This window comes from Rhipicephalus sanguineus, chromosome 5 (assembly GCF_013339695.2).
Source record: "Rhipicephalus sanguineus isolate Rsan-2018 chromosome 5, BIME_Rsan_1.4, whole genome shotgun sequence".
Lineage (NCBI taxonomy): Eukaryota > Metazoa > Arthropoda > Arachnida > Ixodida > Ixodidae > Rhipicephalus > Rhipicephalus sanguineus.
The window spans coordinates 84,470,131-84,614,309 of NC_051180.1; the positions used below are offsets into that span (position 1 = coordinate 84,470,131).

The 144,179-nt window shown below is 48.2% G+C and overlaps 2 protein-coding genes and 1 long non-coding RNA gene across 3 annotated transcripts; 2 read left to right on the forward strand and 1 right to left on the reverse strand.

Moving 5' to 3' along the window:
- Positions 1-4,584: 4,584 nt before the first annotated feature.
- LOC119393919 (transcription initiation factor TFIID subunit 4) lies at positions 4,585-7,782 on the forward strand. The gene is made up of 2 exons (XM_037661112.2): positions 4,585-4,741; positions 5,635-7,782. Exon 2 carries the CDS (start codon positions 5,641-5,643, stop codon positions 7,675-7,677), a length of 2,037 nt encoding a protein of 678 aa, XP_037517040.1. The 5' UTR covers positions 4,585-4,741; positions 5,635-5,640; the 3' UTR covers positions 7,678-7,782.
- Positions 7,783-40,300: 32,518 nt separating this feature from the next.
- LOC119393924 (uncharacterized) lies at positions 40,301-102,294 on the forward strand. The gene is made up of 5 exons (XR_007416056.1): positions 40,301-40,589; positions 40,715-40,811; positions 73,612-73,724; positions 81,011-81,102; positions 102,190-102,294. It is a non-coding gene; the product is annotated as an uncharacterized LOC119393924 (long non-coding RNA).
- Positions 41,853-88,778, reverse strand: LOC119393920 (protein doublesex). Its single transcript, XM_037661113.2, has 5 exons — positions 88,240-88,778; positions 83,310-83,357; positions 49,980-50,179; positions 47,912-48,363; positions 41,853-45,090 (listed from the first exon to the last, which is right to left on the reverse strand). Exons 1-4 carry the CDS (start codon positions 88,664-88,666, stop codon positions 47,947-47,949), a joined length of 1,092 nt encoding a protein of 363 aa, XP_037517041.1. The 5' UTR covers positions 88,667-88,778; the 3' UTR covers positions 41,853-45,090; positions 47,912-47,946.
- Positions 102,295-144,179: the final 41,885 nt, after the last annotated feature.

A 144,179-nucleotide genomic window follows, 5' to 3' on the forward strand; every position in this document is an offset into this window, starting at 1 on the left:
GGCATGTTCCAGTAGGAAACGTTAGTAGAAGTAGAAGTGTAAGTGTTAGCTAAAAGCCGACTTCTTCTGTCTCTCATTGCCATTAGCAGCCATTGTTTACCTCCGAGGTAGTGCCGGGTGAGATTTCTCCTGTGCGTGATTAAACAATAAAAATTTTGTTCAAAACGCCGTTGACTGATGAAATAAACCAACGAAAGACGCCAGATGTTTTGTAAAAGCAGAACGAAAGAACGCCAGATGTTTTTCTTAAAGTGTAGTAGTAGTTGTATTTAGCCACCTCGCCTGATCGTCAACGGGCGAGGTGGACCGGCAACGGCGCGAGGACCCTGCCGTACGAGAGTTAAATCACACTAAAAGACATACTTTGCGGGCGATACACTCTAGTGAGCTTTCAACTTTTCGTCTTAATGTACATGATAAAGAAATTATTTCTACGAAAAACGCAAGGCACACCTTGAGCAATATGTTTGGTTTTGGGACGCTAAATGGAACCATGAGGCGATGCGAAGCCGGAGCACTTGCACGATCGCGTTCCGTTGGCTTTCGTTGGGCATGCTACCGACCTCGCGTCGTGGAACGCGCGTCCTGTCTTCCCTCTAGCCTTGCCTTTAATTCGCACAGGGCGAGCGGGGAATGCGGTCGCTCTTGGCGCTCTTTCGCTCGGGAGCGGACTTCTTCCTTGCATTTCACCGATCACAAGTGATAATGAAGGGACCACGTAAACCAACAGTACAATAAAAGTTTGATGTTTAATATATACACGATGTTTCACACTCTTTATATTATGTACTGGGCGCATTTCACGGAAGAGTTTCACGGTTTACAGATGATTCCCTCCGTAGCTTCGCCCCACTCATCATCATTCACCCCGTGGATATGCTGTGATTTTTTTTTAAAGCTTATGTTGGGCTCTTATTAACAGGCACCATTCTTCACCGGACATAATTTGGGGCACTAGGTCCCTGCCTGACTTTGTCATGCTTATATTACAGCGTAAGCTGTTAAGAGCTCATAGCAGCAGCCGATTTTCTTGACGATCTTGTCTGCCCGCCGCTGCCGCCCATGTCCGTCGCAGCTATCACACACAATGAGAAAAAAAGGAATACCGGGGTTCGAGCCGGAATCAAAGAACTTTCCGTGGTGGTTAAGCATTCTGCCGCCGAACCACGCCAGTGCTTGAAACTGTTGATACTGGGTCATGCCGGGCGAGGAGCCATAGAGCAGCTATGCATATATTGCGTGGCAGAGGCGTACGATTGCACCAGGCGTTACACAATGTGCATGCGCGGGTGGATTAGAGCCGCCCTTCAATTCCTAAGTGCTCATTCATAATTCACCATCATCATCATCTGTCAGCAGCATGAGCGAAGTGTGCAGCTACGTAGATAGGAACATTGCCTCACAGACGTATTTCCCTGCCTTCCCTGCACTCCCTCCTATTCTCATTTAAATCCTATTCTCATTTAAAGGGCCCCTAAACAACCTCCAAAAATGCAAAGAATGAGCGCGTGATTCTATCCTGGTGTTTCCCGTCTTTACGGCACATTTCATGACGCAAGCAGTCTGTTCACGTGACGTCATAAGGAAATAAGCTCTCGATTGGTACTCATGAACGAGGGATGTCGGTTGTGACTTGTTTCCTACTCTGCTTCGCCATGCATTCACACGCCCGTTCTGCTTTGTCTGACACCATCATCGTGCAGGATCCACTGATTTCACTTCATTTTGTGCGTTTTAGGCTACGAAAGCGGAGATAACAGCGTGTACACGCGAAAAGCGCGAAATCCTGATAGGCTCAACGCTTAGTGTTGGCATTGTCCACGTGCTTTATGAACAAATAAGTGGCGAGGAGGAGATAGCGCCTGTAGGAAGAGTAGTGAAGGCGAGGAACAACTCTCTCGTCTTTGGCTCGGACTGGTTTAGGGGTCCTCTAACGGAAGTGATTACCCGTGAGTTAGCTACAAAGTGGTTAAGAGAAAGACTGATCCTTCCACGGCAGCGCATGTCACATTTGAAAATTTATTTACTGATTTATGTTTTCATTTGTACATACATACATACATACATACGTACATACATACATACATACATACATACATACATACATACATACATACATACATACATACATACATACATACATACATACATACATACATACATACATACATACATACATACTCCGTCACTATTAGGCCCCAACAGGCGTTCACAAGCGAACACTCCCACACACGTTGAATAATAACCACAAAAAGCACAGTGTACAAGCAGACAAAAAACTTTCAGTGAGAACGCCATTGCCAGAACATGTCTAATGAAGCATTCGATACTGTGCTATTGGTTTCAGAAATTCTCACAAATAAAATAACCAAATAGTACCAGATTATGAATCCCAATGATCAACAGTGCATCAAAAAAAAAAAAAAGAAAGCTGTTTAATATGTAAGTGCGCGGGTAGAAAAGTACGAGGTCCATGGTTACTTGGAGTAGAAGATAGATTGGCGATATATACTTGGAAGACTGTCATTGGGGAGGTAGCATAATGAATTTAAAAAACAACATAACCTCCATATTACAAAACAATGTAAACAAACTCCCTCCGCCTCCGATCTTTTGAAGCATTACATGTGTATAACACACGCACGAAAATACATAAAGGGTGGTGGGAACTCCCCGAGGAAAATTTCTGGCCACGTCCCTGACACGAACTGTATACGTGAAGAAAGGAAACTTTATATTCGCTGAACCAAAAGCGGGTTCCTTAATAAGACAATAAGTGTTTAGGTCCAATGGTTAATACTTTAGGGCACTATACGTACCTTAATATGGGACAGCAGTAAGCCTTCCGGCGATAAAACCCACCAGACTACTCACTGCCAACAAAACTTGACCGAATCCAATGTTCTCTCTAGCAAAAAATGTCGACGATTTAGAGTATTGTGTACCCTTATATGGAAAAGCAGTATTCTACCAACACAGTTCCATATTTAACGAAAGGAATCTGGCGCAAAAGAGACGAACACAAGAAGTGACATGGACGAACGCCTTCGTCCGTCGTTCGTCCATGTCACTTCTTGTGTTCGTCTCTTTTGCGCCCGATTCCTTTCGTTAAACATGCACCAACTAGCCCAGCAAAAAGTTCTACTTGAATACATTTCCATATGTTTATAACAAATTTTGAACGTTGTAGAGTACTATATGCACTCTACTATGGAAAAGCCATAAGCTGTCCCGGTATCAAACATCGTAATCGACTGGAGTTCCGTCAAATACTTTGTGAAAGGAGACGAATAGGATACTCCTTAAATCTATATTAGGAAGTAAGATTCTGGTTTGGCATATGTTAAACACTGTTTATTTACTTCGCCAGAGAAGCGCGAGAGCAACGCACGCAACCCTAGTGCCTGCCTCTTGCTCCATTCCCACACGCACGGGACGCAGGCGCCGAATCCATGTCATGGCTCCACCGCCGAAACGTGAGCCGTCAAAGAGGATACGTCGCTGCCCGTGTGAACCATCCTGTGTGGCAGAGGCGACGCCGATTCGGTGAAACCGAGGCTTCAAAGTCCGCGCCGGTGGTGCCGAGCGAGAGCGCCTGCCCGTTGCCGCTGGCAACAGCCGAGGTGCGATCCAAAGTCATACCGTGCTCAAGCAAGGGCGCACAGACTGTCTTTCACGTAAACAGTGCGGCGGCGGCGCTTGTTGGCCACAGCGACGCGTCTTTCGCGCGAGTTTATGCGAGGAGCGGCGGATGCGAAACCTTAGACGCCCTGTTTCTCTTCCCGCTTCTTTCACTTCCTCATAGAACGCGGACTACGCGGTTTGCTCGAAGAGAGCGTAGAAAAGGCGCATCTTCGGGCCCGCGCGCGCGCTGTGCAGAAACATGGAAGTGTTTATCGTCCGAGAACGCAGGTCGTATATTATATGAGAACTGCTCCTCCCCCGCCCCCACTACCACCGCCTGAAGGAGGCAATGCGGAGGGGCATAGGTAGCGCCTTTGCAGTGGGACGTACTTCGGCGCGTTTTTTAAAAAAATTACTTTTTCTGGCTGTTTAGTTTGTTATGGCCGCGCATTTTGGTCTTAATCGGCCCTCGCAGAAGTTTTTCGTCTCAACATAAAAACAAGCAGAGAGACCGCGGTTTGGGGGGATTATTTCTCTCTTAACGCACTTGGCTATCATGCATTGGGCACAGCAACGCAAAACACCAAAAGGTAAAAAATAAAGCTTGAAGAAAGGCCTGGGGACGGGGGGGCGGGGGGCTGTGCGTTTCGAGAACGCGTTGCTTGCAGCAAAAAGGAATGTTGAGGACCTGCCCTGCCGTGGCTGATTTGCTGGTGTAAGAATCACTTTGTATGTTAGAAGATTTAACAGATGCTTCTTTCTGTTTTGTCTTCTTTTCTGGAACGCGCTCGAGTTCTTTATTCTCAAGAGCCAAAATGAAGCGAGGAAGAAGAAGTTCACTTCGCCCACGTGCCGCTGGCGCGGGGCTCGCGTGATCGCACGTTGGTTCACGCATTCACATGGCCTATGCGCCTCGGGCCATATACTCGGGCTTCGAATCACGCCGAGTAGGGCCTCCCTGCAAGCCCGTCGCCGGCCGGAGGATTCCAGCGGCGTGCCTTCTACCCGAATCCACCGGGGTGCTGGTCGCGGCACGGGGTTTTGAGCCATCGCATCTCGCGGGAGTCCGTGGGACATCGGGACCCTGACCCGGAGGTGGCTCGAAGGTTGGATACAGGTAAGCATTAGAAGTGGCGCAATCGCGTCCTCTTTTATTTGGCAGCAGACCATTTGGTCTGACAAGCTCGTGCAATCCTTCATTAGCGAACAGCCGTTGATACTCGGCGAGATGTCTTTCCAACATATACGCAGCTCGTGCAAATTGTTTTGCATATATGTATAGTTTAATAATGTCCAAAGACCGTTTGTACATGGCGTTTTCTGGTCTTCCGATCTGCGTGAGGCGTCTAAATGACACTAAGCTAAAGAAAGACTGCGGATGAAGGAATTTTCTATTGACTTCTCACGCTCTCTGCTCATGGTAGTCTCTTAGTAATAGCACGATCGTCGCTTTGTTACGATTAAACAAGATATAATTTTAGTTGCCTGTCACTTTGTAAATTCCTTAACACAGTGAGTGGAATAATGCCCATTGGTCACGCTTACAGCCACGATTTGCTATAATAGTGGATTACACGTCTTAGAGGATGGTTAGCTTTATATCGTCGAGTGGCATTGGCAAAAGGGAGCACTGTGTATTGGTGCTTCGAATATCCTAGTGATGCCTACTATGTCATTTGCGCCAATATTCATAGCCATATGACATATTTTTCTTTTGTTCGCGTTCTACATGCATTGCACAGGAGTGTTGAAAGAGTAAAATTAATCAATAACCATTATAAACAACTGCAGCGCGCAAATGTTTGTTAGGAAGGCGCGGCACACAGCAGCACCACGAACAACGCATTCCTGAGTGCATCTTATCGCTTACGCTTTGCAAAAGTAGTGATTTCTCTTAACTGCAGAAGTTATTTGAAGCGATGTACAGAGTGAATTGTAATTGGCTACAAATGGCGTTTTCAGTCAACGACTTCCGTCGAGCTTTCAGTCAACGACTTCCGTTTTTCGCAGTTGGCCATGAATCCTTACAAAGCTACACATCCTGGGACAAGACTCCGCGCGCCCAGAATGGTGGTGGGCAGTGCAATACGACAACCACGCAACATCCAGCCTCTCATCGCCAGACCGGCACCGGTGCGCGCCGGCATCGCGCAGTCGAACGCCGTTGCTTTACAGGCAGGCGGCGTCATGCCGGGCGCAGTCGTATTCAAAACCGAAGACGGCCAACTCCAATTCGTCAACGTGCATCCCAACAGCGTTCAGCCCGTATCTCCCGGACCAGTAGCAAGCCGAGGGCCATTCCGGGTGCCTGCCCCACCAGCCCCTGCACCATTACAACCACAGCGAGTGATGCAACAGATACCGGCCAGGTATGCTGCCACGGCCGCAAGCATGAGGAATCGACCTCCGGGCTTGGCATTGACACCAGCGGGCTTCGTTTGCGTCTCCCAACCGCAGATCATGCCGCCGCCGTCGCAGTCCTTGGGCGTCAAAATAGTTCCCGCCCCCACCGTCGCCGCTGTCACCCAACAGCTGTCCATACAGACTGGCCCCGTGACGGTAGGCGCTCACGAAGCCGCCGCCAACGCTCCACTGATGTCCCCGGACACGGCGAAACAGAAGTGTAGGAACTTCTTCTCGACGCTCATTCGTCTCGCTAGCGACCAGCCCGAGAATACGGCCGCGAACGTGAAGCGCCTGATTCAGGGACTCGTCGACGACACGATGCAACCGGAAGAGTTCACCACAAAGTTAGAAAGGGAACTGAGCTCTAACCCACAACCATGTCTGATTCCCTTTTTGCGCAAGAGTCTCCCTTTACTGAGACACGCACTCCTGACCAACGAACTCTCCATCGAAGGCATTCGTCCTCCACCGCGAAGCGCCCTCTGTATACCGCATCCTTCTCCACCCATCGTGCGTAGTGTACAGAAGACCGCCGTGGCGAGGACCGTGTTGCCGCGTGCCGCCGCCGCGCAGCTTCAGGTGATGCCTCAGAGCGCCCTTGCCGCCGCTCAAATGGCCGGTCCCGTCGACCTGCAGGGCCTGCTCGCCCAGCAACACCGTCTCACGGCATCTGTACGTCCGTCTCCCGGCGGCGGCGTCGCACCAGGAGGCGGCAAGAGTCTGCTGCTGGCCAGGCCTCCCAACTTTGCCGTCGCTCTTCCGCCTGTCGCTGGCGGTGTATTACCTTTCAAGATACCGGCTCCCGTGTCGACGGCGGCGCAGCCGAAGGCTTCTCTCTCCACGTCTACCGGAAGTGTCGGCGGCAGCGGAGGCCCGTCGAGCAGCGCCAAAGAAAAACGATCCGTAGGACCAGCACTGATTGACGAGGACATCAATGATGTGCCCACTATGGGAGGAGTCAACGTGGCCGAGGAATGCCGGGCGATTCTTTCCACCGGCGATGACGGCGCGGAGGACCGCTCTTGCAAGGACGAGAACTTTCTCTTCACCGACGCGCTGCACAAGAGGATCAGTGCCCTGGCCGCGGTCCACGGCATTGACGAGGTGCCAGACGACGTCGTGGCCCTGGTGTCCCACGCCACCCAGGAGCGCCTGAAGACGTTCATCGAGAAGCTGAGCGTGATAGCCGAGCATCGACAGGAGAACGTGCGCTGCGACCCGCGTTGCGAGGTCACTCAGGATGTCCGTCGGCAGCTGCGCTTCCTGGAGGAACTTGAGCGGGCCGAGAAGCGGCGGCACGAGGAAGAGGAGCGCGAGCTGCTGCTTAGGGCGGCGCGCAGCCGAGCGAAGGTCGAAGACCCCGAGCACCTGAAGCTGAAGCAGCGTGCTCGAGACCTGCAGAGGGCCGAGTTAGAAGAGGCGAGGCAACGCGAGACCAACATGACGGCGCTTCTTGCCATCGGGAACCGGAAGCGACCCGTACCTGTCGTGGCACCGGGAGGAGGGCCTGGGAAGCAGCCCTTTCATGCTCAAATGTACAGGCCCAGACTGAAGCGGGTCAGCACTCGAGACGTGCTGTTTCTCATGGAACAGGAAAGAAGCAAGTTCAGTAGCGAGTTCATATACAAGGCGTACCTGAAGTACTGAACAGGCACTCTTTTAATGCTTTGTCAAAGAGACTTCTGCATGGAGTTGTTAATAGCAAGTTTATCCTTTGTTGTTGTTATACACATGTTGTTCATAAAGTGTTCATATACCAGAACAGTTTGTACTAGTTTATGTTCAAAAATTATAATACACATGTCACGTAACATGCTGAAATCTGTGAAGCAAGTCCTCGGTGATGTAAAGGTAATGCAACACAATTTTTTAATTTGCATCATGCGCAAAGTGCAAGCTTCTGCAAGCAATGTTCATTTATTTAACCCAATGTCTACAACACATTTCTCATGGGATACAAATGCAAGACCCCACACACAAGCAATAGGCTGGAAAATCGAATATTAAATCGGACGAAGGCCGAGCTTGAGAAGGCAACAGGTGATGTCGGGAAGGGGAAGGCTTGTCGAGAAATCAATGATGATGATGACACTTCCGTGTCACAGGAGACTTATGTGGACAGAGACATGTAGACACACACATGTAGCCGCATTTACCGATTCGATACCTCGGGTATCTCGTGTCGCAGCTGCGCGTAACCGATGAGGTCCAAAGCAAGCGATTCCAGATGGCCAAACCAAAGAACCAAAGTGGAGCAACATGGAATGCTTAATTGAAATAAATTTCTATATTAAGTGTTTCTATATTAACTTTTCTATATTAACGACGCCGGCACCGCAGAAATTGCGATGTCGGCATCGTTTATTGTGAGCGAAATATCGCGCATGGGTGCGAGCCGAAATCGAACCCAGGCCTTCTGTGTGGTAAGGAGGTGTTCTACCACAGAGCTACGCCAGTGCTTGATACTCTTTAGAAAAAAAAATATATTAGCGCAGCTTGCACTAAGTCGCGCAAGGCTGGGTCACTGCAGAGCTGGTAGGCACGCTTCAGCTTCTTTTGTTAACCATCTGTACAGAATGCTTGGGCGGTCACTGAGCGCATGCTGGTTCATGATGATGATACTTTTCTATGGACGACACACGGCAAACCTCGACCATAACAGCTCTGCTGTGAAACGTTGTACATGTGTTATATAGTGCAAGCAATCTCGTAAACACAGGGAATGTTGCGTGGCAGATGCGCAGAATCGTGCAAGGTGTCACACCACGTGAACTGCGCAACGAATGCGTGGCTTGAAGGTCCACCCATTAGAAAGTGCGCAGGCATAATAATTCATCATTAGCAACAGTACCTACGAAGCGTGCAGCCGCGCTGTTGCGCGTATTGCCTTGCGTTGCGTTTCAACGGACTTGGGCTGCGTTCAATGGAATATCCGTTGAGATGCGATCGAATTACATGCGTTATTTCTGTAAGGTATATATCCCACTGTTTGCATTCAGCATCCACTAGAGTGACATCGCTAAGCGAGTGTTGAATGGAATACGCCCGGGCAATTCATAACTACACCGCCGTCGCAATTCACAGCATCTTTACTTATAAGAACACGTCACGCCTGTCAAAAAAAAGTAAACGTATTCATTGCAACAGACCCTCCCAAAAAAGAAAACAGAATTCATACGACGACAGGAAGAGTTATTGCTTTCGTTGCACGTCAATGTCTGTCTCGTCTTGGGAGAAAAACGCGCGAGTCTTCCGAACACAGCTGCTGCCGTCGCTTAAGGAATTGCTGACGCATGTGTAGAAACGAGTTTTCGAGCGAGAAATTAATTTGCATCTGTTGCGTTACGAGTCGTCTGAAAAGTTTTTTGGCGGCTCCTCTCTCTATCCTCCATGCAAGAGGAATAACATCGACAGCGAGACGATTTTCTTTCTTTCTTTCTTTCTTTCTTTCTTTCTTTCTTTCTTTCTTTCTTTCTTTCTTTCTTTCTTTCTTTCTTTCTTTCTTTCTTTCTTTCTTTCTTTCTTTCTTTCTTTCTTTCTTTCTTTCTTTCTTTCTTTCTTTCTTTCTTTCTTTCTTTCTTTCTCTCTCTCTCTTTCTTTCTTCCTTTCTTTCTTTCTTTCTTTCTTTCTTTCTTTCTTTCTTTCTTTCTTTCTTTCTCTTTAAAGCATCAACGACAGAAGAGGTGTGCAAAAGAACACGCTCTGCGATTCATATTTCGCACCACGTCTGGAAATTTCTTTCCATTCAGATATTTATTCATCATTTCACGTTGTTTTCGTCACTCCGTATTCATTAATTCGTGCGATTTTTTCGCGCTGCTATACTGTTGTCGTTTTTGTCACATGCGTCGGGTGTCATTAGTGAACTTTAATTTAGTTGTCTTTCGAACGAAGAATTACTCATCTACCTCGCTCGCCCGTTGTTGTGGGTATGCATTTATATAAATACGTGCATCAAAGCAATACGTCGGCGGGAAATGATTCGCACCAGACTATAGCTTAATCCGCGAAAACTGACGAAATCCACTTGTTTCTGTGGAGAATTAGACAAGGACGCTGGCAAAGGATGCGGCTCCACAGCCACCATAGTCCTCCGTGAAGAAAGCGAGCTGTGGATAGGAAAATTATAGGTGTAACTTTAAGGAACAAGAGGAGAGCAGAGTGGGTCAGGGAACAAACGGGTGTTAAGGACATCTTCGTAGAAATCAAGAAGAAGAAATGTACACGGGCAGGGGACGTAGCGCATAAGCAAGATAACCGCTGGTCAAAAAGAGTAACTGACTGGATTCCAAGAGAAGGCAAACGTGCGAGCAAGAGACAGAAAGTTAGGTGGGCCGATGAGATTAAGAAGTCTGCGGGAATAACGTGGCAGCAGCAAGCCCAGGACCGGGTTGATTGGCGGAACATGGGAGAGGCCTTTGCCCTGCAGTGGGCGTGGTCAGGATGACGACGCTAAAATTTCGCAATCCACTCACTCATAAAAAAAAAAAAATAAATGTCATTCTATGCAGACTCACAAACAAGATTATCAGTGCAGGAAGATGTTCCAAATGCCACGTTTGTACTGGAGACCTCAAAATCGCTTTGCCTTCATAGGTTGAAAGGTGGCTTCGCAGAATTTATTGCAGATGTATTAACCGAATACTTACTGACAGGCTGTTTTACGGTTGCGATTAAGTGGCGCTAGCTCGGGGTGTTAACGTTGCCGTTTCGCATATGTAGCAAGTAAATTATCGCTGCGCAAAACATCCGTCCCATACCCTTGAAAACGGCAGTACGATTGCGTTTGGCGTTTAGTTGCTCTGGTAATTTGAGTCCACGGCTTAGGAAGCTGCGCAATCATTGGTGTGATTACTTTGAAATGACGTCTGTCAGGCATCGAAAATAACATCGTATATGTAGGGTGTTTCAAGAAATGCGTCCAAAATCCTCAGAAATCAAGGAAATGCGATGTTTCTTCGATGCCTTCACAAATACTTCTTCTGTAGACGCAGGCATCTTAAGGTAGCTAGAAACATCCTTTGGGACGGTAATTAAGGAAGTTAATCATCTTTTTAATTAGTTAAATTAGGTGGTTATGTCAAATGAGTCAATTGAAGTCTTTCATGCGAATAACCCATAGCAGCTTTGAGGTTTCGAAAAAGCGGTTTCGAGTAATAATTGCGAAGTAATGAAATCGAACCAAATTCAGCGGTGAAACCGAAACACGGCAGAGCGCAACTGCCATATTCTTCTGACTTCCAGAACGAGAGAGCGTCCTTCTATCAACCATCAACCGATTTCGTTGTGTGCGGGCTGCGTTTGCATTTGTAGCACGCATGGCGCACATACGTTAACGAACGCGGGAGAACTACACCTCTAATCGTCATGAACAGTGACGTCATTCTGGTCGTCTGCTTGTTGCGCTCATCGGTGCTTCGGTTTCGGTTTCGCCGTTCAATTTGGTCGAATTTCATTGCGCCACAATAATTACTAGAAACCGCCTTTTCTGTATCTCAAAGCTGAGATGGGTTCTTCGCATGAAAAACTTCAATTCTCGCTTTTGACATAACCGCGTAACTCCTCTAATTAAAAAGTTAATTAATTTAACTTTCTTAAGTATTGTCCCCAATGGTGTCTTTAACCATCTTAAGATGCCTGCCCCTGCAGAAGAAGCAATTGTGAAGGCAGCGAGCAAATGTCGCATTTTTATTTTTGAGGATTTTGGACACATTTTTTGAAACACCCGGTATAAGCGCGTTGGACCGCTTGAACGCTCATCGTGCAGGCTTGCGTTCATTTGCGCGTTAGTCAGGATACCTCTAACTTTCCGGCCCGTTCACGCCGGAAAGTAAGGGGCTGTGCGTAATACCGAAGATCTTGTGCCATGACTCGTTGGTACTATGCCTGCGTACGAAAGGGTACTCATATTCAAACGTGGTGCAGTTTAGCGGAAATGCTGATGTGCTTTATTGTATACGTCACTACAGCAAGCCTTCAACCGCGTTCTGTCGCTACAGATCATGCGCCTCGTGTCCCTATGTTATTAAACGAACCCTCCCAGACTATCCTGACAGAGACTGTTGCTGCTTGCTCTTGCGGAGCAGGCGTGTGCCTCAATTCACGATGCACATGCGCGCCAAGCCACCACGCTCGCGTGGGAGAGCAGGTGCGCGTGCGCTAGCTTGAATTCATGGGACGCGTGGACAAGAAAGATAATGTCCGGCGCATTTTAAGCGAAGCTTATAAGAGTTACGGATGTCGGTGGCGGTTACGGTGGCGGCATAATTCACGAGGGAACCGACGCCGGCGAGTGTACACAGGTGTACAGGTATGTACATGTGCATGTGTACAGGTATGCACATGTGCAGGTGTATAGGTATGCAGGTGTACACAATTAGGCCCTCGATTGTGCGCCGTTTTCCGATAACTGGTACTCTCTCGATTGTGGGCTTGTAGGCGATCAGCCGTTTCTGGTATGGAAATCTGATCGTTTACCGATGGGACTTGTGAGTTCACGTTGCCGCATTTCACTGTTGCCTTTCATTGTTGCACTTCACTGCTTCACGCATGACCGTCGTTGTTGCCCGTAGCAACAGAAGGGCTGCGCTGCTAATCACTTGGGTGAAGGTCCGATTCCCGGCACGAAGGAAGGGAAACGTTAGGATGGAGCATCGTGCGATGCGATAGAAATCAATAAATAAGGATAGGCCAGCCACGCCAAGCTTTGCTTGCCTCTATTTTCCCGATAAGGGAAGGACTCCTCCTTTTTTCTAATATAGTTCTGCCCTTCCCTCACCTCCTCCACCTCATTCATCCCTTACCCCTCATCGTCTCAAGTTCTGCAGCGCTGCCAGGGCAGACCTAGAGGAACACTACAGGCGAATATAATGTCAACGTGGATTGTTGGAATAGCGTTCCAGAAACCTCGGAATGCTTGGTTGGGGCCAAGGAAATGAAATGCTTAGTTTGATGGAAAATCATGTTTTAGTGGTCCGCATACAGTTAACACAATTAAAACCGCCCACCTCGGAATGGGCTTCTGACTCAGCATCCGCCGTCACCTCCCTTTACTGCCCGACAGCTGGCGCTGCGATTTTTGCGCGATAACGAAGCTGCCGCTGAGACGCGATCGCTCCGGCGGAGCACAGCCCGGCGAAAACCTACGTGCAACAGGCCTCAGGCCTGGCCGACCACCCGACCTTGACCGCTGGATTAGTGGACCTCACCACCGCTCGTTACTGGACTTCATACACGAAGCAAATTTATATATGTATTTCTGAATAAATATTATGCCTAAGGGCAGACTTTCGAAAAAAAAAAAAAATTCGTGAATCAAACAAAAAATGCACAAACTGCATTTTATTCCGTCTTGTATTGCATTGCAATATTCCTTTTTATCGTGGGTAGTTTGAGTAGTAGATAATCACTGTACTGAGGGCCAACTGCGTTATAGGGCCTGGATGTTCCACTAGTGGCGCAAGTCGTGTCCTATATTTACCTCAGTTTGTGAATTACTAAAACGCTGCTCTGCATAATATTGACGTTTTAGACGTTGTCAAGCATTGACGTTTCACCCGGACGTAAATTATTTGCCTTTAGTGTTCTTTTAAACCACATCATTTGGGGGTGCTCTCAGTTTATTGCCCATCTGTTGTCACGTTCGCCTTAGTGAAACCGATGCGCGGGCGTCGCACTTCCTTTCGTTTTGGTATGGATGGGGAATCGAATATAGCATAAACATAAAACATCGCAGTCTCGTTGAAGTTAGGACTGGTATACGGTGGATAAACACGAGCAACGCATGATATTACACATTGCATAGCTAACGATAAAGACGTGTCGCTTTTAGTTTTACAGCATATAAGTTACCGCCTTCGCGAAAGCTTCGTGTCACGCCGATTTTAACGTACGCGTTGAATATGAAACGGAAAAAGTTTATTTAGGTTCTTCGGGGCGTGCACTAGCACGTAGCGGGCCGCTCCCACGTCGGGACAGTATGACTTTTTTTTTTGACAGCTGCACATCCAACTTTCGCAGTAGTGCACGGATTTGTTCGCGAATGATTGAATAAACTTTCTCATGAGAACGCGAAGAGCAGCTACGTGAAGTAATCTCCCGCTCCGCGTTCAACCGTAAGTCCTTAACGTCTGCACGTCATGGATGCCGTCTTAGTTGCTGTTTTCTCCTTTAAGCGCCGAAGTCTCTTTTTGCAAGGAGTGTGAAAAACAACAGAGCAAGCCGTATCACTCTCACGCCGTCTTCGTAACGCAATACTTCCAGCCTGCTTCTTCGCGTTCAGCCCCGAGTAATGATGCTTTGAGAAGAATCTGCGCGGCCATTTATCGTTTCTGTTTACACTAGCGTAAAAACGCATGAGGCAAGTAAAGTTCGTTCGCCTGTTCGCATGGAGAAATACGAAGGATCATTGTGCAGAAAATTGCGATTTCCTGGGCGCTCCTTGTGACTGAGATGCGTGCCCGTCTATGTCTGCCATCCGTGCGAGCCGTGGCATGAGAAAGTGTTCTGTGCGATCGTCTTGAAATATGAGTTGATTATTTTCGTTTTGCGTGAATCTGAAGTAAACAAAACTCTTTGCAGAGTAATAGTTAAGAGGCTAGTTTATACCGTGCACTGAAGCTACTGAGTTTTTTCTGAGCGCGTCTTAAGTCTTGTTGGCTCGAATTTATTAAATGACGTGAATATGTTATAGTGTGTGCATTTGAACGATAAAAATTGGGATTTTTTTTTGAAATCTCGCTCGACTTTCTGGCATTGTGTGGAAGGCTTCCCACCATCTGTCGAAATCCCACCATTTGTCAATCAAGGATGTTAAGCCTGTGGTTCGTTGGATGTTTAATTTAAAATCGCAGTGATGGAAAAAAATCGACACGAACTCTTTGTAAATCGTTTTTGTGCCACCTTGACAGGGCAATTGATGCATATGTGCGTGTTACTTTTGCATCAGCTCATTTTATCGGCAAAGGCGAGCTGCCAAGATAAGAAAAACGATCAACTCTTCTATTCGGCATCTTTGCGATGAGCAGCCCCACGCGCCAATTCCTCCGCCGTATCGAACGCGTCTGCCGAAAGTACCTTTCCGTGTGCGTGCATGTTGTAAGGCCTACTCTTCTGCGTGTATGTGTGTAACTGCAAACACCTTCGTGGTGCATGTCGATACCTACCTTGGCGCAAGGTCGAGTTTGCAGTCCTACGCAAAGTCAACTGTGAGCGGGCCTTCCCGCATTACGCAGGCTTTCTCGCAGTCGCTGGCGTTGGCGTACACATTTCGTCACGCTTGTTTTTTCTGTTTTGGTTTCTTTGTTGTCGCATATACGCTGCATACGTAACAAGATGTTCCGTCACATTTGTTTTGTATCCTCCTAGGACATGCAAGCCTAAGGTACAACATCATTTGTTTTTGTCGTAGTACTTTTTGCTTCAACAAGTTGCAGTCATATCGATATGTCTCCGTGCGCTTTGCACTTTCTTAATCTATATATCACTTGAAAACAGTGAAGCAAGCGCTATCTTTATTGAGAGATTAATTATATGGAGACTCGATGCTCGTCATGGCCGCCGCAGTCATGTTCCTTATATAGTACAAATCGTTAACGTCACCCCAAGCGTCGTGTGTTCTTGTACAAGCGAGTGCTTGCGAAGGCTGCAGATGGGCGCGACTCAAGCAAAGAAACGCGCCGGCCGGCTCCGTCGGGCGAAGGGACATGAAGGGGTGCCACGGGGAAGAGGAGGGGTGCTGCGGTGCTCAGGCAGCAACTGCGACCTTTGGTCGAAAGGGCGCGCGAGCGAGTGAGCGAGCTCGGGCGCCAGCGTCAGCGCTCTTTGAGCCGACTACTGAGACATACAAGGGTATGAACTGTCCACTGAGATCAGTAGGCGGCTCATAACCTTGTACATGATGTGCTCTCACCGCTTACTTAGTATTGAAGCGACAGACAGCACGAAAAGCCCTTCGCTCGATGTAGCGGCCGTATTCCCTTATGCCAGCGCTTTGTAGAATTACGCCAGGTCGGATCCTTATGGAGTTGACTGCTAGCCTTACTTCGTATAACAATCAAACTTGTTATTATCGCATTCAGTGCTTCGCCCTTATGGCGGAACTGTGACATTTCTTTATCGGCTTCTCTTGGAGGCTGAGTGTCATGTGTCGGATAGAAGCGAGAATGACGAGGCAAAATGAAGTGTCCGATTTTTCTCAGTTACAACCTCGTGATGTTCTCAAACAACGAAGCCATGGAAAGTTCGTTACTCCTTTTAATGAAATATTGAGACAACCAGGAAATTTGGAGCGATATGGGGTGGATGGACAGCATACCGCCGTGTTCTCGTATTATTGTACAATCATAATTTCGCTTTATCTCGTAGCCACCCAGGTGGCTCAGTGGTTACGGTAGTCCGCTGCTGCCCTGAAGGACGCGGGTTTGATCCCGGTGGCGGTGGTCGCATTTCGATTTAGGCGAAATGCTAGAGGTCCGTGTACTGTGCGATGTGAGTGCACGTTTAAGAACCACATGTGGTTGAAATTATCTGGAGCCCTCCGCTACGGCGTCTGTCGTAGCCGGAGTCGCTTTTTGACGTTAAACCCCATAAACCAACCTTTACCTCACGTCAAATAATCATAGAACGCCGGTTTTAAGTAGCCAGTTCCGATTCAGTATAACACACATAGAGAAGCCAAATATATGAATCTAACAAATTTGTTCCGAGAGTTGAACGCGTTGCAAGTGTAAGTATGTCTGTTCCCACTGTTAATGTGATAGAAACAAGACTTAACGACACGCTTATGAGTCTCAATGATGTTATTTCCAAGCACGGATACGGCTATGAGAAGCAGAGCCCAGAACATGAAGCAAGGTTACTCCGGGCGGAACCTTGCTGCCTCAGTGTCTTCAGCAACGGTGTCACGCCACACTGGCGAATAATTGAACTTGCTTAAGTTTAAGCCAGTCACTGCCAACATTGCTCCAGTACCGCTTTTATTATTAATTTATTCACTCCACCCCCCTCTTAACCGTAACAAATCAGAACGACTTCTAAGAATGTGTCCTCTGTGGGTTTGGCAGACCTCATTGACAAGATGCAATAATTGGTACTCGCTTTCAGAGATTGAAGAAAAATATTCATATTCCTAAAAGTGATAAAGCTTGTTGAATGTGGATTATTTATAAAGTGGCTTCGAGGAGCTCCTCGCGGACTACTGTTTCGGAAGTTGGTATATATCGTATTCTTCATATCAAGAAGAAAGCTGGAGCGTGAAGGTTGGTGTTAAGATTTTAACAACAACAACAACAACAACAAATTATGGCAGCTTCGCGCTAGTGGCGCCAAGCCTGAAGGAATAGCGGAGCTGGGCGGCCTCCTTTGTTTCTCTATTTTTTTAGATGCGAAGCAGCTTTTGCTCGGGGCTGTGTCCGTCCGTCCATTGGCGACCGTCCGCTCGGGAACCATGTGTGCTGGCACGCGCTAGCGCGTTCAGGCCTGTGTGAGGTGCTGGGTAAGACGCTGTGGCCTCTCCCCCTTACACTCTCTCAGCAATCATGTGACGGCGTCGGGGAACGAGATTCTGCAGACGCGCGATGAACCAACGCGTTGTATCCTAGTCAGAACGCGCTGGCACGTGCTAGCGCGTTCGGGCCTGTGTAAGGGGCCGGGTAAAGGCCGAGACAGACGGTACGATTTTCCATGCGATGCGACGGCCGACACGGTGGTGGGGTAGAGGCAATGGTGGCTGTCCGATGCTATTAAAGGTCACCATTCCGGTTTCCCCACCGCCGTGTCGGACGTCGCATCGCATGGAAAATCGTACCGTCTGTCCCGGCCTTAAGACGCTGTGGCCTCTCCCGCTTGCACTCTCTCAGCACTCACGTGATGGCTTCGGGGGACGATATTCTGCAGACGTGCGATGAACCCACGTGCTCCCGCGTGTTGTGGCGATGAACCCGCGTGGCGTGCTCCAACGAGAGTTCGGGACGAGTAACAGCAACAGCAGCTACAGTGAATTCATGGTGTGCTCTACTTGCAAGGACGCGTTAACATCGGGCAAGGTGCCCGTGATGAACGGAACTTTAAGTCGACCCATGCGCTGCTTCGCGTCCCCACATGGTTCCCTTAAGTGGAAGATGGTGAAATTTTTCTTTCTTTTTTCTTTCTTTCCTCTTTCTCTTTCTGTTTCTTGTTATCTCTTTGTGTATCTGTTGCTTTCCGTTTCTTTCTTCCTCTCTCTCTCTTTCCTTCTCTGTCTTGCTCTCTGTTTTTTCTTTCTCTTTTCGTGTCTGTCTATTTCTTTCTCTGTTTTTCTATCTTTTTATTTCTTTATTCTCTTTATTTCTCTCTGTTTCTTTCTCTCTTTCTTTCTATCGATTTCTCTCTCTCTCTCTGTCTCTCGTTTTCTCTCTTTCTTTCTATCTCTTTATTTCTTTCTCTCTTTCACATATTTCACGTGCTCCACTTCGCCGAACAGGGTTTTTGTTTAACGCTCGCACCTGCTTTACTCGGTAGTGGGGCTTGCCCGGTTCCTGTGGCGCTTACACGCCGGTGGTTTTCTGCGGACACCAAAGTTTTTACGGCCGGCTTAAGCGGCTTCGCTGTTAATAATAATAATAATAATAATAATAATAATAATAATAATAATAATAATAATAATAATAATAATAATAATAATAATAATAATAATAATAATAATAATAATAACAAATAACGACGATAATAGAAAATAGGCTGCGCCTATGTGAGTTCATGCACACTAGTGTTTGCGCTTGAAACGCAAGATCGCTGTGAAGAGAAACATGTTTATTCAAGCAACACACGTCGCAAGCTAATTACGTTAGTTGGTTTGCGGTGACCACCCTTCCCTCATTAGTAGCGTACGGCCGTCATTCCAACTTGCGGGTGCACATATGCGCGAAGAACGTGCGTCGGTCAATTCCAGCGAACATTAATCCTTATTTTCCAACATTTGACTGTTCGTTATCTCGGCTATTGGAGCTAATGGATTACGTCGAAGCAGGCGCACTGCGAATTCGCGGACGCGCGTGTCCCGTGCCGAAATTTGAATCACGAATGAATGCTCGCTTCTAGGAGCTATATAGACGACGTTTCTTTTCCTCTTTCTTTCTTTTTTCTCGTTATGCTTATTTTCACTGGGCGAGAAATTTCGTTCTTTCGTGCGAAGCCGCAACTGTTTCGTGAGCGTGCCGGCAGCGGCGCTGCCGTACTGGTTCGTGCGCTACGATGTCCATTCATCAATGTAAAGCGCCGCTTTTTCTGGAAAATGCGTTCGGCTGCCTGCAGACGTTGTACGCGTCTGTCGGACCTCGCCGCATTTCCACGTTCGACTGACTGCGAGTAGCCCGGGCGGACAGCTAACGAGAAGGCGTTATCGATTAACTCAGCAGCGCTCGCCAATATCGCGATTTTGGCGCACAACCGCGTAGCTTTATTATAAGCGCTATAAAGAAAAGTCTGCTCTAGCTGAGCTCCCACGCCCTTAACTTTGTTAGACGGAACCGATATACAAAATTGTAATTGTTCATTTGTCATAGAACTAATAAAAAAAATAACCGCTTGCGCTGGTCCCTGACGTCTTATATTTATGATTGTCGAGAAGCGCGTGAACAGGCTTCTTTAAAACTGATAATGCCTGTAAGCTGATAAAAAAAAATTATTTGAGTCATAGAGTTTGGTTACGGGCTTGTTACAACCGCACGAAATGAAGGACAGTAAGTGCCAGAGAAGTTAATTGGCGAGGAGGTTTCATTTTTGGCAATCGAAACGTCCTTAAAGGGATAAATCAATGGCTGTTAAGCACGAGAGCTGTAAGCTGGAATATATGGAACTACACGAAGCAGCAAACAATAAAGCCAGAAATAGTTAAATGCCATGTTTAATTGAAATAGAGACGCAGTGAAATGAAGAAGTGAACGTGGACGAAAATAACCTAACCGCAGGTACCGTATTTTCTCGTGTATAACCCGCTTCTGGATATAACACGCACCCCCGGACCTAATTACAAACCACAGGAAAAGAAAGATTAAAGAAGAAAAGGTGCCCGCGTTCGCATTGTCGGGAAGCCGCCTTCCTTGCATTACAATAAAGCAGTGCCTTAAAGCCACCTCCGTGCACATTAAGATAAGCGTATATTTTGCACCCGGACTTTAGGCCCTAATCGTGCGGGTTATACGCAAGAAAATGTGGTATATGCCGTGACCGAACCTGCACCTTCAGTAATAACGGGCTGGTCGCTTTACCAATGTCGTAAGAGGGGCGCGGCCACTATTGTTGCGCGTGCAGACACATAAGCGTTGGAAATGTTAGCCAGTAATAAAAAAAAGCTATTCGGGATTATTTCTGACGTTGAAGTGCTTGTAACGATGATAACACAAGCAAGGACAAATAAAAAAGTTGTCAAAAGTAAACGTTAGTATAGTGATTGGCAGGTAATTGGTTAGCCTAAGTCTACAAAGGTGAAAACTCCCTTTAAAGTGTCACAAACGTTACTAATGATATTGCGTCAAGTTTAGAGTGATTAAACAATGACCTTGACGAGTAAAATTTAACGCATCAGAATTATTTGCTGCGGTTTCACGGTGCGGGTAAATTCAAGTTTGAAACGCGCAGTAACTTTATCGTTTCGTTTATCTTGGAGGATACGATTGCGGACACAGCTCCATATTTCAAGAATTCCCTCTCTCTCTCTCTCTGTATGTCTCTCTCTCTAAGAACGTGGCGTTACAGATTACGACTCACTTCAGCGCGACCATGCTTCGGCTTTAGCGGGACGATCTCGCAAACATGTCCCTTCAGCGAGCGAATTCAGCGCCTTCGCCGCGTAGACGCGCAATCAGCAGTAATGGACCGGGCTGCTTGCTGTGCAAAGCGTGTCAGTTCCTAAGAAATAGTTACTGACTCGCGTTGGTTTGTGTCTTAGAGCTTAGCCGATGTGGACGGCACTTCCCGGCTGCTGCTTGCAACCCAATGGCAGAAGTGTGTTAGTGCTTCGTATTAATGTCGGGCCATATAGATACGGGACAGCGAGGAGCTAGCTGGCTTGCCACGCAGCTGTTCGCGATATCGGGCACGTCTCCGCTGCATGAGTTTGATGTTCTTCTTTTGCCGAGACATGGCTGGGCAGCTTAGCTGACAGCCCTGTTGTGTATACGCAGCGCGATGGCGTTTTTCTGGAGCAATCCGCAAGAATATGGCACTGTAAGGAGAAGACACTTGCAGCCTGAATGAAATTGATACGAGTCACCAGATCCCCGATGCATTTACCTAAGATGGCTCGAAGGCGAAAGCAATTCTACTTCCAGTCTATAATATTGATAATCCCCCCCCCCCCCTTCCCCCCGAATACTTCGTACACCTCCCGTGGTTTTGTAGTGCCTCTGTGAACGGTCTACATTTGAACAAGCGACGATGTCGCGTGATCACGTCATGATGGCGTCACAAGATTTGGCGCCCTGTGACATCATAGGGTGACATGATCGCATTATGATGACTTTTCGCATCACTCATATGGACGCCGACAGTCTATTTTCGCGTTTCATGAGGCAAGTTCGGTGCCCGCGTCAGCATTACGTGAACTGCTCGTGGACTGTTACATGTACTAAGGGAATGGTGGCAGGTCCGCAAACAGACGTTATGGCAAGGCGAAGACACATTTGAAAATGCTATTGACTGAAGAATTTCAACGTACGAAGGAAGGAATGAGTCACTCCCGTTGAACTAAGTATTGGACTGTTGTAAGACCGATTTCTCGCACTAATTTTGAAATACTGAAAGTACTTGTGGAACCGTTTTCATGCCGGCCAAATTTACGGTGAATTATATATAGGTTGTGCCAATAGCGAAACGGCCGTGTTAAAAGCCGAAGTTTCCGAAAAATAGCCTCCCGCTTACACATTTGTATATGCTGTACTCTTAGGTAAAACGAGGATTATATGTAGCTACGATATTTCAAAATGAAACCCGCAAGGAGAATTCCTGGATTGTCAGCCAATCATATGGTCATAATACGATCATATGATCATGTGAATCATATCGTGAAATTGGTGTCACGAATATTATGTGGCGCGTAAGGGGCCAGTGCACCACCTGTATATACGAATCTGAGCTTTTCAAAAGTCTATTTCTGCAGACATTCGGGTTCTGCGTATTTATAATAAATGTCGGGGTTTAACGTCCCAAAACCATGATGGGATTGTGAGGGACGCCGTAGTGGATGGCTGCGGAAATTTCGACCACCTGGAGTTCTTCAACGTACACGTAAATCTAAGTACACGGGCCTCAAGCATTTTCGCCTCCATCGAAATTTCGGCCGCCGCTGCCGGGATTCGATCCCACCACCTTCGGGTCAGCAATCGAGCGCCATGACCACTAGACCACCGTGGCTGGTGTTCTGTGTATTTAGGCGCATAGATTAATGAAACGAAATGGAAACAGCTTGCATAATGTTTTCGCAACTTTGATGTTCCGAAAGAAATCCAGTGCATTTCGATTGAACAAACATATCGCTGAGGCCAGCTGATGCACAATACTCTCGTAATTATCGAACTAATCACTTGTGACGCAAATTGCACAGCGCGTAAATTAAGGCTGATAAAATCACGAGAGCTGGCACAATTTTTATTGCGTCCGTCACATAAAAAGAAATTGTGAAAGTTGAGTGCATTGATATTGTTCATAGTTACGTACTGAAACGCACTAGGGAGGGCTTCATGAAACTAATGGTTCAACTTAATTTGACTTGCAGTATTTCTCACTAGTGGAAGGTTTGCTCAGAGGCGTGAGTAACTGGGAGAAAGGAAAGTACTCCTTAATCCCCCATCCCTCCTCCAGCCTCATATTAGCGTCCACTTATTGGCTCTAGACGTAGAGTATAACGCTGGAATGAACCTTCCACAAAGTTCCAAATTGTGATCACAACCGTGAAAAAGTTATTTAGTGCGCAGAGTTGGACCGGCTTGACGCACACCTCTCTCTCTCCCCTTTCTGAGGAAACGAGTATACTATTTTTCTCAGAGAACCTACGCCCCTGGGTTTGCCACTTCATCTAAGGCCGTTCTGAAGAAGGCATAACTACATAATCAGCCGCAGGCGAAGGAAAAATGCGGGAGCTTTGCACTATGTCGGGCTAACCTTGGTACATCGAAGCTGGTCGATCCTCAAGCTTTCTGGCTAACGCCGGTTGCTTTTTTTCTGCCTCTTTCTCTCTCTTTACTTATTTCTCCCTCTTTCTTTGATTCTCCGTATTTTTCTCTTTCTTTCTCTTTCTGTCTTTGTTCCCTATCTTTCTCTTTGTTTCGGTGCTTTACTCTCACACCTCCTCCTTTCCATCCTCCTCACCCTAACTTACCTTTCCCGCCCACTTACTATACTATACTATACTATACTATACAAGGTTATGCTATGTGCTGCTAGAGTGCCTGGATAGCGAATGGTTACGACGCTCGCCTCCCAGTCGTGGGTGTTTATCACTGGGTTAGTCCAAGCGGTTTTTTAAGCTTTTCTCAATTAGTGGTTAAGTCTTTCAATGTTAATTGGTGTTTGCCGCCCGTCTGTTGCCTTCTTCATTTTTATAATAGTAATAATAATAATATCTGGGGTTTAGCATCTCATAACCACGATAGGATTACGAGAGACGCCCTAGTGGAAGGCTCCGGAGATTTCGACCACCTGGTGTTCTTTAACGTGCACCTATATCTAAGTACACGGGCCTCAGACATTTTCGCCTCCATCGAAAATGAAGCCGCCGCGATCGGGATTCGGTCCCGCGACCTCCGGGTCAGCAGTCGAGCGCCATAATCACTAGACCACCGTGGCGGGTCTTCTTCATTTTTAGTGGACCAGCGGTGAATAGTGGGATTCGCCCAATGTATGTGGCACATACCCGTTCATGATGATGATAGTTTTGTGTGGTCATCCGTTTTACTTCGAGCTTTAACAGCTTAGCTGCTAAAGAAAACCTTGGAGGACGCTTGAGCTTCGCTTTCAAGAGTAGAACGCGATAGCGGAATCGGACCGTGTTCGTATCGCCCTCCCAATCGCTAGCCTCGCTTCGCTTCTCCGTTGACACCTAAACCGTGTCGCAAGGAAAGCCATAGTGCGGATGCCCTCCGGCTCCTATATCCATCCATGCGGCGCGACGAAACACGGATGGCGCGCCCATGGGCCCTTTGCGACGACTCGCGGGTGATAGTAAAGACATGCTGAAGAACCTCCGAGATGTGCGTACCACTAACGGTAGATGGTGTATATAAATAGCTCGCCTTTAGTGTGCTAGATGATGTATGCGTGGTGGCCGAGCGGCTGAACGCATCGCGGCACGGAGCAAGGGTTCCCACTCGAACCATTTTTTAGAAATATTTGTTTATTTGCGTCTACCTCAAATTTCCGCTCACGGGCAACACTGATTTTTCGCTCACAACAATGACACCGTCGACGACACAGGAATTTCCCGAAACGAGCTCTTTAATGCTATGACGTTAAAATAAAACGCAAAGACGAACACATGCAATTCGTCCACGTGGCACTTTTCTATGGGATGGGTGGCTGCTATTATTTTACCGATTGTGTTTGTGCGACGAAAGCATAAAAGGGCAGAACCGGGACTGTGTGGGGAAATGTTAAAATGTATGCGAACTTATGGGAAACACGGAACTGATATGCTTATGAAGAAAAAAGAAAAAAAATTAAGAATAAGCTATATATACCCACGTAAAGGATTATAAAACGTTTCAGCTTTATTCGCCTTCTCAGAGCCGTGATAATGAACAAAACAAATTCGGAGATGGTGAGCACGTGGCAGTAGACAAGCTTGGAGGTGAAGCGAGATAAACTTTCACTTACACTCATTATCTTTCTATTTTTCTACCAAGGCTTAGATTACCCCACTGTTGCTATGATACAAGTAATGCAATAAACGCGTTGTTTCGCAACATTTCCAGCTTTCGTTTACATGCCGCACAAAAGGAACCTTTTAGCCGCATTGTTTTTGCCAGTGCGTGCACTGAGGTGTGCCTACCATTTTAAAAGCTTATGGAAGCATTCAACGTACTTGGGCGCTTTTTTTTTTCCATGTCGTACTATTAAAGGCAGGACCAATGCATTTTTTTCCATCGGAGTCATCGACAGGTAGTTTCATATATCAACTTACTCTCCATTCTATCTGCTATAATCCTCCACGCTTCGATATAAACTGTAGAGGAAGACAATGCATAAAAGCTGCCTGAATTTTCTATTCGCTCTTAATGACGACATTATGTGCTCATAATAACGACCCGGATGAAGCTGTCATTATGAGCGCATGCGAGCTAGCGGAAGGTACAAAAAACAGAAAAAATAACAATAAAAGTCAACAAATGTGACGAAAGGCATCAGCATGCATCCCGAAAGCTGGCATAGTGCTGTTGCATCCCATTCTGGCATAGTGCTCTTGCTGCAATGGACCGTTTCCCAATTTTTGGGACACAGTGTCACCGCTCCGCAAAAGTGAAATGGGCACCTGCTTACTTCAGTAAGGTTGTCTATTCTCGTCGCATAACTGCCATAATAGAGCTATAGCAGGGGCTTAGCCAGAAACTCTTTTTCAAGGGCGGCGGTTGGGGCCCGCGGGAGGGTTCAGCTGATTTTTATTTATGTTGTTACGTGTGTTTGTATGTGTGCGTGTATGTTAAACGCATGCAAAATTTCAATATTTCGGGGAGAAATTGACCCCATCCCCCTTCTCTCCCCTGGCTGCGCCAATGAGATTATAGCGCTCTCCGTAAGGCCACATGATTTACAGAAATGAGATATGCATGCGTTTGTGACTGATTATGCTCGCTATTCGAATAGTACTGTGGTATATTTCGTTTTTTAGATGTGAAGCATCTTATAGCGGAGTTCAATCCGGTGGTGGTGTGCGCCGTGACCACCCTTACTGCGCATGCACAAGCCCTCCCCACACACCTCCTCTCCCTCTCCACTCGCCCCTCCCCTCCCCCTCTCCTCTACCCCTCTCCCCTTTCCCCCTCCCAATTTCCTCTCTCCCATACTCCTCTCCACTTTCCCTTTCCCCTTTCTCTCTCTCCCCTCCCCCTCTGAAACGCGGGCTCTACATGCCAAAACGCTGCTTCGCATCGGCTCATGGTCCCCTTTAGCGGGAGATGGTGTGATTTTACAGCGAAAGCTGTTATGAGATCACAACAAGGGCCGTTTTTGGCGCCGTAGCTGTCCGCCGCCGCCGTCGGTGTCCGTAACAACTATCTTAAAGGGGTCATGAAGCACCCCTTGGGCTTGTTGAAAAAACACATCCTGCGGAAAGCTGACACGGCTATAAACTGCTCTGCCAAATACTACAGTCGTGCGCGCCGCGTAAAGGCCACAAGCGGAGCGCGAAGTTGCCGTTTCCCCAGGCGCCCTCTTTTCAAACAGAGGCCGGTTCTCACTCTCGTCGGTGGGCGGGGCGTCTGGCAGTTTACGTCGCAAGAGACATAGCATGCTTATTGGCCGATAGCCGACGTAAATCGAGAGCGGCGTTCGGGTCAGATGCGCTTCTGGCCGCGGGGTGCCGCCACTTGCCGGCGCCGCACTCCTCAGTACACGGTAGCCGCACTCGCGCGAGCGAATCACAGCGGGAGAGCGATCGCGTTTCATGACGCGCGCTGACGTAACTTCTTTCCCCCATGCCATCCCTCCCTGTCCAGCTTCCAGTGCGCTCGTCGGCACGAGAAAAGAGAGAAAGCGCTCGGAGCGTGCGCCAAACCCCCGTAACTCGGCTGATTCTTGACGGATTCGAGAAATTTTTGCGGCAATCGATTCGGGAGGCAGTAAACTCCGATACTGAGGTCATTACATCATTACTTGGAAAAGTGGTTCATGACCCCTTTAAGAGGAAGAAGAAGAAGAAGGAGAAGAAATGATTTTATTGATTCGAAAAAAGAAATACATAGGAAAAATAATATACAGAAATAAGAAATATTGTCAGAAATATCGCTCGAAATAAGAAAAAAATTGCAGTATAGAACGAGGTTCGAACCTGGGCCCTCTGCGTGGGAGCCCAGCATTCTACCACAGAGCCATGCCGGTGCTTGAAATTGCTTTGCAAAAAGACCCTATACAGGCTTCATGTCGGGAAGGAACTACATTAGCATATGCAATATAGTGAGGTAGAAGAGTAAAACAACAACCAAGCGTCACACAACGCGAATTCTGTAACCAGGTGTCACACAATGCGAACTGCGCAACGAGTGGGTTGTTGAATGCTTCCAACCCATTACAAAGGGCTCTGCCATAATTCTTCATCGCCATCGGCCATAGCATCAACAAAGTGCACATAATCCTTACAGGTGTTTAGCAGGTACCACGGGTCTCGGCAGAATGACGAAAAATTGCACAGTGGCTGCTTGCCTACTTCACAAAAATTATGGTGATTTATAGCGTAGTGGGTTCCTCGCAAGTGCACTTCTCTTGGTTGCCAAGGAAGCCCATAAAGCTCTCATGATCAATTTCCTCAGGGTCTCAATGAAGTTAATTCTTTCTATCTATCTCTTTCTCACGTTAGCGTATGTTATAAAGCGTGGTGGGAGAGTGAAATAACGACCGGGCGTCACACAATGCGAATTACGTAACTAGTGGGTAATTTAAAGCTTCCAGCCCATTACAAAAGCCTCAGTCATAATTCTTCATCGTCATCAGCTGTCGCATCAAGAAACTGTACATAATGCCTTACAGATGGTACCTTGCTTCTCCGCAGAATGACGAGTAATGTCGTGGTGGGTGCTTCCCAACTTCACAAAAATTACGATTTGTGGCGTCGTGGGTACGTTGCTAGTGTACTTGTATTAGTAGCCACAAGAGAGTTTATAACGGGCTCTAGAAATGCCGCTCTTCGAGCTTTCGCGGTGACTGTACTGCGCTTTTCCGCGCAGATCTGGCGTTTTTTTTATCTTCGAATTTAACACGCCTATTGTTAACATTGTGTCCTTCCTGTAACGTTTTGTTATTTATTTAGTTCCAGTATAAATGTCCTGTGTTCTAGGGTAGTACATGAGAAGGAGGGGGGCACGCCACATGTTAAAATTCAAGTGACATATTGCAAAGAAAAATAAAAGTGTTGTCTTTTATTTTACAGAACCCTGCACTGAGACATCGCAATAATCCTCCATTGAGTAGGCGCAGTACTCCCCGAATAAATATTTGTCAGCTGTAGGAGCACGCGAAATGCTTGCTAGTTGAGAGAGATTATGTTCGAGGAAAGGAAAAAGGGAGCCTTAAGCGCCGTTTTCCGTGAATGGCAAGCTGCTTTCTTTGTCGCTGTCGTAGCTGGGTGGCTATACGATGTCGCGTTGCTAAGCTGAAGGACGCGGGTTCGATTTCCGGTCACGACGGCCGCATTTTGATCGGGGAGAAATGCACTAGCTCCGGTGTCTTTCGATTTAAGCGCATGTCGAATAACGGATCCAGGTAGCCAAAGCTAATCTGCGGACCTTCGCTATACGACATGCCTTCCCGGCATATTGGGGTCAATTAAGGCAGGTAGATCGAGTGTCGGAATTTAATTATTATTTCTTTTTAGAGATGCTATCTCTTTACGGCAACTTGCATCTGCTGAGGTGAGTGACGAGGAATATTGAAAAAAAAAAATTCGGCTTATCCTTTGCGCACCCTACGGATTGGGGATAAAAAATTGACAGACATAAAATTTACCACGAATTGAAATATAAGCGGTGGATCATTCACTTAGCGATTCAAGTGTACCTTGAGGTATGCGTTTGTGCATGCAATATTCGTTTCAAGCAATCCGAGCGTATCGCGTGAAACGACGACCCTGGCGGCACCTGTCGATAACAGTGGCAAACACGGTCCTCCTTCACTCAGATTTGTGTATATATATATTTCATCTCAGAGCGGGCGACCAACCTCGCGACATTTATTCGCAGGTGCACCGAAAATAGAAAACAGTTGCTTGATTGCGTGTTGTCAGATTTGAGGATGCCGAGACGTTCGATAAAATCAGAAAGCGTAGAAGCATCCGGGAACCTTCCGCGCTCGTGGCGCCGCCTCTCCCCGAATCATCGACTGGTTGAGGAAGCTAAGTAACATAATAAACTGTGCACAAAGCGTCTCTTGAAAAAAAAAAAAAAAACTAATAATAACCACTCCATGTCTGAAAAGGAAATACATTTGGTATAATTCCGTGTTGCCATGGCATGAGTGAACTTGTCTTTATAACTGTATATCTTTTGTATCCTGCACAAGAGTTGAAACCGTTGCCAAGCGGCGCTGCGGAAGCGAGCGTCTCGCTGTTCCATTTACCGGACACACATCTCTGCGAATTTAGTTCTCTTTGTTTTGAGTATTAATCTTAGAAAGAGCTACTTAATTTAGAATCGAAGGAATGCTTTGTGCGGCGAGATATGGTACTCTACGAATAATCTTGTAGATCAGTCGTGACATTCGCTTAAATTGATTTTTTTTGTTACGCTTTGTTTGGGACGACATTCCGTACGTAACTGTTGCCTGTAGCGTAAGGTGGCGCTAGCTTTCAGATAAATTAAGCACGCATAATAAAGCAGAAAGACACTTGGCAAAAAAAAATGCTTTTAGCAGGGCCGTTACGTTGCTGAGCACAAAGATACAGGTTCGAATCTCGTGTAGAGGCTTCCAAGTCTTTCATCACCCCTGTGTTGCTTTGGCATGCCAGACCACATCATTCTGATTTTCAGATAATGATTTTGATATTATCCGATATCTGCGCAATGTTCTCGAATAAGGCTTTCATTCCTGACTATCTCACCGTGGTTTTGGCAACAACAGTTGCAGCATCTCGTTATTGCTAAAATTGCTCTCGAAACGGTGTACAAAGAGATTTCGTTCCTCTAATATTTCGTGTGGTAAGAAAGTGGTATGGTAACAAAGGGGCATATTACCAAGCCAGTCTATACGTTTAGCCAGTGTAGCCATTAACCTGATCCTTTTAAACGACTGTCGAGCGAAATATCATTTCCCCCTCTTTTCACTTGAAGTTCGAAGTGTGCGATACTTTTTTATGTGTCGAATGCACTGATATTGTTTTCTTTAAACTCTGTATAAACGAAGTCAAGGTTTTCACAAAATGTTTCAGAAGTACATGATTCTTTCGTCAATGCTTCGTTCCTTAACATTCATTACTGCCTACCGGATACGGGCAGTCTTGATAATTGCGCAACGGAGGTCACAGGATGAGTCAGAAAACACCTGGCCTTGCACTGCAAGTAGCGCAAAGAAACAGCAGTGCTTTGCAAAGCATCGCAACAGATCGATACACTCGGGTCGACGTATCGATTCCTCCATGGACTGCATTGTTGCAGTCTGTCAAGCCAGTGCAAAGCTCTACAGTCTTCTCGGAGTCCCCGTGTCTTCGCATGCAAAAAACTCTACAGCGTAGCGTTCAGTGTGTTGTCTGGTGGATAGACCGTAGTGTTTTAATTTCAGTATTTAGAGGCTTCTACACTACACCAAATAGTTCATCTATCTTCACCGCTCTCGACATTGGAACTCTCTCTAGATCTCAAGTCAGCCGTTCTTAAGTCTGCTGGTTTTTTGAAAATATTTGTGCACTCTAATCGTGCTGCCTTTCATAAGCTAGGACATTTTGAAATTTAAGGGTAATCGGTGTTATTTACCCTAAATGATGGCACCAAGCGCAGACGATATCGCTTGATAGTTTTCTGTTAGGTGTAGATATACCATAGAATGTTAGTCGAATGTATAGATGCAATATATGTTTTTGCTTCAGTTTCAGGCGACGCGTTAGAGGGGCTGTGAATTACCGAAACTGCCCATGGTACTCTCCTGTAAATTTATATTGAATTTGTACGAAACGAGAACCTTCTTGTTATATACAAATGTTAGCCGTGTTCAGCGCTCATCGTAGAATTAGCTGTTGTGTGCGCGTGTTTTGTGTATGTTATTTCATAAGTCGCACAAAATCAACGTAATCTTACAAGGTAAAGTGTCGTGGGACAGATGTCGCAGAGTCAAATGAAAAATGGAGACTCACGTACCTGGTAAGGAATCTTCTTTTCTTTTTTTTTTTTTTTTACTCAAGAGATCAGCGAGTCCTCGGTGGGTCTGTCGTTATTTAGGATAACACTTACCTTGAGAAGTTCAACGCTAAAGATTGGTTTCTTCGACAAGAGAAAAAGAAACAACGAGAGCTAGGGTTCCTGAGTTTAGGTAATTTTCCTCGAAGCCTCCAGGGCATGTAGCTGAATGTTTTGAACAGTTCGGTTTGTCAACATTGAGGCGCGTACTACGTGTACATCCTACGTGATACGTTCAGTATGCATATACGTACAGCCAGTACCAAAAGTTTAGAGACCACGTGACGCAAGAAAAACCTGAATATTCCTGCTTCGGCAGGCAGCATTGAACTTGGATTTTCGGCCTGTTCTATGTCGCGCTAACAACATGCACTGTTCACTTCGACCGAATACAGTTGCAAATTGCTGGGAAATTCAAGTTTTGACGGACCAAGCGGTCAGTAAATTTTTGATTCCGACTGCACGTTGAATTTAATATATTCGTCGACATCGTGAATTTCTAGTAATGTCGTTTCTCTGCGGTTTCATTGGTTTGAAATAATGAGCATAGCGAAAGCAACGAATCCGGAATTGATGTGAGAAGCCTTAATCCAGGGTCCACCGAGGACAGCGAAAGGTGTCCGATGCAAAGCTAGGGTCTGTAGCTACATAGTGATGAGATTTAGATAGTAATGCAAGATGCGCCATATATTACGCGTGTCCACATTGTCCTGTTTGTGCTATTGGTGCGCGACAGCAGTTTGTGCGAGCTACTGTCAGCATAAACTTAAAAGCCAACAGAAAATACGTCATCAGAACTCCTCTTGCAGGTAATTTCCCGAAACTCTGAAGTCTAACGGCTCTGCAGCCGATTTCTAAGCACGGAGTAGTCCTAAACGTACGTCTCCGAGTCTATGTGCAGTTATAAATGCAGGGGGACCTGTGAATGGAGCGTCGAGCATAATTGAGGAATCATTATAGCGATTGAATTAATGCTGAAAGTACATAAATACGTGCGATATAAGATTATTTACAATATACAACATATACAGTCTTTCGAGGACGCGCGCATGCTGACGATTGTTTCTGACCTTAAGCATTTCAAATCTTACTCCTTAAAAAAAAGAAAAAAAAATACTTGGTGTAGCTTCTGTAAGAAAGGAAGACAAGACGGTGTTCCCGGCATGTTCGTCTCCAATTCGTCTTCTACGAATATGAGTGTCATGTCAGCCATGTTTCGCAGGGAAGATAAATTCACACACGAAGCTGAAAACAAGACACCAGTGAATGAAGATGCAGGCGAGAAAATCTTTTTTTTTTCATCCCTTCTTTTTTTGTATCTTTTTCTCCCATGTTTCTTGGATTTTACTAATGTCCAGACTTCGGCATAATTCATTTTACAAATACACGCACAAGTACACAGTTCACACAAGTCATCGGCGGTGGCGGTGCTGGGATTACAGCTGGGAAAGAAGGAAGGTCTGGAAAAGTGGAAATACAGACACACACGCACACACAAAACGCCAACGGGGCGTACTACAGTAACATCAACAACAACAACAACAACGTCAAACACGCAGCACCAACGGCACCTGCAGGGGCCGCGACAACACAGAAAGCACCAATGAAAAGGCTGCCGTTCATTTTTGCTTCATCTCGAGGCAGAAAAGAAACTTCGCCCAGCTGTTTCGCTGCAGAACAGCGGGCTCTGCGAGGACGGTATTGAGAACCCTACTACGATTAAAGGGACCCTGGAAACATTTGCTATCCACCTCTTCGCACGCTTAAACCACGGTCGCTGTTCTTCGTAACATCTGCTACGTCAAGCCTTCTGTTGCGGCAGTGATGGTTAAGGCTACTATTATCCTGAAAGAGAGCACTCAGTACACGCAATCGCGTTGTTGATACATTGGAAAGCAGCTCAATAATTGGAATGGGATTGAATGAAGACAATGCTGGCTCTATAATAGCTGATAGCTAAGCTTAGTCAACACTGGTCAGTATTTACCATCATTTAATTAACAGTAGAAGCATTAGCCATTATTAGAGATCGATAGCCAATACTAGCCGATATTAGCCATTATTCAGCCAGCATTCCCCAGCATTAACAAGTGCCAACAGCTAACATTTCTCCCATGTGACACCTGGCACTTCTGGGTATGACAGATAGAGTTCCTTCCACCTGACAGCTAGCACTTTGAGAATGACCGCTAGAATTCCTCCCACGTGGCCGCTAGCATTCTGAGATTGACAGCTAGCATTCCTCTCACGTGACAGCCAGCACATTAAGAGTGACAGATAGCAGTTTTCTCATGTGACAGCTAGCACTTAGAGCCATTCGTCTAACGCTGCTTTCAGTATTTTTCGTCAGAAATCGGAAATCGTACTCCGTTATTGAGTATGAGTGGAAGAGACCCATGGAGGCATTGTCTTCCAAATAAAATACTATAACATAGGGTGACCCAAACTCTAGGGTCTGTTTCTCTTGATTCATTAACTCTAACCGTAGTCGCAAGACAATGACTATTCGAGGCAATGACTAACATTGCGTCTGTGCTCGTCTGCTCCTCTCTGTCGTCCTGTCTCGTTGCGATACTCACGATTGTTTATATGTCCAAACTCCAACTCGCCCGGCATTCAACTCTTTTAAAGTGGTGGGACGTTTTGTATTATAGCGTAACCTGATACTCGTGTTGCAATTTGAATCGAATCGCGGACGGATGAACGAACGAACACATGAACCTATTTGACTCAATTTCGTATTTCGTAATTACTGCTCGCTGCAGAGGAAGCAACGGGACAGCGTTTTTGTCTTCCAAGTAACGAGTTGAAAACACTCCTGCCAGCACAAGTACAACGCCATCTGTAACACTCTTTGTAACGATGGCAAACATTGAACGTCACTTGTGGAGGAACTACAGGTTCTGCTAGTTGTGTTCCAGGGCCCCTTTAAGGAACGATAGGAGAAAAGACACACCACTGTACGCTTTCACGTAAACTCCACACTCATGCAAGCTTTACGTCTGGGAGCTACAAAATCCTCGTGTTTAAGGGGCACAGTGAACGTTTACACTTTTCGGGGCCACTACAAACAAAGTTTTTTTTTTTTATCTGTCTCATCGTTCTGAAGCGATTCTAAACCATAAGTGAATAACTCATGTCTAACCATTCGACCAGTTATTCCCGCTGGCTCTGCTAGCTTGATTCTCACCTTCGTGAGTGGTTTGAACGTAGTGTGCATTTTTGCCACGTAAAATAGGAGATCAGCCTGAAAGGCATTCACGGGTCGCGCTGTTTGTGCGGCGTAGGAACAGAAACGAGGTAAAAAAATGGGTGCGATTCACGTCCACGTTAAGACGTTCGTAGCATGAGGAGGTTCTCGCGTAAGGCCGGGAGATTAAATAGACGTCACGAAGTTAATTTGACGACTACTCGCTAATCACCGGGTGTTCGTATAAAAAGTTAAAACAAAAACGATGCGGAGGTCATCCAGCGAATAAAGCAGGTAAATAAGGAAGATCAACGGTTTGTGCGTTAATACGACGTTTAGAAAGATATCGTAGTCTTAAATTGCTGAAAAAGATGGGATCTCAGTCATTAGTAATTAGAGTTGTTGATAAGTGAAAGAAAATTAAGCGTGACAGAACCGCTCGCGCGCCCGCACATTGGGGGAACGCCAGTGACTTTTATCTCCCAAACTCTCGTGCTCAGCAGTGTTTTATGAAAGAGCACCACAGTGATGGCGAGACATGCAACTAGGGACGCCCCCTGACAACAACTTCATCGCCAAAAGCTTTTTTCTTCTTTTTGAAAAATTTAAGAAATAACGTTGACGAATCCGAGTGACACAGCACAGACACGCACAAACACACATTGAAAGGAAAACAAAAATTCCTGGCACCAACGTGCACCGCCAAAACTGTTACCGCGCATGACGAAGCAAAGTTCCCTGACTCGTGACAGGTACTCTTCGCAAAAGCTTGAATGAGAAAAAAAAACGCTGCGTTTCAGTCTAGCTGGCATGCTCTGTTGTGCGCTTGCGTTATTGACACGGTTATAAAACGAACCTCGGTCGAACGCGAGTCATCGTTCCGACGAAGCGAGCACTGCTTGTGCGCCTGTGAAATAACGGCTGCTGAACGCTAAGGCTACTGGTTTCAGAGCTTCATATCACAAACAGTCATTTACGCGAAGACACCCTACCAATTCTCGTCTCGCCATATTCGATGGAGACACACTGGGTAAGCGTGACGCCGAAGTTCACTAAAAAAAAAAAAGAAATATGCACATATACGATGCAACTGTGGAAGTGAACCTGCAGACGCGTCAGTAGCCACATTGCAAGAAATGCCGAGTGCTCTTCCGTATATGGTATGTGCTCACGCAAGCACGCCACAGCTCACACATAATAGACATAATAGACATGCCGGCACACTGCAATGGCAGGCAGGCTGTCCAGCACCAATTCGATGGACCAGTTCAAACTGGTCTACCGAGAGATGGCAGCTAAGTCCGCTAGACACTTGGGCTGACGGGACCACACGCTGGAAACCGTAGAAGCTGGCCACGCGTCGTTATCTCTAGCCCTCTTTCCGTAGCTTCGGTAGCGTTTGCTCAAGTGCACTTTCACACGTTGCAGTGCGATGAAGCCACGATGAGCATTGGACTCGTCATAGAGTTTCATAATAGTACGCTAGAGGGAAATCAGGCGCCAGCGTCTATGGGAGCTGAAACGCATGACATTTCGGCCAACATGTGAAGGATGCTTAGTACATGAATTGGCCTCAGCTTCGTTCTTTCGGCTCCGTGTGGCTCAGTGTGGCCTGCAGCGGCTTTGTTGCAAGACGAAGTTCAGCAAAAGTTCACCCGTCCACCTTCACCACCTAGACCTTTTGAGGCTGACGACTTCAAATCAGCTCACGAGCTTCGCCACGACCTATTCTTTTACCCGAAACAAAGGCCTAAACAAAACGGTAAACGAAGCCACAAGTGTGTTCGAAGTCGCAAGCCCCAAGACTAGGCAAATCCATGATACTACCCATCATTCTCATGGTTGCTGAACAACCGCAGCGCCCCAATTCCCTCGAGTAAATATTAAAGGAGACTCCATGGGCTTGGCGAGGCAGCATTTGCACTTGCGTTTAGGTTAAGGTTTGTGTCGCGCACATCTGTTCAAAGCAAACGTCTCACTGTCGTGTACACTTGTGTTTTCGTCTTTCGGCATGTACCTTCTGGATTTGTGTGAGGTACAGCTCACGCGCGAACATAGCGCACTACTCGTCCAGGCATTACGCAGTCTTTGGTCATCGACCTTTTTTTGTTTCTCTCTTTCAGCCTGACCTCTTTTCTCACAGTTAGGCAGCGCAACGCTACCGAGATCTTGCAGACTGTAGTATTCCACAGGCGAGCATTAATCGGACCAGTCGGCGACTAAGTGCCGCGGTACCATTGTGCGTTTCGACCACGAGAACAAAATTTGACACTGTGTACCCTGTTGAATAAAAAACGAGCAAGTGACCTAAGCGTTATCTGACTATATAAGCAAGGAGCTGAGGTTCTAACCTTTGTGTGACTGAAAAACCGAACAACGCTCTCGATGTGTAATAATCCTTCTACAGGGAACTGGATATCGTGAAATCAACCGCTGCAATTAAAAGCACAATATATCAGTGAAGAATATCAGTGAGGCATAATAAAATGATAAGGTCAGTGAGTAAAGAATGCTTTCTGCAAGCACTTAAATAAAATGAATCGTAACTAGCAAGCCTGCGTTAGCGAGCAGTCTATTATCCTTTCTACGATACGCTGAACCAGAGACTGCGTCAAAGTCATTTGCAATATACCGGCAAAAATCCTGCAAGGAATACAAGACAGAAAAGCTGACCTGAGTAGGTCGCTGTTAAGAGCAACATGACAACCGGAATGTTATTGCCAACATTTAGCGTCTGTAAGGTTCCTGAATTTAATAACGCGTGCTACGTTGCCTGCGAAATAAATAAATGTGCTCGAGCCGCTATTCACCCATTTGTACTGATATTCGTTGCGAACTATAGGGGCAAAAATATAGGTTCGTCTCTGCGAAAATAGATTCGAGATTTGTGTGTGTGTGTGCGTTAACGAAGTTTTTTTTTTTTAGTGTAAACCGTGGTTATAGTTCGACCTAGACAGAGTCAAACTGTAGGGCTCGCTGGAACTCAGGCTGGGAGGCCAGCGCGTGTACAGACGATGCTAACTACGCGTGACAAGATTCCTCGACAGTTTTGTAGCACCGAATCGAGGTGCTAGTCAGTGCATTAGTTCATCATCATGAAAGGTGACGGCTTTAACAGCTTTAAGGCCTGTTCACACCTGCGACTAGCACTGGTCGCGCGACCAAGCGACTGGTCGCAAATCGGCTGCTTTTGCTCAATCGCCCGCTGCAGACGTTAATTCTGTGTAGTGGCGGGCATAAGTCGCACCCAGGTGTGAACATCGGTCGCCTTGAGTCGCTTTTTGGTCGCCAGACGCAAATGGTCAGGCGACCGGCACTAGTGGCAGGTGTGAATGAGCCTTTACTGGAAAGCTATGTACGCAAGAAATATTCGGAGCGCATAAGCAAAACTTCGGCGAGATAAATATAGAGCTCTAAAGGACTACCCAGATGCCCCGAGATCTAGTGCTGTGCGTTAATTTCCTGGGGGCTGAATAGCTGCTACACCTGTAGCTCGTCAGCATTTTAATGAAACGCCCGGGGAAGCATGCTAAAGGTGGCCGCCAAAGGCGCTTTCTTTTTTTTTTCTTTCCATTTAAGTGACGCTGTTACGAAACCTTATTTGGCGGTAAGCAAGAGAGGGCTGTTTAAATGCAGCGATGCAGCGGGGCGTTGAAAGCTGCTTTGTACTATAAAGGCTAAAATAAAAGCGCTATTGGCGTGCAACTAAACAAAAACCCGCGCAACAGCTTGCGATGTCACTTTTTTTTTGCTGTAAAGGTGCTGTCATATCTACACAGTCGTGACTGCAATGGATGGAGGCTTGCCTGAACTTTTCCACTGCGGTAACGCAACGCATGAGTTAGACTTTATCGGATAATCTTACACTGAGATCTAACAAACTGATAAGGTACGAGCGCTTACGAAATTCAGCATTTTCTTTCTCCGTTTCGTGTAAGAAACCTTAAGGTATCTGAGAAAACACCACCGTATAGGCTGTTGCTAGCAACTGAAAAACGTTTTGTACATGTCGGAAATCGTGTTAATTCATGTGGGTTACGCAATTAAAAAAAATGCTCGGACACGAGCATTTTCGGGAAAATAAGCTCTACGAAGAAAGAAAAATAACACTTAGAAAAGAAAAGCATACTCATTTACATTCATGTTGTGCGGAATTTATGTTGTGCTACGTTAGGTTAATATGCGAGTGGTTTATTTCAGGTAAGCAGACACGCGAGCGTCCACATGAAGGTGCGCCTCAGTACAGCCAATGGCATTTAAACAAAGAAACAAGAAAAAGTAAGGGCTCCAGGGAATAAAGTCTCAATTTTGTATAGAAGAGACAATTTTGCGGAAGGAACGTAACAAAAGTTAGATTCAGACACATTTTTTTTAAATGAGGCACGTAAATTTAATTGCAACGAAAATTGAGACACCATTTCACCCGAAGCCGCAACTATCCACTATAGATAAAACTAAAGTATTGTAATTTATTGACAAGTAAAGGACTGCACTTGACAAATATATACCTTAAACGCGCGACATATTCCTCCATGAATTGATAGAAAATAAAGAAAATGAGCGAAGTGATCCGTGGTATCCGAAGTGATTCGCGATGTTTGATGCAAATGTGAAAGGCTACGCCTATGACTCGAACATCTGAAGAAACTTTTAAACGGAGTTGAGGACGCCACTGCTGAAATACAGGATGCGGGTAACATAAACCATCGAACCGTCCTGGAATACTTTCTTTTTCAGTAAAGCCATGTCTAACAACAAACCGTTAACTTCCGTCAAGATAATTACGCCATTATCAAGAAGCAACCTGAGAACGGGCCCATAACCAGCACGCCGTGACAGGCAGTCTGCACAGTGCGCAGTGTGCGCTTCATTTGTGTAGTTGCCGTATTTGAAAGCTATTGTCTTAGATTCCTACAGTCGGATAGCGTCTGCTATATCGTGGGTAGACAACTGGTTTATGTCCAGTGCAGAGAATTGGAGCTATTCGCGGGTTTACGTTGCCAAGCAGTAATTAAAGATACAGCCTGCTCCCGAGAACGCGCCGCAACTGGAGAGATGGGACCATGTCCCACCAGCGAATCTGGTTTCATTGCGCGCGGAAATTTATGAATAGCAGATGCATCAACTTATTATTGATATAGACGCTCTGAGAAAAACAGTTTCATCGTAAATAGCGGCGTATCTAAGGGACGACGTCCACCGGGAGTTCTGGCACAACAAACCGAAAAGAATGTTTGCGTTCTTTCATCAAACGGAATATCGGATCGTGTGCCTCGGACGTAAATAACTTCAATGTCATCCAACGGCTTGACTGGCCCTAACCAGAGGCCATCGCAGTCTACTTGGGAATAATTAATGATTATTCGTGAACGCATCCGACCCTAAAGTAACTACACAAACAACCACGAATTCTTTACGTGTTCACCTTACACATTTTACTGGAGGATTACAGAGAACGGTGAGTTACAGCAAAACGCTCTTATATTAGTATAACTCAAGAAATGACGTCGTAATGCTCAAAAGAGCACCGCAAGGACATCACACATGACGCGTGCAAGTTTGTGCGTGGTTTGCTGCTGTCATTCGGTCTTTCCAGGATGCAGCGTTACGATATATTAAACGGCAATTGTGGTATCCGTTGGCACATCGGCGGGACGCTAAACGGCTAACGGGGGTATTCGTTGATAGCAGCTCTCGCGCCGCTCTGCCGCGGTACTGCAGCACGTAAGGGGGTTCACATCTTTGACGACAACAACTACCACAGCGACAGACGCCTATACGAACAAAGGGCGGCGCACAGCTAACACGCACGTCCAAAACACACAGCGCGGACAGCTTATCACGGGGGGCATTTTACGAGGTATGCGAATGGCAGATCAATATCGCGTCACGTCTCATCTACAGACGTGAACGAAGGCGGTGGTAGTCTTGGACTGTGATTGTGCGCGATTTGCTTTTAATAAGGATATATCTATCTACTCGAAATGAAAAGCAAGATAAAAAGGATTTTTGTTTTTCTCTATGAGCAAACGCGCGCTCGAGGTTTAAGGCGGCGGTTTACGCGTGATGACGATGAAATGCCATTGGGAGACCACCAACGTTCTCAGGTGACCATAGGTAAAAACAGCGCAACAGACACGGACAACAATGCACACAGGACTAGCGCTAGTCCTGTGTGTATTGTTGTCCGTGTCTACTTCGCGCTGTTTTTAACTATGGATACGCATCAACTGGATCACATGCACTCACTTTTAAGTCAGTGGTGACAACAGGGGGCTGTCACTGACTGGCAAGCGTCCCAGTAGGTACTACGGTGTTCCACATAGAATGGAGGTTTCGTTCTCCTCCACTTCATGGCTAATATCGCGTCACGTCTGTATGAACTACAGTACAAATTAACTCATTTATTTTCTTTCTTTACTCCTTCCAGGATCCCAACAGATACGAGTCGGTTCCCCAGCCAGCGCTTGCACCTGGGAAGGAACGTTCTGCGCTCATGCAGGTGCTGTTCGCTGACACGGGACGCAGTAAGTTGTGTTCCAGATCTAGCATGCAACTCTACTCAATGTGGCGTGTCTAAGTTCCAAGCTTGTACTACCGTGAAACGGCGAAGCACGAACTGAGAATGTGTAATATTTCAAGTTAGCCAAGCAGAGGCAATTCGATTAATGCAGTTGACGTAATAGCGCCACTGGTCATTTATTTACTTCTTTCTTTCTTTTTTGCTGCCATTGGCCTATCTTGCTGCGAGATACAGTTTAGGCGCGCTTTTCTCACATTTACCTCATCATTCTGCAATGTTTCGATTTCGCTTTACGTGTTTGAGCAGCTTCGGCTTGGACCTGCCCGCCACTGTAGCCACTGGAAGAGTCTGCGTTCGTGCAATAACCTTTTTATCGACAATGTTAGAATCGATTCTATCTTGCGCGCAACTAAATTGTGGTGTCCAGAAGCCTTCTATGCTAAGTAGCCGACAATTGACATCTAGAATATGCTAAGTAGCCGACAATTGACGTCGTCAAGAATACGTCTTGAGTGTCTTCGGACACTCCGGATACATAACAAAACCTGGAGGTGATGAACACGCACATTTACCTGGCAATTTTAAAGCATAAGTTGTGCTTGTCCTAGCTGTTGCATGTAATAACGTGGCCTCCGCGTGGTCTCGCGACGGCCATCGTAATAGCATCACCGAAGAATAAATGTCGTGTGTACATTCGCCAGTGTATTTTGTTTGGCTTGCTGTTAACGTACCAGGCTCTATAGGTAACTTCAGCTTGTGCAGTTGCCTTTTGGTTTTTCATACAGATTCGTTAGCGGTTTACACATTTTTAAGTGGTCATGCATTGAGACAGCCATATTTGAGACTTGCAAGCATTAAGTTGTAGGTATTAAGTAACAGCTAATGATGACAGATAATGGTCTGATATATCTTTGTGGAAACAACTGTAGTACTTATCAGATTTAGGAAAATGAGCATTGCTTTTTCTCGGAAACGTATAATTTAACCGATCAAATGTTGCCAGTACATCGAGCATGGTGAAGCAGGGGGAACTTTCTAGCAGTCGTGTTCTCGCCGCTTACAAACAAAAGGAAACTGTAGCTGTGGACAGTGCGAAGTGGATAACCTCAACGCTGGGCTTGTATCTTGCTAACATTTCTTGCCATTTGATTCGGCGAGATTATCTTTACCAGTGCCGTTGTTGATGGATAGGTAATAACATGAATAGTTAGTGGCACCTACGCTCGTATCAAAGAAAAATAACTACGGATAGCCTTGCAAACATGTTGCGCTTGGAAATCGCGATGAAAAAGTGCCGTGAAGACAGTGATTTTGCCAAATCTTGTGGGAATATAGTCATTCGTGGTGCCTGTAAGTGCCAAGTGTACTGCACGACCAAAGTCCACGCTGCTTACTCCGAGTGAAACATGCAAGTGTTATCAATTGTTGACTCTGTTGACTGGACCAGCCCGTACATGTACGTCTGCTAATCGCTTGTCAAAGCAACGCACGAAAAGCGGTTTCCATACGACAGCGCTGAACATAAAAAAAGAACTACGACGTACAGCTAGCATACGAACACCTATCGGTCAAGCACAGCACAAGAAACGCTACTAATATGTTACTATGTTCTGCGTCACGACAGATGGCGCAGTGAATGAAGATGGTGTCAGCTGCAAAATTGTGCGTGTCATCTGCGACCAAGCGTGACGTGAGGTGACGATTAGCCGTCACACTCGTGCGCAAACGTGGTCGCAAGGCTTATTTCTGCAGATGTAAATCCAGAGACTCAATCTCGGTTTTCGACATGACGAAATAACGGCGAAAACATGAAGAGCCTACATGATGCGTAATGTTTTGAGTGATGAAATGAAAGATAGAGCCATCCAGCGATCAGCGATCTAAAATACTCAGCATGGCAAGGCCTAGCAAGCTAATGCACACCTTCTAAACCCTAGTACCGGTGCACATTGTTCGTGCCTAGCGTAACATTAGTGCTGGTATTCATGTCCCGCTTATTTCTGCATGTCAGTACATTCAGGGCTATAAATGTGCGTTAATGAGCCTTATAATGTTGTAATCTGGACCTCTTGGCACAACAAACGCTCACACAACGGAGGCCAGGAACGACCGCGAGCAGTTCATCGTCTTAAAAGCATCGCAAATACTACGCACGCTTTAGTCGTGCTCCATAATCCTTCTTATCGGCAATCTCGCACCCCAGCATTCAAATCTGTTTTCTGTTCTTTCTTCTATCCCTTCTCCTGGATGACATTAGGATCTCATCCTTGTCCTAAAGTCAGGTGTCGTGCGGCCATCTAGCGTTATCCTACGCTTATCTCTCCTTCTCAAATTGACAGCATAGTTCTGGAATTCTTATTTTATAAGTTGTATTGTAGAGGCTTCGATCCGACTCTTTTCTTAACTGATCACAGTGCCTCCTTCGGTGTTAAAATCGTACCCATTCGATCGCTTCATACTGAACCAAAAAAATCAGTTACATGTCGCGTGTACGTTCTCGCGAAGTCATGATTAAGTTTGTTGGGTGATGAGATTGCATACGCGGCAACTTCCTTGCCTGCCACGCTGCTGTAGTGACTTGCAGTGGGGACGCTTCGTGATAAAACATTCTCTCGTATGCATCAAAGGAAATGTGTCAGCACCTCAGTGGCTGGTGTGGAGTGGACACCGAGACGAGGTTGAGGTATATCGACGCGCTTTTTTAAGTGTGCACTTTTGCACTCCGTACAAAAGATGTCAGCTTTCGAAACTCCGTTCCTTGTAAACGAGAACAACGCGGAACGACAATCGCACAGTCGAGAACACTGGTGTGCTATCTGTAGTCATGCCTCGTAGGGAAGTTGTGGTTTCTCATGCCAGACACTCTTCTTGGATCTCGCGTCATCTTTTTCTTCTTCAAATTGCGTCCGGTGTACCTATAGCACGGGCGCCAACAGTGAACCGAAACAAGCTGCAACCGTAAGCCCAGAATGGCGACTAAGTGTACACACGTCAGCTACCACCGTGAATCCACGAAGACAGTAGCACGACGAACTAAACTGACAAAGCTCCGTGACAACAGTATAAGTGTTCATAGCGCCCTCTGAAACCACGCACGCCACATGCGCATTGCACCCACTACAAACCGCATAAGCATTGCATTCAGTTTTCTTTTCAGTGCAAGTAAACACCCTAACATAGAAACACCAGGACTCCACTTTTGCAGTTAGTCCATGTGTGGAGTGACCTCACCCCCGTAGAAATTCTTTAACTGACCCTTCATTTGCTTGCCAAGCGGTTGTCTTGGCAAGCTACTGAGCGAGACAAAGCGATGCGAGAATGAGTGTCAGAAAATTCAGACGGCATTGGAGTACACGCCGAGTGAATAGCGCGATTCGCTTACATCTAAGTTGGCCGCGTCACAACCATTGGCTGTTTACTATAATGTCGGTAGAAAGTGCCGGCTAGCTAGGAAACCGTCGTGCACCTTCCGTTCCGTGGTACTCACAGCGTGGTCTTTTTTTTAGAAAAGCGAAATGACGTGCGCACGATTTGTGCAAAAGCTAGAACTTTTCATTCGGGCTTCAACTGTAGCGAAATATATCTGCAATTACCACTCATCATCAGGCATAGTTAAGACGTCCGCCTATCACAAATAGTTCTGAGAGAGCCCAGAAATGACTCGCGTAGCCCGCGTAGACTATACTCCTCATGGGCTCAAAGTTCTGAAGCCAGAACTTCCACTCGGACTTCCAGATACAGCGAAATACCTCCGCAGTCACCACCGACCACTATTGTAGTTAAAATCACCACCTGTCGCCAATAGCCCAGAGGGAAACAGGAAGCAAATCGCGTAACACGCGTAGACTGCATGGCTTCAAAGTTCGGTGCAGTGAAACCGTGTCACTCCCTGTGCGCTTACTTTCTAAGCTATGCTTCCCCACACTGACCAGAAGAGAACGGTGGCGGAAGTTGCGTCAGCAGGGAAGCTTAACGCGAACTAAGAGGTGCTCTAACTCAAGTAGGAGCCGATGGTCTCCGCAGAACATTTCCGATTCATACTCAGAAATCACTGAAAGGAATATGTTTCAGAGGAAGTAGAAGAGAGTAGCAAAGCAGCAAAGAAACAAAAAATCTGATCCGCGCGTGGGGGAGTACCACAAAAGAGAGGCAGCCGAGACTCCTCACGTGCTCGTTACCCGCGCCTTATCACAGCCAACGAAACGACGTAGGGATGAATCGTGACGCAATGAAAAAGCCCTGGGAGTAGTCACGTGAGATGCGTTTCTCTTCTCACACGTCACCTGCAAAAGAAACAAGGAAGGGAGGATCATATAAGAATCAGCCCGTAAGACACGTTAACTTACCACACGTATGCATGAAAGAAAAAAAAGGGGGAATTTTAAGGGCTCGTTTTTCTTTGCTAGACACAACATTATTTAGAGCTACCAGAGAAGAAAACCAAGGAAAGTATAGGGGATGTTATTTCAAGTAATTTTGATGTAAATGTGAAGAAAGTAAAGTGGACGAAAAGATAACTTGCCGCCGGCAGGGACCGAACCTTGTTGTGCAAGGTGTACGGTACGTACGTACACGAATCACGATAAAAGCTGGTTTCTGCATGTCAGATAGAGGTCGCGCTTTTTGATGTCTAGAGTGGAAGCCTCACGTGCACAGTTGAAGCAAGTAATAGGGGCGGCCATTTTAGTGTTGCAGAGGTCCGTGCATCAAGTCTTGGAGAACAAAGACTCTAGTCGACGCCTCCTAGTCAAACAGGACACGTCGCGCAGATCGTTAATGCTTAAGAAGCACAGGTTGTCGAAGGCGCCACAAAACACTTTCCAGCTGCACGACTGTCGACGGGGTCCGCGGTTAGTAGAGTGGCAACCGAGTCGAAGAGCTTGCCTGGGTGGCGTAGATGGAAGCCAGCTCTGAGGCTATGTACGGCAGGCATTACTTCAGGGTAACAAAAGGAATGGGCAAGACTAAGCAGAGACGTGACCACACTCAGTGCGTGTTGTACGGATGGGCCTTGTAGGATGCCTTTAGAGCGGTGCAAGAACTCTACCCTTTCGTTCGCGATCATGTGGTAAGCCATTGTCAAAATGGTGAAGAGCGACGGCTCAAACTGACAGCTGCGACTGATTGTGATAACGAAATGGACACCGGCACCCACCCAGTATACAACGAACTCAAGACCAATGGTCTGACTTTGGGAGTCGGGTACCGGAAACGCTTCTGAGGATAGCGTGGAACAGTCGATGCAGGTGAACTAATAGGTAGATGTTGCATTAGGCACAGACTGTGGGCCGAGGATGCCCACGGGAATTTTGTGAGAATGGTGGAATAGTGTGTGAGATTAAAAAAGTTGATGCGAGATCGCTATTGATCTTGTATTGCTAGAAATCGAAGCATCAACACGTCAAATTGAGCATGCACGTCCCTGTTAATTTTCGCAACACAAGATGCGGCAAAGCGCGGAAGTAAGGCTATGACAAACCGTCTACTGAGTCGAAGATAACACGATGGAACATACTCGTGACGTGAAGGCCCACGAAAATCTACTTGACGCACTGAAGATAACGAGAACTACGCATATTACAGTCCGACCATCATGGTTGTCCACTACGCAGTGATACCATGATGACGCAATGGCAGGCAAAAGGAACCAGGTGATGAGCATGTGAGTAATCAGTGTGTCCTATTATGTCATGGCAACGGGGAAATTCCAGTTGTGATGGGGCTAGCAGCGCAGGTTACGGTAGGCGTCTTATGGGAGAGACCTGGCATAGATTACACTGAAAAATTTTAACTCACTTTAGCCCCGCCCGCCTGTTAATGACGCGGTGTGTGGGACAGGTGATTTGTGTTATCGATCTGCTTAGTTGCTGCAGGATTGCCAACTCCACCCGTCGAATCGGTACTTGTAGCCTCAAAATTCACAAAAGGAGCAGGGTTTGCACATTATCATGTGGCCTCGCCAAAAGTGTGGCAGCACCAGCACTTGTCGTGGCGAGCTTGAGGAACAAAAATTTGACGAGCAGCGGCGGTTAGAGTGTAGGAGTCAGCGCGAGAATAACTGCGGTCTGCTAGTTGAGCGGATAGGTTCCTAGTCTATCGACGGACCTCATTGACGATACGGCTGATAATACCAGGCGAGATGATATGGATGATATGGAACATGGAAAAATGTATCCAGGGCAAGCTGCTTTGGCAAGGATTGCAAAACATCTTTTTACCTTCGCTTTTCTGTGGTGCACCTCAAGTGTGGTCGTAGCAGTCAACGGTGTTACAGATAGTTGTGCGCGGAACAACGCCCCGCAAGTCGAGGAAGCTGTGGTGAAGGAGACTCCACATTCGTATGTTGATAACTCCGCTGCAGCAACCCTTCGTGCTTATGGAACTTCACAGAAACTGAACAAGCCCTACATTATCACATCCGCACAGGGTTTACGCAAACTCCGGCGTAGCGGGGCAGTACGTTCTGCGTTGGCTGTCGATATGGAGAGAGATAATAATCTTTAATGAAAATCCCGGAGAGGTTATCCTGGTTTGTCGCCTGGCTTGCTACTCCGGGTGTCGAGTGATGACTATGGTATATACAATAAATCACATAGGGAGGTTAACCGAGCAAGTATTCTGGTTTTCTAACCATAGCTCTGGAATACACGGATGTACGATAAAGAAAAGCGGAGTGTTACGCCAGCAGGCTGTTAGTATTTCACCTAAATGTATTGTCGTGAAGAAACGAAACATCAGTTTTGAAAGCGTGTTGTGTACGTTGACCCTTGTCGATGCCAGAAGCCTTGAGACAGATATGCCTGGTGTGGTAAAAAGAACGGCGTCTCCTCACCGAATCTGCCCAAACTGCAAGACTGTCCCATCTTACCTCCAGAACCCTTTCGCGCTCCGTATTGACATCGCCATGAGCTGTACATCTCCCCGTTATTTCCTCCCCTGGAGTTCGCGACCCACAACTACTATGTAAAACTTCCACAACTCACACAACTCTGTAAAACAACAGCGCACCCGTCTAAATGCGGTGCCCGCGAGTACCTCCCGTTTCTTTGCTACCCTAGAGCTCGCGGCCCACAACTAGGAAAGCTCCGTAAAACGGTAGCTCACCCGTCTAAATGCGGCTCCGGCAGCTGCAGCCACATTCAGGAGTGTCCTGGTAGTCCGGGGGTGGCGGTTCCCTGAACGTCGATGTACTCCTCGCCGAAGGCCGCCTGGGACGAGTAGTCCAGCGGCACTGGACTGCCCGCAACCGCCTGCAGCTCGGGCGTGAGCCGGCTGGCGCTGCTGCTACCGCTGCCGCTACCGCCGCTGGTCGCGCCGCCCACGACACTGAGGCCGGCGCCGCTGCTCGCGGTGGCCGCGACCACGGCGGCCGCGGCGTCGTACAGGGGCGCCGAGGTCACCAAGCTTGCCAGTGGAGGTGGCGGCGGTGGCGGCTTGGCCACCACAGTCGGGGGCTCGTACAGCGGCGTAGCCAGGCCCAAGGCGGCGTGTGGTGGGGCCGCGGCTGCCGGCAGCACGTACGGCGCCGGTGGGGCCGGGGGCAGAGCGAACGACGGCTGCACCGGGCACAGAAAACTTTTGTGAGCGGTCGTCCGCTCTAAGTAACTGTTTAAACAGCGCGGGATAGACATTACATCCGGAAGAGAGTGCAGGATAGCTGCAGGTCTGTGCTTGTCCCTTGTTCTGAATGCTTTGGTTTTTGTCTTACATGTGTAGTCGTGCCGTTCGTGCAAACGGGGCAACGGGGCAAGCAATGCGGAAGCGCAGAATGAATAATTCTTTTCAAATGCCGGTCGTCGCTTACACCCCTAATACAAGGCAAAACAAGACATGAACGAGCCCGTATTCACGCAGAAACATTTTAGGCTGAGACTTCTCGTACGAATGCTGACGAGAGGTATTCGTGGATTTCAACATAGTGTTAATGATGGCGGGTACCCAATGGCGAAGAGGACTAACAAACTAGAAGCTTCATGAATGCGGTCCATGAAATAACATTACTTCTCCTCAACCTGGTGGTATTGCCAAAATAAACAGTGAACGTTAATGGGCCTAGCCAGCATATAGGATAGAAGGTAAGGACACCTAACTCGTGTTTCTTGCATATACGCCGCGTCAACGCTCGTCGCCTAGTGCACTTAATGCATTTCGGTTGAAGTAACTGCGTTATCGAAGAAGAAGGCAAAAATTACCCTATTTAGGATAAACTGCACATTTTTACGACAGTCTTTCATGAAATCTTCTATTGTGAGTCCAGATTACGCGTTTTCGAAAGCGTCCGCAAAGACCGGCACTTGCCTGGTGCTACCCAGAGGCGACGAATGTAATGGTGACCGTGGTCGACCACGAAGGTTGTTTCCCCCTGTCGCACATGCATCCCGTCGGGCTCAAATAGACCCAATGACTCCGAAAGTCCTTGCGTTGTCCTGCTCAGGCACAGGAGAACGGCGTATAATTTGCAATGAAAAGCAGAGAACCGCGGCGTTACTAGATTGTTGCGAACTTGCGTAGGGTTTTATATTAGAAAACGCTGAATGCGCGCTAATGAAACTTTTGCTTTGCGTGTTCATCTATAAGACAGTGCTGATGTCAACTGAACTTACTGATTTTACCGGCTAAGAAGGCAAGGAAGAAGTGGTATACATGATCGACAGTGCAACTGTTGGAGGAGGAATAAACGTTTATTTTTTGAAGCAGCGGGAAAGTTATTTTTCGCCCGAGGTGAGCGGCTTTTTCTGTCCAGAAAGCCGCTTATTAATCATCTGTGTAGTATCTTATAATATCCTCTTTAACTCGCCGCTGCAATCTCCACCCCCTTTTTTTTTTCTTTGCGAGGGTCTCTGTAACTGAAACCAACGCATCTACACGCCAATACCAAATCGCGTCTGGTTCAGAGACGGTCACTATTTGTATAGCAAAGCTGGCACTTTAACCTCCTTGTCTTTCCTTTCTCTCTCTTCTCTCTCTCTGGCACTTTTCTTCAACTAAGCAGTTGGTGATTTCACCAAGGAAACGAAAGCACAAGAAGGAAAAAAGACCTGGCTTTGATCGCGTTTCTTTCATCGAGCTTCTGGTACGTTTGTTTCGATTGAAGTGCCCTACAGAACGTCAAGCGTACACGCACCACTCGTGGAAAAGAGCTATTCGAGACCGTTTAGAAGTGGATACTTACGTGGGCTGTCGGCTGCCTGTGCGGGTCGACGTATGGGCCCGGTGTGTACGGCCATGGAAAGGCCGGTGAGACCGGCGGCGGAGCAGCAGCCGGGTGGTGGGCTGCAGCCAGCGGTGGAGGCAAGTTCACCAACCGCAGGTTGCTGGGGTGCAGCCGCGGTAGCGTTGTGTTCCAGAAGTACTCTCCCGATAGGCCGGCCACTGCGCGCACACAAAACAGCAGTCTGTGCACAAGAGAGAGAGAATAGGCATATTTATTTACAAGGTAGATAAGGAGAGACGCCCTTAGTCCAGATTGCCTTGAGCTCGGGCAGCGTACCGGGCACTTGCGATCAGCCTTAGCTAATCAAATCGCCAATGGCATGGGCCCCACATACGCGAAAATTATGGAAGACAAATGACTCGTCATTCACTTCCCAGCTCACTGAACGCCTTAAATGCGCAAAACTCCAATACGAATCAATTGCACGTGCCAGGCACGTAGCCAGGATTTTTTTTCGGGGGGGGGGGGGGGGGGGGCCCAAGGCCTAATTGTTCAAAAGAAAGTATTTCCATGGCAAAAATAAAACAAAAGTTGCCCGGGAATATAGAAGGCCGGACGAATTTCGGGGGGGGGGGCGGCCCCCCCAATAAATAAACCAACGAAAGACGCCAGATGTTTTCTAAAAACAAAACGAAAGAAGGCCAGATGTTTCTAAAGCAAAACGAAAAGACGCCAGCTGCTTAACGAAAGACGCCAGATGTTTTCTAAAGCAATGGTTTTCTAAACAATGAAATATCACAGCGTACATGTAAAATTAAAGTGAGCTGCAAGTCGTCATAAGTCATCGATCCTTTAGTATAAACGCGCCCGATCTCACGTCGGTGATGATGTACTGGGCAGAATTCACGGAAGATTCACGGTTTACCGATGAACCTCCGCAGCTTCGCCCACTCATCATCATTCACTCCGTGGATATGCTGTGATTTTTATATCTACCACTCCCCCGGTCGGCGGTGTGGTGTTGCCCTCTGGGAGCGGTAAAGTAAAGTTAATTCGTCATTACTGTTTCTTCCGCGATTAGCACTTGCTACGCGTTACACGTTCCTCCCATTAGGCGTGTTTTCAATAGAATTTGAATTTTGTCAATGCTTTAACACACCGCGAGGTGGCGGCTTTAGCCAAGCGTCGTAAAAGCATCGGCCTCGCTAATAGCTCAGCGACGCGCGCTGCCTCACGTGGCTGTAACACGGCGTTCCCCGCTCGCGCGCTCGCCCCTAGAAAAATCGCGGCCGGGCTACCGCGGCGGCACGACGCGCTTTGCGTTTCCCTCTAGTGCGGCCGTGGTGTTCAGTCACATTTTAGATGCGAAGTACCTTAAGGCCGAGCTCAATCCGGTGGTGTGCGGCGTGACCACCCTTACTGCGCATGCGCATACCCTCTCCACACACCTCCTCTCCACTCACCCTCTCCCCTTCCCCTCTCCGCTTTCCTTCTCCCATTCCCCTCTCCACTTTCCCTCTCCACTTTCCCTCCTTCCACTTTCCCTCTCCCCTCCCATACCCCTCTCCGCTCCCCCTTTCCACTCTTCCTCTGAAACGCGGGCTAGACATGCCGAAATTCTCTCCTGCGCAACGCCGCGATGAGGTCGATGAATGCGCGTCCCCTCCCCTTCTCTCTCCTCTCCTACGCTGCCCCCGTCTCGCCCGCCTGTCGACCGCGTTCCCCGCTCGCCCTGTGAGAATTAACGGCCAGGCTAGATGGAAGATACGACGCGCGTAGCGTCCCTCTTCGCGTTCCACGACGCGAGGTCGGTAGCATGCCCAACCAACGCCAACGGAACGCGATCGTGCAAGTGCTCCGGCTTCGCATCGCCTCATGGTCCCCTTTAGCGGGAGATGGTGTAATTTTAACATGCCGCGGGATAGCGGCCAAGCTCTGCGTCCAATATGCGACGCTCGTCTGGCTATCACACCTTGTTCTCTGATTACGCTTTCACCGCTAACTACTACAGCTACCGCAAGGGTTTGTTTAATAATTTAGCAGGGACGTTAGTCGTCGGGATGGAGATGTACCACGAATGATCAAAGTGGGCACATCCATGTTAAACGGTGCTATATAGCTGCCAGACATCAATATATCATTGTGCAAACTCGCTTATAACAATGTACAGTAAACATTCAGTTACTTCTGTAAGGGCACGCTTTACTTTCGTGTTATTCCGATTCCTATGACGGAGGGATCAACCATGTTTTTTTTTTTTTTCACACGAGTTTTACGCTCAGTTTCAGAAAACTTGTCATCATTGGGTGCATGCCGTTGCATCTGGCTGGCTGGCGATTTCTTCCCCGGAAGCAGAATGACAATATGGGTGACGCAGAATAACCGGTACTTTTGTGCCAGATATGGCCTCGCCGATATGGACGTTGTAATGCGAAACACCGAACAGTTCCCGCAAATGAAAAGTCAGTTGTAGCTAACGCTACGGCGGGTTTAGGTAGGTTGTCTTGACGCTTTTCACCTGTACCAACCACTTGAACACATTCCATAAATCATTTATGGAAACCACACAGCAATCTCGTGCGGTATCGCTTGCCTAAAACATAAAGCAGAAAAAGAATTCACATGTAGGACCACCATAACTCCGACCTTGTACGAAAAAATAATGACAAGCAGAAAATAATTCATTTGATGTCTACACTTCAGTGGAAGTCTACGACCAGTGAGACAAGTGGTGAATCATGACGCGAAACAAACGTGTTAATACCAGTTTTGTATAAAAGCCGTCAGTAAAAGCGCCTGTGTCACCAAAAACCTTATTTCTTGCTTTCTGTGAAGTCTATATAGTAGATGATAATACGGTGTTACGAAAGGTAGCAACAGTGTTAGTTTCAACGTCACAAAGTTGAATAGAAGGCCTGCCATCGCGTCGTTTTCTCTCTCGTCTTCTTTTCGAATTTCGGTGTCCGTTACGCTGAATACGGTTCATTGCGCTAAAGCAAGAAACATGACCATAAACTCTCGTACACTATTGGTGTAGGCCATGCGAGAAAACCCCTCTGCCGGCGGACAAAAAAGACAGTAGCGAAATAGAAGGCAGCAGAAACACAAATAACGCATCATTGTTCGAGGCACTCCAGCTTCTTTGAGGGATCAGCCCTCCTGAACTTATTTTTCGCGGATTTATCTGTTCACTTCTGCCTTTTTTTTAAGCTCGAGGCAGAAGACAATGGTAATATGAACCTGCCATTATTCCGGAGGGCTAACATACGGAACTATGTATGTAGAACCCTGTCTTTTCATTCGCTCCATCCCGTGCTGCTTTGCAGCGTTCATTCGACCGGTCTTGGCGAAAGTCGCGCACCATTCTTCTATACATGTCCCATGCATTCCAGTGGTTGCAGTCAGTTTTTCGAAAAATGAAGAACGGGTATCAAGTAGCAGCACGGCGAAAAGGACAGGAGGCGACGCTACGTAAAGGCCGCAGAGTAAAATATAACGCGCGCGCGCGCACCACACACACACACACGCACACACACACACACACACACACACACACACACACACACACACACACACACACACACACACACACACACACACACACACACACACACACACACCTCTCAAGTGTGTCGAGCAACAGCGGAACGAAGCGTCGTGTCATGGCCACCCGGTCATTACCACCGTGGTCCTCTCTGCCCGTTTCGCTCTCACCCAAACGTCAAGTACGTCTGGCAGGCCGCCCGCTCAGTTACGTCTGACAAAGTTTGCCGTTGGCCCGAAACTGCGAGAGGGAGAGGAAGTGGCGTTGGCCGCGCGAAAGGCGCAGATGTTTTCGCCGGGATGGAGGCGCTGTTCGGACTCGGGTCCATAACCTCACCGATGCTCTCATTCTCCTTGTTCTCTCGAACCGGCACTGTTCGGAAATTAACCTGCCCCTCAATCCTACTCCATTTCCGCGTCCTAAGGTAAAATTAGAGGCAAGCTGTCCCTGCTTTATGAGTGTAAGCAACACGCACAGTAGCAGAACGATGTCCTCCTGCAAATGCCTGTAGGAGAAACGGCGTGAGCTGCCACCTCTGCGGCTACGGCGTTTTCCGGGCTTGCCTCGCGTGTGCGAGCGCGCTCAGCTCGGCGAGAGAAAAGCGGGCGCGCATGCGCCCCGGGCACGGTCCGTCACGTGACTTCTCGCGGAAATGAAAACATTACCCTCAAGGACGCAGACGCGGCGAGGGTAGCCAGACAGACGCGCTGCTTGCGAGAGAAAGGGTAGTAGCCGTCTATAAGGAGGGGGCGGGAAGCCCAGGCTTTCCCCGAACGAGCGCCAGACGAGTGTACTAAATGCAAAAAAGAAGACCGGTGTTTTCGATCGCGCAGACATCACAGACACACACTCACACACACACCGCCTGGCGGAGGCGCCGGCGTCGTCCACAGGATGCGGTCACGAGGGGAATGGCCGGACGACGGCGCGGTGACTTTCTTTCTTATAATTTTTTTTTTCGCTTCTGGGTGGCTCGGCTGGGTTTCTCTGCGGGCGCGCAGCATTGTCGGTAGCGCTTCAGACGGCGCGTTCCACTGAACGGTGTCAGCGACACGTTTCCGCTGCGCGAAATGGAGATTTGAAAACAACGTGCCGTGCCACTAGATTTGAATGCAACGTGCACGCCTGTCACGGAAGGTGAAGGTTCATTCACGGAAACTGAGGAGATGTCGGGATGTACTGACCCCAATCCCCACCCCAATGTTAGTGTGCGAAGCGCCAGCATGCGGCAGCGTGACACCCTCACCTGGACGCAAAAATTTCTTCTTCTTCCTATTATTATTATTATTATTATTATTATTATTATTATTATTATTATTATTATTATACAAAGTCTCTATAATGTTAATTTTCTTGATCTTGACGTTTTTCATAGCCCACAATCATTGTTTTTATCCGAGCTTTGCACTGTTTTGACATAGTGTGGCACAACGTACAAAGTCTTCCCTTCTCAGCCTTTCCACATAGTTGTATATATGCAATCTAATTTTTTATGCCCCGTCAATATTTCTCGTGTTGTCTTATTTTACTCCTCCCCTTTTGTGTTCATTTCTCTTTGTTACGTGTTTTTGCTCTTTTTATTTCTGAAAACTGTCTGTATTGTATTGTTTATTTTTATTGTTTTTTTTTGCGTGCGCCAGCACAAAGACCTTACGGTTGTTCCTGGGCACGTTAAATAAATCATTGATTGATTGATTATTATTATTATTATTATTATTATTATTATTATTATTATTATTATTATTATTATTATTATTATTATTATTGGTCGTGAACATATCTATCCATTCATCTTGATGCAGAACCGCCTTTCCTGAAGATAAATGCGCATCACCATTCTTCGAAATAAACAATGCTTTCGGTCACGAAAGGGCAATAAACCCTTTTGTTCCTGTGCTGCGTGCTGGCAAAGATCGCTATGAAGTTTGAGGGAAATCACGACAACATCCGTCATGGGAGTTCTTGCTGTCAGGAAGCAAGTTATTATCACACATATCTTTAATTTATGCAGGTTTCTCTCGCGCGGCCTCTCGTAAATGTTTTCCACTTTTGAACTTCATTATGCCCAACTTGCATGCGCGTTCTCTTGCATTGCTTTATAAAGCTACCGCATTTATTCGAATGTAACGCGAGTTCTTTTTTTTCCAGATTATTGCTACCTAAAGCCGACGCTCGCGTTACAATCGAATACCGTATTTTTATTTTTTATTCCTAGACGCAATGAAAAGTCACCCCTCGAGTTACATTCGTGGTCGCGTTACAGTCAAGTAAAGACGGTACATGTGCTCGAACGCACGTGCTATTTTCCTTGTCCATCAAATTAGCTCACGAGAAGCCGTAGGGTATAATGATAGCCCTGCTTTTGGCGCCAACTAGTGCGGAACCCGCGTCTTCAACGATGTGCTTTGTGCGCGATGTTCCAAATTACTTTCAAGGCCTTTCATTGTGACTTTTGACGCACTGGCCTGACAGTCCATAGTCGATGGTCTCGCCGTACATGCGCCGAGGCACGTAGCCAGAGCTACAGGACATTCTCGCCCACTGGAGCAGCGCTTGCGTAACGTAACGTAACGTAACGTTTGGTGTAATAAGTGTGCATAATCGTACTACTCACTCAGAAACTGTAGCCAAACTCCGGGCCTTCGGCCCTGCTTTCATCTCTAGTGGCTCATTAAAATCAACATCTCTCTTTGAAAGAAAAGTGATGTGAAACACTCAAGAAATGAGTAAAAATGAAAAAAAAAGAAACGAATAAACGTCATCGTGAAGTCACAGGTCGCCAAAATTTCTGAAGTAATCATGACGTCACATGATGACGTCACCGGAGCTTGCTCAAAGGTGGGCCAATCCCTCAGGCACTGCTAAACCGCGTCAGGTGCAGAAAGCTTGCAATGCGTATGATCCCGAAGGCAGCACAAGAACACGTTAGGTGCATAAAGCTCTCGAGGGGGCGGGGGCGGTAAGGAATGATATAAACAGCCGAACAGAAAAAGATGGCTTTTGCCTTCGAGTTGTATTAGGCGCCGAGTCACTTTTTGCTCTTTACTTGTTCGTTTTCATTTCAAATACACACGAAGAAGGAATGGAACATGTGATTGATATGGTGTGTCCTGAGGGTACGCGGGTGTACTGAAGAGTGCGCAGGCCGTGCATGCCGAGGAAGCAGGCGTTCCTAGGCGCGCATTCCTCCCTCGACAAACGTATAGGTGGGTGTCCGGTCGGCGCTACGTTATAACAGGTTACGCCGGCAGCCGAGCGTAGAGACGCCGCTGTGAACTTCGAGCGGAGCCGAAGGATCGAGTGACGCGTCGGGCCGGCCCAGTCCGGTTTGGTTTGGTCTCTCGCCCATGTCACCGACCACGCTTCGTCCCGCCGTGACTTCTCCACCGGGTTCAAACAGGTTAAAGAAAGGCAGAAAAAAAAAACAACCGCAGATAACCACTCTTTTCTTACTAGAGTATAAATGTTGTTTATCCTCAGCCGCTGGGATCGTAGATAAGAAGGAATGTGAAAAGGAACGACGCACTGTCGCGGGCAGTATGAGAGGCAACAACGAATTCTTTCATTTTAACAGCGATAGTTCGCGATTGATTAACCCCTTAAGTGCTTTATTTTTTTGAAAATTTCCCAACCAAAAGTGCCTATTTTTTTATTGCTGATTTCGAATCTGATTGTACTAAAAAGCAGCTTCTCGATGTTGAAAAAATATTTGTACCACATACGTAGTCAAATCAAAACACGGAATAACGCAAGGCGGCCTGTTGCAGCTCCTGCACCAAAATCGAGTTTCCTTTCTCATTTTTTTCCCGTTTTCTCCTCGCTTCCGAGAGCAAACGAAGCACATTTGAAGAAACTGCTGAATATATTCCATAAGGTCATCTGGCAATGACAAGTTGAAAGTCTTGCCTGGAATGGCCAAGAATGGAAAGCGAGGAGGTTTCACAGGAAGATTGTCCGCATCAAGCAGGATCCACTGGCGAGCACTCGCAACGTTCGCTTCCGAGCTGTTTTCATCATCACCGGAGGAGATGCTCAATTCACCGCCTTCGCTGTCTTCACTTCGGACACCTGTATCCGAATGATCATCACTCGGAGAAGATGACGAAAACGAAAAGCCTCTTTTCTTGTTGACGAGCCAGTTATGCATAGGTGCCCGCCACCGCAAGCCATCTTTTCATACAAAAACCGCGCTCTTTCCGCAGGAGAAAAATAAATTGCCAAGTAAATGCTGCCATCTGGTGGATTACACGCAATCTAAGCTGTAGAAGAGCGCCTCTTGTCCTGAACGCTAGAGGGGAGTACCTATTCCGCTAGGACGAGCTCTGCTCGTCCAAAGCAGTTTGGAGACAGTTTGGGCAGGACGAGCTCTGCTCGTCCAAAGCAGTTAAGGGGTTAAGTGATACTTGGTAACATAATCGAGAGGTGTTTGACCGTCGCTGCGCCTCTAGCATTCGAACCGCTTGTCGCCGTGCTTAGACTCCGAGAACTGAGAGCCCGTGGCCAGGTTACGTGATCGTTGTGCGGGCGAGAGAGCGTCATCGAAGCGATGGGGAGTCCACCTGTGGCAGCCGACGAGGGAAGCTGCTCGAGAGAAACCGCCTGCATCTTTAAACAAGGCCTGGGGCCCTGTACAGTTCAGGTCGCTCAGTAAAATAAAGATCCTTGTATAACCTTCACCGAGTACGCAATCCGACACGTGCCCCAACAACATGTATTGCGCATTTTCAAAGTAGTACCACCACATGTTGAAATTGGTGTGTACCGGGCCCGTAGCCAGAGGCGCCCCCCCCCCCCTCAGAATTCTGGTGGAGGGGGTGTTTTACCGAAAATAAGTATTGCAAATAGGTGTTTTTCAAGGCTTTCAGCAAGTGCCTTAGATTCGTGGACTTAGATTCGGGTGCACGTTAAAGAACCCCAGGTGGTCGAAATTTCCGGAGCCCTCCACTATATTATTACTATTGCTTCCAAGGTCATTGTCATTCCGAGCACTGAAATCTTTGCTTGTACGCCATTCACGTAATGCGAGTATTTCCAGGTGAAATTGAAAGATATGCAGCACAATAAAAGCTTGTAGTTTCGTGAGGAACATACCTTCTGTGGAAGTGCTCGTTATATTCACCACCCATACACAGACTTTATATGTCTGTGTATGAGATTGTATGCGCATAAATAGCATTCATGCTTTCATTGCTGAAGTAAGATACATGCTGGAGAATGAAAAATAGTTTGCAATATCTGTCCGTGCGCTGACCAGTGAGCAAAAAAAGAAAAAAAAAGACAAATTGCGCATTCGCAGACCGGTAGCACGACGTCGTGTCGTGTGCGGCAGTTTTCATGAGATGACAAGCACGTAATTGAAATCGATAAGGCTTTGTTACGTGCGACTGAAACATGCAAAGAGTGACATAGAGAGAGAGAAAAGACCCTGCACAATAAATTAAATTACTTTCTCGCTGTTCTTTACGTATTTCTCACCTGACCGGACATGTCTTCTCTATTTTATTTTCTTCCTCCCTTCCTTCCTCACCGCCTAACACTAATGGAGTGGCATCTCGCTGTGGCCATGGGGATCGCCGCAACGAGGCATTGATTGAGTTCCTAGAAGCAGTTGATGTAATTCGGAAGCCTGCACTCCTATGTCTACATACCTAGTAACGATTTCACTGAAGCCCTTCTGCCACGCCGCTAACTTCGCGTGACGACATGAATGGAGGCGTTACGAATGGCAGCTGCTAGGGCTCGAAGCCGTCCTTGAAATAGATACAAAAAGCGTTCATATAAGTATACCTTCTGAAAGCCAAGAGGTGGAAGCCACATTGCGCAAGAACATTCGGGGAGAAACAGATTATCTGACGGGTGCTTGTTTCTTTGTATCGTTCTGGGGCTCAGTTCCGAGAGTTGGGATGCATCGTATGCGCGTGGTCCGGTACGTATTTCCCCAACACACGCAGCGGGAGAAACGGTTTTTCGAGTCGCGCGCGCAGCTCGGACGCTCGGCTCCTTCGGTTTCAAGGCCAAGAGACGTCTGGGAAGGGCACGCCTTTTGCGGTCATGCACCCATGTGGCGCGCAAATGTAAACGAGACGTGCAGAGTTTATGCCCAGCAGAGCGGTTGTTTGCTGAGTGACGGATTCGTGGGCGGATTCGGTTGTTTTTTTCTCACGGTAAGTGTGCAGGATTCGTGCTGCAGCCCTCAGCATGTAATCATCTACCGCTTTTTCAGTAAAGAAGTCTCACGCCTGCACGCACGCACGCACGAACGAACGAACGAACGAACGAACGAACGAACGAACGAACGAACGAACGAACGAACGAACGAACGCACTCACTCACTCACTCACTCACTCACTCACTCACTCACTCACTCACTCACTCACTCACTCACTCACTCACTCACTCACTCACTCTCTCTCACTCACTCACTCACTCACTCACTCACTCACTCACTCACTCACTCTCACTCACTCACTCACTCACTCACTCACTCACTCACTCACTCACTCTCACTCACTCTCACTCACTCACTCACTCACTCACTCACTCTCTCTCACTCACTCACTCACTCACTCACTCACTCACTCTCTCTCTCTCACTCACTCACTCACTCACTCACTCACTCACTCACTCACTCACTCACTCACTCACTCACTCACTCACTCACTCACTCACTCACTCACTCACTCTCTCACTCACTCACTCACTCACTCTCTCTCTCTCTCTCTCTCTCCTCTCTCTCTCTCTCTCACTCACTCACTCACTCACTCACTCACTCACTCACTCACTCACTCACTCACTCACTCACTCACAGGGAGTATTCATGCACTTATTACACGCGCCCATATATGCGCCTATGCAACCGCACGTGTACATACACGCACATGCAAACAGCACTCATGCAAGCCTATGTTTGCGCTCGTACAGTTTAAAGTCTAGTGTGGCCATTAGGCTTATTCAGCCACCGTTTATTTATTTTATTTTTTTTTTTTTGTTGCAAAGGTATGCAGAGACCGACACCGTAATGATACCAGACATAGTCATACCTCATGTTAGATCCTTCTGCACGAACGGAAGCTTGTAACTAACGCGAGGTAGCAGCTGCGGATGGCGCCAGCGACCACATGCTCGACCGCTCTAGAGAACTACATACACACGCACGCAAACACGTTGCACACCAAGGCACCAAGCACCCAGGCGGGTTAGCTGGTTGACGTTTGTTCATCGTAAAGGCTTTTTAACTGCCCAGCAAACAAGGACAAAGCAGAGGGAAGAAGACTGGACGTGTGCACGGGCAGCCATCTTGCCTCATGTTTCTTCGTATGTGTTAGCGCTATGAAAAAGCCTTTACGATGCACACATATACGCACGTACATACATAGAGAACTCATACATGCACATAAACACTCGCGTGGAGAAAGAATACACAGTGGACGCGCGTAGTAGGGGCGCTCAACCTTATACAAGTGCGTGCTTCCAGAAATAAGGAGAAAAGAAAACTAATGTTTTGGCCATTGTGCATAAACTGACACGAATGCCACCATTTCCATTGCTGTATGTTCCCCTTATATCGTTCTATTATTATACATTCATTTATGCTCATGCTATACAAGCTAACGAGAGGTGAATGTGGAAAATATAACAAATGTAGCACTGCAAAAATAAAAACAAGGAAAGAGCTCTTCTTGCCCGTGTCTCCAATTTGCCGCCTTCGCCACTCCACTGCTTGCCAATGTTCGAAAGTCAGCATCGCGACAACCCGTGCAGCCAGCGAAGCTTTCATATACGCATCAGGGAGACGGTCTCTGAAGGCGGCCTTATACCTTCAACGGTACTCGAGCTTAGAACTGCGACATATTCTGGGCCCATGACAAAGCAGCACCGGTGCGTTATGCGCTGCTCACTTTCTTGAGGGCCACGAGCCTGAACGCAACTTTGCAAACAGTGTGTGTGTGTGTGTGTGTGTGTGTGTGTGTGTGTGCGTGTGTGTGTGTGTGTGTGTGTGTGCGTGTGTGTGTGTGTGTGTGTGTGTGTGTGTGTGTGTGTGTGTGTGTGTGTGTGTGTGTGTGTGTGTGTGTGTGTGTGTGTGTGTGTGTGTGTGTGTGGTTATCAGCGTATATATCATAATCACCCAGCACCTGGAGTAGCATGTCCGGCGAATAGCCAAGCTAACATCTCCATCTTTTCAATAAAACATTTCTCTATACATATTACCTGCCTACAGTCACATTTAGCTCTTTTCGTTTTTGCAGTCAAGCGGCACAGGTAATAAGAAGGTGGTCACGCCCGCACAACTACGACTGACACGCAGTGGGGGTGCGGCGGTCTAAACGAAGAAAAATAAAACCGGCAGGGTCCCTTATGCATTCGCCTGACACCAAGGCGAAAGCCATCGTCCTTTTCTTTGCCTTCTCATTTGATTACATTGATCCTCCCGTGCCGGAAAGCTTGCTGCATCTGGCGTCGTTTTGCACTGCCTCCGGCATCGGAGGCATTGCAGGCTTTCTGCGCCTCACGTGCCTCCGGGATGGGCTCCCGTATGACCCAAGCGACGATGGGATGTGATATGACTTCACAATGTGACGTCGCTATGCCACAATGACGTCAGAAATTTTGGTGACGAGTAATGTCATGACATGACGATGATTTCTTTTTGCATCGCTCGTGTTTACGCCTACGATCACTTTTCGTGTTTGATGAGGCTTGCGATCTTTTGATCTAAGGTTTTCGCCTTAATAAAAGAAAGCAGAGGATGTCTAGGTGGTAGCTTTCCTGTAATCCGCTATGTCGCCGTTACATAACGCCGAATCTTTCCCACCGCAAAGCACAAAAGCCGTTGGAGCGGAGGATCGCGCGCGGTCAGACACACCGAAGGTGGCTTGTGCAGCAACAACAACAAAATGATGTTTCGACTTGAAAACACGCGGTCATCGGTGCCCCAACGCCGGAGTGCATCTTTCCAGCTATTTCCAGAGTCGCGCCGCGTTGCAGACCCCCTTCGCCTTTGCACACCTTCTCCTCCTCTCCCGCCGTGCATCCGTTGCCGCCGCAACGGCGCGGGCTCCCATGCTAATTCCGTCGTCCGCGAACGGTCGGGCGTCTGCCCCGCGTTGGGGATTGTGAGGCACGCACACGAGACGAGCCGGTCGCGCCGCGACCAGCTGCACCCCGAGGCCTGCTCGTTCAAGGACGGCACGGACTCAGGTTGTTGCTTCTCCGCGGCCTATGTGATGTTTCATGCCGGCTATTTGAAATAGCGACTGCGTCTTTCGCGCGCGCGAGAGATTATACGGACATACGAGCGCTATGGGACGGGGACATAGACAAGAGGCACACAGGACAGGCGCTCAACTTTCAACTGAGGTTTATTGAGCAGACAAGTAAAATTTATACAAGCAACCAGCAAGGGCGATAACAATTGTGAATCATCCACCCGATAACAAAAGTGCCAATACCTCACCAGAAAATCTCGTCATGGCCACGCACCACGCCAAATCAAGTTTTTTACCACTCAAAGGCGTTAGAAAACGTCCGATATTGAAGACCGCGACACACTTGCATTTAAAAAAATTATACCTGGAAGGACGCATGCGCACTCAAGAAACCTTAACATCAAAATCAACAAGCCTTAACATCGAAACCCAAAAGGAAGCCAGCGCCATCAAAACCGAACAGGCCGTCAACGAACCAGCCTAGCAATGTGGACACAAACTACCCCACCATAAGACAAAAAAGAAATGTGGGCTACGGACTCTGCACATATGCTCAACGTAACTCCTAAAAAACCTAACCACGAGCCGCGTAAGTAAAATAAACAATTTTTGCCCTAACACCATAAAAACCAAAAAACAAAACTTGAACACATAAGATCAGCGTCAAAAACCATAAGAAAACAATAGGTCATTAACAATGCTTAAACAACAAGGAGCTGCGTCAGAAAACAGTGGTAAACGAAGTATTGAAAAAAAAAAAAAAAACCCACTCAACCCTATAAACAAAGACAACAACACAAAACACCTACGCCAAAGAATGGAAGCTTACAAATAACCTTCTAGGAAGGCGACTTCCTTGTCACAGAGTGTGATAGAAGGTACACTTAAACACTTATCACCAGACTTGTGAATATGGTATGCTTCCACGATTTCCCTTTCTGTTCTGTCATGAGAACGCTTAAGGAAATCAGTGCGCGCAAACTCCGGACTGCACCCACACCTTTTACAATGCTCCGAAAGGTGGCCACCAGCGTTATTCTTGATTGACAACCTATGCTCTCTTGCCCTTTCATTGAAACATCTCCCCGTTTGCCCTATGTACACTTTATCGCAGCTCAAAGGAACGCGGTACACAACGTTCGCCGCGCATGCGGTGAACTGAGTGGCATGCCGCTTGGAACACTGCTTGCGACCACCATTAGAAGTGAGAGAGCAAATTTTTGATAGTTTGCACGGCGCTGAAAACACAACATTGACATGGTACTTCGAGATAACTTTTTTCAAATTATGGGAAATGCGATGGATATAAGGAACAGCTACAGTTTTCTGTATTTCGTTAGTCCCATTGTTAGTTGTACGAGTGCGCTTCATCTTCTGCAGCAGGGACTCACAAACACTGTTGACCAACCACGGTGGGAAGTCAGCTGCTTTTAGACGCTCAACCTGGATTTCAAGCGCTTTTTTCATTTCATGTTGACAGGATTTTTCCAAAGCCGCTTTTACACAAGTCGTGGTGATCCCCCTTTTGATAAGCTTGGAGTGGGCACTGTCAAACGGCAACAACCCTTTCTTAGACCTGGGATTATACATCCAGCATAAATGATCTGGCTTGAAGATAAGTTTTAAATCTAAAAATTGAATGGAGTTAAGCTCTGCCGATTCCCAAGTGAACTTAAGACCCTCTGCGGATCTTTCGAATAGGTTCAATATGCCTGCGGTAATATTGTCAGGAACCGGTCCTTCTACGTCACTGAATATCAGCAGGTAATCATCCACGTATCTGAATGCTTTAACAACCTGAAAATCACCAAGTTTAGGTGCGATACGCTTGTTTACACAGGATAGAAAAATGTCGCATAAAACAGGTGCGACTGAAGACCCAATACATATTCCTGATTTTTGCACAAAATGTTGACCTTTGAAACTAATAGCTGTCGACTCCAGGTAAAACTCGAGAATTGAAAGGAAGCTGTCACTGCTCACCCCCGTTGCGTTCTGGAATCCAATCTCACCGGTCCCGTCAATCACATCACGTAACGCACAGAACAGTCCCGCGTGAGGGATGGAATAAAACAGTTCCTCGACGTCCACGGACATCCCAGTGGAGCCGGACACATCACTGAGACCTTTGATGATGTCAAGTGAACTTCGCACGAGGAAGGGGTCTTCTATCACCAAAGAACTCAGGTGCTCCTGTAAATACCGGCTCACAAGGCCTTGCCAGGATCCCTTTTCTGTGACGATCGTCCTAAGCGGACATTCCGGCTTGTGCGTTTTGCCTGTGAAGAAGGCTTCCAAGGTACTTGTTTCAGTCTTCTCAACCTTTTTCAAAAGGGATTCCAGGTTGAGATTCTTCAGCAACCGTAGTGCCTTCCTTTTTTGAGACTTTGCGTTAAAATCACATAACTTGAAGTTCTTCGTTACCGCCGCTAAGGCCTTCTCTTCGAACATGCCCTGAGGCATCAGAATGAAACCTCCTTCTTTGTCAGCCTGGAGTACTGCAAGTCCTAGCTCGTCCAGAGCATTGGCTACGTACCTTAAAGGAGGTTTCTTCGTGGAACCAGTGGCAGCCTTTGACATTACGCAGTTCACGGCGTCACTGGTAGCCCTTTCCCTTTCTTGAAAGCTAGTGCAAGTTGCTGCTCGCCGAGCCATGGCGAGGAGCTGGTGCCGTTGGGCACCAGGGTCGAAGCTGTATTTTGGACCTTTGTCCAAAATCTTGCGAACATTGTTGGGAAGGCTGAAATTGCCTAAAACCGTCACATTGTTCGAGGCAGTCTTCGCTTGCTTCTGGACCATCGGGAAGCTGGTACGAGTACGCTGCCACAGGAATTCCGTAACCTGCCCTGCAAGCTTTCTGTACTCGTTGTAGCTTCTGTCGATGTATTTTTGATCCGTCTGTTTTATTCCATCCCTCACGCGGGACTGTTCTGTGCGTTACGTGATGTGATTGACGGGACCGGTGAGATTGGATTTCAGAACGCAACGGGGGTGAGCAGTGACAGCTTCCTTTTCAATTCTCGAGTTTTACCTGGAGTCGACAGCTATTAGTTTCAAAGGTCAACATTTTGTGCATAAATCAGGAATATGTATTGGGTCTTCAGTGGCACCTGTTTTATGCGACATTTTTCTATCCTGTGTAAACAAGCGTATCGCACCTAAACTTGATGATTTTCAGGTTGTTAAAGCATTCAGATACGTGGATGATTACCTGCTGATATTCAGTGACGTAGAAGGACCGGTTCCTGACAATATTACCGCAGGCATATTGAACCTATTCGAAAGATCCGCAGAGGGTCTTAAGTTCACTTGGGAATCGGCAGAGCTTAACTCCATTCAATTTTTAGATTTAAAACTTATCTTCAAGCCAGATCATTTATGCTGGATGTATAATCCCAGGTCTAAGAAAGGGTTGTTGCCGTTTGACAGTGCCCACTCCAAGCTTATCAAAAGGGGGATCACCACGACTTGTGTAAAAGCGGCTTTGGAAAAATCCTGTCAACATGAAATGAAAAAAGCGCTTGAAATCCAGGTTGAGCGTCTAAAAGCAGCTGACTTCCCACCGTGGTTGGTCAACAGTGTTTGTGAGTCCCTGCTGCAGAAGATGAAGCGCACTCGTACAACTAACAATGGGACTAACGAAATACAGAAAACTGTAGCTGTTCCTTATATCCATCGCATTTCCCATAATTTGAAAAAAGTTATCTCGAAGTACCATGTCAATGTTGTGTTTTCAGCGCCGTGCAAACTATCAAAAATTTGCTCTCTCACTTCTAATGGTGGTCGCAAGCAGTGTTCCAAGCGGCATGCCACTCAGTTCACCGCATGCGCGGCGAACGTTGTGTACCGCGTTCCTTTGAGCTGCGATAAAGTGTACATAGGGCAAACGGGGAGATGTTTCAATGAAAGGGCAAGAGAGCATAGGTTGTCAATCAAGAATAACGCTGGTGGCCACCTTTCGGAGCATTGTAAAAGGTGTGGGTGCAGTCCGGAGTTTGCGCGCACTGATTTCCTTAAGCGTTCTCATGACAGAACAGAAAGGGAAATCGTGGAAGCATACCATATTCACAAGTCTGGTGATAAGTGTATAAGTGTACCTTCTATCACACTCTGTGACAAGGAAGTCGCCTTCCTAGAAGGTTATTTGTAAGCTTCCATTCTTTGGCGTAGGTGTTTTGTGTTGTTGTCTTTGTTTATAGGGTTGAGTGGTTTTTTTTTTTTTTTTTTCCAATACTTCGTTTACCACTGTTTTCTGACGCAGCTCCTTGTTGTTTAAGCATTGTTAATGACCTATTGTTTTCTTATGGTTTTTGACGCTGATCTTATGTGTTCAAGTTTTGTTTTTTGGTTTTTATGGTGTTAGGGCAAAAATTGTTTATTTTACTTACGCGGCTCGTGGTTAGGTTTTTTAGGAGTTACGTTGAGCATATGTGCAGAGTCCGTAGCCCACATTTCTTTTTTGTCTTATGGTGGGGTAGTTTGTGTCCACATTGCTAGGCTGGTTCGTTGACGGCCTGTTCGGTTTTGATGGCGCTGGCTTCCTTTTGGGTTTCGATGTTAAGGCTTGTTGATTTTGATGTTAAGGTTTCTTGAGTGCGCATGCGTCCTTCCAGGTATAATTTTTTTAAATGCAAGTGTGTCGCGGTCTTCAATATCGGACGTTTTCTAACGCCTTTGAGTGGTAAAAAACTTGATTTGGCGTGGTGCGTGGCCATGACGAGATTTTCTGGTGAGGTATTGGCACTTTTGTTATCGGGTGGATGATTCACAATTGTTATCGCCCTTGCTGGTTGCTTGTATAAATTTTACTTGTCTGCTCAATAAACCTCAGTTGAAAGTTGAGCGCCTGTCCTGTGTGCCTCTTGTCTATGTCCCCGTCCCATAGCGCTCGTATGTCCGTATCATGTATGAACCAACTTGCCCAAACACAAGTCTTGCTAAGCGAGAGATTACTTTGCGAAATCCGGAGACGGTGTTCTCTTTGCTAAATGTCCCACGGTACCTTACACATTCCCCTAAGACGACTCGAAGGCCGAAAGCCATCTTCTTTAACTTGTTATTCTACAGAAAAGCTTTTTCAGTCTACCCTGTGCTGTCGTCGTCGTCGTCGTCGTCGTCGTCGTCGTCGTAGTAGTAGTAGTAGTAGTAGTAGTAGTAGTAGTAGTAGTAGTAGCAGTAGCAGTAGCAGCAGCAGCAGCAGCAGCAGCAGCAGTAGTAGTAGTAGTAGCAGTAGTAGTAGTAGTAGTAGTCACGCTAGTCACGAGACCAGAGTGGGGAGTGAATAAATAAATTAATAACGAAATTATGAGAATGGTGATGATGATGCTCGAAGTGTTAAGCGCGCGTATTTCAACTCTAGCGGCGGATTGCGACACCACGTGATCTCACTAGCCAATCACATACACTCGCGTACTTACAGCTCCCATGGTTTTCACCGCGTGGAATTGGCTGAACTTTTCTTCTCACTCGATTGAACTGAGCCCCCATCTTCTCAAGAGCTTCGACAGCTGTGTCAGCTGTGTCGTAATCGGATGATATTGATTACGTAATCGGATGATACTGATTTCCTTGCAAAGGTTATCGCTGAGAAGTTACTGAACGGTCATTGCCGAGTATCAACGAATAACATTAAAGTTACAACGTGAATACGGTTGATACACTATTGACAGTATTGTTGAAGGAGTGTTGCAGATTGACACGTTACATTCCATTCAAACACCGCTGGCCTATTCAATTCGAGAGGCCACTGGTGCATCGTTGAAACCATGGTGAACGGCAGTGCTGAAATTCCATTCAAACATTTTTGAAGCAGTGCTGAATGCCAAAAGGGAAAGTTCTTTGAATTGTTGTTGAACGTCGATATAGGAAAAAAAAAAAAAAAGTAGAGTGCCCCACTAAATGTGTTCTCCATGCTGGTGAGTTGTGTCGATATTTGCTGTGATATTCATTGCAATGCTGCTGGGTTATGTAATTTAAACTTAGAAGCTCGTGCGCGTAATTAGTGCACACTTCATATATTCAAGAACTGGTTACATCGGATGGAGGGTTTTAGATTAAAATAAATTTACGCGAAAGAAAGTACTAATACACAAAATCAAGGACGTAGGTCCAATACACAAAAATAATTTTTGAGCTACTTGGAAGAGAAAAAGAAAATTAGTTTGGATACGGGACTAAGTGTAGGTAACTTTTTTCACGGTATTTTAAGCAGGTACTTATTAACCCTTCATTTATTCAAAGCCATAAAACAGCGATGCACTACAAGGTAATATTGAACAAGGTAATATTGAAAAGCGATGTCAGCATTATGGTGTAATTTTGTCGCGATAATGTTACCGCTAGATTTATAACGCTGAGACCTCTAACCCTTTTAACCTTAACCCTCGGTCAACACGTCACCTCATTGAAAGTTTAAAGTTTCTGCACTATCTAATTACCACGTAAATTTCACTTTTATTTATTTATTTATCTAACCTCTAATTAATTTCTTTAGACAAATGTAATCAGTTCGCTGATAGTTACCCTATTTGTAGCTATGACAAACTAAACCATTTAACGTTTCAATCTAGAAGAGACATGTTGAAACAATTTTTTCCTTTGACAATTGAACATGGCAGATGCTCATGCATTGCCATTTCGTGACTTTCTGTCTGTAATTGATGTATAATGTATAATCCTTATTACTGCAATTGTCCCAGCGGGGCTACAGAATGTAAAAACTAACTAACTAACTAACTAACTAACTAACTAACTAACTAACTAACTAACTAACTAACTAACTAACTAACTAACTAACTAACTAACTAACTAACTAACTAACTAACTAACTAACTAACTAACTAACTAACTAACTAACTAACTAACTAACTAACTAACTAACTAACTAACTAACTAACTAACTAACTAACTAACTAACTAACTAACTAACTAACTAACTAACTAAATTTCCTTGTATTGCATTCGCTTGTATTGCGTCCATGCACACCTTACGATATATTCCCGCCCGCTGAAGCACTGCCTTCGCAGCTTGCGTTGGCACATGCATCACTGTTTTCCGCTTCTTATGGGGAGGTGGGCGAGATTATTCACGGAATTCCAGGTCATATGTGAAATACGACCCCGCGCTAACATTATGTCACGAGCGTGTTTTTCACACGATTGCTCAAGCGAACACGTCTCGGCGCTACAGCAGTCGAGCTAGGGATCTTGCTCAGTTTGATGACCGCTACGTGAACTACCTTAATATTCGACATGTTTTCTTCGTGTTATTTTTCTTAACTCACCACGCGCAACACTCGTGCGAAGGGTTATGCAAACTAGCGCAACCTCAAAACTTTTGGGTCAGGTGAAGTTTACGTGGAACACGGCAAAAAGAAAGAAACAAATAAAAGAAGGTCTTTCAGGTGGGAGCAAGGATTTGACCACGTTTCGTCCTTGGAAACCAGGGTGTCTAACACACATCAAACTAAGAAAAAGAAGAAAATTTTACATGACACCGGGACATCAAGGTTACTTACCCGGTGTCGTAAATATAAAATTCCTGCTGCTGCGCTTAACAGATTTCGGTGTCGTATGCGCGCTCGATAGAACTTCCACCTTGCAACAGGTGCAAGCGCCTTAGATATTCCTCCTGGAGATATGCTAATATCGTAAGGCGGGCGTGTGCGTTCGACTTTCCCACGCATTGCAGCTAGCGTGGTCATTGGCCTATAGCGATGCAGTGTCGCGTGACGAAAAGGGCCGTGAATGTATCCGGGGCAACAAATAAGAAATGTCACATTTTTAAATGTAAATGAAGTGTCATGTTTGCATTGCCATATAGCACAGGGTTTGGAAGGTGGCGCCTGGATCTAACGTGGCGAGAGCTGCCACTGATTTCTACGCTCTCGGGTCACTTGTTGAAGTGCCTCGAAGTCCAAAGAGTCTAACAGTACCCACAGGGCCGCGGAAAACTTCGAACGGCGACAGTCCCAACAATGGAACTATAATGAGGAATTAAATATTGTATCGAAGTATCTTATGATACCAAATGGCGAGTATCGAATCTGATAAATTTTTTCTACTTATATCTTGTGTCTCTATCAGATGTTTTCTTGCGCCTCAGTATCTTGTATTGTATCTCAATACAATCGCAAAGCATCTTTACCCAGCCCTGTCTCAGTGCATGCCCCAAGTGGGCCTTATGAGTACTAGTCGAAGTAATGAGTACACTGATGGTATACGACATCGCTCTCACCATCAGCACTTTGTCGTGGTTCTTTTCGGTTGTAGTTGCGTATATGTGCTACAACAGCACGAACAATGCATCTCAAACTAGCCGGCCAGCCAACGTTACTGGTACCCCCATCTGTCGTTAGTTAGCCAGTGCCTTCTGTCGCATTCTGCATTTGAGCCAGCAAGAACGAACGCGTCCAGTGCTGGCTGACGCGAAGTCCCGTCAAACTATGCAAACTGTAATAGTATTAACGCTTACTATCAAGCCTGAAGGGCGTAGCTGTATGGTTTAACTCAACCTTCCTTTTAAACTTTTTTTCTCTGTCTCGCTTTCACATTCCGGCGCTTGCGAAGCGGAAGCGCTGAAATGGTCTCAGTCGCGGCACGCTCTCTACGCGCATTGGAGGCGGGTAGAAGCAGAGCTAGCGAGCTGAAATAGCGGTAACCCTGACCTTGACTTTGCGGCACGGAGGATGAGCAGTGGCGTGTTTTAGTTATGCGATGGGCTAACCAGGCTGATTGAAGAGCTTCACTCTGTCCGAAAAGCAGCGGCAGAAAGCGCTGTCAGGGAGAGGAGGGGCTGGCAACGGGACAGCGGCGGTGGCCTTCCCCTTGACTTAAGGATTGCAAGTTTGTTTGCTTCTTTGTTCATATTTTGCTGACAAAAAGCAAAGTGCCCGCGCTGCACTACATACTCAGTCGGTAACGCTGGAAAGCGAATACCGCTGTGGCCGCAGCCATGTACGATGGCAAGAGGCGCTTTTCAACGAAAGGCTCGCTGAGCGTGAGTTAAACAGATACAGGGCACAGATACACGACACTGGCGCGTTTTCTTCTTTTTTTTTCATTTTGCGTATTTTTTCAACAGCGACCGACATGGTCTTTCGGTAAAGGTAAACGCCACTTATAAAAAATTGAGTTTTCCTCATTTATTTCGATGGGTAGAAAATTCAAGAGTAAGAAGGAAAGGAAAACACCCGTGAACCTCAAGTGAGACGCACTTTAAATGACTTCAAGTGGTCAAAGTCAATCTAGAGACTCCCACTAGGCGTGCGTCATAATCATATTGTAGTTTTGACGAGTAAAACATCAGCAATAATTATTAGGGATGGAGGAAGGGCCATGTGTGCGCGCTTTCGAAACCATGGGGATTGTTGACAACTTCCTCTATGTTGAAGCAACTGATTCAAAGGAAATTCCCAGATTCTGAAGTTTTACTCCTTGACGAGACTAGCACGTTCACTCTGAGCGAAGGGTAAGAGATTACACAAGGTCTTCACACAGTGTCAGGCACACGACGCACCCGGAAAACTGGCGTTCAATATCGCCCCTATACAGTTAGGGAGCACGCTTCGCCTCAATGATTCTTAGCTCTTCCCTATCACAACACCACCCGGGTGAGCTTCAGTACAAACAGGCGCTGCCCCCCCCCCCCCCCCTATTTTATGACATCGGTCGCCGTCAGACTCGGAACAAGCCAGTACTTCTCCCCGTGACCCATGGAGAACCGGCAGCTTAACAGTTGTCATATTCGAGTTTTCGATATCGGGCGATTGCGCATGCGCCGATGTAATTGCACTTACATTATGGTTGACGTACCACGTGGTGGTAGGCCCTGCAAATTGAAGATTAACTAACTGAGAATGCTAAGCCTTGATCTTGTCGTGTTTCGCAAGTATGTTACACAGGGACCTACAAACGGTCGTGAGGTATCAGCTTGCCGCAGATATCCCCATCACCACTGATGTTGTAAGTAAAACAATGTACCGTTGACTACTGCCGTCGCAAGAAAACAGCGGTGCCAGAACCGCGCTTCACAGCTCCTGTAGGCATTTAATTTTGCGTTCTAATGCATTGCGCCCCGCTTGTTACCCATGTAACGATCAACGCGGGGGCCTAGGGATATGCTGGCATGGAGGCTCACGACCATCCTTCCCCCTACAGATGTAGTCGTGCTTCCAGCCGTTTAGGCGAGCAGTCATGTCATTTTTTAAAGATGATAGTCTTTCTTGGGGAACTTAAACGCAGAAATTTTGGTCTGTCTGTCTGTCTGTCTGTCTGTCTGTCTGTCTGTCTGTCTGTCTGTCTGTCTGTCTGTCTGTCTGTCTGTCTGTCTGTCTGTCTGTCTGTCTGTCTGTCTGTCTGTCTGTCTGTCTGTCTGTCTGTCTGTCACCCGATTCAGCGACCCGGCCAAAGTTGAACCACTTGCTTACCGCCCACCCATCTTGAACTCGTACGGCTGTTCATACTTGTGAACGTTGTCGATCAAAAAGTAAATATTACGCATATCTGAGGCGCAACATCACTAGGTAAGTATTAGGTGGTGTGTTCCTTTAATATAAAATATATAGAAACGTAATTCTAAAGACCCTAGTTTCTTAAGCTGCGCTGAAAATGCGGCTGCGCTGAAAAGGCTTATGCGCGCCGACGAACTTCCTCTGCCACGCAGGAAGGAAACCCTCTGCACAAGCTCATGTTTCCCGACGTATTGCCAGATGGCGTCCATATCTCACGCAGCGCCTCCTGTATCGTCTTTACACGGCATTTGCAGCGGAGCACGCAGATACGCGGCCAATATTTTATTAATAAAGCTTCAATAACAATCATTGCCGTCGTCAACCGTACATCTGTAAATTCTCTATTACTCGATTGACAGCTACCACACGCATACTTTTACTTTGTGCAGGTTTGCTCATAGGTATCGACTTGGCCGACACCGGGACCTAGGGATATGTTGGCACGACGGTTCGCCGGCAGCCCTTCCTTGTTAGGCGCAGCTGCCTGAACAGTACTGTGGCTGTGAGTTCCCAATTTTGCAATCGCTAGATACCATAAGCGTAACGTTTTTTCCTTGTGCGAGTTTGCCCATCGAAGCTATCTTGTGTGACTAACACCAAATTCTAGGGATACGTCAGCGTGAATCTACGGGCAGGCGTATGTTCTTTTGTAGCTGCAGCTGCATTCGCAGTACAGCTGTACGTTCTCCATTTCGCACTTCCCTGATTTCTGGGCTGCTTTAACAAAGTACTGGCATGATCAAATACAGTCTGGGGTAGCAAACTACAGCAGGCACGCGTCGTGCAGGCTGTGCAAGCAGCATTAGGCGTGAAACTGAGAGCCTGCCTGCATACTCACTCGTTGTAAGTGGGGCTGTCTGTCTTTCGTTTCCTATGCATGTATGTGCCATCATTGCAATACTGTAAATCGCTGTACATTGAGCCATTTGTGTCTCGATCCACTCTTTTTTTTTCTTGTTCTTGAGAACAGAACCTCATTCGATGAATGCAACCTTTGTCATCTACGGGACTCGTTTTCTCACGTAAAACTAATTGCTGGCTTTCTCGAAAGGGACAAAATTTGTACCCTGCGTACTAATGAGGTAGTCCGTTCGGTAGATATCTCCAAACTCATTCGAATTGGCCTAATATGAACTTATTAACGTGGAAAATAGTTATCCTTAAATTGTTTTGAAGCTTTAACGCAGCCTGCATGTTGCTGTTTGCTAACGGTGACGATATATCCTGAGCGTTCAGTGACTATTTGACTTTGTATAGTATATTTCTAAGTCTATAATCCCCTTTTATCTCTCTTCTTCTTCCCGTTTCATCTGTTGTCAAGCTAATTTCATCTGTTGTCACTGCTGTTTCAATCATTCTTGTCAATCATGCACAGTAGGTCTCAATTAAATTTCTAACTACGCGGAAGCTCCTGTATACGTATCACTTCCAATTATGGAAGTGATAATCACGCAGGACAAGAGTTCAGCGGAACAAACAGTCTTCGAAATGATAGGAAATAGTCGAACGGAGAATATATCAACGGAGCCAATGTTACGATGGTCGGACAAGGGAACTTGCCGAGACGAATACAAGTTTTCTCGTTGGAACGTAGGTCCTAGCGACATTCCTTCTTCAACGATTTCCCGTCACTTACCTGGTTACTACCGTAAATAACCAGATTCTGATTCTGAAGTATGAAGCATGCCAACTTAACCACCAATCTTGTATCTTGTTTATGTTAACAGTGATCACGGTCATCCATAAGATAAGTCGCAGTAGCTTCTATAAGAGTGCCGCTCAACAACTTGTAGCACAATGCACGCGTGATTATTGTGCGAGAAACATGAATATAAGGGGAAGAACCTGTTTCAGGATTGCACCTGAACTGATCAAACATGCACGATGCAATCAAGGCAGAAAATGAAGGACGCTCTCCTCTGTGTGATCTTCGAGGAAGCGCGCATTTCTGGCTGACACTACTCTCACCGTTTACGTCAAGAAGGCTTCTTGTGTACTGTCATATGAGATGAGCAGCTGCGCATTCCTTTTCGCTAATGAATGTGGGGAATGTTGTTCTCCACACAAACATCCGACGACGTACAAGACGACGATACGCTCGCGCCAAAACAAGACATTAAAGCCGGCTAGAAGGGCGCCCGGCCACGACCTCGACACAGCCGCTATCGATTGGCCCTCGGTCGTTTCCCTCCGGCGCGTTCTCTCATTCTTGTGCCTCGGCGTCTGGGTCGGCGCTCTCGAGAATAACAACCGCGTTTTCCTCGCGGAAGCTGGCCCGAACAACGAGAGTGATGCAAGCGGCCAAGAGGAAGCGGAAGCAGCGGCCAACGGCGCCGCTCGCTAACGTTTCCAGCCACGAGTAAAAGAAACTGAATCAGCGATGAAATATTCACGGAGAGTATTGAACGTATGCCACGATGCAAAACAGTGGTTCAACACGCTAGTTTCGACGGAGAGTGTCATGAAACTAACGCACAGACACAACAAGCTTGAAAAGAGAAGGACAGCACGTCGCGGGGCTCGCAAACTTGCAGTTGTTGAGTCCAGAGATGTGTCGTTCTCGTCTTTTCACGTTCTTTTTGTCGGCGTGCTGGTTTGATCCTGCTATCATGCCAACTAGACCAGCTTAATGTGCTCTTATGACTGAGAGTGTTACCGTGGGTCATATGGTATACGCAAAAGAGAAAAATGGCGGACAACTCATTAGAATGTGTTGAGATTGAATGGTGCATACTATCACTGTTGTAATAACGCATAGCCAATGCTGGTCACCATTCAGATTCAGCCAACACTGATAAAGATTAGCGAACAGTTAGCCAAAGAAATAATCCCCGACAAAATTACTCCCTGACACAGAATGCCGGTGCAAGAGCTCCAGGAAGGCGTCGTCTTCAAAATAGTAAATAGGCAAGGTGTTGACTGGGACGTGTGGTTCACTGTTGTAAGGGTTTAGCAGTTCAGACTGTGTCGTTAGAGCACAGAATTAATGTATAAAACGTTTACTGACTGCAGAAGAAAGCGGGGAATTGACCCTTGCAAGCCAGAGGCGTGTGGTCTTCTTAGTCCAGGAACCTCAAGTCCCTGATTTTCAACAGGCGTATTTGTCCTGAAAAAAATTAAGGCCAGTGATTTCTCCACCCGATCGTCTCCTACAACGAGGAAAATGCAAACCAAACGATGAAAAATTTACGCCTCCCCTGATGAATAGCTGTTACAACTCTCGACATTACGGATCGAGTTGTTAACGAGAAATCGAAGTTGACACCACTGTCGCCGTGTTGAGCGTCGTGAAAAAAAGGCCGGGACTCTCTAATGCAGTGTAAAGCAGGGTAGCCCAGCCGCATCGCCAGGGATGCCCGATAAAGAGAATCACGCGTGCTTGCAGCGCCCCTCTCAGCACCTGCTCACACCGGTCTTGTAACCACGGGGATTCGTGTCTCTTTAGTGTGCGAAGGGCCGCAGTTTGTCACCAGATTCGAAAACAACTCGGCGACGCAGCGATGCGAGACCACCCGACTCCTGCGTCGTTTCTTTCTTCTTTCGCTTGGCCCTCAAGCAACATAGCTGCTGCCGTTCGGCTCCGCCTATACTGGCGCAAACATGGCGGCAAATTCAATTCTGCTTGAAACGGTTAGTTGTTGTACTCACGTAGTCTGGTTTAAAAAAATAGCAGCTGTGACAGGTCAGAGGAATGCTGACTCCATCAGGACCTGGTGGCATAATCTGAATGACGACCTGGTATGCTACTCCTGTAGGAAGGAGATAGTTATAGTTAATGGAGTGAAGAACACTAGTAATAAATGAAAACAGAGTGAGTGTTCATTGACTAGATACCAATTTTACCGAAGATAATGTCTAACCGCGTAACCATGAAGAAGGCAACTGACAACGACCACGGTCTTTCGCGCAAAAAACCTCTCGCGTACAAATAACTTGTCAGCTAGACCACAACTTGAATACGGCACTGCCACCTGGAACCCTCACCAAGCATATATCCTTAATTCACTTGAATCGGTTGAAAATCGTGCGACTAGATTGATCCATTGACCACGCTCACACAACATGAGCGTTGCACTCCTAAAGGAAGGATCTAGCTTGACATATCTCGCTTTTCGTCGTCGTATGGACACGTTTTCTCTTTATCAAAAATGATTTTACAGCTCGCTAAGCCACCCCCGCCTTACTGATGCGAAAAGCAAGTGTGCACGAACCTAACACGCACATGTGCATCAACGCTACTCCTGCAATCTTGTTGAGACCGAAATAATTTAGAAGAACCATAAGATATGTCGGAGTTGCTTCCGATAGATATATTGCTGGAGGTCAGGCAGCAGATAACTTCGGGTAACTCCAAGCACAGCTCGTGGGAGTCCGATCTTAGTGCTGTATTTAAGTACACTTTAAGTGTGGCCAATCGAGGGTCCCGTACACCAGTAAAAGTTAACATTGAAAGCTAAGTGCACCAATGAGGCGTCCTGTCCTGTCTTCAAGAACGAGGCGCTGAATTTTCGGTCGTGCCGATTTCAAACGGCCTAAACAAAGGTGGTCATTCAATTAACCTTGATAAACGCGAAGTCCACTAGAGTTTCTCTTAACGCATCTGCCGGCCGTTACAAGCCAGCTCGCCAGCTAAAGGCCTGTCAGGTTTGCTATGAATGAGCGGATGGGTTTAACCGCAATGAGCGTTGTACCAGCGAGTAATCTTCATTATCGATCATGATTAGCTCGAAGAATACATTTCGAATAAAAAAAAAATCCGGCAGATCCCACGCACTGTGGGAATCGATGTAATGCGAAGCAACCAGCAAAGAGCTGCATACATCACCCTGTTTGTCTTTGAGCCAAATGAACTCATTCATGCCATGGCATCTAGTTCACCATATATGGCATGTTTGCTATGCACGCATGCATGCAAAACTTAGTATATACCATGCCAATGGAACGTATATTCTGGTGTATACAATGCATGACCTGTCAATTATGTTCATCACGCACTCGTGTCATGCCATACCAATTTTGGTATATATCCAGTTAACAAAATGGCCGGAAGCGCACCATGACAGTGTCATGTAAATCATACCGTACGTGACATGCATAACATGATTCGCATGTTAAGACCTGTCATTTATGTTCGCCATACAGTCACATCGCGCAATACCACTTTTGGTGTATATCAAGCTAGCGAAACGGCCGCGAATGCTTCATGAGCGTGGCATGTAAATCATGTCGTACATGACTTGCATATCATGATTTTCATGTTACCACCTCTCATTTACGTTCGTCATACAGTCGCGTCACGCAATATCAATTTTGGTGTATATCAATCTAGCGAAACGGCCTTCGAGTGCGCCATGAGCATGGCATGTAAATCATGTCGTACACGTCATGCATGTCATGACTTTCATGTTACCACCTCTCATTTACGTTCGTCATACAGTCGCGTCGCGCAATACAGATTTTGGTGTATATCAAGCTAGCGAAGCGGCCGCAAATGCATCATGAGCGTGGCATGTAAATCATGTCGTACATGACTTGCATGTCATGATTTTCATGTTACCACCTCTTACTTACGTTCGTCATACAGTCGTGTCGCGCAATACCAATTTTGGTGTATATCAAGCAAGCGAAACGGTCGCGAGTGCACCATGAGCGTGGCATGTAAATCATGTCATACATGACACGCATATCATGGCTTTCATGTTACCACCTGTTATTCATGTTCTTCATACAGTCACGTCGCACAATACCAATTTTGGTGTATATCAATTTAGCGAAGCGGCCGCGAGTGCGCCATGAGAGCGGCATCTAAACCATATCGTACATGACAAGCATGTCATGATTTTCATGTTACCACGTGTCAGTTATTAATGAGAACTAACAGACAATAATGCCAAGGAAAGTATAGGGGATTAAACGCTCCCACGTTTAAATGCACACATATGCCCTATAAAGTGGACGGGGGGATGGCCGCCGCGGTAGCTCAGTTGGTAGAGCATCGGACGCGTTATTCGAAGGTCGCAGGTTCGGCCCCTGCCCGCGGCAAGCTATCTTTTCGTCCACTTTTCTTTCTTCACAATTACCTTACATTTATTACTAAAAAAACATCCCCTATACTTTCCTTGGCATTATTGTCTGTTAGTTCTCATTAATATTGTGTATAACAAAGAAAACGAGCCCTTGAAATTAACACTTCTTTCCTTCACGTGTCAGTTATGTTCGTCATACAAAAATGTCTTGTCATACCAGTTTTCATATATATCCATTCATTTAAACGGCCGCGAGCGCCCCGAGACCATGCCATGTAAATCATGCTGCACATGACATGCGTGTCATGATTTGCACGTTAGGACCTGTCATTATGTTCGGCATGAACTCTTGTCACGCCATACCAATTTTGGTATATATGAAATTAACGGAACGGCCGCAAGAGCCCCAAAGCCGTGGAATGTAAATCATGCTGTTTATGACATGAATGTCATAATTTTCATGTTATGACCTGTCATTTATTTTCGTCATAGGCTCATGTTATTCCACACCAATTTTGGTATACATCCGATTAACGAAACGGCCAGGAGAGCTCAAAGTCGTAGGCGGCTAGATAGATAGATAGATACGCTCAAAGTCGCAGAAGTTCGCTAAGAAATGCTTCGCATTTCAAAAAAGAAAAACGAAAGAGCGGAACATGCTCAATGTGGTGTATCGAGTCTAGTTGGGCCGCTTATTTTTCAGTACTACGCTCGCGCATGGGTAACCGACGAAAAAAGATCATAGAAAGAAAAACATAAACAAGACATGCTCTTTGTCTTTCTTACGCACTTCCCTGGAACACTTCTACATCGTCATGCTCATAAATCTGTGCTACGCAATACCACAGCCCTCACTAATACATGCTTAGTTTCTCGGCATGGAAAAGAATGCTTGTACCAAAAGACACGAGTCAGCGTAGATATATATATATATATATATATATATATATATATATATATATATATATATATATATATATATATATATATATATATATATATATATATATATATATATATATATATATATATATATATATATATATATATAATGTGCATGAAGGAAGAATGCTAAGGGCTGCTTTTAATGGATGTCTGCTTCATTGTCCAGTTTAGCAGAACTCAGCTCCCACTTGGCCTAGGCTCTTTCATATTTCAAATGGCATGGCCAGCACATCTAAAAAAAAAAAAACGCAAAAAACCGCAGTACGACTCTCTTTTTGTCTTGCACTTTTCTGCTTTTAATATAGCGGCAACGCAGCAATTGCTTTTTTCGATGGAGCAAAACTATGCCTAACTCTGATATTCTCAAGACTTTCTCGTAAAATTATCGCTTTGTAGAGAAATGGCATCGATTCTTTTTTTTTTCCTGTCTAGCGAGTACGAGAAACAATGGTTTCTATATTTCACTCGACGACAAAAGAAATACAGGCATGTAGGTAACCGTGATAAATATTTAGTGCCTTCTTTTTTTCGATGTGATAGTCAGGTGCGAACGATGCAAGAACGTTCCGATCCAAGTTACGACAGTCCTATAAGAACACAGCCTTTGTTTAAGAAGGGGCTACAGAAGCCATTTCTGCCTGATGACTTTCAGTTGGAAAAGCACCGAAGCACAGCTGTCAGCGTTGGCCGAATGAATACAGTCGTTGACAGAGACGGCGTGTTTTGTTAAGCAATGATGAGATGTTCCTACAGTAAAATCGTGTCTGCTTATTCAAGTGACCGGCATTTCACTATACGCAAATTTGTCATTTTGCAGGGGAAACAATATGCCAGAAACACCTAGCTTGCCAATTTTGCTTTGTGAAAAGCGGCGGACATTGTCTTGTCTACCAGTTTACAACTTCAAAGGTATAATGCCATGCTGGTTTGCTGTATGAAGTTTTGTTTTAGCTGCATTCCTTTTTTACCTTAATAAACGTGGACAGCCTTCTACAAACGCGTGCTTCCAGAGTTGGAGAAACAAATTAAAAAAAAAAAACAAGAACATGAACAATGCCGCTAGGTTTTACAATGGACACAACAAACGGAAGACTTTCTTGCGATGTGACAAAGCAGCAAATGATCATAAACGACAGACTAGAACGTTTGTGTTGTTTACGACTCGTGTGATTCAGTTCAACAAATGGGAATCGGGCGTTAAATCAACGGCTTCAGTAGGCCACTTACCTGATTTCCATAGTTTATAGGAACAAGGAAGGAAAGAAGTGACGTAGTTTATACATAATCTTTTTGTGATAGCAGATCGGTCATCAAAGAACTAACGCAGAACAGTTTGTTGTAGCAATAATCTGCATCTTTTACTAGTAACAGATCATACAGTACTGCTAGTCGTGGTGTGAGACTCGTCTTTCAAGGTAAGTTATCGGTCAAAAATAGGTGAACTTCTATTTATGAAGCAATAGTTTCCTTTCTCCGATTGAGTAACTGATTGATTGACTCACTGATCATAGCCATTTGCTGCAGTTGAAGAGAACATGACCCCTCATGGCCACGTTATGTGAACAGGCATCAGGCTGGTACTGTAATTGCATGATTGCATTGGAGCGACAAAAGAACTTGTTCCTTCAAGAAATGCTAATATCGGTGACGCATGTCCGCTTTGTGCCGTAACATTAAATGAACTTGTTCTTGGGCGAGTCAACGTTTAGGTTTGGTATAGAATACAGTGCTGAGTGAAATGCAAGCAAGCAAGAACTTAGACTAAAGACGAACAACGGCCAACTTGGACATTTTTGTCTCGAAAACAAACAAACAAACAAACAAACAAACAAATAAACAAACAAAGAGTTGTTTTTCAAGAAACGAGTGCCCTTCGTTAAAGAGGTACTGTCTCCTCTAACACTTTATGCCGGTGGTTACTGATAGAATAATAAAAAATTCTGCCACCACACTCAGTGTTTTGCTACTGTCAATTGACTGTTGGAGTCTGAACATATCAAGCATACATATCAAGTAACTGAACATATCAAGCATACTGCACCAGTGAAAGTTGCGAGCGAAGATTTGGCGTGAGGGTAAAATAATCGTTCGTCGTTAGCGCAATGAGAACAAATTCTGAAGCATCCAGGAAATTTACATATGATCAAAAAAGGGAAGAAAGTACAGGCTTCGTTCACATAACAGATTAGAAGTTTCATGATTACTATTATTGGATATTCATACACATACACACAAGGACACAGGGGAAATAGGGAAAGAGCAAGGTGACAACTGCCACCTGGAGGGACACAACGCCTCCCTACTTTTTCTGGAAAGGGGAAGAGATAGGGGAAATGAAGATAGGGGGAGCGAAAGGAGAAATAAAACAGGAAAATAAAGCAAAAATAATGGTGGCTCGGATAAAAATAGGCAAAAACACGGACAACGCACTCTCGTCCTTGTTCACTCGGTCGGATACCTAAAATTTAAGTACAAAGCTACAAAAGGTAGACCTATAGCACGAGGCAGCGCAGACAAACAGATGCCCTCACTTCAAGATATCATCTGCGTAGTCAGTTGTTGTATAGCTATTTCAGATGAAGACAGCCCATTCAGTTGTGTTCAGTATCGACAATGCGGACATTCTCCCTGCTAATGCAGCTGGAAGAATGCAATATTCAGCGATGGATACTTAAATATTAATTTTTGTTGTTGAGATCATATCCACGATACAAAGTTCTTTTTTTAAACATTATCTCGACCATATGGCAAGATATTTGATGGAGCGCAGTCCTCAAGTTTCTCATGTAACCTTATCCAGTTTGATAAAACAGAATTGTGCCAGTCCTGAAAACCGTCATGTTAGTCACTGATAAAGTTTATTTGGAACACATAGCGCAACGAAATCAAGACTTGGTAATTCAGAATCATGATTATGGCTTCTACGTTTAGGAGGTGACGAAAACCTATTCGGTACAAAAAATTACAGCGATATATCAGTGATACAGGAACACCTGTCTCTGTTTACAGGAAACATCACACCCCTAAAAAACACTGCACCATCGCATTCGTACGCATACTTCAAGCATCACACTGATACCCAGACGTATCTAAAGTGAGCGCGTACACTGGCTCACCTGCTGTGATGAGGACATCAGGGCTGCGGTGGTGGCTGCCAGCGTAGTCTGAAACAGGCGTTTTGCTTATTTTACATGTCACATTCGAAATGAACGTATGTATGTATGTATGTATGTATGTATGTATGTATGTATGTATGTATGTATGTATGTATGTATGTATGTATGTATGTATGTATGTATGTATGTATGTATGTATGTATGTATGTATGTATGTATGTATGTATGTATGTATGTATGTATGAGTACGTCTAACTGCAGATACAATTCAACGCAGATACTATTCATAATGTCACTTTCTTGTGTGTTTGTTCCGTTGCGCTTGCTAAGATGCACAAGTGCAGGTACAAGTTGCAAGTAACGGTAGCTTTTACTTGAAACTTACATCATGCATTTTGGGAAGAAAATCAACAAATCAAACGCATTCTCCACACTGGAAGAGGTCATACTTCCCCACCATACACGTTGTTGCTTTCAACATCAGGTAGTCCTCCCGGTGCGTGCGAACTTAATGATAGTAAATGGGCAGTTGTAACGGGCCGGAGAGTAAAGGCAACGCGTTGCGAGTGTTACACTGTCTCAAAGTTAAAAGCCAAATATTTAGCCGAAGTAACACCCTCACACAGCTGACTAGGGCAGTAAAAGGAAAGGCCAAATTAAAAAGAGCATAGGCAATAAAATTGACCGCCGGCACCTCACCTTCCCCGACCGTTACGCCTGGCCTCACTTTATAGTTTGCCGCCTGGCTGTTCACCCGTATGCGAAGCCGTAGCGATCTTGGGCAACTCTAAACAATATAAATCTCGTTTATATCGCGCATTGACAGCAACAACGTGATGCGTAAAGTAAACTTGCATGTAAAACACGCGATTACAAGTGAAGCACCCCAATAAAGCCTATAGGAATGAAGCACACGAACACGAAGAAAATGAGTACAAAAAAGAGCTGAAGATAGGTGTTGGCCTTACCTTTGTCTCGCTTCTCCTGGTCACCGATCAGATTTTTTTTCTGTCACATATCGGCTACTCGTTTGCGTCATGGGACGACCTCGATTAGTGCCTTCCGTACAAGTTCAATATCTGGCTTGTTTTATGGTACGGTGCTAAAACTTGCCATTAGCTAGGCCAGGGGTCTCAAACGTATCTGAGCTAGCCGGCCGCACTCACGAAATTTAGTCCCACATGGGCCGGAACAGTGAAGAAAGTGGGAGCGCTGGGGTGGGGACGGGGGAGGTGGGGGGTTGTTGAACAGAACGTCACCTAACGTCGCCATCTGGAAGAACATATTTACCATATCTCATATATGGATGGGTCATATCTGAAGGGGTTCGCAATAGGCGAGAAAATAATGCGAATAACAATTAACAAAGTAACAAAAGCTTATTCCTTGTGAAGCCGCTGGCCACGTGCTTGAGACCCCTGTGCTAGGCAAAAAGAAAATACTACGTAAAGTTTAAGTAGACCTAATTCAATCAAGATCGGCAAGAAAGTGCACGTTTTGATGAAAACACATTATGGTTGGAGGTGAGTATAGTATATGTGTTTAAAAAGCATAGAGTCTAAACCTATACAAATCTAGAAGTTTAAGACAAAAGAAACGTGGCTTAGCAACACGTGATCAGTTTATAATGGGTACATGAATATGTTTTGATAGCAGCATATGCACAAGAAGAACAATACAAAGTGAACATTTCTCATTCTATTCTTCTGCAATGTCTTTCTCATTGTTAAGCCATGACGTTCACGAGCAATATGATCATATAGAATACAAGGTGTTGGTTTTTCAGCATTTAATGACACAATTCCACGTAATTTGCAATAGCAACGAATAAGAACACGGTGACTAAGGCTTACATTCTTCGACGGCGCAGCATCACAGAGTCGAGATACAACGACAACAATCACTATATTCCCACTAATTAATCTGCTCAGATGCCTCATCTCACGACAGACTGCCGACATATACTTCAAGTGAAAACGTGTTGCTTCCCGCGTGCTAACAGTGGGGGCAATCAGCTCATAGAAGTCTCGGACAGAACTATTATTTTAATATTCCCACTTCTACAGTAATCACACCCTTGCTCATCAGTCAAACTTTACACGCAGTCTCTGATTTTGTACCAATGCTACCGTCGTCACAAAGGAACATACCACTCTCAAGTACATTTGAAAAGCGGATATTGCAATTAGCCTGACAAAATATGAATCAAACTGTATGGATGACATAAAAACACAATAAAGACGCGTAATTTCTCTACAGCTTACTATGTCCAATACCGTGAAACGAAAATCCAGTACTTATGCTCTGCTATGAGTGGCACGTTCCAAGAAGATCCAGGATTTAACCCTTGCAACTCTAATCGAACACGGGCGCTTACACACTCCGCAGCAAATCTGAAGGATACGCCGATAACATTGATCGGTAGCGTGTTAACATGAGACAGCAACACCTGTGAACAGGCATGTAACTTTTAACCGGCAAAGTATCTTCACGCGAAAGAGCTCCTGAGAATGCGACTTTTCTGATGATATGAAACTGAAGTCAAAAGACAATATGGCGCAACAAACTGGCAGTATTGGTGGTGTAATGATTCTTGAAAACGCTATTATCACATCAAGGTTACGAATATTTACAATTTCTTCTCGACACGCACCTAGTGTTCAGTGGCAAATGGTTTACACAAAGCATGTCAGATCAAAAGTGTGGCTTGATGGGTGAGTTAGTGCATAATGCTTGGCACGGAATGCCAGCAGCAAAGAGTAAGCAGAAAAAAAATTGAAATAGCAAGCAGACAAGGGAACAGGAAGGGTGCTGTTTGACCAGCACCCTTCCTGTTTCTTTGTCAGATCATTCAAAAATGATTCGGTACATTCACTCGTGGCATACACAGTCGAACCATTGGACAACCCTAATCAATGCATGTAAAACAACAACAAAGCGCATCCAATACCTCCGAAAGTGAACGCTGATAACAACATTAGAAGAGTTTAACAATTATGAGAGTGCATAGTGCAAACTAATAGGACATAGTCGCTGCAACTGAACTTAATCAGCTCAGTTGCGAGCACGAATAACAGTATGTGTACTCCGAAAAGACTAAGCCTACCAGTTGTAGTTTATCACAGGGAATGAATGAGTGAAACAGCCTTGTTAAAGGCTTCAAGTACCTCGAGCAAAGCACCCGTGCATACTACATTTATGTATGTTGCAACATACGACACTCCACGAATGCATTGTTATGTAGCACTGCATGCAGGTGGAACATCGACGTACCGTACACATACTCCGATGTTTCACTGTCTACAATGCAATATAATCGTAACATGCTACATAGTCTAAGTTGGTTCATGATTTGAGAAGGACTACTCGTAGCTCAAAACATACGAGAAAACGTTGAGAACAAAGTACTGGTAGAGCCAGTCCTGTGTTCTCATCTTGTCCTCGTTACATAGTAAAATACCGTTTCGCACTTAGTTGTTCACATCAAAGCCAACAATCCTGGACCAGACTTTGTTCCAATCGGTTTCACTTTCCGTTATGTTATTGGCTCAGACGCTTCCATGCCACCGCCGTGCTAGGATGGGCCAATCAGCGGGGTTATAGAAGAGAACAATGAAATCGATTGTTACAGAAACTGCCCTAAATAGCTTTAGCACTTTGGCAAGCACAAACAAGGAACTGTAGATTGTGGTCGGGCAGTGCTACCAAAGTTAAGGATGGATCTGCTGGCTTCACTTGGAAGCGCTGGTACCAAACGATAGAAAATTAACAATCGCATCAAATCGTTAACTTGTTGCAAGGCCCGTTGACCTGGGCAGAGAGATGGAGAGAGAGAAAAAAAATGAAGCTGAGGTCACACGCGACAAAGAAAATCAGGTTAAAGTGAGTTTTCAAGGTCTTCGCGTGCCTCTCTCTTCGAGCAACTACAACTGCGAGGCACGGCGCGAGCGAGAAGGCGAGAGAAAGTGGGAGAGAGAGAAACGATGGGTCTCGGGCACAAGATTACAAAGAAAAAAATGGCGGAAGACCTTCGGGTATGCCAACTGGCCACACTGTGCAGCAGGGCGGAGTTCAGGGAGATGATTTTTACTTGCCCCCTCCTCTCTGCATCGAGCGTGAACATTGCGAAAAATTATTATTGCATCTAATAGGGATCTTCCCGAGTGGATCTCCGCCCTCCGGGCCGCGCCGTTCCCAGGAACGCGCTCTCGACTTGCTACGGCCGGGCCTTTGCATGGAAACCAGCGCGTGCGAAGGGCCGCTTCCGCCAGCCAGAACGGATTTGCCTGCCTCGTTCGGCATGCAGATACGTCAGTTCAAGACGTCACACCCGGAGACATGGCGCCGGCGGGATGGCAACGGCGCCGATTGGTCGCCCCAGATACTGCCACGTGTGTGTTCCCCTCCGAGCCACGGCTCGGGCCACTTGTTCCTTTTTTTTTTTCTTTATTCGTGCCTCCATTCATTCTCTCTGTCGATCCTAAGAACAAACCAGGAGACTCGAGACCGTCGCTTTTGCCGTGCAAGAGGCGAGTATACCGCCAATTACCGTTCAATCGGGTTAGGTAAATGCGTAGCCCTAAAACCGGAAAGAGTGCGAGTGGTGTTGCAGTGCGCGAACAATGTAGGTGTGCTGTTGCTGCACGGCACGAGTTTTGCGCAACAGGCCTTCCCGCCGCCATTGCTGTGGCGGAAGCGAAAACTGTTCTCAAGACGCCTAAGATCACAGAAGCGCGCGCGCGCTCGCGGTTCCTCGGACGCGACGTCTCCGGGGTTGCGAGCGAACAGACGAAGGCCCCCGGAGGAATGCAACTTCCTCGCCCCCCTCTTTCTCTCGCCGTTCTCGAAGACGGTACTGGTCGCGGATGGTTAACCCTTTTGGCGGCGCCCGGAGCGGTGGTGCGCGCGAGGCATAAGCGGAGACACCCACCGTTGGCGGCGAACGAGTTTGCCGTGCTGACCAGGGCCGGCGGTTTGACCACGTCCGTCGGGGGCGGCTGGTCGAGCAGGCTCTTGGGGTCGACCTCCTCGAACACTGCTCGGCCGCTCGCCTCGTCTTGGACCTGGGCCCGACGCAGCGCGACCTGCTGCGCCATGACCACCTGGCGCTCGGCGATCAGCTTGCACTTTGGGCAGACACAGATGCGGTACGGGCAGTAGCGCTTGTGGCCACGCACGGCCACTTTTCGGTTGTGGTTCCGGCACCGGGCGCACTGGGGACTCCGGGTCGTCGTCGTCCCCGAAGTCTTGGTCGCGCTGGCGGAGGACGCCGAGGCGGCGCCGGAGGAGGCGCCCGGCAGCTTGCTGGGGACCTTCCCGGGGCCGTCGGCGGGCGTCCGAGACTCCATGAGGATCATTTCCCTAGCAGGCCGCCCGGGGAATTCCCTGGTACCCGGTGGACGGGGAACGCCGGCGACTCTGATCTCGCTCCGGTCGCGGCAGCCGCGCTGAGCATCGGCCCGTCTCGCGCTAGCTTGGTTAGGGGGGGTGCCCGACACCGGCGCGCCAGACGACCGGGGCGACGCGCGGCGGATAAAGTACAAATCGCGCGAAGAAAACGCCTCTCTCTGCCATCTCCTCGCCTCCTCGCCTGACTTGACTCAACTTCACAAACGTAAACGATGAGGTAAAGCCACGTGACGAGTTCGCCCCTAGCGCGACCTGACGAGTAAAGGGGGAAGCCGCCGCCGCCGCGCGCTCTGTTTCCTGACTGTTTTGTTTCACTGGCCCCTTCTCCACGTTCGCGCGCTTCGCCCGAGCCCGTCCGGTCAGGCGGTGCGTTGAAAGGAACTTCCAGACAGAAAGAACGTTGCTCCCGGCGGCGTCTGCGGTGAAGCTCTGTTAGTCGGCGGCTCCCGCACAAAACACGCTGACGTATCATTGATCAGGTTGTCAAGCTCACTCTTTCACCCCCTTATGATAATCGAAGGAGGGCTCGCGAACGGGGGCGAACGTTGCATCATCGAGCCGCTTGCCAAATCGCTTTTCGCGCCCACTGCGTATTAACATCGTCGTCTAGGACCCCTCGCTCCCAAATCGCAGGCGTGGCTTCCTGCAACAAACAAAGGTGTTTCGTGTCTCTGTATATGCGACCTGCGTGCGTGCAGGCCGGCAAGTCACACGGGACTTCAGCAATTTCTTCGAAAACGACAGTATGAGTATGCTTGTGAATGTTTACTTCCGAACGTAGAACGCACCAATGGCTCTGTTTGGCGAATACTGTACAAAATGAAACTTGTGTATCAAATAAACAAAATTAATCTGGAATGCTAGTGAATGATGTTTGCACGATTATTATTTTTATGTTCAAATGGAGCGCGAACTTATCAGAGTAAGAATATTTATAAATTGAAACATTTTCCTTGGTTCCTATAACTCTAGGTTGCTAACTGCTGTATAGAATTTACACAAAGTAAATCTTACACAGGCTGTAAATAGAGGCCGATTCCACGTTGTTCCTATGCAGTAAACTCAGCTTTTTTTTTTTTTTTTTCGGGATGCAACATTTGCGAAGTTCACCAATTCGAGGCAACATTGATGCGTAGTTTGAAGAATCAGCTCATTTCAGGAGAGCTCTTTAATCCCTCTGTGTAGGTATTTCCGAAATTGGCACGTGTTCATTCTTCTTTTCCTGAGTTACGTGGTTGCAAACTTGATTTTCAGTTGGCAGCAAGCGCACAATTTTTCTTAATTTACAAAATTTATATGGTACTTACAAGTATTAAGTTTCTCTCTTTAGGCTGCTACATTTGTATATACTTCAAACAGCATATTGGGGTGAAATTGGTTCAGAAGACGTCCAAAGAGGTCAATTCGCTTGGCCCAAAGTACGCTGTCATCGAAGGAAATAGGTAAATTTCCGTTATGCGTAAGATATTTATTGTCACGATCGAGAGGGCGCAGAGTGACAACTCGGCAGGTATAAGGCGCTGTCAGATGAACTTGTTATGTTCAGCATAAAGAGCAATCTCTCCAAATTGAAAGTACCAGCCAGCGATATAGTGTTGGAAGAATTGTTAAACTAAATAAATCTTGGATACAAGGTCCCCTCCCCCCCCCCCCTAGAAAAAAAAGAAAAAAAACGATTATTACATACGCCGTAGTGGAGGACTCCGAATTAAATTTGACCACCTGGGATTTTTTAACGTGCGCCTAACTCCAAGTACATGGGTGTTTTACAATTGCGCCCAATTAATATGCGGCAGCCAAGACACGGAATCGAACCCGCGTCTCCGTGCTTAGCAGCTCAGCAATCACAGCCGGTGGTAGTATTTTTACGTTTATTATTACGCTTATTTTTACGTTTGTGTGTGTTTGTGATCTAGCGACTTCCTTTGTTAGTGTGTTTGTTTTTCATTGTGTTGAAGCCGTTATTCTCGTTTTTCATGGTATTGTTAGTATTGTTATTGCGTTCTTTTGCATATCTATGATTTTGTTATAGCCGGCCCTAGTTTGTGCGAAACATCTTCTTTTCCTTTACATTTCATAACTGAGAAGGAAGTGTTTTCCTGGCAGCTAAGATACGGCGGTTATGATAAGTTTGGTGGCAAAGGAAGTTTGCAAAAGTCTTGTATGACAGAACCGTGCGAGGAAATGCAAAACATACAAACTTTACATATCATTAGAGGAGGCAAAGTTCCTTCTAGGCCTTGCAGCCTTGCGCACATGGCGAACTTGATGAATCTTCCGGCAGAAATTTATTTGCGTTAAATTTTTAACAATTTCTAATGCCTGTTTCGTCATCCTGAAATAAAGGATATAGATGAAAGTAAGCGTTTCATCTCTGCATTCTACCCAGATCTAAAGAGATGGAAGGATACCTTTCATATCTTTAGCCAGGGGCGTAGCCAAGGAGGGGGGGGGGGGTTGGGGGGTTCAAACCTTCCCCGAAATTTTTCAGTTTTGCTCGCGTATATAGGCACGCACACATACAAACGCACGTACGAACACACATAAAGTATGGTTGAACTCCCCCCGAAAAAAATTTCTGGCTACGCCCCTGTCTTTAGCTCTGCCATTTTCTTCAGTCAGGTGAGTTATGAAAGTATTGTGCCGCAAAATTTGCTAAGCAGCGTCTTTTTTTTTTTCTCGCGCTATTGCAACACTCAATTACGCGCCACAAGGTTTGATGTGACGCACCTTTGTCGCGTCACCATCCTTACGCTGCCATTTTTGTTAGCACACCTGTCAATCGTTGAAGCTTCACATTCACAGCATCGCGACGCAGCTTTCTTCAGCCACCGAGAATCGAACTCACTAGGGATGAGGAATAGTAAACTTGAGGATCGAGGCGAATTCTAAGGGCATAGAATTTGGTCGAATAATTTAGAATTGAATTGTTTGAATACTGTGTATCACCTATTTTAAACAAAAATAAGCATTTTTGTCACGGCCCAATAAACTTGCGCAGTATGTTTAATAATTAGAACCAGCTTGTACGAACTTCACTTTTTTTGTTTGTTTGTTTGAAGAGACATTTAACCACGGTAACTTCGCGGGAGTGCAGATTTTTTAGTGAAAGCTGCTTTCACGGCCTAACGGTCGCACATTGCAGTGAAGCCATATTTATAAGGGGGTTACAAGCGGTAGTTCATAAGTCTATCTGTCTGTGTTTGTTTCGAATAATGCGAAATTTCGAAAATTTCAAATTGCTGTCGAAGCGAATTTTCATACTGTAATAATCGTTTGAATATACAAAATGCTGGAATATTCACCTGTTCCTAGCTATGTGGACGGGCGAATACGGAACTTAAAGGTTCGAATTGAATTCTAATGCGAATAGGGATTCGGTCGAATAACTTCAAATCGAATAGTTCGAATAGTATACATTGCATATGATAAATTATGAGGAGAGCTGCCCGCGGCCGAGCTGTAGAAGACAAAGAGGAACAACCTGCGGTGCGGGACTGGGGCTTGGCGCGCTCGGCGGAACAGTTTACAGTCGGGGCCCGGAGCTTGGCCATGAAAGGTTTGTTCTCTGGCTGCTTGCTGCGCCTGGTTCCTTGCTCCCCTGCCGCAAACTAAAAGGATCTTCTTTATCACGACCCAACTAACCTGAACAAGCCTTTCCCTTGATTTTTAAGAATTAGAACTAGGCTTCTGCGAATATCATTTTGTGCTTTCGTTCGAAGTGAAGTGGAAGGAGATTCAAATAGCAGCAGGATTTCAAAATCAGCAGGGTGCATATTATAAGTGGTAAGGTATGTTGCGTTTTAAGACTTCATATACCTATTCCGCACAAGCGCCCCGCCACGGTGGTCTAGTGGTTATGGCGCTCGACTGCTGACCCGAAGGTCGCGGGATCGAATCCCGGCCGCGGCGGCTGCATTTTCGATGGAGGCGAAAATGTTTGAGGCCCGCGTACTTAGATTTAGGTGCACGTTAAAGAACCCCAGGTGGTCGAAATTTCCGGAGCCCTCCACTACGGCGTCTCTCATAATCATATCGTGGTTTTGGGACGTTAAACCCCAGATATTATTATTATTATTATTCCGCACAAGCCTATATAATTCGCTTTTAAACATCCAGAAAAAAAATTACACTATATCCACGGGTGAATGATGAAGAGCTTGGGCGAAGCTCCTGAAGCAGTCATGGTTACGCCGTGAAATGTTCAGTGGTTTCGCCCAGCAGTAATCAAAGCGACACGCCGCTTTGATTACTGCACGCCATCTAGCGTGCAGGGTGCCGCTGCTTTTTTAGGGGCGAAGCTCCTTAAGGCGGCACCCGTTCGTCCCTCGTAGTCGTCGTGGTCGTAGTAGTGAGTAACAAGTCTTACGCTTTGACCTCCAAGGTGGTGCCGGTGGGAGATTTCTCCTGTGCGTTGTTGAACAATAAAAAATTCGCAGCGTGCGCGTTAACTAAAAGCCGAATTCTTCTGTCTCTCATTCCCCATTAGCAGCCATTGGCATGTTCCAGTAGGAAACGTTAGTAGAAGTAGAAGTGTAAGTGTTAGCTAAAAGCCGACTTCTTCTGTCTCTCACTGCCATTAGCAGCCATTGTTTACCTCCAAGGTAGTGCCTGGTGAGATTTCTCCTGTGCGTGATTAAACAATAAAATTTTGTTCAAAACGCCGTTGATTGATGAAATAAACCAACGAAAGACGCCAGATGTTTTGTAAAAGCAGAACGAAAGAACGCCAGATGTTTTCTTAAAGTGTAGTAGTAGTAGTTGCATGTAGCCACCTCGCCCGATCGTCAACGGGCGAGGTGGACCGGCAACGGCGCGAGGACCCTGCCGTACGAGAGTTAAATCACACTAAAAGACATACTTTGCGGGCGATACACTCTAGTGAGCTTTCAACTTTTCGTCTTAATGTACATGATAAAGAAATTATTTCTACGAAAAAACGCAAGGCACACCTTGAGCAATATGTTTGGTTTTGGGACGCTAAATGGAACCATGAGGCGATGCGAAGCCGGAGCACTTGCACGATCGCGTTCCGTTGGCTTTCGTTGGGCATGCTACCGACCTCGCGTCGTGGAACGCGCGTCCTGTCTTCCCTCTAGCCTTGCCTTTAATTCGCACAGGGCGAGCGGGGAATGCGGTCGCTCTTGGCGCTCTTTCGCTCGGGAGCGGACTTCTTCCTTGCATTTCACCGATCACAAGTGATAATGAAGGGACCACGTAAACCAACAGTACAATAAAAGTTTGATGTTTAATATATACACGATGTTTCACACTCTTTATATTATGTACTGGGCGCATTTCACGGAAGAGTTTCACGGTTTACAGATGATTCCCTCCGTAGCTTCGCCCCCACTCATCATCATTCACCCCGTGGATATGCTGTGATTTTTTTCTCTTCTTTTCTTTTTTTTGCACACATATTGCACATCTCTATGGGACTGCGCCATCTAGTATATCGTCACCCAACTGCAGTTTGCATACATCTCTATGGGACAGCGCCATCTATTGAATGATACGGGAGACGCGACGGCGGGGGCACGCCGGATGGAGCGACGACCGCCCAGGTCGGTCGTCGCTCCATCCGGCGACCTAAGGAGCTTCGCCCCTAAAATAATCGGGGTGCAGGTAATGCGTACACGATGGTCAAAATGTTCCCAGGCTGCGCTGCCATAGGACTAGATGGGATATCGAACTGGGAATGTTTGACCATCCCTGTGCATTAAACCTCGAAGCGTGACTTCGCTCCACTGGGAGAGAGAGAGAGGTTACGCGCGGTGAAATATGTCTATTTGTTCGTTTCGAACACTTCTCGTGTCGAAGCGACTTCGAGTACCGTAATATTCGTTCGAATATTTGAAGCGCTCGCACATTCGCTCATGCCTAATTGTCACATGGTGCGCTATTACGTCAAATGTTGTGCGCGCTGCTGATTCCAACTTTACGAACGCGACATGCGCTTTCCGCTCAGCTAGTCCCCAGGCGTATCCGAGCGGTGGCGCCACCATACCAACGCAAGAGGCTACATTTCAGGACGCGCTTGTACCATCGTGCTTCTGCGCGCGCGAGGAGTGGTGTTCTTTACCGCGTAGCTTTGTATCGAAACGGTGGGCGTATGCGCAACTCTGATCCCTTCGGGACTGTGTTCAGGGTCATTATGAGAGCCTGGTGTAGTTTCAGTACCTTAGTCCATAGCTGGAAGAGTAGCAGGACTCTGCTCATGTTTCTTTCTTGTTTTTCCTTGCTGTCCCTCTTACAACCCAGCTTCGCTACAGCATGTTGTTTGTGCAGTGAAAAAGGGTCCTTGACGGATGAGTATTGAATTATAATCGAAACAAATATTAGAAAGGCACTCTACGCGTGCACGAAACAAGGGGCATTGGTCAAGGGCTATTTTTCTTTGTTAGACACAACTTAATGAAACCAACAGGCAATGAAGCCAAGGAAAGTATTGGGGACATTATTTGTAGTCTTTAACTGTACTGTAGCAATTGTGTTATAAATGCAGATAAGTTAAAGTGGGCGAAAAAACAACTTGCCACTGGTAGGGACTGAACCTATAACCTTCGGGTAACGCGTCCGATGCTCTACCAATTGAGCTGCATGCGGCGGCGGTTCTCCTCCCGTCGACCTTATGGGGTATTTCTGTGCATGCAAACCTGGGAGTGTTACACAGTGCCACTCGTAGCCCTGACAGCCAGTGTGGAACGCTCTTTTTTTTTCCCGCCTTGCAATTGCATGAGGTAAGAGTGATGCGAAAGGGAACCATCCGCAGATTTTCAGCTTGAAATTCGGAGCCATAGTATTAGTCGAATATGCGGCTGCCACTTTAGTACCACGTGGAAGATAATGCTGGTAAACGGAAATAAGGTATGCGTCCCTAATACGCAAAAAAAATGATGTCTGTAAAGTTTTACATTTCGTAGATCTAACGAGCTCTGCAGTTTTATTTCGCAGTGTTAGCGCAAGAGAGCACAATAGTTCAGTGTTAGTTTTCCTAATTCTTCCCAGACACATTTAATGCAAGAACGCCTGTGATTGCAGACAGAACAACAAGCAAACGAAAGTCTTCTTTCCGTTGTATAGTGGCCGGTTGCTAGAGTTAGCTTCGCCGCATTACAAGTATGTTTATTGGTGCAGCATCCCCAGTGTACTGCGGTCAAGCGTACCTTTAGTGCAATGAGGCGTATTAAAAGCAGAACTGTCACGGGGCTTATAGTACGTGTTCGTTAATTATACACGCACTCACGGGACGTGTTCAGTCACAGTGCAGATAGGCGTGTGCACGGGAGGAGGGGTGCAAGCCCCCCCCCCCCTTGTCACCTAAAGGGGGGAGGGCGCCGTGATGAACCTTCGCCCCCCCCCCCCCCCCTGAAGGGGAACCCTGCGCACGCCTATGACAGCACACACATAGATGCCTAACAAGTGTACTAGCAGGACGGCGAAGCTGTTTCCGTTCCCAATATGCAGTTTTAAGCTCTTCTTTCGCCCATATTGTGCGCCCTTTGTATAGGGCCATAACGGCGCCTAGCACGCGATCTTTGATGTTTCGATGTTCGGAGCTGTCTCACAAAAAAAAAAAAGACAGACAAAAAGCAGTTGAGAAAATATAAAGGTGTATTCGGAGAAGTGGTCAGACAAAAGAGCTTCTGGAGTCGAGCCTCATTTGCATCTTGTGGCCTTCGATTAACGATCGTAAGTGGTGCCGTGATCTGTAGCTAGAACTTCTTAAAGCCACTCCACGGAGACAATTCTTTTGAAGATTTCGCAAGTCGTCATCTCATTCTTTTCTTCGCAAAGGATCCTTGCGGGTGCACCCAAATGATGCATCAGAAGGGTTCGTTCCATGCTCCTTACCGCTTTGAATGTTTGCTCACATAGTCTTAGGGGGAACGGCAATAGCCACGAAACAAGGGCTTACTTATTTGATCGCCATAGTTTAATACAAAAAAAAGTTAAGTCAGCTTCGCAATATTAGTGCCAAGCCTGAGGGAAGTGCGGAGTTAGGCAGCCTTCTTTGTTTCTCTGCGGTTTTCTCTTTCTTTTCTCCTCTCTTTCTTTCCTTTTCTCTTTTTCAGTTTTTTTCTTTCTTTCTCTCTTTATTTCTACTTAATTCTATTTTCTTCATATTTCTCCTCTTTCTTTCTCTCTCTTTCTGTTTCTCGCTTGCTTCCTCTATTTTTCTATTTTTATACGCGGTTTCGACTGCGTTACGCCAAGCGACGAAAGCATGCGATAGCCCGAGCCCCGAAAGTGCTCCGCACTTAATATCATCATCAAGGCGCTCGAAGAACAAGAGGAAGAAGACTTCTCCTTGGCGCGAGCGCGCGCTCAATATGCTACAGATGGCTATGCTATACGTAATTTTGCCTGCGTTACGCCAAGCGATGACGGCATAGGACAGGATAAGACAACATACGACAGCCCGGGCCCCTAAAGTGCTCTGCACCACTCTGCACTAGCAGCTCCTAAGTTTTGCCAGTACACTTACTTGCCGTACCGGTGCTCGTGCTCTGAACGGCGGCGGCACTTGTGCAAAGTGCAGAAACTAGGCCCTGTTGCGGCTTGATAAGCTAAAACCGCAATGTAGATGAATCAAGAGCTCACATCACCACAGCCGCATAAGAAGCAGTGCTGAATGCCTTCCGTCCTACTTATTTTCACGTCTGGAAGGTCGCACCGAGATCAAAGGCGAGGGCTGTGCGGGAGTGGGATTAACCAACGCTTACTTGGTCATGTTACGGTCTCATATACAGGACCCGCAAGGCGGCTCTAACAAGTGTTTGAGTCACCACAGTCACGTAAGAATCTGTCCTGAATGCCTGCCACCACTTGTTAGCCCCCTTACAGTGCTCCCGTTAGGCTCGTGATAAGATTCACTGTGCAACAACTTGAATGCTTCACTGCGTAGCAAGTTTGTGCTGCAACGAAGCTAACTTCTGAAACCGTTGCCACAGAATATTAGGTGCGTTCGCTTCTCTGCGGAGCCCAACGTGATGTGGACAAGCCAGCTTTTGTACAAACAGCTGAAATCAGTGGCATACGCAAGCACTTTCGCAGCTTATGGGTGCATTCAGACGACGGTCCGAATCCCGATTTGGAGGGGCGGACGGCGGGTCACGTGACCTCACATCAGCGATTCACCTCATCCGTGCCAGGTTGGGATAATCCCACCCTGCTTTTCATCTCGGGAGAAACACACACACACACACACACACACACACACACACACACACACACACACACACACACACACACACACACACACACACACACACACACACACACACACACACACACACACACACACACACACACACACACACACACACACACACACACACACACACACACACACACACACACACACACACACACACACACACACACACGGTATCGCCGGCTGCACGAATCTGCAGTAACTTCGACAGACATCTATGGTTAATGTTTTTGAACATTAACAGTTTCTTTTGCTTCTGTGCGATATTGGCGAGCTTTAGTCCGTCGTACCGAGCGGTCGTAACGGCATTGCGTACGTAAGAGCGTGACGTTTCGCATAGAGCGCATGGGCAGAAGTTCTGTGCATGGACTCTGTACGAAACACAGCGTTGTTACGTACATTAGGGACGTATACGTACTTCGCACTAAAACCCGCTCTCTTTCCGTCAAACTTGAGCAACGCTAAAAAAGTCACAGTTTCGCCGCAAGGGCGATGCAATGAATGCGATAGCAAGAAATTAATGCTATACGAAGTGAGGCTCGCCAATGGATACTCTCAGTTTGAACAGCGTTCCTGTTGCAAAGGCGGCCGAAGCAGCGAAGGAAACTAGCGTGCTTGAACTGTCGAGCTGTGACACTTGATAGTTCGCGCTCATCTTCTGTTTGTTCGTTTAGCGGCGTCCCTTCAGCGCGAGTGACTTTCGTACGCTCGGTAACATGAGCGCGGACATCACGGTGAAAGCGTGAAACATTCCTCTTCCCCTCACCGCGAGAAAACCACGCGAGCAGAAAACGGAAGGGCAATGTTCTCGCTGCGCAAATATAAGAAGCGAGCGAGCTCGACGACTTTTAAAGGGGCCCTGCAACACCTTTCTTAGTTATATTGGCATAGTCTCATTATTGACGTATGACTCTTCACGAGTCATATGCCGCAAAAATTTTTCGAATCCGTCAAGTCTAAGTGGTGTTACCAAATTATAGAGATCACGTTCCACAGCTTTCTCCCTCAACTCAACGCCGCGAGCGCGCGGAGAGCTAGGCAGCGACTCGAGGGAGGGAGCGCAGACGAGCGAGGCTCCGCCCAAGAGCGCCGGCGGAAATTTTTTCTTCATTTTTTTCTCTCTGACGTCTGGGCGCAACCACGTGGTCTGTGCCGCCACTTCCGGTCGGCTTGCGTCGTTCTCGTCGAGCGGAGCCGATGTGTATTGCGCGTGCTTGAAAACTGCGCGTCGGTTTGGTAATGTTGGGTGTGCACCTCGAACGCCGTAGTGTTTTCATCGCTCTGCCAACCATGGAAGCAAACCTGCGCGCTCGTTTGGAACGAATGACAGCTGACATCGGTTTCGGCCCATACTGCGATACACCGCCTCGTAACACGGCACTGGCAGACGACCCCGAAGCGCCGCCATTACCGGACGCCAGCATTGTTATCGGAGACATGCTGCACGGCTGCCTCGGTCGGTCGTGAGAACGTGCCGACGATGCAGTTCCCAGCTGACGAGGCAACACTCGAACGGCTGCCACTCTCAACGGCAACTGGCGATGGTCAAAAGCACAGAAATATTCACGTTTTCGGCACTGCGCATGGCGAAGAAAACGGAACCACGCAACTACGAGCAGGCGAGCTGTCGGTGAGACCGGAAGTGCTAATATTAATGGGGCTCTTCGATTTTCGGACTTCTGGCAGTTCTCTGGCAGCCAGAGATAGCCAGAGGGTCAGTCAGCAAGTTCCGGTCGGGACAGGAAGCAGCGTCTTGGTCACATGTGTGGGAAGCCCGAGACAACCCGAAGCTGCCCCAAGATTACAAAATCGAACGCTGGGACAGCCAGCGTAAACGTAAACAAACGCTACCGCCGTGGCAGCAAACGAAACTTTGCGCCGCGTGCGCGTTGGTTTTTCTGCATTGCCCGCTTGAAAATATGTGGCTAGGTTTGCTGAAGAGCTGAAGTGATATTCTCGAGCATACGGATTTCGGATACGATCACATACGTTCTCAAAATCGTGCGCAACTCGCCCCGTCCGCGAACAAAACAGCCAGCTGGCGCACGGCGCCACGAAAGCGATGCAAGGTGAGCTACCGCGCCGCTAACGGCTTAACTAGCTCACGTCTGCTTAGTACGTGTAACAGTCGCTGCACAATACGACGCGAAAATCTCGCGAAAGTGATCGTGTCCCCAAAAGAGCTCGAGGATATATCGCGTACTACGTCGCACACGCGCGTTGACCAGCTTGCGTTTTGTCATAACTTGAGACATGCGGCGGTATGGGTACCACGAGTGCGCGTTATATCTAAAATAAACTTCTGTGTGACGCGTCTTCGACTCGTTTTGGCAGATGTTGCCTGAGCCTCTTTCCCAATCGTAAGTGGCACTCCAAAAATCTCATGTACTAGCTCAGCTTTTATTTGAGCTACTAGGTGATAACCGCGTACATACTGCATGGAATTATTACTAAGAGGTGGAAAAATACAAAGCCGACGATGAAATAAGCAACAAAAGGATGTATACATTTCTGAATTCATCTTCGTTTTTTTACATCGACGCGTCGTAGCATAACATAATACCATACCTCGTATACTGGCCCGTAGATCGAAGTACGCTCGCACGCCGTTCGTGACCAACGAGGATAACACAAAAAACAATGTCGCGATCGCTTTTATTCGATCAGTGCATTTTACCAACATCGAAGATCTAGTTGAAATAGTAAAGTTCTTACGGGGTTTACGCACGCAAACACGACGGAGCGAAATAGGTAGTTCGATCACAATCGTCTCTGCTAAATGCACATAAAGCACACACGACACCCACAATCGAAACTACGAAAAAATAAACTCGAAAGGGGTCTCCATGCGTTCGCACGAACGTGTACATAACTTTTGGGACATGTGCACGACGCAGTTAGAATGGTTAGAACGCGACAGTTCGCCGCGTTGTTCACGGAAGGAAACTTCACGGGACACATAAGAAAAGCAATAAACATTAGCTCCAAATGCTCGCCGCCACTCGTAATCGCGCCATCTCGCACGGCGGAACGGCGCCGAGCGGCCCGAGCGTAAGGACAAGCAAAGGTGTAGTCCGCAAGCGCCCGCATTGCAATCCGTCGAGTCCTCACAAAGATGGCGATGAGCGCGTATCGTCTCTTTTCGGCGTCTGCTAGCCCGAAACCTTCCAGAGAGCTTCCACGACTAAATTGTCCTGGAAGGTTCTGGCCACCCTCGGGCTCCCCGCGGGTCGCCTGAACCGTCCAACCCGAGAAAAACGAACGCCAACCGGAAGTGCACCGCGGGGGGGTCGGAGCAACCCGAGAAAAACGAGCGCGCTCTGGCTGGCTCTGGCAGCCCGCGGGGTTTGTTCGGTGTTTTTAACGCGATAACAGAATATAAACATACATATTATATACTTATAGAACTCAAAATTAACAACGAAAGTAATAATGAGGGTGTTATCGTGATTATAACATCAGCCAATGGTGGAACTGCCGACAATCGCGTCATAATTTGCGGACTAATACATCATTTGTCGAGAGAAGAGGAAGTGATTTTCAGCTGACTTTGAGAATTTATTGTAAATTGCAGGCCGTGCGCATCGCTGTAACATTTGGCTCGCGTGTTCTCGGGAGCCTCGACTACCGATCGGCAGCGCTTTTTGAGCATGCTCGAAAAGTGTTGCAGGGCCCCTTTAAATGCGCCCGTCGCGCTGCTAGCGCCATCTCGCTGGTAATGAAGAAACGCTTATTATCACCTGCCGTCTCTGAGTCCATCCAGCGGTAAAGGGTATGTATATAACGCTCGCCGTTAGCTACGTGGAGGATCTGCGTTTCGTGGCGTAGTGGATAGCGCCACTCGCTGCGGAGCAAGAGGTCCCTGGTTCGATTCCGCGCTTCGGAAGCATTTTTCTGAATTATTTTTCTTTGGGGCTCTTATATATATATATATATATATATATATATATATATATATATATATATATATATATATATATATATATTTATATATATATATATATACATACTTATACATATACGGTGCATGACGGCGGCGACGGCGACGGCGACGGCAAAATCCAGCCGAGACTGTCCATATAATTGCTATCGCAATAAAATACAAATGTTGGTTAATATCAGATCTCAGCGCATGTTTCCCGTTGTACAACTTACTGAATTGTGTCATTGTTTATTTCTTTTTTCGGCTGCCCTGCAACTTCATTTTTCTCAGACGTGTGCCTCACGTTTTATGTTTGCTTGTTTCTCTTTCAGTTGCGGGATTATTCAAGATCGGAGGGTCGTGTCCGGTTCAACTTCTTGGTTTCCCATCTTCTGCACAGAGCATGGTTCTAAAGCAATAAAGCAGACTGGCCATTTCTCGTACGCTACGTGTTGAGACACGCTCTGCAGGACTTCAGTAAAGCTTTTCATACCATACCATACCATACCATACCATACCATACCATACGATACCATACCATACCATACCATACCGTACCGTACCATAGCATACTCTTCTACGTGAAAGAATGAAGACCTCAATGTTTCATGTGCTGTGTTATTAATGCGAAAGCCTTATATGCCTCATCAGACAAAAAATCTGGAGGGATCACTAAGAGGTTAAATAAAAAAAGCCACTTGACTTCTCCAACGCGAGTTGGCCATTCGTTTCTTCTTTGCCGCGTTCGCACAAAAAAAAATGTGAAAAAATACGTGGAGGATCTGCGTTCCGTGGCGTAGTGGATAGCGCCACTCGCTGCGGAGCAAGAGGTCCCGGGTTCGATTCCGCGCTTCGGAAGCATTTTTCTGAATTATTTTTCTTTGGGGCTTTTATATATATATATACATATACATATACGGTGCATGACGGCGGCGACGACGGCGACGGCAAAATCCAGCCGAGACTGTCCATATAATTGCTGTCGCAGTGAAAAGCTGCGTTCATCTGAGGCGCGGCTCCATGCGCGAGAGCTGCGCGTTGACGTCGTCTTGGCGGTGTTCGCGTGGCTCGGCCTTCCGGCGGCGACGGAAAAGCATCGTGTAGCAGGCCGAAAAGGTATGCAACGCCGGAGGAGGATATATATATATATATATATATATATATATATATATATATATATATATATATATATATATATATATATATATATTGTTAAGGCGTTTATTGACGGCGACGATGCACAACGACAGAGCGCAGACTCACGAGCACGAGGGGCGTGCTCTCCGAGAAGAGGCGAAGAGGGCGACCCACTAGGAGGCGCTCGAGAGGACGACCCATTAGAGCGTTCCACCCATTGTAGGGTGGATACTTTGGGCGCTGGCTGTACGGAGGGAGAGACCGGAAAGTGGCATCGTCACTTTTCGCAGTAATCGGCTAAGTTTGGCGTCCATGACGGATACGGCGGCTCCAGTGTCGATAAGGGCAGATGCGCGAACACCGTCCACAAACACGTCTATCACGTTCGATAGGCTTCGCTGAGGGCTTTCGCAGTTCGATAGCGTCGCAGCCCTTGCCTCGTGGACTGCGACGACTAGTTTTCCTGGTCACGTGAGACCGGACGTGGCCGCATCGGCGACAGTGAGCGACGTCGTGGAGACGGTGACCGGCGGGTAGATGTTGCGGGGCGGGACGTCGGTGACATAGGCGGCGCTTGATCATAATAAGGTCGGCTTGATTGGCTGGGGAGGGCTGATGCGACCCGAGGCGGCTCCATGCGATTGCAGTAGCGTGCGACGTGACCGGCGCAACCGCACGCGAAGCAGATGGGGCGGTTGTCGGAAATGCGCCAGCGGTTCGCGGGCCCCATCCATGTCGCAGAACGGGATGGACGAGACGGCTGCTGATATGAAGGCATTGTGGGCAGGAGTCGAGGCCTGGGGACGACGTCGACGTACGTAGGCGGCACAGCCGCGTCGAAGGCCTGGGGTCCGACGACGGCTTCGGCGTAACTTCGCGGTGCAGCCACAGGAATCGCTGGGGGCGGCCTGGCTACAGCTAGCGCGTAGCTTAGTGGCGCATGCACTGGAGGCGGTTGGTGGTATTCAGGAATGACCTCTGCGATTTCCTGCTGAATCGCTCGGCGGAGAGGAGGCAGAAGGGCAGTTGGCGGCTGGTCAACATGCTGCGGTGGAGCGTAAGCCAGTAGAGAGACCTGACGGGCAATTTCCTCACGCACGAACGACTTGATTTCGGCGAGCAAGGTGGAGTGGTCGGAAATGGCCGACAAGCCCGAGAGATCAGCATCGCGTGATGGCGGTCGACGGGTCATCAAGCGCTGCCGGCGCAGCTCCTCGTAGCTTTGGCACAGCGTGATGACCTCTGCCACTGTGCGAGGGTTTTTGGCCAGCAGCATGGTGAAGGCATCGTCGTCGATGCCTTTCATAACATTCGTGATTCTGTCAGACTCCGGCATGCTCGCGTCGGCTTTTTTGCACAAGTCAAGGATGTCTTCAATGTAGCTCGTGAACGATTCACCGGCCTGTTGTGCCCGTTCACGTAACCGCTGTTCGGCTTGCAGCTTACGGACGGCAGGGCGGCCAAAGACGTCGACGATGGCGGTCTTGAAATCGGACCACGTCGGGAAATCAGATGCATGGTTGTTGTACCACATGCCTGCCACACCCGCGAGGTAGAAAGCCAAGTTGCTCAGCTTGCCTGCTTCGTCGCATTTATTGGGGACACTCACCCGTTCGTAAATAACGAGCCAGTCCTCCACGTCAGTGCCGTCCGCGCCGGTGAAGACAGGAGGGTCGCGGATGCGGGGGACACCGGGACAAGCGGTCGGAGCAGGAGGCGGCGTTTGCTGAGTGGCGTCTTGCGGCATGGTAGATGGCACGGTACGGGATCGAAGCTCCAGGGGCATCGAATGGAGACCGAAGTTGCGGTGATGGTACAGCACTCTCCACCACTTTGTTAAGGCGTTTATTGACGGCGGGATGGACGGCGACGATGCACAACGACAGAGCGCAGACTCGCAGACTCACGAGCACGAGCACGAGGGGCGTGCTCTCCGAGAAGAGGCGAAGAGGGCGACCCACTAGGAGGCGCTCGAGAGGACGACCCATTAGAGCGTTCCAATGCTTCTCTACAATATATATATATATATATATATATATATATATATATATATATATATATATATATATATATATATATATATATATATATATATATATATATATATATATATATATTGTTACAAGAATGTTTCACACTGCCGAACCAAGGAAGGCACGAAAGAAGACGACGTGATGTTGCTGTGTGCGGCACGCTCTCCGCCATCTGGTCTAACGCCTAAGCGTTGTGTAAATATATTGTAAATACGCACTGCTTCCCTGTGTGCCTTCACGTAATATTTTGGTGGAAGTGCGGGGTAGCAACGCACAACGGAGCTCCGCAGCGGCCGCCAAGTCGCCACTTCAAACATGTCTACCGGCAGGTATCCTGCGTCAACAGCCGCGCCCACCGTACCAACGGCACCCACCTCGCCTGTGGTCGTTGTGGCCGCTCCACCCCGTGATCCTGGCAACTTTTCGGGCACTGACGGCGAGGACGTAGATGAGTGGCTTCAACTCTACGAGCTCGTGAGCGAAAATCACAGGTGGGACCCAACCTTGATGCTGGCAAACCTTATATTTTACTTGAAAGGAACGGCCAAGGCATGGTTCAACAACAACGTGGAAGAGCTCACAAGCTGGAGCGTATGTAAGACCAAGTTACGCGAGGTGTTTGGCCAATCTGCCGGCTGCAGGCGAGCCGCCAAGAGAGAACTTGGTATGCGTGTCCAGACGTCCACGGAGTCGTACCTGGCGTATATTCAGGATGTCTTGACCCTTTGCCGTAAGGTTGATGCCACCATGGCAGAAGCTGACAAGGTAGCGCACGTGCTCAAGGGCATCGCGGACGATGCATTTAACCTCCTTGTGTTCAGAGGCTGTTCGACCGTCCAAGATGTCATCACTGAGTGCCGACGCTTCGAAGAGGCTAAAAGCCGTCGCATTGCCCACCACTTCGCCCGTCTTCCTAACACTGCTGCGACATCAACGTGTGAGGACCTTCGTATAGAGACCCAACCCACCCCCCTGTCCGGTGACATTACCAGAATCGTTCGACGCGAAATTGAAGCTATATCGCCCGCACCCTTGAGAGCCCTGGCACCTAGTGATCCTCAGCCGACCATATCCCTCATACAGACGGTTGTGCGCCAAGAACTGGCAAACGCGGGCCTTCAGACGATCTGCTCTGTGCACCGTCCCGACGTGGTCACTCCGCCTACCTTGAGCCCCCCCTCCGCCTACTACCGCCGCCCTGCTCCGAGCAACCGTGACCCAAATGCATGGAGGACGCCTGACGACAGGCCCATTTGCTTTCGATGCGAACGAGTGGGGCACATTTCGCGTCATTGCCGAAGCACTTGGACCTCTCCATCGCGGACAAGCTTCAACAACTTCCACTCATCAGCCCGTGTTTCTAACCAAGTACCGCCACGCCGCGACGACTCAGCAAATTACGTCCCGACCACTACGACCACCGCCCAGTACAGCCGCTCGCCTTCCCCACGACGTAGAGTTTCCCAGTCCCCTCCGCCACGTCGTTCCTCGTCCCCGTCCTACACCCGACGCTTTCCTTCGGGAAACTAACGGGTGCAGCTCCTGGAGGTGACGCTGCTGGTACGACTTGCCCTCAAATTCCTCTGTTGACGCTCCCTACCAATCAGAACCTGATCGATGTTGAAGTGGACGGTATACCTGTTACAGCTTTGGTTGACACTGGCGCCCATATTTCTGTTATGAGCTCTAATATTCGCGACCGTTTAAAGAAAGTCCTCACTCCAGCCCCTTCACGTAGTGTTCGTGTTGCTGACGGCGGTGCAGCTACCGTCATTGGCGTCTGCACAGCGCGCGTTACTATTGCCGGCCACCAAACTTCCGTTCTCTTCACCGTTCTCACCCACTGCACCAATGATGTTATCCTCGGTCTTGATTTTCTGTCTGCCCATTCCGCCCTTATTGACTGTTCAGCTGGTACTGTGCAACTTGACCTGCCGTGTCCGACTGATCCACCCACTGTCGCCCAAGGTCGTCTGTGCTCTGCTGAACATGTCCGTTTGTCACCGCAAACAGTGACCTGCATCGCCGTAGCGCCCTCGCCACCTGTACCTGATGGCGACTATGTGCTCGCGCCCATCACGTCCATTCTCTTGACGCACAGTGTTACGTTTCCGCACACTGTTATTCACTTACGTGAAAACCGTGCTTGCATTCCTGTGCTCAATTTTGCTCTGTGTCCACAAGTGCTCCCACGCGGAATTGCCCTCGCCTTGCTGACGCCCTCTGACGAATGCGTTATCTCAGCTTTGTCCCCCTATGATGTTGCTCCCTCCAACTACAAGCCTGTCCGGTCTTCTCTAGCAAGTCCGTCTCCTGATGTGGAAAAAATGATCGCGCCAGACCTTTTGCCGCACCAAGCTGACGCGCTCTTTTGCCTCCTTCAATCATACTGGGACGTATTTGACTTTTGTGACCGTCCATTAGGGCAAACCTGTGCTGTGAAGCACCGCATTAACACCGGCGATGCCTCTCCGGTCCATCGAAGGCCATACCGCGTCTCTCCAACTGAGCGCCACGTAATTCAAAAGGAAGTCGACAAGATGCTCGCCAAAGACATAATTGAGCCATCCTCTAGCCCATGGGCTTCCCCTGTAGTTCTTGTCAAAAAGAAGGACAACAGTTGGCGATTCTGCATAGACTACCGACATCTGAACAAGATCACTAAAAAAGACGTCTACCCGCTCCCGCGCATTGACGACGCCCTGGATTGCCTCCACGGCGCTAAGTACTTTTCCTCCATCGACCTTCGGTCAGGATACTGGCAAATTGCTGTCGACGACATGGACCGCGAAAAGACCGCTTTTGTGACACCAGACGGCCCTTTACCAGTTTAAGGTCATGCCTTTCGGGTTATGCAACGCTCCGGCCACCTTCGAGCGGATGATGGACACTCTCTTGCGTGGGTTCAAGTGGTCAATTTGCCTGTGTTACCTTGACGACGTTATAGTCTTTTCCCCGACCTTTGAAACTCACCTCGAACGTCTTTCCTCCATCCTTTCTGTTTTTCGCAATGCCGGTCTCCAACTGAACTCATCAAAGTGTCACTTCGGACGACAACAACTAACCATGTTGGGCCATCTTGTCGACTCCTCTGGCGTACGCCCTGATCCTGATAAAGTTCGAGCCGTGCAGAACTTCCCCGTCCCAACCTGCACGAAGGATGTCCGCAGCTTTCTCGGTCTCTGCTCGTACTTTCGACGTTTTGTGAACAATTTTGCGGACGTCGCACGCCCTCTCACCGACTTACTGAAGAAAGATGTCCCGTTCTCCTGGGGCACTGCGCAGGCTACGGCGTTCTCTACACTCATCACGTTGCTAACCACACCACCTATTCTGGCTCATTTCGACGTTTCCGCCCCAACAGAAGTCCGCACCGACGCCAGCGGCCACGGAATCGGCGCTGTATTGGTCCAGCATCAAACCGGGTGCGCCCGCGTTATTGCCTATGCCAGCCGTCTCCTCTCCGCAGCCGAACAGAACTACTCAATCACCGAAAGGGAGTGTCTTGCACTCGTTTGGGCGGTAGGCAAATTTCGGCCCTACTTACATGGTCGGCATTTCACAGTCACAACCGATCACCACGCACTCTGTTGGCTCTCGTCTTTGAAGGATCCCACTGGGCGTCTTGGTCGCTGGGCACTCCGACTCCAAGAATTTAACTACTCCGTGTGTTACAAATCTGGCCGCTTACACCATGACGCTGACTGCTTGTCCCGCAATCCAGTGGACCCTCCTGAGGATTTGGACGAAGCGCCACCATGTGTACTCTCCATCTCCGCTTTAAGCAACATCCGTGATGAACAGCGTCGAGATCCCGTCTTATGTGACATAATTGAGAAGCTTAATTCTCCGACACCCGATCCGTCTACCCGACTGTTTGTGCTTAAGGACGGCACATTGTACCGTCACAACGTCCACACCAATGGACGCGAACTGCTCCTTGTCGTACCTTCTCATCTACGTGCGAGCGTTATCGGCCAGCTACATGACGCCCCCACTGCCGGTCACCTTGGTGTTTCTCGGACGTACGACCGTGTACAACGTCGATTTTACTGGCCCTGCCTTCATCGTTCTGTCCGCCGCTACGTCGCCGCATGCGACCAGTGCCAACGCCGGAAGAAACCGCCTATGAGTCCCGCCGGACTCCTCCAGCCACTTGATGTTCCCTTCGACCCGTTCTTCCGAGTTGGCCTGGACCTCCTAGGTTCTTTTCCTGCATCTATTTCCGGAAACAAGTGGATAGCTGTCGCGACGGATTACACAACCCGGTACGCCATTACACGAGCTCTACCAACCAGCTGTGCCACGGATATCGCCGATTTCCTCCTGCACGACGTCATCCTTCATCATGGTGCCCCACGCCAACTCCTCACGGATCGTGGACGCTATTTTCTCTCCAGAGTTATTGATGACCTGCTTCGCTCTTGCGAGACGAAACATAAATTTACGACGGCCTACCACCCACAAACTAATGGACTGACTGAACGTTTCAACCGGACTTTAACTGATATGCTTTCTATGTACGTCTCCTCCGTTCATCATGACTGGGACGTTGCATTGCCCTTTGTTACATTTGCATATAATTCCTCACGCCACGATACCGCTGGTTTTTCACCTTTCTATCTTTTGTTTGGCCGCGACCCAACTTTACCTTTTGACACCATCTTTCCGGCAGCCGTCGATGCGCCGACTGAATACGCCCGTGATGCTATCACCAGAGCTCGCGAAGCACGAGAAGCCGCTCGTCAGCGCATTTTAGCTTCGCAAGACCACCAGAGGCAGCGTTACGACGCCCTTCATCGCGACGTTTCTTTTAGCCCTGGTTCACTTGTGCTGTTGTGGACCCCGACTCGGCGTGTTGGACTTTCCGAAAAACTGCTTTCCCGATACTCGGGCCCATATCGTGTATTGCGCCAGGTGACCGATGTCACCTACGAGATAGGCCCTCTCGAGTCTACATCTGCCTCCGTTTCGCTGCCTACAGACACTGTTCATGTGTCCCGCCTTAAGCTCTACCGCTCAGCAACACCATAGAAAGCACCGAGACGGTGCTTCACCACCCGGGGGTCATGTTACAAGAATGTTTCACACTGCCGAACCAAGGAAGGCACGAAAGAAGACGACGTGATGTTGCTGTGTGCGGCACGCTCTCCGCCATCTGGTCTAACGCCTAAGCGTTGTGTAAATATATTGTAAATACGCACTGCTTCCCTGTGTGCCTTCACGTAATAATATATATATATATATATATATGTATATATATATATATATATATATATATATATATATATATATATATATATATATGTGTGTGTGTGTGTGTGAACGCACGATTCTCCTTGCACCGAACCAAAAAGATACAAAGTATATCATAAAATATAACATAAAAACATAAAGTATAAGAGCGCGTCAGCCTTCATGCTCCCTTTATTGGCAATGCTCTGCTCTCCAGTAAGGTTGATGTCCGGGTCAGATGTATACATAACGCTGAAAGAGTAAACCAGTCCAGAGGACGACGGACAAAGGAGAGATGTGGCACACACAACGACTGGACTATCAACTAAGCCTTATTAGCAAACGCCATCTTCGCAGGAAAACCACGCGCGCATGCGCCACGCATATATATATATATATATATTGTCACGGGGTCGTGACGTCGACGAAGACAGCAGTCAGCACGTCCGAGATGAAACTGTTTATTTGGCCGAACTTGTGGCCGGGAAACTGATAGTCAAACTACAGCAATACACGCTGTACAATAATAGCGGCGAACGGGGCGTCGACCGTCGATCAACTGACAAGCAGTCAAGCGCGTCGGCTTTTATACAGGCGCTATCGAACTTTCCAGCGATATCGCTGTTGGCGGCGTTATCTCTCGACAAAGCTGGAACATTCTCGTGCGGCGCGTAATCTTAACGGATTGTTCCAAAACAATCGCGAAGCTTCCTACACATCACGGCGAGGCTTGCGCAGCGCGTTGCCCACAGTCTTTGTGGGTGAAGCTTCAACGCATGAAATAAGACTCGCGGCAATGCCCCCCTCTGAAAAAGCATCGTCCCGATGCTTAAAAACAGAACATGAATACATGCAATACTAAAGAAAACAAATAAAGAAAGCGAACATTAGAGTCCTCAGGTGCGTTAACGAGCATAGTACGGTTTAAGGCGCACCACATGCACGACCTCGGGTCGAGCTCGGCGCCTCTGAGAGTTCGTGATGCCGTCGGGGACAACCTCGTAGTCGAGTGCGCCGAGACGTCGAAGTACCTTGTACGGTCCGAAGTATCGTCGAAGAAGCTTCTCGCTCAGTCCGCGTCGTCGTATTGGCGTCCAGACCCAGACACGGTCGCCGGGCTGGTATTCCACGAATCGTCGTCGAAGATTGTAGCGACGGCTGTCGGCGTGCTGCTGGGTCTTGATGCGCAGGCGGGCGAGCTGTCGTGCTTCTTCGGCGCGCTGTAGGTAGGTGGTCACGTCGATATTTTCCTCGTCGGTCACGTTTGGTAACATGGCGTCGAGCGTCGTTGGCGGGCTCCGTCCGTAGACCAACTTGTATGGCGTCGTCTGCGTCGTTTCCTGTACGGCCGTGTTGTACGCGAAGGTCACGTACGGAAGGATGGTATCCCACGTCTTGTGTTCGACGTCGACGTACATGGCCAACATGTCGGCGATGGTCTTATTTAGACGCTCGGTGAGGCCGTTGGTCTGTGGGTGGTACGCGGTGGTCCGGCGGTGGCTTGTGTGGCTGTATTCCAAGATCGCCTGAGTTAGGTCAGCCGTAAACGCCGTACCTCTGTCGGTGATGAGAACCTCTGGGGCGCCGTGTCGAAGGACGATGCTCTCAACGAAGAACTTGGCTACCTCAGCGGCACTGCCTTTGGGCAGGGCTTTTGTTTCGGCGTAGCGGGTGAGGTAGTCGGTGGCCACGACGATCCATTTATTTCCACAAGTCGACGTTGGGAACGGCCCCAGGAGGTCCATCCCGATCTGCTGGAATGGTCGCCGAGGAGGCTCGATCGGCTGAAGGAAGCCTGCTGGTCTTGTGGGCGGGGTCTTTCGTCGCTGACAGTCTCGGCACGTCCTGACGTAGCGAGTGACGTCGGCGGCAAGGCGCGGCCAGTAGTACTTTTCCTGTACTCGTGCGAGCGTGCGGGAAAGTCCGAGGTGTCCAGCCGTCGGGTCGTCGTGCAGGGCATGCAGGATTTCTGGTCGCAGTCCTGAAGGTATAACGACAAGGTAGCTGGCTCGGGCAGGAGAGAAGTTCTTCTTTACGAGGACGTTGTGTTTCAAGGAAAATGATGCCAACCCTCGCCTGAATACTTTTGGGACAACGATGGTCCTGCCCTCCAGGTATTCAACTAGACTCTTCAGCTCCGGGTCGGCTCGCTGTTGTTCGGCTAAGTCGTCGGTACTTATGGCTCCCAAGAAGCTGTCATCATCGTGGTCGTCGGGCGGTGGTGGGTCGACGGGGGCGCGAGACAAGCAGTCGGCGTCGGAGTGTTTCTTTCCGGATTTGTAAACGACGGTAATGTCGAATTCTTGAAGTCGTAGGCTCCACCGTGCGAGCCGACCTGAAGGGTCCTTCAAGTTAGCTAGCCAACACAATGCGTGGTGGTCGCTCACAACTTTGAAGGGCCTGCCGTAGAGGTAGGGGCGAAACTTGGATGTAGCCCAGATGATCGCTAGGCACTCCTTTTCCGTTGTGGAATAGTTCGTTTCTGCCTTTGATAGCGACCGGCTAGCATAACTGATGACCCTTTCCTGCCCGGCACTCTTCTGCACAAGGACTGCGCCGAGTCCCACGCTGCTTGCGTCGGTGTGGATTTCCGTATCGGCGTATTCATCGAAATGCGCTAGTATCGGAGGCATCTGAAGGCGTCGTTTCAGTTCTTCAAATGCTTCGATTTGCGCCGTTTCCCACTTGAATGGCACGTCGGTCTTCGTGAGGTGAGTTAGCGGCTCGGCGATTCGTGAAAATTCCTTGACGAAGCGCCTGTAGTAGGCGCACAAGCCGAGAAAACGGCGCACGGATTTGGTGTCGCTGGGTGGCGGGAAGGCAGCGATGGCAGCTGTTTTCCGCGGGTCTGGACGAACACCATCCCTGCTGATAACGTGACCCAAAAACAAGAGCTCCTCGTACGCGAAGCGGCACTTTTCAGGCTTCAAAGTGAGGCAGGAGGTCTTGATTGTTTCAAGTACAGCTTCAAGGCGCCGGAGGTGTTCGTCGAAGCTTGAGGCAAACACAACGACGTCGTTCAAGTACACGAGGCACGTCTGCCACTTCAAGCCAGCCAGCACTGTGTCCATAACACGTTGGAATGTCGCAGGTGCCGAACAAAGACCGAAGGGCATGACCTTGAACTCGAAGAGGCCGTCTGGTGTTATAAAGGCCGTCTTTTCTCGGTCTCTCTCGTCGACTTCGATTTGCCAGTAGCCGGTCTTGAGGTCCATCGACGAAAAGTACTTCGCGTTGTGGAGTCGATCCAGGGCGTCGTCTATCCGTGGAAGAGGGTACACGTCCTTCTTCGTGATTTTGTTCAGGCGACGATAATCGACGCAGAAACGTAGGGTTCCATCCTTCTTCCTCACTAACACTACGGGAGACGCCCACGGACTCTTGGACGGCTGGATGATGTCATCGCGTAGCATTTCGTCGACTTGCTTCTTAACGGCGTCCCTTTCTCGCGTCGAAACCCGGTAGGGACTCTGACGGAGTGGTCGAGCATTTTCTTCCGTTATGATACGGTGTTTAGCAAGGGGCGTTTGCCGGACCCGTGATGACGACGAGAAACAGTCCTTATATTTCTTCAGAAGGCATCGGAGCTGATGGTGTTGGCGGGCGGGAAGGCTTGGGTTTACGTCGAAGGATGGCTCAGGCATTGCGGTTGTCGTTGTAGCTTCGTCAGAATCTGAAAAGGCAAACGCATCGCTGACAGCCAAGATTTCTTCGATGAACGCAATCGTCGTGCCCCTGCTCAGGTGTCTGTATTCTTGGCTGAAATTCGTTAGCATCACGCTTCCTTTCCCTTCATACAGCCGAGCAATGCCTCTTGCGACGCAAATGTCACGGTCTAGCAGCAAACCCTGATCGCTCTCGATGACACCTTCGATGCATTCAGCCGTTTCGGTGCCGACGGGAATTATGATGCTGGATCTAGGAGGAATGGTGACTTGATCCTCGAGCACGTTCAGGGCATGTTGACATAGGTTCGTATTCGGCGGTGTCGCTTTCTCCGACGCTAGGGTTATCGACCTGGTTCTTAAGTCGATGACGGCGCCGTGGTCACTTAGGAAGTCCATTCCAAGTATCACATCCCCGGAGCAGTTTTGTAGGATTACAAAGCTCGCAGGATAAGTCCGGTTGTTCATAGTGACTCTCGCCGTGCAGACACCAATCGGCGTTATTAGATGGCCTCCAGCGGTCCGGATCTCGGGGCCTTCCCAAGCAGTCCTAACTTTCTTCAACTTTGCTGCGAACGGCCGATTGATGACGGAATAGTCGGCTCCAGTATCGACGAGAGCGGTGATGTTGTGGCCGTCGATCAGAACGTCGAGGTCGCTAGTCCGCCGTCTTGCGTTGCGGTTACGTCGCGGCGTCGGGTCACGGCTACGTCGGTTTGCACCGCTGCTTCCGCGTTGCGTCGTCAGGTCTGCTTCCGGTCGCAAAGTTTCGTCTTCAGGACGTCGACGTCGTTCGGCATGCGGCGGGGGCTCGGAACTTCGTCGCGGTGTCGTCGTCGACGGCGGAGGATCTTCAGGATTTCGTCGTTCAGCAACCGCACCTCCACCGGTTGCTGCCCTTAGTTTTCCGGATATGGACTAGGCGACCGGCCCCGGTTTGGGCCAGTGTACTGCCAGCGGTGCGATGACATGTAGCGGCCGGGCGACGGTGAGCGGGAAGATCGTCGTTCTTGCCACTGTGTGCCTGTGAGGTAGTCGTCGCTGTCGAGAGGCCGTTCGCCTGGCTGCGGGCGCGGCGCGTTGACGGGGAATCCGCGCAGCCCCATCTGACGGTACTGGCAGCGACGGTACGTATGGCCGGCCTCCCCGCAGTGGTAGCACAGCGGGCGGTTGTCAGGGGCGCGCCAAACGTCGGTCTTCCTTGGCGCGTAGCGCGGGGCATTGCGCTGGGCGACAGGAGGACGGTAGGGTGTCGGTGGTGGTGGCGGCGGCGGCGTCTGGCGGCGGAACTGCTGCGGCGACGCGGCGTCTTGACGTGGACGAGGAGCGGGGGCGTTGCGTCGGGCTGCTGCAGCATAGTTCATTGCTTGCAGCTGCGGCTGCGCTGCATCGGGGGTGCCCAGCGACTGCTGGATTTCCTCGCGGACCATGTCGGCGATCGAATCCACCTGAGGCTGCGCTGAAGGCAACAGCTTGCGCAGCTCCTCCCGCACTATCGCTCTGATGGTTTCCCGTAGGTCGTCGGTGCCTAGCGAGTGCGCTTCGGTGTGGCCTGTCGACAGGGTTGAGCGGTTGTATTGCTTCGTCCTAATCTCGAGGGATTTTTGAATTGTTGTGGCTTCCTTTAGGAATTCGGTGACAGTTTTCGGTGGGTTCCGCACCAATCCTGCAAAGAGGTCTTGTTTCACTCCCCGCATAAGGAAGCGGACCTTTTTATCCTCAGGCATGGCAGCATCGGCCAGGCGGAAAAGTCGCGTCATCTCTTCCGTGTAGATAGTGACCGTCTCATTCGGTAGCTGTGCTCTTGTCTCCAGCAAAGCAGCGGCCTTTTCCTTGCGGACGATGCTCGCGAAGGTATTGAGGAACGTCGTCCGAAAGAGGTCCCAGGATTGAAGGCTCGATTCATGGTTTTCGAACCACGTTTTCGCGGCGTCTTCTAAGTAGAAGTAGACGTGGCGCAGCTGCTCCTCAGTGTCCCAATGGTTGAAGGTGGCGACTCGCTCGTACGTCTCCAGCCAGCTCTCCGGGTCTTCAAACGACGATCCACGGAAAGTCGGTGGCTCCCTTGGCTGTTGCATCACTACCGTTGTAGGTGGCAGGGGGTCTGTCATCGTCTCGGTGGTCGATGTGACGGTCTTCGGCTGCCTGGCGTTTTCGGGAAGGAGCCCGTATTCTGGTTGTAGTCCCTTCTGCCGGCGGCTGGTTCGAGGATCCGGGTTGTCCTTAGAGTCGTCTTCTTCGCGGCTTGGGCTTGGGTCAGCGCTCCGCGGTGGCGTACGGATCATGAAGCAGCACCTCCACCAGATGTCACGGGGTCGTGACGTCGACGAAGACAGCAGTCAGCACGTCCGATATAAACTGTTTATTTGGCCGAACTTGTGGCCGGGAAACTGATAGTCAAACTACAGCAATACACGCTGTACAATAATAGCGGCGAACGGGGCGTCGACCGTCGATCAACTGACAAGCAGTCAAGCGCGTCGGCTTTTATACAGGCGCTATCGAACTTTCCAGCGATATCGCTGTTGGCGGCGTTATCTCTCGACAAAGCTGGAACATTCTCGTGCCGCGCGTAATCTTAACGGATTGTTCCAAAACAATCGCGAAGCTTCCTACACATCACGGCGAGGCTTGCGCAGCGCGTTGCCCACAGTCTTTGTGGGTGAAGCTTCAACGCATGAAATAAGACTCGCGGCAATATATATATATATATATATATATATATATATATATATATATATATATATATATATATATTGTGACGTAGCAGCTGACACGCCTTTTAATGGGCCTTCGCGACTCGGTGAACCGATCACATCCAAGGCACAGAACAATCTCAAGATGTGTCCCCACAAGCGAAGATGATAAAGAACACCATGTGATGATGATAATGTACAGATGATAAAGAAGTGCCTGATAAATGCCCACACTAATTTCCCCTGCGTGCAAGCGGCCATCCTGGCCGCAACTTAAAGGTGCGGAGACCGCCTTGTGAAAGGCTTCATACGAGAGACATGCACAATCTCGGTACCGCGACGGCGCCGGTCAGTTGGAGCAATAACAGGTTCGACACGATAATTGACCGGAGAGGTCTGCTCCAAGACTGTGTATGGGCCAAGAAACCGAAATTGAAATTTGTCGCACAAGCCAGGAGTGCGAACTGGTGTCCGGAGTAGCACCTCGTCGCCGGGGCGGAAGAACACAGCGCTGTGAGATGCGTCATGGAGATTCTTGCGGTGCTGTTGTCTTGCTTCAGTGTTCACTCGGGCGAGCTGGCGACAGTGGAGGATGCGGGACACATATTGTTCAGTGGAGGATGCAGATGGAGTGACAGGGGCGGTCAAGAAAGAGACGTCAAGGAGGGAAGATGGCGATCGGCCATAGACAAGGTAGAATGGCGCGTAGCCAGTTGTGCGTTGTACGGCGGTATTATAGGCAAAAGTAACGAATGGCAAAAGTGCGTCCCAGTTTGTGTGGTAGGGCTCAATGTACATGGCTATCATGTCGGATAGTGTGCGATGAAATCGCTCAGTTAGCCCGTTGGTTTGGGGGTGATAGCTGGAGGTTGTCTTGTGGGTGGTACCGGATGCTCTGAGCAATTCCTCAACAATTTGTGAAAGGAAAGCTTTCCCACGGTCGCTCAGAATGACACGAGGAGCACCGTGACGGAGTATTAAGGCTTGAAGCATAAATGCAGCCACTTCAGAAGCCGATGCTGAAGTCACGCAGGCTGTTTCGGCGTAACGTGTCAAGTGGTCGACAGCTGTCACTACCCATCGATGACCAGTGGGAGTCGTGGGAAGAGGACCATACAGATCGATTCCAACGACTTCGAATGGTGCCGACGGACACGGAAGTGGTTGCAGCTCACCGCTTTGAGGTGATGTCGGGAGCTTGCGGCGCTGACAAAGATTGCAGGAAGCGACGTACTTCGCTACACTGGTGGATAGACCAGGCCAATAGAAGCGACCTTTAATGCGGTCATACGTTTTCTGGAAACCAAGGTGACCAGCAGTCATGTCGTCGTGACAGGCCTTAAGAATATCAGCGCGAAGAGAGCGAGGCAGAACGGGCACCCAGCGTCGCCCTTCTGGGTGATAGATATGACGGTAAAGGACGTGGTTATCGAGCTTGAACTGCGTCAGCTGGCGACGAAGGCGGGCATTAGACGGCCGTGAATTTCCCTGAAGGCAGTCTATGATGCGTCGACAGTAAGAGTCGGCGAGTTGATGAGATATCATCGAGCCGTGGTCGTCAGGAAAAATCTGGTCAAGAGCGGCCAAGGAAGAGACAGACATGGAAGGGGCCTCCGAGCGTTCATCGCTGAAATGAGTAGCGGAACCAGTGCACGGTGCCGTAGGAAGTGGGCAGCGAGAAAGCGCATCTGCGTCCTGCTGCTTTTTACCACACTTGTAGATAATAGTGAAGTCGTATTCTTGCAGACGTATAATCCAGCGACCAAGGCGTCCTGATAAGTTCTTCAGTGTGGAAAGCCAACATAGCGCATGGTGGTCTGTAACGATGGTAAAATGACGGCCATGTAGATAAGGTCGAAACTTCTGCACCGACCAAACGACAGCTAGACACTCTTGCTCAGTTATAGTGTAATTCTTCTCGGCGTTGGTCAGTACGCGGCTTGCATACGCGACGACCCTCTCACGTGATGACTGATCTCGCTGCAGTAGAATAGCACCGATGCCGTGACCACTAGCGTCAGTATGCAAGAGTGTGGGTGCAGTTTCATCAAAATGGCGCAGTACTGGTTCGGACGTGAGGGCGTTTTTCAGATGGCTAAACGCCGTTTCACATTCGGGAGACCAGTCAAAGGGAACACCAGAACCGAGTAATTTGTGCAAAGGTGCCGCTATTGAGGCGAAGTCTCGTATGAATCGGCGGAAGTAGGAAGCGAGGCCAAGGAAACTGCGTAAATCTTTGGTCCTTTCGGGACGAGGGAAGTGAAGAACCGCCGAAACCTTATCGGGATCAGGACGAATGCCGTCCTTACTCACAATGTGGCCTAAGACCTTAATTGCCTTGCTGGCAAAATGGCACTTTTTCGTGTTCAGCTGAAGGCCAGCATTAGCAAGACACGTCAGCACTTCGTCCAAACGTTGTATGTGTTGAGAGAAGGTTGACGAGAAAACAACAATATCGTCCAAATAGCACAGGCAAGTCTTCCACTTCAGACCACGCAGAACGGTGTCAATCATGCGTTCGAAAGTTGCGGGAGCATTGCACAGGCCGAAGGGCATTACATTGAACTCGTAAAGACCATCTGGTGTCGAAAACGCCGTTTTTTTCTTTATCTTCCTCATGCATCGGTATCTGCCAGTATCCCGAACGTAGATCGAGACTCGAGAAGTACTCGGCCCCCTGTAGCGAATCCAAGGCGTCGTCTATACGTGGCATAGGGTATACATCCTTGCGCGTGATCTTGTTTAGCGCCCGGTAATCTACGCAGAACCGCACAGAACCGTCTTTTTTTTCGAACTAGGACGACGGGAGATGACCAAGGACTAGCGGAGGGGCGTATTATCTTCCGTCGCAACATGTCGTCAACGTTTTCTTCGATGACCTTCCGTTCGGCGAGAGATACGCGGTATGGTCGACGACGAATGATGGATCTACCATCAGTTTCGATCCGATGCGTGGTGACGCATGTCTGTCCTAATACAGGGGAATGCGAATCAAACGAAGCTTGATGCTTGGTCAGCAAGGCGATCAACTGTTGGGACTGCGAAGGGGTCAGGTCGGAGCTGATGGCAGCTTCGAGAGTGGAGATTGAAACGGAACGTCCAACAGAGTGATTTTCAGGGGTAACCGCTCGAAGAGGAACAACAGAGAGAGGCTCTGATATAGCGACGCAAGCCAATGTTATGCCCTTAGGAATCAGAATTCCTTCGGATGTCGGGTTTGTTGCGCAAACAAATGCGGATCCATTGTCGAAACGGACCAGCCCTGATGCAAACGCGATCCCTCTGGTGAGACAGCGTGCAGATGGTTGTACGAACACGTCACCATGGTCAATGGCATCAGACGTGATGGCGACAATTCGTTGACTGCGTGGCGGTAGCTCGGTGTCTTCTGCAGCAAGAAAGCGAAGTGGTGTGTCATCTGCGTGAAGCGAATAGGTGGTATCAGTCATGTGAAGAACACGTTGCCGGCAGCAGATGGTAGCGGACGCCGTTGACAGAAAATCCCATCCTAATATGAGCTGCTGGGCACACGAACTAAGCACTGCGAATTGTACATAATGCAGAACTCCATCAATATAGACACGAACAGTGCACATGGCGGAAGGTCGAATGGCGTCTCCTTGGGCAGCTAGCAGCGTCGGTCCATCGTAGGGAGTAGTAACTTTGCGGAGACGCGAACACAAATCACGGTGAATAACAGACAAACTTGCACCAGTGTCTATCAATGCTTCCACTTCTATGCCTTCTACCAAAACAGAGACCATATTATGGGGACGCGCTGGAGGAATTTCTCTCATTTCGCTAGATGCAGCTTTTCCTCCAAAAGCTGCATAATTTAGTTTTCCGGGCGACGGTCGGCGAAATGAGAAGCTGGTCGAAGTGGTGACGTAGAGCGACGAAGGGGTGACGGCGAGCGGCGCCTGGCAGGACGGTAGCTCGGAGCCGTCTCGGACGTTGCAGGTGGAGAGGGAGAGCGGCCAGGATACGTAGCATAAGGACGGCGCTGGAAAGTGGACCCAGTGGAAAAGTCGTCCCGTTCGTAAGTGTCAAACCCGCGGCGTTCATCTTGCTGACGCTTGCGACAGAAACGTGCGATGTGTCCACGATATCCGCAGTAGTAGCAGGTAGGTCGCGTCGGTCGCCACGGTGGATAGTAGGGCTGGTTATGTATGCTGGGAGATATTGAAGCCAGGTGGGCTGGCGTCGGCTTCGGTGGAATCGATGGAACGACGGCTGGGGTAACTGCGGCCACTTGCGCGTATGTTGGTTGTGGCCTAGGGACGAGAGGGTCTGTATACGCAGCACCAGTCATAGCCGCCAACTCCTCCTTAACAACGTCACGCAAATTGGTACTGGAGGCGGGAGAAGGGACCGCACCTGTTGAAAAGCCGAGCGACTGCAGTTCTTCTCGTATGATGGCGCGGATCATCGCGCGCAACGAGGGATCGGCAGTCGGGTTGTTATGAGGGGTGTCCGGCTGCAACCGTGCGGATTCGAGCTCGTCCAGGCGCTGGCACGTAGCTACAATATCAGCGACGGTAGTCGGGTCCTTTATTGCCAAAGCATTGAAGGCAACAGTCCCAATGCCTTTCAGGAGGTGACGCACTTTGTCTGATTCTACCATGGAAGCGTTGACGCGACGACAGAGAGAAAGGACATCCTCTATATACGAGGTATAAGACTCGCCGAGTTCTTGTTTGCGAGTTTCCAGTGTTTTCTTCGCAACGGCGGCTCGCACTGCTGGAGTACCAAACACTTGTCGGAGATGCTCCTTGAAAGTGCTCCAGTCGGGAAAGTCAATCTGGTGGTTGAAAAACCAAGTCTTCGCCACGCCTGTGAGGTAGAAGGAGACGTGGCGGAGCTTGTGCGGGTCGTCCCAATGGTTCGCAGCACTCACTATGTTATATTGGTCGAGCCAATCCTCCACATCTTCATTGCGAAGTCCAGCGAATAAATGGGGCTCGCGATAGGGCCCGTTGACGATCCAAGATGGAGAAGCTGCGGCAGCCGTAGCGGAAGATGTAGATGAAGAAGTGCCTGAGGGTTCGTCCTGCGGCATGCTGGTGGACAACTGGCACAAACGGCGACCTGAACGAAGCTCCAGGGGGAAAGCGGGCGAGTAGAGGACGGGGAACCGATGAGCACCCTCCACCACTTGTGACGTAGCAGCTGACACGCCTTTTAATGGGCCTTCGCGACTCGGTGAACCGATCACATCCAAGGCACAGAACAATCTCAAGATGTGTCCCCACAAGCGAAGATGATAAAGAACACCATGTGATGATGATAATGTACAGATGATAAAGAAGTGCCTGATAAATGCCCACAATATATATATATATATATATATATATATATATATATATATATATATATATATTGTAATGAACGAGACACAGAGACAGCACCCGTTCCTGGGCCAGCTGTTCTATATTCTTCTGTCCTCGTCTTTCTCTACCTCGCTCTAGCTGCCCGCGCGCCAGGGCCTCGGTGCCGCTCTTCGTCATCACACTCGGCCATGACTGCGAGCGCGCGGAACAGTCGACAATGTCTCTGGTGGGCGGTGTTGGCTGCATCGCGGTGGTCGGTCCCGACCACGCTGCAAGTTGGTTGGGAGACTTGCCAGAAGCGCCTCTGGTGGGCGACACTCGTTGAATAGCGGTGGTCGCTCCCGGCCACGCTGCGACTTGGCGTGTGGATGAGTCATAAATATCTCAGTTCGGCGAAACTGGCTGCATGGCGGTGGTCGGTCCAGGCCCCGCGGCCACTTGGCTTGAGAAGGTGCCTCAGCGTGCTCTGGCGGGCGACCCTGGTTGATATAATGTGGTCGTATGTAGTTCGCACGTTTATCCCGTCGGAGTTGGCAGAACAGGGCAGGACGTGGTGGGCCCTGTAGCGCCACTTGCTGCACCGAACGAGGCCATCTGCGTTTTTTGCAGTGGTTCGAGGGGCGTCTGGGTCTCTTACTAGACGTCTGTGGCAACGGGAAGCTCAGTTCACGCGTTGACCACCGCTTGTACTTTTGCAGCGTTGTTGCTGTGGAGCACCACCCCGCCGTTCCGAAGTCAGCTTTTCTTGAAGACGCGCTGCGCGCAGCAGGGGCATCCTCGCAAGAAGCCGTTCCAACAGCAGAAGACTTGTGCTGCACAGGCAGGTCGATCTCCGCCGTGTCAGGCTCATTGGCGGCTTCTGGAGAGACGTCTCGCAGCAAGTTGGAAGCATTCTCGCGTTCTGCCAGTGCATGCTGTGAGGTACGCAGATCCGCCTTCGTCTGGGCAGAGAGGATCGCGTTTGAAGCGACGGAAAAGCACGGCTCGTTGCATGGTAGAGCGTCCAGTACTGTAAGTGTCGGTGCCTCCAAATGGTCGAGCGACGACGAGCATGGGGGTGGCTTTTCCAACAGATGTGGACGGAAAACGCTCTCGGCCACCGGCAGGGATGTTATGGCGTTGGATACCGACGCCGAGTCCGTGACTTCAGGTGGTAGGCCTGGTCTCAGTTGTGTGCTTGTCCCAGGGCAGGTTGAGGCACTGTCTGTGGGTGAGCTGCAATGCACAGTCGCAGCCTCCTCGAGGTGGTGCCCCTTCAGAGCTCCATCCTCGGTAGCAGTGAGGTTCGACTGGGTGGTGGTACTGAGGTGGTGATCAATCGGTCCAAAGGCAGCTATGAGCCTGGTGCTCCACTCGGCCCAGCATTGCTGCCTGACGCCTTCGTACCTGTGCCACGCCGCGGCACCGTCCCGAAGGCGGTCTATGGCCACGGACCACTTTTGTTGATCAGTCCAGCACTCGCGAGCTCCGATCGCGTTCGCGGTCGCCACCCACTTCTTGGCGTCGTTCTGGAAGCCGCAGAACTCCGGCAACTCACAGATAGCCGGCGACGGTGGGACAGCAGACGAAAATCTGGAGTATGCCGACGCCAAGGAGCCCAGTTGAGATGCGAGCTGTGTCAGGGCACACCGGAGCTCTCTACGGTTCTGGACTGAGCAGGATTCAAGGCCTTGTGAGGCAGCTGCAGCAAACAGGGCATTCATTGTGCACAATGATGGGATAGCGGCAGGATACAGCTCGGAGCACCGCGCTATCCAGGTGTTAATCTCGACGCGGAGTTGTGCGATGGTACGCAACAGCTCCGCGGCGCTGTCGGATGAGGTGCACAAGGAGCGAGGATTCAGGTCCCCGGAATATGCTGTGGTAGCGGTACTCCCGATGGCAACATCCACGTCCAAGGAAGCCTGAACGGCGTCCGTTGGATGCTCACGCGTTGAAAGAGTCGCGCGTTGGAAGGGCACGGGATGCGTGCCGCGGGAAGTGTACGCGACGTTCCCAGACGACAAGAGCCCGTGCACATTCTCAGGCGAAAGTGGTAGCAAGGTTCCTGGAAGGCCGCACGCTGGAACCACCGAAGAGGCATGGACGCCGTCCGCGGATGATTCGATAAGTAGCGGCAGCAGCGGTCGAGTCGTGGAGTCCATGATAAAGGAAGCGTGGACGGCGTTCCTTGGATGGATAGACCCGCGCTGCTGACGACCCTCGAGGACACGTGGCTTCCGCTTCAAGGTTCGATTGACGTCGGAGGCTGCGCCATTGTAAGGAAGAAAAGACAGAGACAGCACCCTTGCTGCGGGCCGGCTGTTCTATTCTTCTGTCCTCGTCTTTCTCTACCTCGCTCTAGCTGCCCGCGCGCCAGGGCCTCGGTGCCGCTCTTCGTCATCACAATATATATATATATATATAATATATATATATATATATATATATATATATATATATATATATATATGCAAATAAACATCTCATGTACTCATGCGTTCCGCCTATCCTGCATCTGTTCTCAATATTGTGCCCCGGTGAGCCGCATCCTTGACTTTCCGGGCGGTCCTTGATGATTGCCCCCAGCGCCGGCAAGGCCTCCGAGGTAAGCGGTCGACTTCAACACCCACACCAAACCCCATCCCCTCAGGCGCACGGGTGGGCACGCACTTAACGACTTTCGACGAGCTTCTACAAGATAACACGCTGAACAAACACGCCCTGTGCGTTTACATCCGGCGTCCGTAGCCATATTCCTCTGTCATCCCGAAGGAACAGTTCTCCCCTTTTAGCGCGGTAATTCCATTCTTGCCTTTGTCACTTGTTCGTTTTACAGCGAAAGCTGTTATGAGATCATTTCACCGGCCGTTTTTGGCGCCGTAGTTGTCCGCCGCCGCCGCCGCCGCCGCCGCCGCCGGTGTCCGTAACCAGTATCGCTCGAAATAAGAAAAAAAACTTAATAAGAAAAAATTCCAGGATGGAACGAGGTTCGAACCTGGGCCCTCTGCGTGGGAGCCCAGTACTCAACCTCTGAGCCATGCCGGTGCTTGAAACTGCTTTGCTAAAAGGTCCTATACAGGCTTCATATCGGGAAGGAACCAGATTAGCATATGCAATATAGCGTGGTAGAAGAGTAAAATAAGCAGCAAGCGTAGCACAACGCGAATTCTGTAACCAGGCGTCACACAATGCGAATTGCGCAACGAGCAGTTTGTTGAATGCTTCCAACCCATTACAAAGGACCCTGCCATAATTCTTCATCATCAGGCACAGCATCAACAAAGTGCGCATAATGCCTTACATGGGTTTAGCAGGTACCAACGCTCTCCGTAGAATGACAAAAAATGGCAGAGTGCCTGCTGGCCTACTTCTAAAAAATTACAATTATTTATGGCGTAGTGGGTTCTTCGCAAGTGCACTTGGATTCGTTGCCAAGGAAGCCCATAAGCGCATGATACACTTCCTCTGGGTCTCAGTAAAATTACAATGATTTATAGCGTAGTGGGTTCCTCGCAAGGGCACTTGTATTGGTTGCCAAGGAAGCCCATAAGCGTATGATCCATTTCCTCCGGGTCTCAGTAAAGTTCTTCGCCCCCCCCCCCCGTCTCTTTCCCACGTCAACGTATGTTATACAGCATGACGGGAGAGGGAAATAGCGACCGGGCGTCACCCAATGCAAATTACATAACTGGTGGGCCGTTTAAAGGTTCCAACCCATTACAAAGGGCTGAGCCATAATTCTTCATCGTCATCAGTCATCGCGTGAACAAAGTGCACATAATGCCTTACAGACGTGTAGCTGGTGCCTCACTTCTCCGCAGAATGACGAATAATGGCTTAGTAGGTGCTTCCAAACTTCACAAAAATTGTGATTTATGGCGTAGTGGGTACCTTTCTAGTGTACTTGTATTGTAGCCCCAAGAGAGCTTAACGGGCTCTAGAAACGCCGCTCTTCCAGCTTTCGCTGTGACTGTGCTGCGGTTTTAGCGCAGGCCTGGCGTTTTTTCCTCCCCTCGAACCGCACACGTAGCCCCGTTTCTTTCGCCCTCTCTGTTTCTTATTTATTTCTTGTTTGTGTGTGTGTTCTGACCCCGCCTCATGTCAAGTTCTAACAAATTGCGACTCTGTGTGTGTCAGTATGTACGTCTCTTCCTCTATCTCTCTCTGACCTTTTATGCTGCTGTTGTTGTTCTGGCCCCTCACCTTGTCACGTTCCAACGAATCGCGACGGTCGGTGAATCTGTGCATGTGTTGCGGGAATCTGTACTTAAACCCGCATGCAATGTAAAAATATCATCTTCGATAAAGGAAGGAAGATAACGTGTAAGGTCTCGTTTTGGTTTTTTAGACACAATATTAATGAGAGCTAACCGAGAATGATGCCAAGGAAAGTATAGGGGATATTTGTAGTAATTAGGATATAAATGTGAAGAAAGTAAAGTGGACGAAAAGATAACTTGCCGCCGCCAGGGAACGAACCTGTGACCTTCGAAAAACGCGTCCGATGCTCTACCACTGACCTACGGCGGCGGTCATACCCCCCCCCCCCTCCGTCCACTTTATGGTGTATATACGTGCAATTAAACCTGGGAGTGTTAGTCAGCGCCGATCGCAGCCATGGCGGCAAATTTCGAACACTCCTTTTCTGCCTGTTGGCGTCACGTAGCACGTGATCTTTTTACGAGCTGGCAGCTGACCAAGGCCGGTCCCCGGCCGAAAGCTCAGAATATATACAGGGTGTCCTAGCTGTCACGGAGCACGATTAAAAAAAAAGAGGAACGGCGTTACGCGAAGCACACCTACTGCATATTGTTCCTAGTACACTGGAGTAGCCACTGGTATTTTTTTTAATTAATGAGGTTTAATTAATTAGTCACAATTAAATGTGTAACTCGACAAGTACTCACCCAATTGTCAAAATGTCAATGAGGCGTATCTAAGCATGTTCAAATGGCATCTAACTGCGCTATTTTCAACAACGTGCTAATTGCATGCTCATTTTCCCCCTTTGATCAAGAAAGCCCGCGAAATATGAAAAGTGACGCGTCACTAGGTCGCTGCGCGCATCGGGAACCAGAGCCCTCAAACAAGCTCGCTATGAGGTAGCCAGTATCAAGAAAAAAATGTAGAAAGAAAAAAAATATTTGGATTGCCCTATCTAACACTCCCTGGCCGAAGAAACGCATCGCTTTGTTTTACAGCCCCGTAATAAGAACAGCGCTCCTGCCGCGTTACAAAATGAGAACAGCCGGGCGTGAGATATGGGTAATGATAAAGACGTACCAGTGCTGGGCATTATCGAAGATACATGTATCTTAGATACTATTTTAGATACTCTTTGGGTATCTTGTGTCTGTATCGCGATACGTCTCGCAAGACGAGTATTTGTATCTATATTTCCGATACTTTCAATAATGTATCGTATATCTCAAGGTACAAGGTACTGCTTTAGAAACAACGCCGAGCGAAACAATTAACGGTGGCTGAATTACGCTTCTCAAGCTGATACTGCTGCTACTAAGCTACTTGAATAAAACTAACGACAGTGACATTCTTTTATATATCTGCCACAGTTCTCTAGGGAGGGCAGGTGATGACGTCAGCGCCTCCCTATTGGTAGAGCACAGTCACGTGGTGGCGCTCGCGCGATCTCGACAAAAACAAGCCCGTGAACGTCTACGAACAGCCGAACTTCTCTTTCTCGCTATTTTTTTTTTCTTTTTGCTTGTGTCGGCGCCATGATATTTCATCGTAAACAACTGTACTGTTCTATGTGCTCGAACGCGTACGGCACCTTTCGCGAAAATTCTGATGCTCCTATAGTGTCGTTATCGAAGATTCCCTTGCGTGATGCTTCGTTACGAAGTCTGAAGAATGCAAAATGGGGTTTCTTTGCGTCTCGCGGCTTTCACACGACAGCCATTTAAAATATCTCGTGGATGTAAGTTTGACTTACATACGATGAGACTGACTTATATGCTAATGAGATTATAAAAAACTGTCGCTCTACCGGTGCTGACGCTAGATGCCGTAGAACAAGCACTTTCGTAACATAAGATCCCTTGGCGTACTGTATCTATGTTTTAGGGGCGAAGCTCCTTAAAGCGGCACCCGTTCGTCCCGTCGTAGCGCGTAACCAGTCTTACCTCTAGTACCAGATCTTGACCTCCAAGTGGTGCCGGTGGGAGATTTCTCCTGTGCGTTGTTGAACAATAAAAATTCGCAGCGTGCGCGTTAACTAAAAGCCGAATTCTTCTGTCTCTCATTCCCCATTAGCAGCCATTGGCATGTTCCAGTAGGAAACTTTACTAGAAGTAGAAGTGTAAGTGTTAGCTAAAAGCCGACTTCTTCTGTCTCTCATTCCCATTAGCAGCCATTGTTTACCTCCAAGGAAGTGCTTGGTGAGATTTCTCCTGTGCGTGATTAAACAATAAAAATTTTGTTCAAAACGCCGTTGATTGATGAAATAAACCAACGAAAGACGCCAGATGTTTTCTAAAAGCAAAACGAAAAGACGCCAGATGTTTCTAAAGCAAAACGAAAAGACGCCAGCTGCTTAACGAAAGACGCCAGATGTTTCCCCTCTCCTACGGTGATGATGTACTGGGCAGAATTAACGGAAGATTCACGGTTTACCGATGAACCTCCGCAGCATCGCCCACTCATCATCATTCACTCCGTGGATATGCTGTGATTTTTTTTCCTGTTCAATTATTCAAGGGTTTATTTTGATCACATTTTGATTGTCAGCATGAGTGCTATTCTTGCTGTCCTCTGTTTGCATCCCATTTAGCCCCGCCACGGTCTTAGATTTAGGTGCACGTTGAAGAACCCCAGGTGGTGGAAATTTCCGGAGCCCTCCACTACGGCGTCTCTCATAATCATATCGTGGTTTTGGGACGTTAAACCTCAGATATTATTATCGCATTCCATTTAAAGAAAGCCCGCGAAACAAGACACCGTGACTGCCCTCGTGCGCTGCCGTACTGCAGCGCTCTCAAACGCTCTTCGAGCGAAAGAACCGGCGCGTGGATAGAGAGAGAGAATAAACCTCTTTATTTGGTTTTCATTTAGGCATCGTCTTTGGGGTGGTCTCCCCATTCCAGGAAACCATAGGCTTTCGCCGCGTCAACAGCCCTCGCTACCAGCTGGCGCTGGTCTTCGAGAGTGTGGCTGGCTCGTGGACCATGTCGAAATGACCGGCCGCGTCTTTATGCATTCGCTTCACAGTGCGTCAACATTTCTGACGACCACACACGGCAAGGAAACGCCGTCGTCCTCGATGTGCTGTAAGTTCGCGCGCCGGTTGTTTTGCTCGAAGCACGTCTGAGAGCGCTGCAGTACGGTAGTACACGAGCGGCGCAGTCACGTAGTTTCATTTGATATTTCGTGCGCTTTCTTTTAAAATAGGAAAAAAGAAATCACCACGCAGCATATACGTCGCCACAAAAATTGGACCGGTCGTTTGGATTCTCTCTACGACGTGATGGCACCCACTTGGTCCTAAATAAATATTAAAATGCTGCATAATTGACCTCAGTCAATAATCCAATTAAGCGCAACATAAAAATAATATAATGAGCGCCACATGACGGTAAATCTTACTCCATTGATTTCATTCAGTCGCGGTTAACCACTTGTTAAATATTTGGTTCTATTGGCGGCGAGGAGTTAAGGAGTCGCCCTCTATTGGACGCGCCTCTATTGCGTGCTAGGCAGGATGCCGCCGGCGCGCGCCCCATAGGTTTTGCTGTCGGCGCTCTACAAAATCACCTCGCGGAAGCCCTCCGGGACATTTCTGTAGGTACTTTCGAAAAGAAATATGTTCTTTCCTGTCAAAATAATAATTGTCGACGAACAGAAAGCACAAGATAGTCTACAGTCGCTGTCTCTCTGCAGAAAACCGAGCACCCGCTTCACGCGGTCATCGCGTTGGAGACACCTGAACCGACTTCTTGCGTGAAAGGTAGTCACTCGCTGAGTGCAAAATATGTGAAATATCTCGTTAGAGTAGAATGCCTGTATAACCAAACGAAGCATAACAGAAAGAAGACTCAAGCCAGCGATCGCACGGGTTCGCGACGACTGACGGTGCCTCTGCATGTATGAGCGTCTGCATGTATGCTCGTACTGATGGCTTCGCTCTTGCTGCGAGCACGTTTTGGCACCGCGCTGTGAACTTTAGGCCGCAGAATATGAGAATTTGTGAGTACACAAACAACTATACTGTTGTGCGGACGCTATCAGAGCAGTTCAAGAACAATTTCGTTACAACTACGGCTTCGGTGCGCATGGCAACTTTGTGATGTGCCGTCCCGACGATTCAGTTTTTTTTTTGTCTAAATTCGTGTAGGTTTCAATGTCATTTGACAAGTTGTCGCGCACAGCGTATTGATTGGCCTTCTCAGCGGGCAAATGCCGCTGCTTCTGTTTCTTTATTCAGCGCATTCGTTTCGTTTGGTGCTCACACAAAACGTGAGCAAATGCGACGCCTTTTTTAATGCTCCTTAATTATCGTTCCATTTGCATTCCAGTGAACTTGCCGCTCTCTGTCATTAACAAATTCATAGACCAAAGCTTCATCACTTTGAGATTGCTGGTGGAAGGAGAAGTATACATATATAGCCTACGAGACCGAGCATGGTAGTAGCATGCAACGTCAAGGAAAAGACAGAAAATACAGTAACGTTCGCCGGACTTGTTCTGCAAACGTCGGCTGTGAACTAGTACCCACGTGAACTCGAAATAGCGGTGAATAAAATAGAAGTTATTGCAGCAACCAGCAGCCGAAAAACAAGATAGTAAATATTTGACGAGTACCCCAGCAATTTTGGCAGCAGTGTCGTGTTTAAAGGGACACTAAAGGCAAATATTAAGTCGACGTTGATTGTTGAAATAGCGGTCCAGAAACCTCCTAGTGCTACATTTACGCCAAGGAAGTGCTTATTTTGAAATAAAATCACGTTTAGTGGTCCACATCGCGTTAGCGCACTTCAAATCACCCGCCTGAAATCCGACTTTCATACGCCACTGCTACTGTGCTCAACGCTTCCCGCCTTTACTGCGCGGCCGCCGACACAAGTAGCAAGCAGAGCGAAAGTAGCGGGACCCACAGCAGCAACAACGGCCACAGAAGCCACCGAAACTTGCCGCAATCGCCACAATGGATGTAGATGGAGAACTTGACAACGAGACATTGGCTCGCGACGCTGGGCTCCAATTCAGCGACTTGAGCACCGATGAGTGCGGTATGCTGCTGAGGGCTCGTAGTGCCGGCGTCGTTGCATGCGGCATTTGTCGAACTTTCTGTCAGAGCGACTTAACGAGCGCGCAAAACACACGCGGCAGTACGCAATCCCGAAACTACCACTGAGACGGGGCCGCGTGAGCGAAGCAGGGCGCCGGGCAAAGCGCAGTTCGGCAAAAACGGAACCTTTGAACCACGCGCGCCGTTCCCCATGGCAACGCTGCAGATGTTCTTTTAGGGGCGAAGCTCCTTAAAGGGCCCCTCACCAGGTTTGACAATTTTGAGCTAACGAGTGTAATGCATACACTGGGCGTTCACAATCACGTCTGCCAAAATTTGCAACGCTACGCGCCGCGGAAATGGGTCAAATTTCAAGGTGAACGCTGCTTGCCCTTCCTATCGCGGGCGCGTGCTTTAGAGAATAAGGGGATGACGTACGTGAGAAAATGGCCCTACGTAAATGGTAGTGCTGTGACGTCGCTCCTCTACGTAGACGACTGTGCTCTGACGTTGCCAACAGTAGCACGTGACGCTGCGATAATTATTTGACACGACATGTGTGTTTGTGTAATTTTTTGCTTGAATAGTTTAATAAAACTTGAGAGAAATAATGAGACACACAAAGAGAATGTGTGCGTCTTTTTCATTTTTTTTTTCGTGAATTGCAGCGAGATGCGGGACTAATGTGCCTCCCTTTCCCATGCGTTCGGGTACCCGCGGTTAGCGCATCGAGCAGACGCCAGCCCTGGAAACGAAAGTAATGTTCTGGCGCGTTCGAGCACTTATTATGCTCGTTTATTCTACCGCGTCCAAGTAAACGTTAATGCGGCACTGGCTCATGATACCGCCCCTCTCATGCCCGTACTAATGTCTCAACTTTCATGCTCGTACCGCAGAAACCGGCAGTACACCACAAAGAACGCCGACAAAACGCCCATGGCCGCTACATAAAAAAAAAAAGGTAGCGGCCGTGCAACGCCGCTCGCGTGCTCGGGCAATGCCACCTAGAATATTCTAGAGGGCGCTGGCTCGGGCTAGGTCGGGCACGTCATGCGCACGTGACCATGCATGCGCATGACGTGTTCATGCGTATGTGTCAAGTGAAGAGGGCAGGGAAGGAATTTGGCTTGCGAAGGCTACACGGGGCGAGTGGCAAGGGTTTGAAACTCGCCTCCTCGCATCGTGATTTCGCGCCGCTACAAATTATTGTTTTTACCAGCTCGTAATGAACCGATTTGAAATATTCTTGCGGCATACTGCTCTTCATTCGGCACACAACAACTTTCAGCGTCTAACTAAAATTTGCTATGTGGCCTGGTGAGGGGCCCTTTAAGGCGGCACCCGTTCGTCCCTCGTAGTCGTAGTCGTAGTATAGTCGTAGTGCGTAACCAGTCTTACGCTTTGACCACCAAGGTGGTGCCGGTGGGAGATTTTTCCTGTGCGTTGTTGAACAATAAAAAATTCGCAGCGTGCGCGTTAACTAAAAGCCGAATTCTTCTGTCTCTCATTCCCCATTAGCAGCCATTGGCATGTTCCAGTAGGAAACGTTAGTAGAAGTAGGAGTGTAAGTGTTAGCTAAAAGCCGACTTCTTCTGTCTCTCATTCCCATTAGCAGCCATTTTTTACCTCCAAGGTAGTGCCTGGTGAGATTCCTCCTGTGCGTGATTAAACAATAAAAATTTTGTTCAAAACGCCGTTGATTGATGAAATAAACCAACGAAAGATGCCAGATGTTTTGTAAAAGCAAAACGAAAGAACGCCAGATGTTTCTAAAGCAAAACGAAAAGACGCCAGCTGCTTAACGAAAAATGGTTTTCTAAACAATGAAAATTCACAGCGTACATGTAAAATTAAAGTGAGCTGCAAGTCGTCATAACTCATCGAACCTTTAGTATAAACGCGCCCGATCTCACGTCGGTGATGATGTGCTGGGCAGAATTAACGGATGATTCACGGTTTACCGAAGAACCTCCGCAGCTTCGCCCACTCATCATCATTCACTCCGTGGATATGCTGTGATTTTTTTTTTTTGCTGCTAGTTTGATTACTAGTGATTTATTGTAGGCAGACTGTCATACGTCATCGGGATCACTTCGAAAATGTCCCACTCGTGGCGCTCATCATGTGATACATTTAGCTTAATTTCTCGGTAAGTAGGGCACTGCTGTTGATAATATTGCCGTTTTAGACGTTGTCATACATTGAGCTTTCACTCTGACATAAATTGTTATTTGCCTTTAGTGTCCCTTTAACGCCAACAGGGTGGCACCTTTCCCGCGTTTGAATGAGGCTCCAAGAAAACACATGGTATTGGAGAGGCCCAACGTCAGTTTGAGTGACACAAATAAATTTGGGACATAGTGTTTCCGTCAGGGGAACGCAAGCTTGACTGAAAAAATGTTATTTCCAACATAAATGCAGCACACAGCCGCAGCATTTGACTCTCTCGCTATGTACGTCCACTAGCAACTAGCAAACGTCGCGTAGCTTATGAAGGCGAAAGCCAGATGCCTCTTCAAACGGGAAGATTGACCGTCGCGGCGTCAAGACGAGTGACGCAAAAAATAATCGTCACGTGATGAGGTCAACGTATGACGTCATCATCACGTCACAGACCTCCTAAAGTTGTAACTTCATTATGACATCACCATGACGTGACATAACGTGATGTCACATGATGGACGTATTCACACGACATGGCCCTTTTGCATTGCCTCCGTAATCGGTGATGGCGTTATCATATGACGTCATCATGACGTCACATATCGCGAGTATGTAGCGTCATTATGACGTCACATAACGTGACATCACATGATAACATATTCAAAGTCATGGTCGCTTTGCATTGCCTCCGTGCTCGGTCACGGAGGCCATGCAAAACCGCGTTAGGTGCAGAACGCTTTTGAAGGGGGGCGCGGGAGAATCAATACATCGACTGACAAGAAGAAGAAGATGGCTTTCGCCTTCTAGTCATCTTTGGCGAATGCATAAGGGACCCTGTGAGTTTTTTAATTCAACGTATCTAAACAATGACTTGCCCATCTGCAGCCGATTTTGTGGATGCTGAGGTCGCACGGGAGGGTTCTGAGATGGTATCGGACGTGGTAAAAGGTAGCGCCTTTTCCATCCTGTGGCAGATAAGCATCATTTGCCGGCGGTAAGCGCGCGTGAGCCATCGCCTCAGTGCGCACTGTCTGCTACTCACCGAACATCGCAAGCCCGACGCAGTAACGAAAGTCTTCGTCGCGGAAGTGCTTGTTGCACACAAGACTCGTAGCCGATGGCTACTTGCCGGTTCTTAGCTTTACAGCCCATGCTTCACGCAGTTTCTTGTCCCGCGGTTACCGGTGCAGGCTGACACTGGGCTCCGTTGCGTAAGCCCGGTACTGCGGCACCGAGCGGTAGAGCCCCATGTTCTTCGCCTTCGGAGGCAGCAACTCTATTAAAATGGTCTCACTTGAGCAGAAAATGCGAGAAAACTTCCGTACTTGAACAGATCGCAGCGCATGTGGTACTTGAAACTCGTTTTCAAAGCCCACGGCAGCGCTCCACAAGCAGCCGACGCGGCCGCTGAGACCACGTGATCCTGCCAAGAACGTCACGCCGACGGTGGCGCCGGCGTTTCCAGTGGTGGGCCTCGAGGCCAATAGTTACGTTAAACAACATGTAAACGTAATGAGAACAAACAGACAATAATGCCAAGGAAAGTACAGGAGATGTTATTTCTAATATTTGGAATATAAATGTGAAGAAAGTAAAGTGGACGAAAAGATAACTTGCCGCCGGCAGGGACCGAAACTGCGACCTTCGAATAACGCGTCTGATGCTCTACCACTGAGCTACGGCGGCGGTCATCCCGCCGTCCACATTATAGGGCATATATGTGCATTTAAACCTAGGAGTGTTAGTCAGCGCCAATCGCAGCTATGGCGGTGAGTGTGGAACACTCTTTTTCTGCCTTTTTGGCGTCACGTAGCACGTGGTCTTTTTACGAGCTTACGCCGGCGTAGCGGGTGAGGTAGTCGGTGGCCAAGACGATCCATTTATTTCCACAAGTCGACGTTGGGAACGGCCCCAGGAGGTCCATCCCGATCTGCTGGAATGGTCGCCGAGGAGGCTCGATCGGCTGAAGGAAGCCTGCTGGTCTTGTGGGCGGTGTCTTTCGTCGCTGACAGTCTCGGCACGTCCTGACGTAGCGAGTGACGTCGGCGGCAAGGCGCGGCCAGTAGTACTTTTCCTGTACTCGTGCGAGCGTGCGGGAAAGTCCGAGGTGTCCAGCCGTCGGGTCGTCGTGCAGGGCATGCAGGATTTCTGGTCGCAGTCCTGAAGGTATAACGACAAGGTAGCTGGCTCGGGCAGGAGAGAAGTTCTTCTTTACGAGGACGTTGTGTTTCAAGGAAAATGATGCCAACCCTCGCCTGAATACTTTTGGGACGACGATGGTCCTGCCCTCCAGGTATTCAACTAGACTCTTCAGCTCCGGGTCGGCTCGCTGTTGTTCGGCTAAGTCGTCGGTACTTATGGCTCCCAAGAAGCTGTCATCATCGTGGTCGTCGGGCGGTGGTGGGTCGACGGGGGCGCGAGACAAGCAGTCGGCGTCGGAGTGTTTCTTTCCGGATTTGTAAACGACGGTAATGTCGAATTCTTGAAGTCGTAGGCTCCACCGTGCGAGCCGACCTGAAGGGTCCTTCAAGTTAGCTAGCCAACACAATGCGTGGTGGTCGCTCACAACTTTGAAGGGCCTGCCGTAGAGGTAGGGGCGAAACTTGGATGTAGCCCAGATGATCGCTAGGCACTCCTTTTCCGTTGTGGAATAGTTCGTTTCTGCCTTTGATAGCGACCGGCTAGCATAACTGATGACCCTTTCCTGCCCGGCACTCTTCTGCACAAGGACTGCGCCGAGTCCCACGCTGCTTGCGTCGGTGTGGATTTCCGTATCGGCGTATTCATCGAAATGCGCTAGTATCGGAGGCATCTGAAGGCGTCGTTTCAGTTCTTCAAATGCTTCGATTTGCGCCGTTTCCCACTTGAATGGCACGTCGGTCTTCGTGAGGTGAGTTAGCGGCTCGGCGATTCGTGAAAATTCCTTGACGAAGCGCCTGTAGTAGGCGCACAAGCCGAGAAAACGGCGCACGGATTTGGTGTCGCTGGGTGGCGGGAAGGCAGCGATGGCAGCTGTTTTCCGCGGGTCTGGACGAACACCATCCCTGCTGATAACGTGACCCAAAAACAAGAGCTCCTCGTACGCGAAGCGGCACTTTTCAGGCTTCAAAGTGAGGCAGGAGGTCTTGATTGTTTCAAGTACAGCTTCAAGGCGCCGGAGGTGTTCGTCGAAGCTTGAGGCAAACACAACGACGTCGTCCAAGTACACGAGGCACGTCTGCCACTTCAAGCCAGCCAGCACTGTGTCCATAACACGTTGGAATGTCGCAGGTGCCGAACAAAGACCGAAGGGCATGACCTTGAACTCGAAGAGGCCGTCTGGTGTTATAAAGGCCGTCTTTTCTCGGTCTCTCTCGTCGACTTCGATTTGCCAGTAGCCGGTCTAGAGGTCCATCGACGAAAAGTACTTCGCGTTGTGGAGTCGATCCAGGGCGTCGTCTATCCGTGGAAGAGGGTACACGTCCTTCTTCGTGATTTTGTTCAGGCGACGATAATCGACGCAGAAACGTAGGGTTCCATCCTTCTTCCTCACTAACACTACGGGAGACGCCCACGGACTCTTGGACGGCTGGATGATGTCATCGCGTAGCATTTCGTCGACTTGCTTCTTAACGGCGTCCCTTTCTCGCGTCGAAACCCGGTAGGGACTCTGACGGAGTGGTCGAGCATTTTCTTCCGTTATGATACGGTGTTTAGCAAGGGGCGTTTGCCGGACCCGTGATGACGACGAGAAACAGTCCTTATATTTCTTCAGAAGGCATCGGAGCTGATGGTGTTGGCGGGCGGGAAGGCTTGGGTTTACGTCGAAGGATGGCTCAGGCATTGCGGTTGTCGTTGTAGCTTCGTCAGAATCTGAAAAGGCAAACGCATCGCTGACAGCCAAGATTTTTTCGATGAACGCAATCGTCGTGCCCCTGCTCAGGTGTCTGTATTCTTGGCTGAAATTCGTTAGCATCACGCTTCCTTTCCCTTCATACAGCCGAGCAATGCCTCTTGCGACGCAAATGTCACGGTCTAGCAGCAAACCCTGATCGCTCTCGATGACACCTTCGATGCATTCAGCTGTTTCGGTGCCGACGGGAATTATGATGCTGGATCTAGGAGGAATGGTGACTTGATCCTCGAGCACGTTCAGGGCATGTTGACATAGGTTCGTATCCGGCGGTGTCGCTTTCTCCGACGATAGGGTTATCGACCTGGTTCTTAAGTCGATGACGGCGCCGTGGTCACTTAGGAAGTCCATTCCAAGTATCACATCCCCGGAGCAGTTTTGTAGGATTACAAAGCTCGCAGGATAAGTCCGGTTGTTCATAGTGACTCTCGCCGTGCAGACACCAATCGGCGTTATTAGATGGCCTCCAGCGGTCCGGATCTCGGGGCCTTCCCAAGCAGTCCTAACTTTCTTCAACTTTGCTGCGAACGGCCCATTGATGACGGAATAGTCGGCTCCAGTATCGACGAGAGCGGTGATGTTGTGGCCGTCGATCAGAACGTCGAGGTCGCTAGTCCGCCGTCTTGCGTTGCGGTTACGTCGCGGCGTCGGGTCACGGCTACGTCGGTTTGCACCGCTGCTTCCGCGTTGCGTCGTCAGGTCTGCTTCCGGTCGCAAAGTTTCGTCTTCAGGACGTCGACGTCGTTCGGCATGCGGCGGGGGCTCGGAACTTCGTCGCGGTGTCGTCGTCGACGGCGGAGGATCTTCAGGATTTCGTCGTTCAGCAACCGCACCTCCACCGGTTGCTGCCCTTAGTTTCCCGGATATGGACTAGGCGACCGGCCCCGGTTTGGGCCAGTGTACTGCCAGCGGTGCGATGACATGTAGCGGCCGGGCGACGGTGAGCGGGAAGATCGTCGTTCTTGCCACTGTGTGCTTGTGAGGTAGTCGTCGCTGTCGAGAGGCCGTTCGCCTGGCTGCGGGCGCGGCGCGTTGACGGGGAATCCGCGCAGCCCCATCTGACGGTACTGGCAGCGACGGTACGTATGGCCGGCCTCCCCGCAGTGGTAGCAAAGCGGGCGGTTGTCAGGGGCGCGCCAAACGTCGGTCTTCCTTGGCGCGTAGCGCGGGGCATTGCGCTGGGCGACAGGAGGACGGTAGGGTGTCGGTGGTGGTGGCGGCGGCGGCGTCTGGCGGCGGAACTGCTGCGGCGACGCGGCGTCTTGACGTGGACGAGGAGCGGGGGCGTTGCGTCGGGCTGCTGCAGCATAGTTCATTGCTTGCAGCTGCGGCTGCGCTGCATCGGGGGTGCCCAGCGACTGCTGGATTTCCTCGCGGACCATGTCGGCGATCGAATCCACCTGAGGCTGCGCTGAAGGCAACAGCTTGCGCAGCTCCTCCCGCACTATCGCTCTGATGGTTTCCCGTAGGTCGTCGGTGCCTAGCGAGTGCGCTTCGGTGTGGCCTGTCGACAGGGTTGAGCGGTTGTATTGCTTCGTCCTAATCTCGAGGGATTTTTGAATTGTTGTGGCTTCCTTTAGGAATTCGGTGACAGTTTTCGGTGGGTTCCGCACCAATCCTGCAAAGAGGTCTTGTTTCACTCCCCGCATAAGGAAGCGGACCTTTTTATCCTCAGGCATGGCAGCATCGGCCAGGCGGAAAAGTCGCGTCATCTCTTCCGTGTAGATAGTGACCGTCTCATTCGGTAGCTGTGCTCTTGTCTCCAGCAAAGCAGCGGCCTTTTCCTTGCGGACGATGCTCGCGAAGGTATTGAGGAACGTCGTCCGAAAGAGGTCCCAGGATTGAAGGCTCGATTCATGGTTTTCGAACCACGTTTTCGCGGCGTCTTCTAAGTAGAAGTAGACGTGGCGCAGCTGCTCCTCAGTGTCCCAATGGTTGAAGGTGGCGACTCGCTCGTACGTCTCCAGCCAGCTCTCCGGGTCTTCAAACGACGATCCACGGAAAGTCGGTGGCTCCCTTGGCTGTTGCATCACTACCGTTGTAGGTGGCAGGGGGTCTGTCATCGTCTCGGTGGTCGATGTGACGGTCTTCGGCTGCCTGGCGTTTTCGGGAAGGAGCCCGTATTCTGGTTGTAGTCCCTTCTGCCGGCGGCTGGTTCGAGGATCCGGGTTGTCCTTAGAGTCGTCTTCTTCGCGGCTTGGGCTTGGGTCAGCGCTCCGCGGTGGCGTACGGATCATGAAGCAGCACCTCCACCAGATGTCACGGGGTCGTGACGTCGACGAAGACAGCAGTCAGCACGTCCGATATAAACTGTTTATTTGGCCGAACTTGTGGCCGGGAAACTGATAGTCAAACTACAGCAATACACGCTGTACAATAATAGCGGCGAACGGGGCGTCGACCGTCGATCAACTGACAAGCAGTCAAGCGCGTCGGCTTTTATACAGGCGCTATCGAACTTTCCAGCGATATCGCTGTTGGCGGCGTTATCTCTCGACAAAGCTGGAACATTCTCGTGCCGCGCGTAATCTTAACGGATTGTTCCAAAACAATCGCGAAGCTTCCTACACATCACGGCGAGGCTTGCGCAGCGCGTTGCCCACAGTCTTTGTGGGTGAAGCTTCAACGCATGAAATAAGACTCGCGGCAATATATATATATATATATATATATATATATATATATATATATATATATATATATATATATATATATATATATATATATATATATATATATATATATATATATATATATATATATATATATATATATAATATATGTAAATAAACATCTCATGTACTCATGCGTTCCGCCTATCCTGCATCTGTTCTCAATATTGTGCCCCGGTGAGCCGCATCCTTGACTTTCCGGGCGGTCCTTGATGATTGCCCCCAGCGCCGGCAAGGCCTCCGAGGTAAGCGGTCGACTTCAACACCCACACCAAACCCCATCCCCTCAGGCGCACGGGTGGGCACGCACTTAACGACTTTCGACGAGCTTCTACAAGATAACACGCTGAACAAACACGCCCTGTGCGTTTACATCCGGCGTCCGTAGCCATATTCCTCTGTCATCCCGAAGGAACAGTTCTCCCCTTTTAGCGCGGTAATTCCATTCTTGCCTTTGTCACTTGTTCGTTTTACAGCGAAAGCTGTTATGAGATCATTTCACCGGCCGTTTTTGGCGCCGTAGTTGTCCGCCGCCGCCGCCGCCGCCGGTGTCCGTAACCAGTATCGCTCGAAATAAGAAAAAAAACTTAAAATAAGAAAAAATTCCAGCATGGAACGAGGTTCGAACCTGGGTCCTCTGCGTGGGAGCCCAGTACTCAACCTCTGAGCCATGCCGGTGCTTGAAACTGCTTTGCTAAAAGGTCCTATACAGGCTTCATATCGGGAAGGAACCAGATTAGCATATGCAATATAGCGTGGTAGAAGAGTAAAATAAGCAGCAAGCGTAGCACAACGCGAATTCTGTAACCAGGCGTCACACAATGCGAATTGCGCAACGAGCAGTTTGTTGAATGCTTCCAACCCATTACAAAGGACCCTGCCATAATTCTTCATCATCAGGCACAGCATCAACAAAGTGCGCATAATGCCTTACATGGGTTTAGCAGGTACCAACGCTCTCCGTAGAATGACAAAAAATGGCAGAGTGCCTGCTGGCCTACTTCTCAAAAATTACAATTATTTATGGCGTAGTGGGTTCTTCGCAAGTGCACTTGGATTCGTTGCCAAGGAAGCCCATAAGCGCATGATACACTTCCTCTGGGTCTCAGTAAAATTACAATGATTTATAGCGTAGTGGGTTCCTCGCAAGGGCACTTGTATTGGTTGCCAAGGAAGCCCATAAGCGTATGATCCATTTCCTCCGGGTCTCAGTAAAGTTCTTCGCCCCCCCCCCCCCCCCCCCGTCTCTTTCCCACGTCAACGTATGTTATACAGCATGACGGGAGAGGGAAATAGCGACCGGGCGTCACCCAATGCAAATTACATAACTGGTGGGCCGTTTAAAGGTTCCAACCCATTACAAAGGGCTGAGCCATAATTCTTCATCGTCATCAGTCATCGCGTGAACAAAGTGCACATAATGCCTTACAGACGTGTAGCTGGTGCCTCACTTCTCCGCAGAATGACGAATAATGGCTTAGTAGGTGCTTCCAAACTTCACAAAAATTGTGATTTATGGCGTAGTGGGTACCTTTCTAGTGTACTTGTATTGTAGCCCCAAGAGAGCTTAACGGGCTCTAGAAACGCCGCTCTTCCAGCTTTCGCTGTGACTGTGCTGCGGTTTTAGCGCAGGCCTGGCGTTTTTTCTCCCCTCGAACCGCACACGTAGCCCCGTTTCTTTCGCCCTCTCTGTTTCTTATTTATTTCTTGTTTGTGTGTGTGTTCTGACCCCGCCTCATGTCAAGTTCTAACAAATTGCGACTCTGTGTGTGTCAGTATGTACGTCTCTTCCTCTATCTCTCTCTGACCTTTTTATGCTGCTGTTGTTGTTCTGGCCCCTCACCTTGTCACGTTCCAACGAATCGCGACGGTCGGTGAATCTGTGCATGTGTTGCGGGAATCTGTACTTAAACCCGCATGCAATGTAAAAATATCATCTTCGATAAAGGAAGGAAGATAACGTGTAAGGTCTCGTTTTTGTTTTTTAGACACAATATTAATGAGAGCTAACCGAGAATAATGCCAAGGAAAGTATAGGGGATATTTGTAGTAATTAGGATATAAATGTGAAGAAAGTAAAGTGGACGAAAAGATAACTTGCCGCCGCCAGGGAACGAACCTGTGACCTTCGAAAAACGCGTCCGATGCTCTACCACTGACCTACGGCGGCGGTCATACCCCCCCCCCTCCGTCCACTTTATGGTGTATATACGTGCAATTAAACCTGGGAGTGTTAGTCAGCGCCGATCGCAGCCATGGCGGCAAATTTCGAACACTCCTTTTCTGCCTGTTGGCGTCACGTAGCACGTGATCTTTTTACGAGCTGGCAGCTGACCAAGGCCGGTCCCCGGCCGAAAGCTCAGAATATATACAGGGTGTCCTAGCTGTCACGCAGCACGATTAAAAAAAAGAGGAACGGCGTTACGCGAAGCACACCTGCTGCATATTGTTCCTAGTACACTGGAGTAGCCACTGGTATTTTTTTTAATTAATGAGGTTTAATTAATTAGTCACAATTAAATGTGTAACTCGACAAGTACTCACCCAATTGTCAAAATGTCAATGAGGCGTATCTAAGCATGTTCAAATGGCATCTAACTGCGCTATTTTCAACAACGTGCTAATTGCATGCTCATTTTCCCCCTTTGATCAAGAAAGCCCGCGAAATATGAAAAGTGACGCGTCACTAGGTCGCTGCGCGCATCGGGAACCAGAGCCCTCAAACAAGCTCGCTATGAGGTAGCCAGTATCAAGAAAAAAATGTAGAAAGAAAAAAAAATATTTGGATTGCCCTATCTAACACTCCCTGGCCGAAGAAACGCATCGCTTTGTTTTACAGCCCCGTAATAAGAACAGCGCTCCTGCCGCGTTACAAAATGAGAACAGCCGGGCGTGAGATATGGGTAATGATAAAGACGTACCAGTGCTGGGCATTATCGAAGATACATGTATCTTAGATACTATTTTAGATGCTCTTTGGGTATCTTGTGTCTGTATCGCGATACGTCTCGCAAGACGAGTATTTGTATCTATATTTCCGATACTTTCAATAATGTATCGTATATCTCAAGGTACAAGGTACTGCTTTAGAAACAACGCCGAGCGAAACAATTAACGGTGGCTGAATTACGCTTCTCAAGCTGATACTGCTGCTACTAAGCTACTTGAATAAAACTAACGACAGTGACATTCTTTTATATATCTGCCACAGTTCTCTAGGGAGGGCAGGTGATGACGTCAGCGCCTCCCTATTGGTAGAGCACAGTCACGTGGTGGCGCTCGCGCGATCTCGACAAAAACAAGCCCGTGAACGTCTACGAACAGCCGAACTTCTCTTTCTCGCTATTTTTTTTTTCTTTTTGCTTGTGTCGGCGCCATGATATTTCATCGTAAACACTGTACTGTTCTATGTGCTCGAACGCGTACGGCACCTTTCGCGAAAATTCTGATGCTCCTATAGTGTCGTTATCGAAGATTCCCTTGCGTGATGCTTCGTTACGAAGTCTGAAGAATGCAAAAATGGGGTTTCTTTGCGTCTCGCGGCTTTCACACGACAGCCATTTAAAATATCTCGTGGATGTAAGTTTGACTTACATACGATGAGACTGACTTATATGCTAATGAGATTATAAAAAACTGTCGCTCTACCGGTGCTGACGCTAGATGCCGTAGAACAAGCACTTTCGTAACATAAGATCCCTTGGCGTACTGTATCTATGTTTTAGGGGCGAAGCTCCTTAAAGCGGCACCCGTTCGTCCCCGTCGTAGCGCGTAACCAGTCTTAACTCTAGTACCAGATCTTGACCTCCAAGGTGGTGCCGGTGGGAGATTTCTCCTGTGCGTTGTTGAACAATAAAAAATTCGCAGCGTGCGCGTTAACTAAAAGCCGAATTCTTCTGTCTCTCATTCCCCATTAGCAGCCATTGGCATGTTCCAGTAGGAAACTTTACTAGAAGTAGAAGTGTAAGTGTTAGCTAAAAGCCGACTTCTTCTGTCTCTCATTCCCATTAGCAGCCATTGTTTACCTCCAAGGAAGTGCTTGGTGAGATTTCTCCTGTGCGTGATTAAACAATAAAAATTTTGTTCAAAACGCCGTTGATTGATGAAATAAACCAACGAAAGACGCCAGATGTTTTCTAAAAGCAAAACGAAAAGACGCCAGATGTTTCTAAAGCAAAACGAAAAGACGCCAGCTGCTTAACGAAAGACGCCAGATGTTTCCCCTCTCCTACGGTGATGATGTACTGGGCAGAATTAACGGAAGATTCAC

Excerpts from the sequence above, each read along its gene's own strand:
- LOC119393920 (XM_037661113.2), bottom strand. The coding sequence starts at position 88,666 with ATGATCCTCATGGAGTCTCGGACGCCCGCCGACGGCCCCGGGAAGGTC. Across the intron at positions 83,358-88,239 it reads AAACTCGTTCGCCGCCAACG|ACTACGCTGGCAGCCACCAC; the intron begins GTGGGTGTCTCC and ends CGCCTGTTTCAG. Across the intron at positions 48,364-49,979 it reads ACAGGCAGCCGACAGCCCAC|CCGTCGTTCGCTCTGCCCCC; the intron begins GTAAGTATCCAC and ends TGCCCGGTGCAG.
- LOC119393919 (XM_037661112.2), top strand. The coding sequence starts at position 5,641 with ATGAATCCTTACAAAGCTACACATCCTGGGACAAGACTCCGCGCGCCC.